This window comes from Carcharodon carcharias, chromosome X (assembly GCF_017639515.1).
Source record: "Carcharodon carcharias isolate sCarCar2 chromosome X, sCarCar2.pri, whole genome shotgun sequence".
NCBI classification, from domain to species: domain Eukaryota; kingdom Metazoa; phylum Chordata; class Chondrichthyes; order Lamniformes; family Lamnidae; genus Carcharodon; species Carcharodon carcharias.
The window spans coordinates 7,897,021-8,041,199 of NC_054507.1; positions in this window are offsets into that span (position 1 = coordinate 7,897,021).

Genomic DNA, 144,179 nt, shown 5'->3' on the forward strand with positions numbered 1-144,179 from the left:
CTCTCCATCCTCACTCCGAACACTCTCCATCCTCACTCCGAACACTCTCCATCCTCACTCCGAACACTCTCCATCCTCACTCCGAACACTCTCCATCCTCACTCCGAACACTCTCCATCCTCACTCCGAACACTCTCCATCCTCACTCCGAACACTCTCCATCCTCACTCCGAACACTCTCCATCCTCACTCCGAACACTCTCCATCCTCACTCCGAACACTCTCCATCCTCACTCCGAACACTCTCCATCCTCACTCCGAACACTCTCCATCCTCACTCCGAACACTCTCCATCCTCACTCCGAACACTCTCCATCCTCACTCCGAACACTCTCCATCCTCACTCCGAACACTCTCCATCCTCACTCCGAACACTCTCCATCCTCACTCCGAACACTCTCCATCCTCACTCCGAACACTCTCCATCCTCACTCCGAACACTCTCCATCCTCACTCCGAACACTCTCCATCCTCACTCCGAACACTCTCCATCCTCACTCCGAACACTCTCCATCCTCACTCCGAACACTCTCCATCCTCACTCCGAACACTCTCCATCCTCACTCCGAACACTCTCCATCCTCACTCCGAACACTCTCCATCCTCACTCCGAACACTCTCCATCCTCACTCCGAACACTCTCCATCCTCACTCCGAACACTCTCCATCCTCACTCCGAACACTCTCCATCCTCACTCCGAACACTCTCCATCCTCACTCCGAACACTCTCCATCCTCACTCCGAACACTCTCCATCCTCACTCCGAACACTCTCCATCCTCACTCCGAACACTCTCCATCCTCACTCCGAACACTCTCCATCCTCACTCCGAACACTCTCCATCCTCACTCCGAACACTCTCCATCCTCACTCCGAACACTCTCCATCCTCACTCCGAACACTCTCCATCCTCACTCCGAACACTCTCCATCCTCACTCCGAACACTCTCCATCCTCACTCCGAACACTCTCCATCCTCACTCCGAACACTCTCCATCCTCACTCCGAACACTCTCCATCCTCACTCCGAACACTCTCCATCCTCACTCCGAACACTCTCCATCCTCACTCCGAACACTCTCCATCCTCACTCCGAACACTCTCCATCCTCACTCCGAACACTCTCCATCCTCACTCCGAACACTCTCCATCCTCACTCCGAACACTCTCCATCCTCACTCCGAACACTCTCCATCCTCACTCCGAACACTCTCCATCCTCACTCCGAACACTCTCCATCCTCACTCCGAACACTCTCCATCCTCACTCCGAACACTCTCCATCCTCACTCCGAACACTCTCCATCCTCACTCCGAACACTCTCCATCCTCACTCCGAACACTCTCCATCCTCACTCCGAACACTCTCCATCCTCACTCCGAACACTCTCCATCCTCACTCCGAACACTCTCCATCCTCACTCCGAACACTCTCCATCCTCACTCCGAACACTCTCCATCCTCACTCCGAACACTCTCCATCCTCACTCCGAACACTCTCCATCCTCACTCCGAACACTCTCCATCCTCACTCCGAACACTCTCCATCCTCACTCCGAACACTCTCCATCCTCACTCCGAACACTCTCCATCCTCACTCCGAACACTCTCCATCCTCACTCCGAACACTCTCCATCCTCACTCCGAACACTCTCCATCCTCACTCCGAACACTCTCCATCCTCACTCCGAACACTCTCCATCCTCACTCCGAACACTCTCCATCCTCACTCCGAACACTCTCCATCCTCACTCCGAACACTCTCCATCCTCACTCCGAACACTCTCCATCCTCACTCCGAACACTCTCCATCCTCACTCCGAACACTCTCCATCCTCACTCCGAACACTCTCCATCCTCACTCCGAACACTCTCCATCCTCACTCCGAACACTCTCCATCCTCACTCCGAACACTCTCCATCCTCACTCCGAACACTCTCCATCCTCACTCCGAACACTCTCCATCCTCACTCCGAACACTCTCCATCCTCACTCCGAACACTCTCCATCCTCACTCCGAACACTCTCCATCCTCACTCCGAACACTCTCCATCCTCACTCCGAACACTCTCCATCCTCACTCCGAACACTCTCCATCCTCACTCCGAACACTCTCCATCCTCACTCCGAACACTCTCCATCCTCACTCCGAACACTCTCCATCCTCACTCCGAACACTCTCCATCCTCACTCCGAACACTCTCCATCCTCACTCCGAACACTCTCCATCCTCACTCCGAACACTCTCCATCCTCACTCCGAACACTCTCCATCCTCACTCCGAACACTCTCCATCCTCACTCCGAACACTCTCCATCCTCACTCCGAACACTCTCCATCCTCACTCCGAACACTCTCCATCCTCACTCCGAACACTCTCCATCCTCACTCCGAACACTCTCCATCCTCACTCCGAACACTCTCCATCCTCACTCCGAACACTCTCCATCCTCACTCCGAACACTCTCCATCCTCACTCCGAACACTCTCCATCCTCACTCCGAACACTCTCCATCCTCACTCCGAACACTCTCCATCCTCACTCCGAACACTCTCCATCCTCACTCCGAACACTCTCCATCCTCACTCCGAACACTCTCCATCCTCACTCCGAACACTCTCCAACACTCTCCATCCTCACTCCGAACACTCTCCATCCTCACTCCGAACACTCGCCATCCTCACTCCGAACACTCTCCATCCTCACTCCGAACACTCTCCATCCTCACTCCGAACACACTCCATCCTCACTCCGAACACTCTCCATCCTCACTCCGAACACTCTCCATCCTCACTCCGAACACTCTCCATCCTCACTCCGAACACTCTCCATCCTCACTCCGAACACTCTCCATCCTCACTCCGAACACTCTCCATCCTCACTCCGAACACTCTCCATCCTCACTCCGAACACTCTCCATCCTCACTCCGAACACTCTCCATCCTCACTCCGAACACTCTCCATCCTCACTCCGAACACTCTCCATCCTCACTCCGAACACTCTCCATCCTCACTCCGAACACTCTCCATCCTCACTCCGAACACTCTCCATCCTCACTCCGAACACTCTCCATCCTCACTCCGAACACTCTCCATCCTCACTCCGAACACTCTCCATCCTCACTCCGAACACTCTCCATCCTCACTCCGAACACTCTCCATCCTCACTCCGAACACTCTCCATCCTCACTCCGAACACTCTCCATCCTCACTCCGAACACTCTCCATCCTCACTCCGAACACTCTCCATCCTCACTCCGAACACTCTCCATCCTCACTCCGAACACTCTCCATCCTCACTCCGAACACTCTCCATCCTCACTCCGAACACTCTCCATCCTCACTCCGAACACTCTCCATCCTCACTCCGAACACTCTCCATCCTCACTCCGAACACTCTCCATCCTCACTCCGAACACTCTCCATCCTCACTCCGAACACTCTCCATCCTCACTCCGAACACTCTCCATCCTCACTCCGAACACTCTCCATCCTCACTCCGAACACTCTCCATCCTCACTCCGAACACTCTCCATCCTCACTCCGAACACTCTCCATCCTCACTCCGAACACTCTCCATCCTCACTCCGAACACTCTCCATCCTCACTCCGAACACTCTCCATCCTCACTCCGAACACTCTCCATCCTCACTCCGAACACTCTCCATCCTCACTCCGAACACTCTCCATCCTCACTCCGAACACTCTCCATCCTCACTCCGAACACTCTCCATCCTCACTCCGAACACTCTCCATCCTCACTCCGAACACTCTCCATCCTCACTCCGAACACTCTCCATCCTCACTCCGAACACTCTCCATCCTCACTCCGAACACTCTCCATCCTCACTCCGAACACTCTCCATCCTCACTCCGAACACTCTCCATCCTCACTCCGAACACTCTCCATCCTCACTCCGAACACTCTCCATCCTCACTCCGAACACTCTCCATCCTCACTCCGAACACTCTCCATCCTCACTCCGAACACTCTCCATCCTCACTCCGAACACTCTCCATCCTCACTCCGAACACTCTCCATCCTCACTCCGAACACTCTCCATCCTCACTCCGAACACTCTCCATCCTCACTCCGAACACTCTCCATCCTCACTCCGAACACTCTCCATCCTCACTCCGAACACTCTCCATCCTCACTCCGAACACTCTCCATCCTCACTCCGAACACTCTCCATCCTCACTCCGAACACTCTCCATCCTCACTCCGAACACTCTCCATCCTCACTCCGAACACTCTCCATCCTCACTCCGAACACTCTCCATCCTCACTCCGAACACTCTCCATCCTCACTCCGAACACTCTCCATCCTCACTCCGAACACTCTCCATCCTCACTCCGAACACTCTCCATCCTCACTCCGAACACTCTCCATCCTCACTCCGAACACTCTCCATCCTCACTCCGAACACTCTCCATCCTCACTCCGAACACTCTCCATCCTCACTCCGAACACTCTCCATCCTCACTCCGAACACTCTCCATCCTCACTCCGAACACTCTCCATCCTCACTCCGAACACTCTCCATCCTCACTCCGAACACTCTCCATCCTCACTCCGAACACTCTCCATCCTCACTCCGAACACTCTCCATCCTCACTCCGAACACTCTCCATCCTCACTCCGAACACTCTCCATCCTCACTCCGAACACTCTCCATCCTCACTCCGAACACTCTCCATCCTCACTCCGAACACTCTCCATCCTCACTCCGAACACTCTCCATCCTCACTCCGAACACTCTCCATCCTCACTCCGAACACTCTCCATCCTCACTCCGAACACTCTCCATCCTCACTCCGAACACTCTCCATCCTCACTCCGAACACTCTCCATCCTCACTCCGAACACTCTCCATCCTCACTCCGAACACTCTCCATCCTCACTCCGAACACTCTCCATCCTCACTCCGAACACTCTCCATCCTCACTCCGAACACTCTCCATCCTCACTCCGAACACTCTCCATCCTCACTCCGAACACTCTCCATCCTCACTCCGAACACTCTCCATCCTCACTCCGAACACTCTCCATCCTCACTCCGAACACTCTCCATCCTCACTCCGAACACTCTCCATCCTCACTCCGAACACTCTCCATCCTCACTCCGAACACTCTCCATCCTCACTCCGAACACTCTCCATCCTCACTCCGAACACTCTCCATCCTCACTCCGAACACTCTCCATCCTCACTCCGAACACTCTCCATCCTCACTCCGAACACTCTCCATCCTCACTCCGAACACTCTCCATCCTCACTCCGAACACTCTCCATCCTCACTCCGAACACTCTCCATCCTCACTCCGAACACTCTCCATCCTCACTCCGAACACTCTCCATCCTCACTCCGAACACTCTCCATCCTCACTCCGAACACTCTCCATCCTCACTCCGAACACTCTCCATCCTCACTCCGAACACTCTCCATCCTCACTCCGAACACTCTCCATCCTCACTCCGAACACTCTCCATCCTCACTCCGAACACTCTCCATCCTCACTCCGAACACTCTCCATCCTCACTCCGAACACTCTCCATCCTCACTCCGAACACTCTCCATCCTCACTCCGAACACTCTCCATCCTCACTCCGAACACTCTCCATCCTCACTCCGAACACTCTCCATCCTCACTCCGAACACTCTCCATCCTCACTCCGAACACTCTCCATCCTCACTCCGAACACTCTCCATCCTCACTCCGAACACTCTCCATCCTCACTCCGAACACTCTCCATCCTCACTCCGAACACTCTCCATCCTCACTCCGAACACTCTCCATCCTCACTCCGAACACTCTCCATCCTCACTCCGAACACTCTCCATCCTCACTCCGAACACTCTCCATCCTCACTCCGAACACTCTCCATCCTCACTCCGAACACTCTCCATCCTCACTCCGAACACTCTCCATCCTCACTCCGAACACTCTCCATCCTCACTCCGAACACTCTCCATCCTCACTCCGAACACTCTCCATCCTCACTCCGAACACTCTCCATCCTCACTCCGAACACTCTCCATCCTCACTCCGAACACTCTCCATCCTCACTCCGAACACTCTCCATCCTCACTCCGAACACTCTCCATCCTCACTCCGAACACTCTCCATCCTCACTCCGAACACTCTCCATCCTCACTCCGAACACTCTCCATCCTCACTCCGAACACTCTCCATCCTCACTCCGAACACTCTCCATCCTCACTCCGAACACTCTCCATCCTCACTCCGAACACTCTCCATCCTCACTCCGAACACTCTCCATCCTCACTCCGAACACTCTCCATCCTCACTCCGAACACTCTCCATCCTCACTCCGAACACTCTCCATCCTCACTCCGAACACTCTCCATCCTCACTCCGAACACTCTCCATCCTCACTCCGAACACTCTCCATCCTCACTCCGAACACTCTCCATCCTCACTCCGAACACTCTCCATCCTCACTCCGAACACTCTCCATCCTCACTCCGAACACTCTCCATCCTCACTCCGAACACTCTCCATCCTCACTCCGAACACTCTCCATCCTCACTCCGAACACTCTCCATCCTCACTCCGAACACTCTCCATCCTCACTCCGAACACTCTCCATCCTCACTCCGAACACTCTCCATCCTCACTCCGAACACTCTCCATCCTCACTCCGAACACTCTCCATCCTCACTCCGAACACTCTCCATCCTCACTCCGAACACTCTCCATCCTCACTCCGAACACTCTCCATCCTCACTCCGAACACTCTCCATCCTCACTCCGAACACTCTCCATCCTCACTCCGAACACTCTCCATCCTCACTCCGAACACTCTCCATCCTCACTCCGAACACTCTCCATCCTCACTCCGAACACTCTCCATCCTCACTCCGAACACTCTCCATCCTCACTCCGAACACTCTCCATCCTCACTCCGAACACTCTCCATCCTCACTCCGAACACTCTCCATCCTCACTCCGAACACTCTCCATCCTCACTCCGAACACTCTCCATCCTCACTCCGAACACTCTCCATCCTCACTCCGAACACTCTCCATCCTCACTCCGAACACTCTCCATCCTCACTCCGAACACTCTCCATCCTCACTCCGAACACTCTCCATCCTCACTCCGAACACTCTCCATCCTCACTCCGAACACTCTCCATCCTCACTCCGAACACTCTCCATCCTCACTCCGAACACTCTCCATCCTCACTCCGAACACTCTCCATCCTCACTCCGAACACTCTCCATCCTCACTCCGAACACTCTCCATCCTCACTCCGAACACTCTCCATCCTCACTCCGAACACTCTCCATCCTCACTCCGAACACTCTCCATCCTCACTCCGAACACTCTCCATCCTCACTCCGAACACTCTCCATCCTCACTCCGAACACTCTCCATCCTCACTCCGAACACTCTCCATCCTCACTCCGAACACTCTCCATCCTCACTCCGAACACTCTCCATCCTCACTCCGAACACTCTCCATCCTCACTCCGAACACTCTCCATCCTCACTCCGAACACTCTCCATCCTCACTCCGAACACTCTCCATCCTCACTCCGAACACTCTCCATCCTCACTCCGAACACTCTCCATCCTCACTCCGAACACTCTCCATCCTCACTCCGAACACTCTCCATCCTCACTCCGAACACTCTCCATCCTCACTCCGAACACTCTCCATCCTCACTCCGAACACTCTCCATCCTCACTCCGAACACTCTCCATCCTCACTCCGAACACTCTCCATCCTCACTCCGAACACTCTCCATCCTCACTCCGAACACTCTCCATCCTCACTCCGAACACTCTCCATCCTCACTCCGAACACTCTCCATCCTCACTCCGAACACTCTCCATCCTCACTCCGAACACTCTCCATCCTCACTCCGAACACTCTCCATCCTCACTCCGAACACTCTCCATCCTCACTCCGAACACTCTCCATCCTCACTCCGAACACTCTCCATCCTCACTCCGAACACTCTCCATCCTCACTCCGAACACTCTCCATCCTCACTCCGAACACTCTCCATCCTCACTCCGAACACTCTCCATCCTCACTCCGAACACTCTCCATCCTCACTCCGAACACTCTCCATCCTCACTCCGAACACTCTCCATCCTCACTCCGAACACTCTCCATCCTCACTCCGAACACTCTCCATCCTCACTCCGAACACTCTCCATCCTCACTCCGAACACTCTCCATCCTCACTCCGAACACTCTCCATCCTCACTCCGAACACTCTCCATCCTCACTCCGAACACTCTCCATCCTCACTCCGAACACTCTCCATCCTCACTCCGAACACTCTCCATCCTCACTCCGAACACTCTCCATCCTCACTCCGAACACTCTCCATCCTCACTCCGAACACTCTCCATCCTCACTCCGAACACTCTCCATCCTCACTCCGAACACTCTCCATCCTCACTCCGAACACTCTCCATCCTCACTCCGAACACTCTCCATCCTCACTCCGAACACTCTCCATCCTCACTCCGAACACTCTCCATCCTCACTCCGAACACTCTCCATCCTCACTCCGAACACTCTCCATCCTCACTCCGAACACTCTCCATCCTCACTCCGAACACTCTCCATCCTCACTCCGAACACTCTCCATCCTCACTCCGAACACTCTCCATCCTCACTCCGAACACTCTCCATCCTCACTCCGAACACTCTCCATCCTCACTCCGAACACTCTCCATCCTCACTCCGAACACTCTCCATCCTCACTCCGAACACTCTCCATCCTCACTCCGAACACTCTCCATCCTCACTCCGAACACTCTCCATCCTCACTCCGAACACTCTCCATCCTCACTCCGAACACTCTCCATCCTCACTCCGAACACTCTCCATCCTCACTCCGAACACTCTCCATCCTCACTCCGAACACTCTCCATCCTCACTCCGAACACTCTCCATCCTCACTCCGAACACTCTCCATCCTCACTCCGAACACTCTCCATCCTCACTCCGAACACTCTCCATCCTCACTCCGAACACTCTCCATCCTCACTCCGAACACTCTCCATCCTCACTCCGAACACTCTCCATCCTCACTCCGAACACTCTCCATCCTCACTCCGAACACTCTCCATCCTCACTCCGAACACTCTCCATCCTCACTCCGAACACTCTCCATCCTCACTCCGAACACTCTCCATCCTCACTCCGAACACTCTCCATCCTCACTCCGAACACTCTCCATCCTCACTCCGAACACTCTCCATCCTCACTCCGAACACTCTCCATCCTCACTCCGAACACTCTCCATCCTCACTCCGAACACTCTCCATCCTCACTCCGAACACTCTCCATCCTCACTCCGAACACTCTCCATCCTCACTCCGAACACTCTCCATCCTCACTCCGAACACTCTCCATCCTCACTCCGAACACTCTCCATCCTCACTCCGAACACTCTCCATCCTCACTCCGAACACTCTCCATCCTCACTCCGAACACTCTCCATCCTCACTCCGAACACTCTCCATCCTCACTCCGAACACTCTCCATCCTCACTCCGAACACTCTCCATCCTCACTCCGAACACTCTCCATCCTCACTCCGAACACTCTCCATCCTCACTCCGAACACTCTCCATCCTCACTCCGAACACTCTCCATCCTCACTCCGAACACTCTCCATCCTCACTCCGAACACTCTCCATCCTCACTCCGAACACTCTCCATCCTCACTCCGAACACTCTCCATCCTCACTCCGAACACTCTCCATCCTCACTCCGAACACTCTCCATCCTCACTCCGAACACTCTCCATCCTCACTCCGAACACTCTCCATCCTCACTCCGAACACTCTCCATCCTCACTCCGAACACTCTCCATCCTCACTCCGAACACTCTCCATCCTCACTCCGAACACTCTCCATCCTCACTCCGAACACTCTCCATCCTCACTCCGAACACTCTCCATCCTCACTCCGAACACTCTCCATCCTCACTCCGAACACTCTCCATCCTCACTCCGAACACTCTCCATCCTCACTCCGAACACTCTCCATCCTCACTCCGAACACTCTCCATCCTCACTCCGAACACTCTCCATCCTCACTCCGAACACTCTCCATCCTCACTCCGAACACTCTCCATCCTCACTCCGAACACTCTCCATCCTCACTCCGAACACTCTCCATCCTCACTCCGAACACTCTCCATCCTCACTCCGAACACTCTCCATCCTCACTCCGAACACTCTCCATCCTCACTCCGAACACTCTCCATCCTCACTCCGAACACTCTCCATCCTCACTCCGAACACTCTCCATCCTCACTCCGAACACTCTCCATCCTCACTCCGAACACTCTCCATCCTCACTCCGAACACTCTCCATCCTCACTCCGAACACTCTCCATCCTCACTCCGAACACTCTCCATCCTCACTCCGAACACTCTCCATCCTCACTCCGAACACTCTCCATCCTCACTCCGAACACTCTCCATCCTCACTCCGAACACTCTCCATCCTCACTCCGAACACTCTCCATCCTCACTCCGAACACTCTCCATCCTCACTCCGAACACTCTCCATCCTCACTCCGAACACTCTCCATCCTCACTCCGAACACTCTCCATCCTCACTCCGAACACTCTCCATCCTCACTCCGAACACTCTCCATCCTCACTCCGAACACTCTCCATCCTCACTCCGAACACTCTCCATCCTCACTCCGAACACTCTCCATCCTCACTCCGAACACTCTCCATCCTCACTCCGAACACTCTCCATCCTCACTCCGAACACTCTCCATCCTCACTCCGAACACTCTCCATCCTCACTCCGAACACTCTCCATCCTCACTCCGAACACTCTCCATCCTCACTCCGAACACTCTCCATCCTCACTCCGAACACTCTCCATCCTCACTCCGAACACTCTCCATCCTCACTCCGAACACTCTCCATCCTCACTCCGAACACTCTCCATCCTCACTCCGAACACTCTCCATCCTCACTCCGAACACTCTCCATCCTCACTCCGAACACTCTCCATCCTCACTCCGAACACTCTCCATCCTCACTCCGAACACTCTCCATCCTCACTCCGAACACTCTCCATCCTCACTCCGAACACTCTCCATCCTCACTCCGAACACTCTCCATCCTCACTCCGAACACTCTCCATCCTCACTCCGAACACTCTCCATCCTCACTCCGAACACTCTCCATCCTCACTCCGAACACTCTCCATCCTCACTCCGAACACTCTCCATCCTCACTCCGAACACTCTCCATCCTCACTCCGAACACTCTCCATCCTCACTCCGAACACTCTCCATCCTCACTCCGAACACTCTCCATCCTCACTCCGAACACTCTCCATCCTCACTCCGAACACTCTCCATCCTCACTCCGAACACTCTCCATCCTCACTCCGAACACTCTCCATCCTCACTCCGAACACTCTCCATCCTCACTCCGAACACTCTCCATCCTCACTCCGAACACTCTCCATCCTCACTCCGAACACTCTCCATCCTCACTCCGAACACTCTCCATCCTCACTCCGAACACTCTCCATCCTCACTCCGAACACTCTCCATCCTCACTCCGAACACTCTCCATCCTCACTCCGAACACTCTCCATCCTCACTCCGAACACTCTCCATCCTCACTCCGAACACTCTCCATCCTCACTCCGAACACTCTCCATCCTCACTCCGAACACTCTCCATCCTCACTCCGAACACTCTCCATCCTCACTCCGAACACTCTCCATCCTCACTCCGAACACTCTCCATCCTCACTCCGAACACTCTCCATCCTCACTCCGAACACTCTCCATCCTCACTCCGAACACTCTCCATCCTCACTCCGAACACTCTCCATCCTCACTCCGAACACTCTCCATCCTCACTCCGAACACTCTCCATCCTCACTCCGAACACTCTCCATCCTCACTCCGAACACTCTCCATCCTCACTCCGAACACTCTCCATCCTCACTCCGAACACTCTCCATCCTCACTCCGAACACTCTCCATCCTCACTCCGAACACTCTCCATCCTCACTCCGAACACTCTCCATCCTCACTCCGAACACTCTCCATCCTCACTCCGAACACTCTCCATCCTCACTCCGAACACTCTCCATCCTCACTCCGAACACTCTCCATCCTCACTCGAACACTCTCCATCCTCACACCGAACACTCTCCATCCTCACTCCGAACACTCTCCATCCTCACTCCGAACACTCTCCATCCTCACTCCGAACACTCTCCATCCTCACTCCGAACACTCTCCATCCTCACTCCGAACACTCTCCATCCTCACTCCGAACACTCTCCATCCTCACTCCGAACACTCTCCATCCTCACTCCGAACACTCTCCATCCTCACTCCGAACACTCTCCATCCTCACTCCGAACACTCTCCATCCTCACTCCGAACACTCTCCATCCTCACTCCGAACACTCTCCATCCTCACTCCGAACACTCTCCATCCTCACTCCGAACACTCTCCATCCTCACTCCGAACACTCTCCATCCTCACTCCGAACACTCTCCATCCTCACTCCGAACACTCTCCATCCTCACTCCGAACACTCTCCATCCTCACTCCGAACACTCTCCATCCTCACTCCGAACACTCTCCATCCTCACTCCGAACACTCTCCATCCTCACTCCGAACACTCTCCATCCTCACTCCGAACACTCTCCATCCTCACTCCGAACACTCTCCATCCTCACTCCGAACACTCTCCATCCTCACTCCGAACACTCTCCATCCTCACTCCGAACACTCTCCATCCTCACTCCGAACACTCTCCATCCTCACTCCGAACACTCTCCATCCTCACTCCGAACACTCTCCATCCTCACTCCGAACACTCTCCATCCTCACTCCGAACACTCTCCATCCTCAATCCGAACACTCTCCATCCTCACTCCGAACACTCTCCATCCTCACTCCGAACACTCTCCATCCTCACTCCGAACACTCTCCATCCTCACTCCGAACACTCTCCATCCTCACTCCGAACACTCTCCATCCTCACTCCGAACACTCTCCATCCTCACTCCGAACACTCTCCATCCTCACTCCGAACACTCTCCATCCTCACTCCGAACACTCTCCATCCTCACTCCGAACACTCTCCATCCTCACTCCGAACACTCTCCATCCTCACTCCGAACACTCTCCATCCTCACTCCGAACACTCTCCATCCTCACTCCGAACACTCTCCATCCTCACTCCGAACACTCTCCATCCTCACTCCGAACACTCTCCATCCTCACTCCGAACACTCTCCATCCTCACTCCGAACACTCTCCATCCTCACTCCGAACACTCTCCATCCTCACTCCGAACACTCTCCATCCTCACTCCGAACACTCTCCATCCTCACTCCGAACACTCTCCATCCTCACTCCGAACACTCTCCATCCTCACTCCGAACACTCTCCATCCTCACTCCGAACACTCTCCATCCTCACTCCGAACACTCTCCATCCTCACTCCGAACACTCTCCATCCTCACTCCGAACACTCTCCATCCTCACTCCGAACACTCTCCATCCTCACTCCGAACACTCTCCATCCTCACTCCGAACACTCTCCATCCTCACTCCGAACACTCTCCATCCTCACTCCGAACACTCTCCATCCTCACTCCGAACACTCTCCATCCTCACTCCGAACACTCTCCATCCTCACTCCGAACACTCTCCATCCTCACTCCGAACACTCTCCATCCTCACTCCGAACACTCTCCATCCTCACTCCGAACACTCTCCATCCTCACTCCGAACACTCTCCATCCTCACTCCGAACACTCTCCATCCTCACTCCGAACACTCTCCATCCTCACTCCGAACACTCTCCATCCTCACTCCGAACACTCTCCATCCTCACTCCGAACACTCTCCATCCTCACTCCGAACACTCTCCATCCTCACTCCGAACACTCTCCATCCTCACTCCGAACACTCTCCATCCTCACTCCGAACACTCTCCATCCTCACTCCGAACACTCTCCATCCTCACTCCGAACACTCTCCATCCTCACTCCGAACACTCTCCATCCTCACTCCGAACACTCTCCATCCTCACTCCGAACACTCTCCATCCTCACTCCGAACACTCTCCATCCTCACTCCGAACACTCTCCATCCTCACTCCGAACACTCTCCATCCTCACTCCGAACACTCTCCATCCTCACTCCGAACACTCTCCATCCTCACTCCGAACACTCTCCATCCTCACTCCGAACACTCTCCATCCTCACTCCGAACACTCTCCATCCTCACTCCGAACACTCTCCATCCTCACTCCGAACACTCTCCATCCTCACTCCGAACACTCTCCATCCTCACTCCGAACACTCTCCATCCTCACTCCGAACACTCTCCATCCTCACTCCGAACACTCTCCATCCTCACTCCGAACACTCTCCATCCTCACTCCGAACACTCTCCATCCTCACTCCGAACACTCTCCATCCTCACTCCGAACACTCTCCATCCTCACTCCGAACACTCTCCATCCTCACTCCGAACACTCTCCATCCTCACTCCGAACACTCTCCATCCTCACTCCGAACACTCTCCATCCTCACTCCGAACACTCTCCATCCTCACTCCGAACACTCTCCATCCTCACTCCGAACACTCTCCATCCTCACTCCGAACACTCTCCATCCTCACTCCGAACACTCTCCATCCTCACTCCGAACACTCTCCATCCTCACTCCGAACACTCTCCATCCTCACTCCGAACACTCTCCATCCTCACTCCGAACACTCTCCATCCTCACTCCGAACACTCTCCATCCTCACTCCGAACACTCTCCATCCTCACTCCGAACACTCTCCATCCTCACTCCGAACACTCTCCATCCTCACTCCGAACACTCTCCATCCTCACTCCGAACACTCTCCATCCTCACTCCGAACACTCTCCATCCTCACTCCGAACACTCTCCATCCTCACTCCGAACACTCTCCATCCTCACTCCGAACACTCTCCATCCTCACTCCGAACACTCTCCATCCTCACTCCGAACACTCTCCATCCTCACTCCGAACACTCTCCATCCTCACTCCGAACACTCTCCATCCTCACTCCGAACACTCTCCATCCTCACTCCGAACACTCTCCATCCTCACTCCGAACACTCTCCATCCTCACTCCGAACACTCTCCATCCTCACTCCGAACACTCTCCATCCTCACTCCGAACACTCTCCATCCTCACTCCGAACACTCTCCATCCTCACTCCGAACACTCTCCATCCTCACTCCGAACACTCTCCATCCTCACTCCGAACACTCTCCATCCTCACTCCGAACACTCTCCATCCTCACTCCGAACACTCTCCATCCTCACTCCGAACACTCTCCATCCTCACTCCGAACACTCTCCATCCTTACTCCGAACACTCTCCATCCTCTCTCCGAACACTCTCCATCCTCACTACGAGCACTCTCCATCCTCACTCGAAACACACTTCATCCTCAATCCGAACACTCTCAATCCTCACTCCGAACACTCTCCATCCTCACTCCGAACACTCTCCATCCTCACTCCGAACACTCTCCATCCTCACTCCGAACACTCTCCATCCTCACTCCGAACACTCTCCATCCTCACTCCGAACACTCTCCATCCTCACTCCGAACACTCTCCATCCTCACTCCGAACACTCTCCATCCTCACTCCGAACACTCTCCATCCTCACTCCGAACACTCTCCATCCTCACTCCGAACACTCTCCATCCTCACTCCGAACACTCTCCATCCTCACTCCGAACACTCTCCATCCTCACTCCGAACACTCTCCATCCTCACTCCGAACACTCTCCATCCTCACTCCGAACACGCTCCATCCTCACTCCGAACACTCTCCATCCTCACTCCGAACACTCTCCATCCTCACTCCGAACACTCTCCATCCTCACTCCGAACACACTCCATCCTCACTCCGAACACTCTCCATCCTCAATCCGAACACTCTCCATCCTCACTCCGAACACTCTCCATCCTCACTCCGAACACTCTCCATCCTCACTCCGAACACTCTCCATCCTCACTCCGAACACTCTCCATCCTCACTCCGAACACTCTCCATCCTCACTCCGAACACTCTCCATCCTCACTCCGAACACTCTCCATCCTCACTCCGAACACTCTCCATCCTCACTCCGAACACTCTCCATCCTCACTCCGAACACTCTCCATCCTCACTCCGAACACTCTCCATCCTCACTCCGAACACTCTCCATCCTCACTCCGAACACTCTCCATCCTCACTCCGAACACTCTCCATCCTCACTCCGAACACTCTCCATCCTCACTCCGAACACTCTCCATCCTCACTCCGAACACTCTCCATCCTCACTCCGAACACTCTCCATCCTCACTCCGAACACTCTCCATCCTCACTCCGAACACTCTCCATCCTCACTCCGAACACTCTCCATCCTCACTCCGAACACTCTCCATCCTCACTCCGAACACTCTCCATCCTCACTCCGAACACTCTCCATCCTCACTCCGAACACTCTCCATCCTCACTCCGAACACTCTCCATCCTCACTCCGAACACTCTCCATCCTCACTCCGAACACTCTCCATCCTCACTCCGAACACTCTCCATCCTCACTCCGAACACTCTCCATCCTCACTCCGAACACTCTCCATCCTCACTCCGAACACTCTCCATCCTCACTCCGAACACTCTCCATCCTCACTCCGAACACTCTCCATCCTCACTCCGAACACTCTCCATCCTCACTCCGAACACTCTCCATCCTCACTCCGAACACTCTCCATCCTCACTCCGAACACTCTCCATCCTCACTCCGAACACTCTCCATCCTCACTCCGAACACTCTCCATCCTCACTCCGAACACTCTCCATCCTCACTCCGAACACTCTCCATCCTCACTCCGAACACTCTCCATCCTCACTCCGAACACTCTCCATCCTCACTCCGAACACTCTCCATCCTCACTCCGAACACTCTCCATCCTCACTCCGAACACTCTCCATCCTCACTCCGAACACTCTCCATCCTCACTCCGAACACTCTCCATCCTCACTCCGAACACTCTCCATCCTCACTCCGAACACTCTCCATCCTCACTCCGAACACTCTCCATCCTCACTCCGAACACTCTCCATCCTCACTCCGAACACTCTCCATCCTCACTCCGAACACTCTCCATCCTCACTCCGAACACTCTCCATCCTCACTCCGAACACTCTCCATCCTCACTCCGAACACTCTCCATCCTCACTCCGAACACTCTCCATCCTCACTCCGAACACTCTCCATCCTCACTCCGAACACTCTCCATCCTCACTCCGAACACTCTCCATCCTCACTCCGAACACTCTCCATCCTCACTCCGAACACTCTCCATCCTCACTCCGAACACTCTCCATCCTCACTCCGAACACTCTCCATCCTCACTCCGAACACTCTCCATCCTCACTCCGAACACTCTCCATCCTCACTCCGAACACTCTCCATCCTCACTCCGAACACTCTCCATCCTCACTCCGAACACTCTCCATCCTCACTCCGAACACTCTCCATCCTCACTCCGAACACTCTCCATCCTCACTCCGAACACTCTCCATCCTCACTCCGAACACTCTCCATCCTCACTCCGAACACTCTCCATCCTCACTCCGAACACTCTCCATCCTCACTCCGAACACTCTCCATCCTCACTCCGAACACTCTCCATCCTCACTCCGAACACTCTCCATCCTCACTCCGAACACTCTCCATCCTCACTCCGAACACTCTCCATCCTCACTCCGAACACTCTCCATCCTCACTCCGAACACTCTCCATCCTCACTCCGAACACTCTCCATCCTCACTCCGAACACTCTCCATCCTCACTCCGAACACTCTCCATCCTCACTCCGAACACTCTCCATCCTCACTCCGAACACTCTCCATCCTCACTCCGAACACTCTCCATCCTCACTCCGAACACTCTCCATCCTCACTCCGAACACTCTCCATCCTCACTCCGAACACTCTCCATCCTCACTCCGAACACTCTCCATCCTCACTCCGAACACTCTCCATCCTCACTCCGAACACTCTCCATCCTCAATCCGAACACTCTCCATCCTCACTCCGAACACTCTCCATCCTCACTCCGAACACTCTCCATCCTCACTCCGAACACTCTCCATCCTCACTCCGAACACTCTCCATCCTCACTCCGAACACTCTCCATCCTCACTCCGAACACTCTCCATCCTCACTCCGAACACTCTCCATCCTCACTCCGAACACTCTCCATCCTCACTCCGAACACTCTCCATCCTCACTCCGAACACTCTCCATCCTCACTCCGAACACTCTCCATCCTCACTCCGAACACTCTCCATCCTCACTCCGAACACTCTCCATCCTCACTCCGAACACTCTCCATCCTCAATCCGAACACTCTCCATCCTCACTCCGAACACTCTCCATCCTCACTCCGAAACCTCTCCATCCTCACTCCGAACACTCTCCATCCTCACTCCGAACACTCTCCATCCTCACTCCGAACACTCTCCATCCTCACTCCGAACACTCTCCATCCTCACTCCGAACACTCTCCATCCTCACTCCGAACACTCTCCATCCTCACTCCGAACACTCTCCATCCTCGCTCCGAACACACTCCATCCTCACTCCGAACACTCTCCATCCTCACTCCGAACACTCTCCATCCTCACTCCGAACACTCTCCATCCTCACTCCGAACACTCTCCATCCTCACTCCGAACACTCTCCATCCTCACTCCGAACACTCTCCATCCTCACTCCGAACACTCTCCATCCTCACTCCGAACACTCTCCATCCTCACTCCGAACACTCTCCATCCTCACTCCGAACACTCTCCATCCTCACTCCGAACACTCTCCATCCTCACTCCGAACACTCTCCATCCTCACTCCGAACACTCTCCATCCTCACTCCGAACACTCTCCATCCTCACTCCGAACACTCTCCATCCTCACTCCGAACACTCTCCATCCTCACTCCGAACACTCTCCATCCTCACTCCGAACACTCTCCATCCTCACTCCGAACACTCTCCATCCTCACTCCGAACACTCTCCATCCTCACTCCGAACACTCTCCATCCTCACTCCGAACACTCTCCATCCTCACTCCGAACACTCTCCATCCTCACTCCGAACACTCTCCATCCTCACTCCGAACACTCTCCATCCTCACTCCGAACACTCTCCATCCTCACTCCGAACACTCTCCATCCTCACTCCGAACACTCTCCATCCTCACTCCGAACACTCTCCATCCTCACTTTGAAAACTCTCCATCCTCAATCCGAACACTCTCCATCCTCACTCCGAACACTCTCCATCCTCACTCCGAACACTCTCCATCCTCACTCCGAACACTCTCCATCCTCACTCCGAACACTCTCCATCCTCACTCCGAACACTCTCCATCCTCACTCCGAACACTCTCCATCCTCACTCCGAACACTCTCCATCCTCACTCCGAACACTCTCCATCCTCACTCCGAACACTCTCCATCCTCACTCCGAACACTCTCCATCCTCACTCCGAACACTCTCCATCCTCACTCCGAACACTCTCCATCCTCACTCCGAACACTCTCCATCCTCACTCCAAAAAAGATCCATCCTCACTCCGAACACTCTCCATCCTCACTCCGAACACTCTCCATCCTCTCTCTGAACACTCTCCATCCTCACTCCGAACACTCTCCATCCTCACTCCGAACACTCTCCATCCTCACTCCGAACACTCTCCATCCTCACTCCGAACACTCTCCATCCTCACTCCGAACACTCTCCATCCTCACTCCGAACACTCTCCATCCTCACTCCGAACTCTCTCCATCCTCACTCCGAACACTCTCCATCCTCACTCCGAACACTCTCCATCCTCACTCCGAACACTCTCCATCCTCACTCCGAACACTCTCCATCCTCACTCCGAACACTCTCCATCCACACTCCGAACACTCTCCATCCTCACTCCGAACACTCTCCATCCTCACTCCGAACACTCTCCATCCTCAATCCGAACACTCTCCATCCTCACTCCGAACACTCTCCATCCTCACTCCGAACACTCTCCATCCTCACTCCGAACACTCTCCATCCTCACTCCGAACACTCTCCATCCTCACTCCGAACACTCTCCATCCTCACTCCGAACACTCTCCATCCTCACTCCGAACACTCTCCATCCTCACTCCGAACACTCTCCATCCTCACTCCGAACACTCTCCATCCTCACTCCGAACACTCTCCATCCTCACTCCGAACACTCTCCATCCTCACTCCGAACACTCTCCATCCTCATTCCGAACACTCTCCATCCTCACTCCGAACACTCTCCATCCTCACTCCGAACACTCTCCATCCTCACTCCGAACACTCTCCATCCTCACTCCGAACACTCTCCATCCTCACTCCGAACACTCTCCATCCTCAATCCGAACACTCTCCATCCTCACTCCGAACACTCTCCATCCTCACTCCGAACACTCTCCATCCTCACTCCGAACACTCTCCATCCTCACTCCGAACACTCTCCATCCTCACTCCGAACACTCTCCATCCTCACTCCGAACACTCTCCATCCTCACTCCGAAAACTCTCCATCCTCACTCCGAACACTCTCCATCCTCACTCCGAACACTCTCCATCCTCACTCCGAACACTCTCCATCCTCACTCCGAACACTCTCCATCCTCACTCCGAACACTCTCCATCCTCACTCCGAACACTCTCCATCCTCACTCCGAACACTCTCCATCCTCACTCCGAACACTCTCCATCCTCACTCCGAACACTCTCCATCCTCACTCCGAACACTCTCCATCCTCACTCCGAACACTCTCCATCCTCACTCCGAACACTCTCCATCCTCACTCCGAACACTCTCCATCCTCACTCCGAACACTCTCCATCCTCACTCCGAACACTCTCCATCCTCACTCCGAACACTCTCCATCCTCACTCCGAACACTCTCCATCCTCACTCCGAACACGCTCCATCCTCACTCCTAACACTCCCCATCCTCACTCCGAACACTCTCCATCCTCACTCCGAACACTCTCCAACCTCACTCCGAACACTCTCCATCCTCACTCCGAACACTCTCCATCCTCACTCCGAACACTCTCCATCCTCACTCCGAACACTCTCCATCCTCACTCCGAACACTCTCCATCCTCACTCCGTACACTCTCCAACCTCACTCCGAACACTCTCCATCCTCACTCCGAACACTCTCCATCCTCACTCCGAACACTCTCCATCCTCACTCCGAACACTCTCCATCCTCACTCCGAACACTCTCCATCCTCACTCCGAACACTCTCCATCCTCACTCCGAACACTCTCCATCCTCACTCCGAACACTCTCCATCCTCACTCCGAACACTCTCCAACCTCACTCCGAACACTCTCCATCCTCACTCCGAACACTCTCCATCCTCACTCCGAACACTCTCCATCCTCACTCCGAACACTCTCCATCCTCATTCCGAACACTCTCCATCCTCACTCCGAACACTCTCCATCCTCACTCCGAACACTCTCCATCCTCACTCCGAACACTCTCCATCCTCACTCCGAGCCCTCTCCATCCTCACTCCGAACACTCTCCATCCTCACTCCGAACACTCTCCATCCTCACTCCGAACACTCTCCATCCTCACTCCGTACACTCTCCAACCTCCATCCAAAAACACTCCATCCTCACTCCGAACACTCTCCATCCTCACTCCGAACACTTCCATCCTCACTCCGAACACTCTCCATCCTCACTCCGAACACTCTCCATCCTCACTCCGAACACTCTCCATCCTCACTCCGAACACTCTCCATCCTCACTCCGAACACTCTCCATCCTCACTCCGTACACTCTCCAACCTCACTCCAAAAACGCTCCATCCTCACTCCGAACTCTCTCCATCCTCATTCCGAACGCTCTCCATCCCCACTCCGAACACTCTCCATCCACACTCCGAACACATTCCATCCTCACTCCGAACACTCTCCATCCTCACTCCGAACACTCTCCATCCTCACTCCGAACACTGTCCATCCACACTCCAAACACAATCCATCCTCACTCCGAACACTCTCCATCCTCATTCCGAACACTCTCCAACCTCAATCCAAAAACGCTCCATCCTCACTCCGAACACTCTCCATCCTCACTCCGAACACTCTCCATCCTCACTCCGAACACTCTCCATCCTTACTCCGAACACTCTCCATCCTCACTCCGAACACTCACCATCCTAACTCCGTACACTCTTCTTCCTCTCTCCAAACACACTCCATCCTCACTCCGAACACTCTCCATCCTCACTCCGAACACTCTCCATCCTCAATCCGAACACTCTCCATCCACACTCCGAACACACTCCATCCTCACTCCGAACACTCTCCATCCTCATTCCAAACACTCTCCAACCTCAATCCAAAAACGCTCCATCCTCACTCCGAACACTCTCCATCCTCATTGCGAACACTCTCCAGCCTCACTCCGAACACTCTCCAACCTTAATCCAAAAACGCTCCATCCTCAATCCGAACACTCTCCATCCTCACTCCGAACACTCTCCATCCTCACTCCGAACACTCTCCATCCTCACTCCGAACACTCTCCATCCTCAATCGGAACACTCTCCATCATCACTCCGAACACTCTCCATCCTCACTCCGAACACTCTCCATCCTCACTCCGAACACTCTCCTTCCTCAGTCCGAACACTCTCCATCCTCACTCCGAACACACTCCATCCTCACTCCGAACACGCTCCATCCTCACTCCGAACACTCTCCATCCTCACTCCGAACACTCTCCATCCTCACTCCGAACACACTCCATCCTCACTCCGAACACTCTCCATCCTCACTCCGAACACTCTCGATCCTCACTCCGAACACTCTCCATCCTCACTCCGAACACTCTACATCCTCACTCCTGAAGACTCTCCATCCACACTCCGAACACTCTCCATCCTCATTCCGAAAACTCCCCATCCTCACTCCGAGCTCTCTCCATCCTCCCTCCAAACACTCTCCATCCTCACTCCAAAAACGCTCCATCCTCACTCTGAACACTCTCCAACCTCACTCCGAACACGCTCCATCCTCACTCCTAACACTCTCCATCCTCACTCCGAACGCTCTCCATCCACACTCCGAACACACTCCATCCTCACTCCGAACACTCTCCATCCTCATTCCGAACACTCTCCAACCTCAATCCAAAAACGCTCCATCCTCGCTCCGAACACTCTCCATCCTCACTCCGAACACTCTCCATCCTCACTCCGAACACTCTCCAACCTCAATCCAAAAACGCTCCATCCTCAGTCTGAACACTCTCCATCCTCACTCCGAGCACTCTCCATCCTCACTCCGAACACTCTCCATCCTCACTCCGAACACTCTCCATCCTCACTCCGAACACTATCCATCCTCATTCCGAACACTCTCCATCCTCACTCCGAACACTCTCCATCCTCACTCCGAATACCCTCCATCCTCACTCCGAGCACTCTCCATCCTTACTCCGAACACTCTCCATCCTCACTCCGAACACTCTCCATTCTCACTCCGAGCACTCTCCATCCTCACTCCGAACACACTCCATCCTCACTCCGAACACTCTCCATCCTCACTCCGAACACTCTCCATCCTGACTCCGAACACTCTCCATCCTCACTCCGAACACTCTCCATCCTCATTCCGAAAACTCCCCATCCTCACTCCGAGCTCTCTCCATCCTCACTCCGAACACTCTCCATCCTCACTCCAAAAACGATCCATCCTCACTCCGAACACTCTCCATCCTCACTCCGAACACGCTCCATCCTCACTCCGAACACTCCCCATCCTCACTCCGAACACTCTCCATCCTCACTCCGAACACTCTCCATCCTCACTCCGTACACTCTCCAACCTCACTCCGAATACTCTCCATCCTCACTCCGAGCACTCTCCATCCTCACTCCGAACACTCTCCATCCTCACTCCGAACACTCTCCAACCTCACTCCAAACACACTCCATCCTCACTCCGAACACTCTCCATCCTCACTCCGAACACTCTCCATCCTCACTCCGAACACTCTCCATCCTCACTCCGAACACTCTCCTTCCTCATTCCGAACACTCTCCATCCTCACTCCGAACACTCTCCATCTTCACTCTGAACACTCTCCATCCTCACTCCGAACACTCTCCATCCTCACTCCGAGCCCTCTCCATCCTCACTCCGAACACTCTCCAACCTCACTCCAAAAATGCTCCATCCTCACTCCGAACACTCTCCATCCTCACTCCGAACACTCTCCATCCTCACTCCGAACACTCTCCATCCTCACTCCGAACACTCTCCTTCCTCATTCCGAACACTCTCCATCCTCACTCCGAACACTCTCCATCCTCACTCAGAACACTCTCCATCCTCACTCCGAACACTCTCCATCCTCACTCCGAGCACTCTCCATCCTCACTCCGAACACTCTCCATCCTCACTCCAAACACTCTCCATCCTCACTCCGAACACTCTCCATCCTCACTCCGAACACTCTCCATCCTCACTCCGTACACTCTCCAACCTCACTCCAAAACACTCCATCCTCACTCCGAACACTCTCCATCCTCACTCCGAACACTCTCCATCCTCACTCCGAACACTCTCCATCCTCACTCCGAACACTCTCCATCCTCACTCCGAACACTCTCCATCCTCACTCCGAACACTCTCCATCCTCACTCCGTACACTCTCCATCCTCACTCCGAATACTCTCCATCCTCACTCCGAACACTCTCCATCCTCACTCCGAGCACTCTCCATCCTCACTCCGAACACTCTCCATCCTCACTCCAAACACACTCCATCCTCACTCCGAACACTCTCCATCCTCACTCCGAACACTCTCCATCCTCACTCCGAACACTCTCCGTCCTCATTCCGAACACTCTCCATCCTCACTCCGAACACTCTCCATCCTCACTCCGAACACTCTCCATCCTCACTCCGAACACTCTCCATCCTCACTCCGAGCCCTCTCCATCCTCACTCCGAACACTCTCCATCCTCACTCCGAACACTCTCCATCCTCACTCCGAACACTCTCCATCCTCACTCCGAACACTCTCCATCCTCACTCCGTACACTCTCCATCCTCACTCCGAACACTCTCCATCCTCACTCCGAACACTCTCCATCCTCACTCCGAACACTTTCCATCCTCACTCCGAACACTCTCCATCCTCACTCCGAACACTCTCCATCCTCACTCCGAACACTCTCCATCCTCACTCCGAACACTCTCCATCCTCACTCCGAAAACTCTCCATCCTCACTCCGAACACTCTCCATCCTCATTCCGAACGCTCTCCATCCTCACTCCGAACACTCTCCATCCACACTCCGAACACATTCCATCCTCACTCCGAACACTCTCCATCCTCACTCCGAACACTCTCCATCCACACTCCGAACACTCTCCATCCTCACTCCGAACACTCTCCATCCTCACTCCGAACACTCTCCATCCTCACTCCGAACACTCTCCATCCTCACTCCGAGCCCTCTCCATCCTCACTCCGAACACTCGCCATCCTCACTCCGAACACTCTCCATCCTCACTCCGAACACTCTCCATCCTCACTCCGTACACTCTCCATTCCTCACTCCAAAAACGCTCCATCCTCACTCCGAACACTCTCCATCCTCACTCCGAAAACTCTCCATCCTCACTCCGAACACTCTCCATCCTCACTCCGAACAGTCTCCATCCTCACTCCGAACACTCTCCACCCTCAATCTGAACACTCTCCACCCTCAATCCGAACACTCTCCATCCTCTCTCTGAACACTCTCCTTTCTCACTCCGAACACTCTCCATCCTCACTCCGAACACTCTCCATCCTCACTCCAAAACTCTCCACCCTCAATCCGAACACTCTCCATCCTCACTCTGAACACTCTCCATTCTCACTCCGAACACTCTCCATCCTCAATCCGAACACTCTCCATCCTCACTCCGAACACTCTCCATCCTCACTCCGAACACTCTCCATCCTCACTCCGAACACTCTCCATCCTCACTCCGAACACTCTCCATCCTCACTCCGAACACTCTCCATCCTCACTCCGAACACTCTCCATCCTCACTTTCATGAAAATATTCTAATTCTTATAATATTTTTGTGATTTATTTTTTATGTTATTTTAATAGTGGGGTTTGGATATTTTCTCTGTTTTGGAGTCAGATTTAATTGAATTGGGACAGCTGTTCTGGAGGTTTTGAGTTATCAAAAAAACCCAGGTTTGAAATGCTAAATATGTAAACATGGCTGTATTTTTAGAATGTGTACAGAAAATTTGCATTTTTAGATAAACCAGTGTGGTTGAATTTCAAAGAGATGGTAAGTTTTTACACCTGGCAATAGGGATGCTCCGCCAAACATTGTGTTTATTTTTCCCAAAGGTTTCTGATAATATGAGCACCATGAAAAGATTTCTATTATGAGAAAGTTAATGTTCCAAAGACATGTCAGAACAATGGAATTTGCATTAAACGGGGAAAACATGTATAAATTTGTATGCAGCCATGTGTCAAGGAGGAGAAGGAATTCTAAGATCTATCAATTGTCTAAACCTTCAGCCTTTGTGCATCTAGTTGCTGTCTACAGGAACCAAAGCTGAGAAAATTCACTGTGAATTTTCCTATCCAGGGTATTGTGCACTTTGCCTGAGTCTGTTTAAATCTATTTGTTTTTTCACTGTTACCTTAACAGGGGTGTAACTGGAGCCAGATTAATTAGGGTTTTTAGGAGTTATTATAGTAGCAATTTGTAGACATTTGTATGTGCTTGAAATCTTTTCTTTTGTTAAAAAATGTTTAATTTAGCTTTCTATAAAGCTCTGAAGTTGTGGTAGTTTTATTGCTTCTGAATTCAGGGCTTGCATCTCGAATTAAAACACAAATTGCATAACAGTTGTGACTGCGTGATTAAGTTTCCCTCGTGGATTTGATCCATCTGGTGCACATCATCTGCCACGTCATAACAAATTGGGGGCTCGTCCAGGATATATTTGAAATTCCTTGATTCATTTGGATTGTTGAATCTTAAGGTTATGAGTACGAGAGGCACTGTGAATTCAGGAATTGATGTAAGGGATTTTTAAAGAGGTGAGACTGCAAAATGGCTGTATCCATGGCTAAAACTTTTATGGAATTAGAAGATATGACTCTGATTGGGTTACAAAAAGTATCTGAGGGTAGGTTAACAGGGTTGGTGGATAAGTTGCAGTTGGGGTTACCTGTGGGTGCAAAGGAAGCAGAAATAGTTCAAGGTATAGCACAACATTTGAAGTTGGAAGGGGTACCTGCCACTTGTGAGTAACAGCTGGAGGTAGTGAGACTTCATTTAGAAATGAAGAGACTTGAATTTGAACAAGCAAAGGAACTGAGAAAACATGAATCAGAGGCAAATGAAAGGGAATTTGAGATAGTGAAGTTAGAAAGGGAAGAGAGAATGAAGGAAAGAGACAAAAGAGTACTGGCTTAAAAAGCTAGACTTTAAAAAGAAGACACCAGATGCAGAGGAAAGTTCTGATGATGAAAAAACCTTTAATCTAAAACCTAGAGGGAAGATGTTTAAATTTGTGCAAGCTCTTCCAAAATTTGAAGAAACAGATGTTGAAGCGTTCTTTATTTCATTTGAGAAGATAGCTAAACAAAGGAAATGGTCACAGGAAAACTGGACATTGTTGTTACAATCCAGGTTGGTGGGTAGAGCACATGAGGTTCATACTTCACTGTCAGAAGAAATGTTGGTGAACTACAATGTGGTAAAAAAAGGCTATTTTGAGAGCATATGAGTTGGTTCCTGAGGCATAAAGGCAGAAATTTAGGAATATGATAAAACAGCCTGGGCAAACTTATATTGAGTTTGAGAAAGTAAAGCAAAGTAATTTTGAGCAGTGGATATGGGCATTAAAGATAAAGGGAACATATGCAGCTCTTAGAGAAGTAATCCCTTTGGAAGAATTTAAGATTCAATTCCTTCAGTAGTGAGAACTCATGTGGAAGAACAGAGGGTTAAAACAGTAAGACAAGCAGCAGTGATAGCTGATGATTATGAGTTAGTTCATAGATCTAAACCTTTTTATTTTCACCCTTTTAAATCAGAGGAAAGAAAGTGGGAAGGTGAAAGGAATGTAGGTAGTCAGGGAAGAGAAGGTGTAGCTGGAAACTCCAGGAAGTTTTTTCTTAGATTATAAAGGAATGTGCTGAGAGTAGAAGTGACTCTCGAAAATTGAAGTGTTTTCATTGTAATAAAGATGGACACATGAAGTCAATGTGCTGGAAATTACAGGGAAAACCTGTTGGAATTATTGGGGTACAGAAAAGTTCTGGAAATAAAAGTGCTGTGGGTTCTGAGGTTCAGACACTGGAAAAAATGGTGGTTTGTGTACAGGTAAAACAGAAAGAATCAGTGATAGGTAATGAAGTGGGAATGTGTTCACAATTTACCCAAGGGAGTTTTGAGGAGCAGGTTGTAGAAATGTATGTGAATGGGAAGTCTTCCCATGTGTACAGGGTGGAGTAGGTAAAGATATTAAAATTTTAAGAGGCATAGGGGCTAGTCAATCCTTAATGTTGTGGGATAGTGATATTTGTTGTTCAGAGGGAGTACTGCAGGAACAGGTGATAATAAGTAGGGTTCATGGAGATGCTAAACCTATTCCATTGTGGAAGGTAAATTTAAAGAGTAAGTAGAAAACAGGTGAGGTGATTGTTGGAGTAATGGAAAAATTGCCCATTCAATTTATTTTAGGTAATGATATAGCTAGGTCACGGATGTGGGTGGTGCCTATGGTAGTTGAGCAGCCTGTAGAGGTGTTTTCAACAGAAGTGTTGCAAAGAGAGCATCCTGGGTTGTTCCCAGATTGTGTGGTAACAAGATCACAAGTTGAAATAGGAAGAACAGAAAGTTAAAAGGCAGGGAGAAGGTTTTGAAGTCCATTTAGCTGACAGTGTTTTTGATAAGATTGTTCAGAAAGAAAGAATGGAGGATAATACAGTTCAGCTTTAGCTCAAGGTAGAGTTACAGAAAAAGGATATGCAAATAAAACAGTTATATGAAACAACTTACTCAAAAACAGAGGCAGAATGTATTCCATAATGTTATTACCTTAAGGGTAATGTGTTAAAGAGAAAGTGGCAGCCGTTTCATGTTTCAGCAGATGAAAACAGGATGGAAGCACAACAGATTGTTATACCATTTGGATATAGAAATGAGATACTGAGAATAGATCATAAAATTCTAATGGGGGGACATTCATGAATTAGAAAGACACAGGCAAAAATACAAAACCAGTTTTATTGGCCTGAATTGCATAGAGATGTAGTCACATTCTGTAGAACATGTCACACATGTCAGGTGATAGGGAAATCACAAGTAGTGATTAAGCTGGCACCTTTAATTCCAATTCAAGCATTTGAAAAACCTTTTAGTAGGGTCATTATTGATTGTGTAGGACCCTTCCCTAAGACTAAAAGTGGAAATCAGTACTAACTGACAATAATGAATGTGTCCACAAGGTTTCCTAAAGTGAATTTTTTGAGAAATATTACAACAAAGAGAATTGTGGAAGAGTTGATTAAATGTTTTACAAGATATGGAGCTACTAGGAATATTAGTCTTTATAAATGGTTATACCTTAAACTGTCTGCTTAATTTCAAGATAGAATGAAGTTTGGAGTCTAGAAAATAGCTAAGTAGCATTTCTACAAGGTCTATGTGAGGTGCAAATTGGGATGAAAAATGCTGAACTTAGTCATTTTTGCTGGAGAAATAATTTTCCTCTGCCTTCCTGACCCCACACCATTTTGTGTGGCCTTTTGACAGGTCAGAAAAGCCTTGGGTGCAAAACACACATGCACCTCTTCCGGGGTTGGGGATCCCAATGTGAGGACCACAGGAAAATTGCATTTCCTCCTGCACACTATTTTTATGAGCAGGTGTGGGTTTTGGAAGCTTTAAAAAATGCACTTCCTTGGATAGTTCATGACCACTGTGGGGAGACTGTTAAAGAGCCAGGGCTATTCTGAAAGGTCAGTGTAAAATGTTTTGACACTTTCAAATGTCACTGTCCTGTAAAGGTAAGTTGATTCTTATATTGACTACCATTGTGTAAGTGTTGTCATGCATTACAGCACTTTTTCCATTGGAGAAAGTGCCTTCATGCATTATCATAGAGTTATTTATGGCACAGAAGGAGGCTATTTAGCCCATAAAATCTATGCCAGCTCTCCCAAGAGCAATCCAGGTAGATCCATTCCCTTGCTCATTATCCCTGTTGCCCTGCAAGTTTATTTCCTTCAAGTGCCCATCCAGTTTTCTTTTGAAACCATGTAAAAAATGTTTTAAAAAATCCTGCCAGCCTCTGCTGTCATGTTTTCTGCTGTGGTTTAAATTGATTGACAGTTTTGGCTGTTAAAAAAAACTCTGTTTTTGAAAGTTGGAAAATAGTCTCTACACCTGCTCCCCTCCATTGATTGGCAGGCACCCAGCTCTGAAATGTAAATAGGACACCACCTGTTCTGTCAGTTTCAGGCAGCATAGCTGGAAGCTTATGTTATGACAGTTGTAGCCATTATGAATGCTTGGCTGGATTTCAAAAGCTACCAGGGCTTCAGCCCAGCAGGTAGCCTATTGATCAAAGAATGATTAAAACTTTTAAGAGACTGTAATGACAGAATATGCCTTTGATGTGGTTCCTTTTTGTTTACAAACCTAATAGGTACTTAAAGGATCACAAATTTATTTTGCACTGGAGTATTTTTTTTCTTTTCACGATCAATTATAGCGTGTTTTAATTGATTGCTTTATAAGGTTGTTAGAGTTTTTTTCCAATTATTTCAAAATAATTCCTATTGCTATTGCATGGCTCCTGAGGACTGTAAATCATGCATACTGGATGAGTGGCTACGGAGGATATGGGGGACATGTAAGTGGCTTGGGGAGGGAATGGGGTGGCATAGGTGGTGGGTGAGGGGGCATAAGGTGATAAGGGTGATCTAAGGAGCATGGGGCTGGATGGGGCAGAGTGGAGTGAGGCTAAGGGCACCTTTAAACGATGTTGGGAGCTGGGCTACCATGTTGGAGAACAGAGACAGGCCTTCTAACCAGCCCACACCCCGCACACACTACATCGTGACTCGAAGAATGTGCTGTGAACCTGACCCCCATGCGAAAAGACACAAATCCCGGGCATAGTGCCACATGGGTTGGGTGGACATCTCTGAAGGTGCAGAAGTGCGCAGGGTGGATTTTTCATGAACCCACAGGTAAATCTGGGCCATATTAGATATTTGCTTGAAAAAACAAAAGGAGTAGTGACTTTTCATTGCCTAGAAGCTACCACTGGTGGATTTACTTTGTGTACCCTTGCTTTTCCTGATATGTATTAAATGATCTAGATCTTGGTGTGCTGAGGACAATTTCAAGGTTAACGGATGATACGAAGCTTGGGAGTGTTTTAAACTGCGAGAGGACAGTGTAGAACTTCAAAAGGACATAGACATAGACAAGTTGGTGGAGTGGGCAGATAGGTGGCAGATGAAGTTCAATGCGGAGAAGTGTGAGATGATGAATTTTGGTAGGAGGAGCATGGGCAGACAATATAAAATAAGGGGTGAAATTTTGAAGGGGGTGAAGGAGTAGAAAGACCTGGGTGTATATGTGCATAGATCATTGAAGATGGCAGGACAGGTGGTGAGAGCAGTTAATAAAGCACATAGTATCCTGGGCTTTAATAATAGGGGCATAGAGTACAAAAGCAGGGAGGTTATGCTGAATTTATATAAGACACTCATTAGACCTCAGCTGGAGTATTGTGTACAGTTCTGGGTACCACATTATAGAAAGGATGTGAACACATTGGAGAGAGTGCAGAAGAGGTTTACGAGAATGGTTCCAGGGAGGAGACACTTCAGTTATGAGGATAGGCTGGAGAGGTTGGGACTGTTCTCCTTGGAGAGAAGGTTAAGAGGAGATTTGATAAAGATGTTCAAAATCATGAGGGGGCTGGACAGAGTGGCTAGAGAGAAGCTGTTCCCGCTTTCAAAAGGATCAAGAACAAAAGGGCACAAATTTAAAGTGATTTGCAAAAGAAGCAGATGTGAGAAAAAACTTTTTCACACAGCGAGTGGTTCGGGTCTGGAATGCACTGCCTGGAAGTGTGGTGGAGGCAGGATCAATCGAGGCATTCAAGAGGGCATTAGATGATTATTTGAATAGAAATAATGTGCAGGGGTACAGGGTAAAGGCAGGGCAATGGCACTAGGTCATAATGCTCATTTGGAGAGTCGGTGCAGACACAATGGGCCGAATGGCCGTTAAGATTCTGTGATTCAGACCTGTTCAATCGGATCTAATTGTTTCTGGCCAGCTGAAATGCTAGCCCCTCTATTCTCTGAGGTCTGATGTGCATTGTCAGATATTCAATGCTTTTGTGCGTGTGTTTCAAATGCAGTTGCTTGACTTCAATCTGCCCTCGATGAGTGAACCCTATAGCGGGTTTGCTTCCTGGCAGTGGAGGGGTCGGGTGCTGAGTTGTATTGGCTTGCCCAGCGGGCTGTATTGATTGGGAGAGAGCTGGTGGAGGCGGGATTGTAATTGACGCGGGGTGCAACTGACCACTGAAACTGACACGGCAGCTAAAGTGTCTCCGGACGCCAGAGAATGCGAAGATAAAAGCAAAAAAACTGGTGAGAATGTTGTCGTTTTCCCATCGCTGGTGACTTACAGACACATTCGTCTTCCGCAATGGCAACTAATCAAGAGCAAACGGGGTCAGGTAAACGCGGTGCTTTGTTTCAATCGTTTTCCGGATGGATTTCCAGATATAATCACAATCATTGTAACTTTATGTAAATGTTGTAGAATAGTTTGCAAATGTTTGGCGTTTGTCGAGGGGGATTGCAGATTGTGGTCACGTGAAAAAGGACGTTTTTATAGAAGTGAGTTTAGCATGGAGAGATTTCACCCCCCCCCCCCCCCCCCCCCACCCCCTCCAAACCCCCCCCGCAACCTTCGCTCTTTCCTATCACTGCTCCTCTTTCCTATCGGCTCCAATTCAGGACTTCGGATGGGAATAGTTATCAGCAATCGAGTGCTTTGAAAGGACATTAATCTCTTTGCTGTACTTTTTAAGACTATTTAAAATCCCATTCCCACTCTTTTTCTAATTCCGGTGGAGTGCCCATCTCCGCCTTTTCTATCTTTCCGACACGCCCGCTGTCCCCCAGCCCTATTGAGAAAGATGTAGCACTGGGTTTGTGATTGTACCCTCCGCTTTCCAGTGTGGATGGGATGCAGTGGCCGCTTCACCCACCCGGACAAGGCAGCGATGCAGGGATAGGAGGCAGGCAGCGATGCAGTTTAAAGCGTTTCTTTTACGCGGAGAGAGTGCAGAGAAGATTCCTGAAAGTGGTTCCAGGCTTGAGGAATATTCGGTTAGGTTAGACAGATTGGAGAAGCCGGGACTGTTCTCCTTGGAGAAAAGGTTGAGAGGAGATTTCGTAGAAGTATTGGGACCGAGATGGGCCGAATGGCCCCCTACACCGTAAACAATGCTGTGATTCTATCCTCAAACCATGAGGGTTCTGGACAGAGTCGATAAGGGGAAGTCGTTCTCATTGGTGGAAGGATCGAGAACCAGAGGGTCACAGATTTAGTGATTGGCAAAAGAAACAATGAAGAGATTAAAAACTTTTTCACGCAGTGAGTGGTTAGGATCTGGAACACACTGCCTGAGTGTGTGGTGGAGACAGATTCAAAGGGGGCTTTCAAAAGAGAATTAGATTATTATCTGAAAAGGAAATTGTGCATTACAACGGGCGAGGGAGAGTGGAATGTGGCAGGAGGTGAATTGCCTATTTGGAGAGCTGGCAGAGATTTTTAAAAATGTTTTAATTCTCAGGATGTGGGCTTCGCTGGCTGGGCCAGCATTTATTACCCATCCCTAATTGCCCCTTGAGAAGGTGGTGGTGAGCTGCCTTCTTAAACCGCTGCAGTCCATGTGGTGTAGGTACACCCACAATGCTGTTAGGGAGGGAGTTCCAGGATTTTGACCCAGTGACAGTGAAGGAACATACTCTGTGATGGAATCATACCTCATCAATCTTAATCTGAACCGTTGGATTCTGGACAGCATGTTCACAATTTCTTTCATGTTCAGAAGGGGAAACTAGTGGCTTATGGTCTGTTTTAAACTTGAAATGCAATCCTATAGTCACATTGTCTGAGAATTTTTTTTGCACACCCAAGTTGCTGCCAATGCTTTTTTCATTGTGGTGTATCGTTGTTCTATTTCTGGTCATGACCAAGAGGTATAGGAGACTGGTCTACACTTGTCATCTCTCTGAACTTGAAATAAAACTGACCCCAGATCTGTGAACAATGCATCTGCTGTGACAATGTCTGGTAATTCTGGGTTGTAATGTGCCAAGATTTCAGAAGAGATTAAAAGTTTTTAATCCTTTCTAAAGAATTCTGCTGATCCACACTCCAGCATCACTGTTGACCCTGTCTCAGCAGCTGTCTCCAGGGCTCACTGACCTCTGCTAAATTTGACAGGAACTTGGCCACTTGGTTGACCATCCCAAGGAATTTTGAAGCTGAGTTATGTTCCTGGGCGGCGGAAATTCTCTGATTACTTTTGTTTTTTGTGGGTTAACTGTGATTCCAGTGGCTTGTACCATGTGAAGTAGAAACTTGATTATCGGTTTGGCGAACTCACATTTTTCATTCAATGTTAGGCCTGCATCATGTAAGACTCTGCTCTTTGTACTCTTCTCTCAGAGCCATGTATAAGTATGTTGTCCATATGGTATATTACCCCTTCCATCCCTTCTAGACTGTAGGGCATTGTTCTCTGGAAAATTTCTAGAGAGACCTTATTTCAAACGGCAATCTATGGAAACAATAATGACCCAGTGACGTTAGAAATGTGGTCAGCAATCTGGATTATTTGTCCAGAGGCAACTGCCAAAACCCACTGTTCACATCCAATTTGGTAAATAAAGTTCTCTTGATTAATTTGGCAAGGCTCCCATTCACTGAAGCTCTCTGGTGGATCTCACGTTCCCCTGGTTTGTTTAGTTGAGTTAAATCCTCGCAGGTTGTTATAGAGCCATTTGGCTTTGGGACCCAGTAACCATTCCTGACATCATTTTGTTGGTATGGTGACCGGTGAGATAACCCCTTGTTGCTGCATCTTTTCATTTTCACCCTTGACTTTGTCCAAGAGTGGGTGAGGGTCTCTCCTTAGTGTAATGAGGCAAATTGGTTTAGCATCAGTTTGTAGGGTGATATAGTATCGTGTCTTTAACATCCCTAGGCCTGTAAACAATTTTGGAAATTCATTCCTGAATATATTGCTGTAGTTCTCATCAGTGACTTCATCCACTTTATTAATTTCAGGTTTAGGCATGCCTTTCTGCTTAGTAGAGAGCATTCTTGATTTTGAATGATAAAGAGAGGTTCGAGGACTTCTCAGTCTTTATATTTCAGCTTTGCCATGAGTTGGCCTTTCACTTTTAGTGTGGTTCCCCCAAGGACCTTGTAATATAATGGATGAGATTTACATTGCAATCTGTTTGAGCCATTTGACCTCATCAGATAAAACAGAAACCCCTGCTCCTGTGTCTAGTTTAAACTCTGTGGAGTGTCCATCTACTTTGAGTTTAACAAGCCAACACTTGCTTTCAGTGTTATTTATCTCCCCCAGGCCCCAGGAAGGTTAATCCCTGTTCTTGTCCTTCTTCCACTTCTTGTCCATGTCTCTATTTTAAAATTTTCTCCCTCTTTTTACAGGTTGTGGCCTATTTTTCCACAGTTATGGCACTCTACTACCTTGTGCAGTTTGTTCCTGTCACTCCGGAGACATTTTAAAATGGTGGCTGGCACGTCTTTCCTTGTTTTGGCAAGCTTTCCATTTTATGAGCTATGAATTGACTGGTCTCGCTCGATCTTCTCCACAGGACCTCTCCTTCCCTGGAAACGAACACCCAAACCTGTTTTCTAAGTTCCGCTTGTCTCGCAATCTACACTGCTTTCACCAGCGTTAAATCCTCCTTGTCTATGAGAGATCTGATAATGCTTCATCTAACATCCCTACAATCACCCTTTCCCGAATTAGCTCATCTTTTAAAATTCCATAAGCACAGTAAAGGAATCCATGTTTTCATCTGGCCACTGTTTTCATCTGTTAAGTTTAGTCCTCCCTATTATTAAGTCGTGACAGATGCTGAAGTAAGAGTTGAAAGGTTGCATGACTTTTTCATAAGCTGAAGTCTCATCAGCCCCCTGCCTTGCTATCACATTGTCAACAATAGTTCCTGCAGCACAAAATAGGGTACTGACCTGGTCTTTCTGGTCTTTTTAATGTAATCCTGAAGCAGTTCTGTACTTTGTGAACCTTTTTTCACCAGCTGTCCCACTTCTGGGCCTGTTGTGAGCTTTCTGCCCTCTGACATAGTTCTGGGAGAGGTGGTGCGGATTCCATGCTTCTGCTGAGCCCTGGAATTGTTTCTGCCTTTGACTCTTTCTCCACCGCTGCTTGCTGTCTTGGGCCTGTGCTCACTGCTGTCTGGTCTCCGAGCCTGTGTCACAGTTTGCCTCTGCTGCTCCCGCGAGGCCTTGGTAAGACTGGGAATTTTTTTCTTTTATCCTTCCTTCGAGGTTCTCTTCTCTTGCCAGCCCTGTAGCTTCTTTCAGTCTTTGTTGCGTCTTTCACTCGCTGCCACCATGTTTTGTTGTGGTGGGTGGATTTAGACAGGGTTTGGGGATTGTCTAATCTCTCAAAGGTACGTTACTCGAGTCCATTGTCTTTTTAACCAGAACTTTTTATTTGCAGCGAGTATTTATACATTTGGAACTCTACATGAGGTTCCTCCTTCCAGACCTCTCTTACTTCTCAATCATGTGATCTGACATCATATTACATCAGCACCATGTATGCTTTGATGTTAGCCCTTTACTCTACATGTATTAACAGGGTCCTACCACCTGTCTCACGTGAGTGCTGCCTTGGGGAACATCGAGATGACCACAGTAAGAACTGGGCAGCAAGTCAATCCCCACCATTTTCCAGGCACGACTGCCTTATTTCCTGCAGGGTTGTGGTCTCCAAACTTCCGCCAGTGAGAGAGGGAGGTGGGAAAGTGTGAGAGAAAGAAGGTGGCAGACACTGAGAGAGTGAAACACCAGGACAGCGACATAGCGCCCAAGAGACGAGGAGACAAGGAGACAGAGGAACAAAATGGTTGGGTCAGACTCCCTTTACATACCCAGGATTATCTCTCAGCTTGGCATCCATCCCAGGAGTTACATGAATACAATCAATTGATAACAAACATGAAAATCCAGGCATATCGAGATGTTCCAAGATTGACTTTGTGAGCAGCTTTGCCAGGTTTCCTCCCCATCCAAGTGAATTTGTTTGTCAGTTTAATGAATGGGGGGTGGAAGAGCCAGAAATAATTAATCTTTGTGTTCAGCCTGATCAAAGTCCACTCTCCTCCAAAATGGTAATAAGATCTTGGAGCTGAAGCTTGCTAACTCCTTCTTACAATTGTTTCTTGAAATAATCAGATTCCTAAGCAAGGCCAGCATTTATTGCCCATCCCTAATTGCCCCTTGAGAAGGTGGTGGTGAGCTGCCTTCTTGAACCGCTGCAGTCCATGTGGTGTAGGTACACCCACAGTGCTGTTAGGGAGGGAGTTCCAGGATTTTGACCCAGCGACAGTGAAGGAACGGTGATATATTTCCAAGTCAGGATGGTGAGTGACTTGGAGGGGAACTTCCAGGTGGTGGTGTTCCCATGTGTCTGCTGCTCTTGTCCTTCTAGATGGTAGAGGTCGTGGGTTTGGAAGGTGCTGTCGAAGCTGATGAATTCCTGCAGTGCATCTTGTAGATGGTACACACACTGCTGCCACTGTGTGTCAGTGATGGAGGGAGTGAATGTTTGTGGATGTGGTGCCAATCAAGCGGGGCTGCTTTGTCCTGGATGGTGTTGAGCTTCTTGAGTGTTGTTGGAGCTGCACTCATCCAGGCAAGTGGAGAGTATTCCATCACACTCCTGACTTGTGCCTTGTAGATGGTGGACAGGCTTTGGGGAGTCAGGAGGTGAGTTACTCGCCACAGGATTCCCAGTCTCTGACCTGCTCTTGTAGCCACAGTATTTATATGGCTGGTCCAGTTCAGTTTCTGGTCAATGGTAACCCCAGGATGTTGATAAAACAAGCTGAATGACTTCCTTCTGTGCTGTGATGATTCTGTGATTTAATATTGAGATATTGACTGTCTCCAGCACTAGAATGTCTGATTGACCAGAGCTAGTTATGGTGTTCAAGGTGGGTCTGACCAGAACTTGACCTGCTGCTCACAAGAGCATAAGAAATAGGAGCACGTGGAGGCCATTCGGCTCCTTGAACCTGCTCTGCTATTCAATAAGATCATGGCTGATCTGATTGTCCTCCCCTCCCCTCCTCCACCTTGAATATATTCAATGGCCCTGCCTCCACTGCCTTCCAGGGAAGAGACCTCCAAAAACTGATGACCCTCTGGGAAGAAACTCGTTCTCATCCCTGTCTTAAATTTCAGACCCCTTAATTCCCTTAATTTCAAATTGTGCTGCCATTCCCCCAACCCCCCACCGCCCCCCAACCCCCCACCACCACTCCCACCCCTCCTCCCCAAGCGCAAGGTGGGTCTGAAACAGAACTGGACACAGTGCTCAAGGTGGGACTGAAACAGAACTGGACTCTGCTCAAGGTGGGTCTGAAACAGAACTGGACACATTGCTCAAGGTGGATCTGAGTGGAGCTCTGTGCAGTTTGATCCTGATGCCCTCTGACTTGCATTTTACAGTTTGTGCTGTATTTCAGCACTGTGCTGCCTTTGATGGTCCGAGTTGGTTGGACGTGTTGAGTTTATGGAAGCTCCAAGATGTGTCTCGGCTTTATCCTTTGCTGTTTCCACACCACTCATGGAGTATGCATGTGGCCTATTTAGTATGATATTGTCTGAAAATTTGATTAATTTGCATTGAGTTTTCCTGGATCTATCAGTTAAAAACAGTAATGGTCCTAACATCAATCTCTGGGATTGACTCACTGCTTTCCCCCTTTACTCAGAATCCCTACAACTTTCAGTTTAACAGCCTTTCATGTGAAAATAAAAACAGAAAATGCTGGAAAAACTCAGCAGGTCCAGCAACATCCATGGAGAGAGAAACAGAGTTAAGTCATTTGGAACTTTGTTACAAGCATTCTGGAGGACTCAGGCATTCCATTGTCCATTTAGGGTTGTCACTTCCTCAAAGAATTTGCGGAGGTTGGTCAAGCATGATTTTCCATTCTGACTCAGTGTTGGTTAATGGCTTATTCATGTGTGGTTAATCCTTGAGGTTACTCCAGATGGAAGAGACACGAGGAGATTTGCAGTTGTCTCTCTTTCATTTCCCTTTTTGAATCTGTTCACGCCAATAGCTTGTTTCCATGATCGATCAAGTACTACATAACTGCATCTCAACCGGTGCAGCATGTCATCTCGTGCCTCTCCCCACTGTCCATTGACTCTCTGTTAATGATTGTCTCTCTAATCTCCTCCTCCAGCATGTCTCAACTCTGGGGTAAATGTTTTCAAATGCCTAACACTATTATCTCATTTTTTCCAGAGTTAACTGGGTTTGCTTTTGGGGAGTATGTTGCTCATACCTTATGACTAGAAGCTATAATCATTCAGTATGTTTACTATCTTGAGTTCATCCTTTGTGTTCAGCTTGTTTGCATTCTTAGCTCTCTGCTGGCTGCCAGTTACTTGTTATAACACTGCAATTTGTTTTTAAACAATTCTCTTCGACTTCCTGAAGCTGTTACTTTTCTCATGCTTTTTGCATGTTCCTGTATTTATTCAAACTTGATTCTTTTTTCTGTTCTTGTAATGTGCAGAGGTTTTACTTCATTCTTTTTTAAATTGGTTAACCCATTTTAAGAAAAGAGTTGACGTTTCGAGTCCTCATGACCCTTCGACAGAACTTGAGTTCGAGTCCAAGAAAGAGTTGAAATATAAGCTGGTTTAAGGTGTGTGTGTGGGGGGCGGAGAGATAGAGAGACAGAGAGGTGGGGGGGCGGGGTGTGGTTGTAGGGACAAACAAGCAGTGATAGAAGGATAGAAGCAGATCATCAAAAGATGTCAACGACAATAGTACAATAGAACACATAGGTGTTAAAGTTAAAGTTGGTGATATTATCTAAACGAATGTGCTAATTAAGAATGGTTGGTAGGGCACTCAAGGTATAGCTCTAGTGGGTTTTTTTTTTATAATGGAAATAGGTCGGAGATCCGACTAGGGACTTTACAGCCTTCCGGACTGAATATTGAATTCAACAACTTTAGGTCGTGAGCTCCCTCCCCCATCCCCACCCCCTTTCTGTTTCCCCCTTCCTTTTTTTTCCAATAAATTATAAAGATTTTCCTTTTCCCACCTATTTCCATTATAAAAAAAAACCCCACTAGAGCTATACCTTGAGTGCCCTACCATTCATTCTTAATTAGCACATTCGTTTAGATAATATCACCAACTTTAACTTTAACACCTCAGTGTTCTATTGTCCTATTGTCATTGACATCTTTTGATGATCTGCTTCTATCACTGCTTGTTTGTCCCTACAACCACACCACCCCCCCACCCCACCTCTCTCTCTCTCTCTCTCTCTATCTCTCCGCCCCCCACACACACACCTTAAACCAGCTTATATTTCAACTCTTTCTTGGACTCGAACTCAAGTTCTGTCGAAGGGTCATGAGGACTCGAAACGTCAACTCTTTTCTTCTCCGCCGATGCTGCCAGACCTGCTGAGTTTTTCCAGGTAATTCTGTTTTTGTTTTGGATTTCCAGCATCCGCAGTTTTTTTGTTTTTAACCCATTTTAAGATCCTGCCTAAACTTGCTGATTCTAGATATGGTACTTACCCTACGTGCTCAGCTTTGAGAGCTAACGTAGGCCAGCAAGGATGGGGTGATGTGGCTCTCTTAATGAAAACCAAAAAGACTAATAGACAAATTAAGAGGCAGCCCCTTAAAGGGAAACTGCAGAAAGAAAAACCATTTTTGTGACAATGAGGGCTAAGGGACCAAGAGTCTTGAGGATATAATGAGCTTGGAACGAATGTGAGGGAAGGTGGTGGAACTGGAGGCTATTACAGATACCATAGAAGCCCAGGAGGAGGCCATTTGCCCCATCGTGTCTGTGACAGCTCTTTGAAAGAGGTTATCCAATTACCCCCACTCTCTGCTCTTTTTCCTTCAAGTATTTATCCAATTCTCCTAAAGTTATTATTTAATCTGCTTCCACCAGTCTTTCTGGCAGTGTATATTAAATAACAACTTCCTGTATTTTAAAAAAGAAATGTTTCCTTAAGTTGTCTCTGGTTCTATTTTCAATCATCATAAATCTGTGCCCCCTGGTTACTGAACCTTCTGTTACTGGAGACCATGTCTCTCTTTTACTCCAACAAAACCAAATCTCCCCTTAACCTACAACCCCCAGCTTCTCCAGACTCTTGAAATAACCCCGAGTTATCCCTGCTACTGTTCCAATTTCTTCTGCACCCTCTCCTTGTCAGCCTGGCTCCAGTGTGGTTCCCAGAATTAAAGCCAGTGCTCCAGTTGAGGCCTCATCAGTGTTCCATAAAGATTTAGGCCAGGATTTTATGGTCCTGCCTGCAGCAGGAATCGTTGTGGGTAGAGTGCAAAATTTGTCGGACCAACCAATGATCCGTTGATTTCGGGCGACCAGGACCGGAAAATCCCAGCCTTAATATATCTTGCTTGCTTATGTACTCTCTTCCTTTTTTCTAATGAAACCAAGGATTCCATGTGCTTTTATTGAACAAGCCTGTCCTTTGGAGATTTGTCTAAATCCACCCCCAGGACTGTTCCTGTACCCATTTTAAAAATTATACCATTTAGTTTAGATTGTGTCTCCCCATTACTACCAAAGTATATCATTTTGCTCTCCCCTGCGTTTAGTTTTACCAGCTAGGTGTCTGCCCACTTCTTCTTCAATTTTCTATCCTCCTGAAGTCTGTTACTGTTCTCTTGTATGCTACATTTCTGCTTTTGTCACCTGTAAGCATCAAAATACGAACACAAGAATTAGAAGCAGGAGTAGGTCTTTCGGACCCATCGAGCCTGCTCCACCATTCTATAACATCGTGACTGATCTGATGTGGCCTTAGCTCCACTTTCCTGCCCATTTCCCCCATAATCCTTGACTCCCTTGTCATCAAAAATCTGTCTAACTCAGCCTTGAATATATTCAGTGACCCAGCCTCCATTGTTTTCTGGGGAAGAGAATTCCTAACACTAGACCCTTTAAGAGACGAAATTCCTCCTCATCTCCATCTTAAATGGGAGACCCCCTTACTCTGAAACTGTGCCCCCTAGTTCTAAATTACCCCAAGAGAGGAAACATCTGCCCTGTCAAGCCCCCTCAGAATCTTATGTTTCAATAAGATCACCTCTCATTTCTTCTTAACTCCAATGGGTAGAGGCCCAACCTGCTCAACCTCTCCTCATAAAACAAACCCCTTCATCCCAGGAATCAGCCAAGTCAACCTTCTCTGAACTGCTTCCAATGCAAGTCTATCCCTCAAGGAGACCAAAATTATGCAGGGTACTGTAGGTGTGGTGTCACCAATACTCTGTACAGTCTTAGTAAGACTTTCCTACTTTTATATTCCATCCCCCCTTCCATTTGCCTTTCTAATTACTACTATCTGTACCTGCATGCTAACTTTTTGTGATTCTTGTACCAGAACACCCAGATCCCCCTGTACCGCAGCATTCTGGGTGTCTCTGCATTTAAATTATATTCTGTTTTTCTATTCTTCCTGCCAATTGGACAACCTCTCATTTTCTGACATTATACTATGATGGCCCATGTGCTTTTGTGGGGTGGGGAAAGCACTATTTTTATGTTGGGGGTGATGGTCCCTTTAAGAACTGAACTCTGAAAGGGGACTTCTGGTAAAGTAACTGTCTTCCAGTGGCTGTTTGTTTATCTCCCAGGCAACTTGGCCATACGATCAATCAAAACTGGGTCAACTCGCAGTTAATTATAGGGGTGAGAAGATTCCTGGGTATGGTTCTGTTTTGCAGACAGTTTGAGTTCAGTTAGTTTATAACTAGCAGAACACAGGGAACATCTCTTTCCAGCAGAGTTCAGTTGAAATTCGTTGTGCTGGCTAAAAGGGTTTTTTAAAAAAATAAAACCTTGACAACTGAAGAATTCTACTAATCATGAGTTGAACTTCTGGGATAGCCAAACTGAGAGAGGGGGAAACATTTCTTAGAGGTAGGACCCCTGAGCTAAAGAATACTGTAGCCAGGAGAATTCTAACCAGAGGTGGCACTGAAGACATGAATGACACCTGTGTTGAGCAGGGAGCCTACAACAGTAGGAAGGTTGGAGCAGATTTAAAGGGACAGCATTGCCAGAAGTAAGTGAAAGGTCCGAGACATCTCGACTCTTATACGAATCTTTGAAATGGTACTCAGACCAAGTGGTTAATCTCCAATTTCTGATAAGCTTCTGACTTGAGTTATTGGGGACTTAAATCAAATGGGGGTAGAAGAAAATTTGAGTTAAGTTTGGTTTAGATTGTAAGTAATTGTGTTCATTATACTTTTTAAAGGGCCAAATCGTCTGAGGGGTAGCAATCACCATTGCATTGTCACTCCGCTCCTATTCTTTTTGATACACAGCGGTGGAGCTCTGCTTTTCTCTCCTGGACTTTAGAACTGGGCCTCTTCAGAAATGAGGAGCAAACCTGTTCTCTGAACCCTTCATCGTAGCGCAGGGTCAGTGGCCCCCTGTTTATGGTACGAGCGGCCATATTCTGGCAAGGCTTGAACTCTTCATTCACTAATACACTGAAGAGATTTGGGACGTTTAAATAGCTTTTCCACTGTGTTAGTGAATGAGTGTGAGTGAGGTAAGTGGATAGGGTGGCAGGGTAGGTAGAATGCCAACTGAATAGGGTGGTGAGGTCAGGTTGAGGGTGGTGGGTGGAGCTAGAAGGTTTGGGGGGATTTGCGGAGGGGGGCAGTCAGTGTGGAGTCAGGGGTGGGTTGGGGGTGTCAGATGTATAGTTACCCAAGAGTTAGACTTTTTTTTCAGCACAGTATTTCCTGTGTAACTATCCACGTAAGTGACTCGGAAGCCTCTAACTCAGTTGGAGACATTTTTGGAGGCTCCCAGGGAGCAGGGGAATTTCCCATCGGAAGTTGAAACTTACCGAACAATTCCCGTGGAGTCAGTATGTTGGGACTTCCAAGGAGTCCCCTAGCGCATTTTCCTGGCTATGACACTGGAAGATCGGAGCCAATATCTTTAACGTAACTGACATTATTTAAGACAGTGTAGTTATTAGTTTTCTTGTTTCTTGATTTTGTTCTCAACCGTGAAACTTGTGGCTTCATTCTTTTAGTAAATACATGGGTTTTCAGATTCTTAAACTAAACACATTACTGGTCTCTAGTGAGATTATAACTTTGCTCCACTTGCCAACGTTTTTTTGTCCACTTGCTTATCCTATCCATATCCCTTTGTATCCTCCTCACAGCTTGCTTTCCTACCCATCTTTGTATCCTTAGCAGCTTTGGCTACAATATAGTCAGTCCTTTCATCCAAGTCATTAATATGGATCATCAATAGTTGAGGCTCCAGCACTGACCCCATGGCACTCCACTTGTTATAGTTTGCCATCCTGAGAATGACCCATTTACCCTGACTATTATGTCTTGTATACCCAAGGCCAGACTGTTAAGTTAGATCTTTATAATTTCTAAAATCGATATTCTTGATTTCTGTGGTGGTGCTTTAAATAACTGTCTTACACCAGCTTTCACCCAGTGAGAATAAATACTGCAACATTGGGCACAGTCCTGTACATTCTGTCATCGATTTCTCTCAGCACCTACAAACAGTGCCTGGCTGTGTCTTGCTACATGTCCTCCCTGCATTGGTCCTCTGCCAGAAACCTCTGAAGAGTTTGTTGAGGTGGCATGGTGTCAACTGTGCAGAATGCAAGTCTCACCTTGCATCTGGCAGCTAATTTTTTTGTTTCAAGCTTTTCTTTCTCTTCCTCTTTAAGCGGTCACCATGGTAACCTAAGTTGACCTTTGTACAAATATAACTTGGGCTGAAGCTCTGAATGTTTTGATTTAGGAAAAAAAGAATAATCCCCCCCCCCACCCACCCCCCCAACCCCGCTCTGCTAATTCCTTGCTGTACAGCTTGGCAGGCTCAAGGAACCCTCCAATATCCTGACCAACAACTCATGTCGGAGCCAAGATGCTTCACAAGCAACCAGGCCCAGTTTGGACATGCTCTTGCCTGTCTTGTACTCCTTTTTATAGGACGCAGAAATGGTGATGAGGAATGGGAGCTAGTGAGTAACTGTAGGATGTGCAAATCTTACTTTTAAGTTCAGAGCCTTACCCTGGACGAGTATGGATGAGACCCACTCTGATCGGGTTCTGTTTGGTTCCAAAAAGTATGAGAATATTTATCGTGAACAAGCTTGTGAAAAGGTTACACTCAAACACCCTGAATCTGAGTGACCCTTGGGCGGGAGCAGGCTTTGTTGGCCGGTGACTTTGTGTCGCCCTGCGTCTCAGCATCTTTGAGTGATTAGCCAAATCACTCCTGCCCGACTGAGGTACCTGAGGCTGTGCAGTCTCCTCCTAAGCTGATCTCCCGCTTTGCTGTAACCTCTGGCGTCAATATGTGCCGATGAGGTTTGTTAAGTTCAGTAAAGAGTTGTTTTCACAAGTTCTACAGACTTTGTAAAGTTTAAATCAATCATGTCCGGATCTACAGATGCTTCTGGTCAGCTTTGGTAGTGTGACCCATATCACGAATTAGTTGAGTTCCAACTTCCGCTTAGCTTGACCTTGTAGGAGCCGCCCCACATACAGGGTCACTCATCAATTCAATTACAACATGACCACAAACATTTACATGACAATGATTAGTTTAGTGATCCCATCTATTTAAATCAAGCAGGAACGATGGTTCCTTAAGACTGCAAACGTTGCATATGATTGGTGCTCCCATTTATTTGAAACAGGATGCAGCATTTCATTGGTCAACTGTCACACTTGGAATGAAAGAAACACAAATGATGGTGCACAAGACACGTCAATTTTGAAAGCTCATTAAAACTACTCGCAATCTGTCTCTTGTTTTTCTGTCTCCCCACCCTCCCCCCACACAAATCATAAAATCATATACAAAGAACATCTTTCAGAGAAAGACCCTTATACAATTTTTTTTAAAATAATTCATGGGATGTGGGCTTCACTGGCTGGGCCAGCATTTATTGCCCATCCCTAATTGCCCCTTGAGAAGGTGGGGGTGAGCTGCCTTCCTGAACCGCTGCAGTCCATGTGGTGTAGGTACACCCACAGTGCTGTTAAGGAGGGAGTTCCAGGATTTTGACCCAGCGACAGTGAAGGAACGGCCGATATATTTCCAAGTCAGGATGGTGAGTGACTTGGAGGGGAATTTCCAGGTGGTGGTGTTCCCATCTATCTGCTGCCCTTGTCCTTCTAAATGGTAGTGGTCATGGGTTTGGAAAGTGCTGTCTAATGAGGCTTGGTGAATTCCTGCAGTGCACCTTGTAGATGGTACACACTGCTGCTACTGTGAGTCAATTATAATATTGTACAATTATAAAGCTTGAACAGTAATATGCAACAAAGGTTGAGAGGGATGGGTCATGAGCATTTTGGCTTACAGCCTCCCCTTTTTAAAAATTCAAATCACAATAGTATTCTTAAAAGCCTAAAGGGGCTTCCCCACCTCTGCATGACTAATTTTTCTCACTCCGTATCATGTCAACTTCATATTTCAGCAAACTGAGAATACATACCATGTATGTATACCATATCGTACACCAGTCAACCACCACACCCCATTGAGAGCAATGTACTCCGGGACTCGTACCTGATGCAGTGGTCATAGCTCCAGTTCCATGACCTGTGCAGTTAGAGGTTGATACATTTCATTTTGACAACATTGCGTACAACAATTAACCATCAGATACACAATTATCCATAATTGCAGAACAATCAAAACATGTGACCCAATCCTAATCCATGGATGGATACCTGCATTTAAACCCCAATCCCTTAAATCCTCCCACTAATTTCATCAGTTGCCTTCTGGATATCCTGATGATGCTGTTGCGGGTGGAAAAATATCCTCTGGGATTTTGCAAAACACTCCCTTAGTACTACCGATTGTTTGGGAAGCCCTGGGACATTATAATCGAACTGTTTTACCGATTGCCACATTTGATCCCTTAAGCTATCCTCCACCTTCGTTTCCTCGCAGCCGTGAGAGTAAATATTCACCAATTCCCTATTCCCAATTCTCACGGGTATTTTCGGGCTGAAACTGAAGGTCAGTTTGTGGATCGGACATGACCTCTCGTCCCCCATACCTGTACTCCCTTTCCATGGTAGTGATACAATATTCCCCTTCTCCTACACATGCAATGTCGGTTTTAAATCAGCTCTCTCAGCTTCCATTGTACAATATATTTGTGTTTGAGTGACCCACATGTGGCTTCTAGATGATCATCTAGTTTGTAGGGCCACACAATTTCCCTTCACATATTGCATCCCTCCAGTCGTAGCCCTGCCATTTACTTCCCCAAGTTCACAATGAATAGATATTCGTCATGACAACGCATATGTCATTTCTCCTCTATTAATCCAATATTTACCACTCGGTATACAGCTAAAGCCTCCTGTCCAGTGGGCACTACTGGTAGGTACAAAAGGCCGATGATGGTCCATTTAGCTGTTTTGCACCCAACTTGAACAGGACAAACTTGGATTAAACCCATGAGTTTAGCAGGCTGTGATACTATTTACACATTTGTAAAGGAGAAGCCAAGCACTCATTTGTGATCCAGGAGGGACCTTGGCCCTCATACACTTGCCTCATATTCTCTTAGGCTTGTTCCACCAACCAGGACCCGTACAAGATGCACACATCATTGCGTGCTGCCCCCAGAGAGGTGTTATGATCCTCCCCAGTTAAACTATTAATCGTACTGGTGTGCATGTTACTGACAGGAGGGGGCTTAATTTAAACAGTCTTGATTTCTCCTCTGTGAACAGAAAAGTGTTTTTGATTTGCTTTCCCTTTTTATAAGCAGTGGTGTTTTTCCCAACCCATTTTCTATTAATGACCCCAGAGTGGACTCCAGATAAGATAAACTCAAGAGGGTTAATTTATTTGCACATACTCCAAACGTGGGAGGAGGGTCGCAACGTTGCCTCCCTACCCAGACATTAAAGGGAGGGGTAGAGAAAAAGATTTATCGTACAAGAGACCACAGAGGAAAGAAATATTGGTTCACATGGATTCCAGAATCAAAGTCCAATGGGGTATTCCTTCATGGAGTTCAGTGGGTTGAAAACCGATGCTGGTTAATTCACTTTGCTGGTGGTGTTGACTTCACATATTGTGAGAGGCAGGTAGAGATGAATCAGTCTTGTAGGCGATGGTACAGAAGTCCCAGTAGAAACAGCATAGGTGGGGTTAGGTATTCAACCTGGGTGGAGCTCCTTTTCAGTGAGGCTGCTTGAAGGATGGTAAAATGGCAGACTGACTTTGTAGTTCCACCAGGCAATACTACTGGTTCCGCAAACTAGAGATCCATGTCATATGACTCCCATCTCTCCACACTGCCTTTGATAAAGGATATGTATCCCTTGTCTGGGTCCCCGAGATTGTTAAATGTCCCAACCATTAAGAATTGAAAGAAAGGTTGTGGGTTCTGTGTCCTAGCAGATGAGTGAACTCCAATTGGCCAGCCTGGTTTAGGAAATGTAGATGGCCTTTGTATAGTTCTCTATGAATTTGGTCTGTGCAGCCCACAGGGGTGGTGTTATCCAGAGATAACGAGTTGTGAGTTACACTATACCTGGCAGTATCAGGGAAAGGCCTATGTCCCCACGCATGTGGGTTTACAACAAGTCCGCACTATCCTTTGGGTGAATGGTCATCACCCCTACCTCATGCGGTTGAGCATTCTGATTGGTGTTACTTTCCTGAAGAATGTTTTTGAGCTGTGTTTTCAGATTCTTAATTGCCTTGTTCAGTGTAGCTAAATTTCTGATATTTGCCAGCCAAGTTCTAGTGTTGAATCCTATTGCCATATTGTTTAACGATTCCCTCCTTTCCCTGATTGCATTCTCCTTTTTACCATAAATTTGTTCCCAGCGATTTGTTCCCCCCCACCCCCACCCTGATCAGACACTATCCCTGATTCAATAGGCAACAGGCTATACAGTGCCCGCCTCTTTGGTTTGCACCAGCTCAGTACAATCATGTCTGTTTGATTCAGTGACTTATGGTGCATGTTATCATATAAAACTTTGCCCTTTGGAATCAAAACCAGAGTGTTACGTGGTCCCTCCCTCTGTACCGGTCAAGTGAGTTCAATTGCTTTAGGGGATACTGAGCTTGTGTAATAATCCCTTAAAATACACACTGGGGCTGCCCACTGTAGGCTCATCTATGGGTCTTCAGGTTTGCAGCTGCGGTTGGTATCAGGACCACGTGAAACCAGTTTAGCCCAGACCTGATCTGTGATTGTAAACCCACAGCAATGTGGTTGACTCTTCACTGCCCTCTGGCTTGCCACACCATTTCAATCAGTTCAAGGGCAGTTAGGGATGGACAGGCTGGGCTTGTACCCACTGGAGTTTAGAAGAGTAAGAGGCGACTTAATTGAAACATATAAGATCCTGAGGGGTCTTGACAGAGTGGATATGGAGAGGATGTTTCCTCTTGTGGGAGAATCTAGACTAGTGGTCACTGTTTAAAAATAAGGGGACGCTTATTTAGGACAGAGATGAAAAATTTTCTCTGAGGGTTGGGAGTCTTTGGAACTCTCTTCCTGAAAAGGCGGTGGAAGCAGAGTCTTTGGATATTTTTAAGGTAGAGCTGGATAGATTCTTGGTAAGCAAGGGGGTGAAAGGTTAATGGGGGTAGGCAGGATGCAGATTTGAGGGAACTGTCAGATCAGCCATTATCTTATTAAATGGTGGAGCAGACTCGAGGGGCTGAATGGCCTATTCCTGCTCCTTGTTCATTTGCTCATATAGGGGTCTCTGTCTCTCCCTTCAGTTTTTCATCTCAGAATGGTGAGACCTGGGGTGCATTTTGCCTCCAAGGTCACCCTTCTATTGGTCCTAGTGGAACATTATCTCCCCTCCACCTCACCCCCTTAGAAACATACAGTTCCCTGAATGCATCTTACTCTGCCACTAGGACCAACACAACTGGGTATGTTTACATCATCTTTGGATTGCTGACTGGGTGGAAACATCCCACATTTCCCATCTTCCACCACCTGGTGCCTGTATTAGGCCAAAAAAATGAGGAAGGGCAGAGTGACCTTGGATTCTGATATAGACACTCCCTCAAATGGAGTTCACAAATTAAACACACTTCCTTTCCTCCTCTAACATGCCAGATGCTCAGGCTTCCTTGAAGAGAGCATTCCCCTAAACAGTCCCCTACTATTTCCCCTGTTATTCTCACTTCTGCATTCTCCCTGGTTCCCCGAACACTACCTGTGGTTCAGGGGAAGCAAAATTGTATTCCCAAAGGTGGGCCAATCAAAAGTCACCTTACCAGAAAAATACAAGTACTATTCTTGGGCACACGAGCCCGCTAATTAGCAACAATTTGACTATCATCTTCAGAGGAAAAACTTTATTACCTAGAGGGTGGTGATGGTCTGGAATGCGCTGCGTGGGACGGTGGTGGAGGTGGGTTGCCTCACAAACTTTAAAAAGTACCTGGATGAGCACTTGGCACCTCATAACATTCAAGGCTATGGGCCAAGTGCTGGTAAATGGGATTAGGTAGGTAGGTCAGGTGTTTCTCACATGGAACCTCTTCTGCACTGTGTGATTCTCCTTTGGGTTCCTTGCCTCAATGGTGGACCCTCTCTTTTTTTATTCATTTATGGGCTGTGGGTGTCACTGGCTAGGACAGCATTTATTGTCCATCTCTACTTGCCCTTGAGAAGGTGATGGTGAGCTGCCTTCTTTATTGCCCATCCCTAAATGCCCTTCGTGACTTGCTGGACCATTTCAGAGGGCAGTTAAGAGTTAACTACATTGTGCAAAAAAACAAAAACCTGCTTTGTTCTACTTGAGTTGTCTGCACAAAACAAACATAACATGCGGAGAATGCTGACAATGTCAAGAAACTAGAAAACGCTGGAAATACTCATCGGCGGAGATGGTATATCACTCAATGTTCCCAGGTTGATGACTGTTCATCAGCCTGGCCAAAAGAAAGTTGGATAAAGTAAGTGCAGAGGAAGGAGAAAAGTGCAAGTCTGTGATGGGGTGGAGGGCAGGACAGTTAAAATGACAAAATGGATGATGGTGCTGAGTAAAAAGGGATGACAGTGGAACAGGTAAATATGCAAAAGATGGGTTAGAGGTGACGTAACTTTGGGGAGGGTGAGGAAGCACAGTCATCATGAACAGTTGCTATCCACAAATACAAAACAGGGACTGAGGTGTTTTTAAAAAAAGAAAAAAACATTTCTTTCATTTCTTTGCATGGGTATTTCTGTTTTGGTTGTATTTTCAGTTTGACACATCTCCGTGGACCTTTGTTTGATGTCTGGGCAGTGATTCCCAATAAAGCCTTTCTTATCATATTTTTAAAAAAGACTGTGACTGGGATTAATGCAGAGAAAAACAGGGACAGGGATGAAGATAAAAGCAAAAAACTGCGGATGCTGGAAATCCAAACCAAAAATAAAAATACCTGGAAAAACTCAGCAGGTCTGGCAGCATCTGCAGAGAGGAACACGGTTAACGTTTCGAGTCCGCGTGACTCTTCAACAGAACTAAGGAAAAATAGAAAAGAGGTGAAATATAAGCTGGTTTAAGGGGGAGTGGGACAGGTAGAGCTGGATAGAGAGCCAGTGATAGGGGGAGATAACCAAAAGATGTCATAGACAAAAGGACAAAGAGGTGTTGAAGGTGGTGATATCATCTAAGGAATGTGCTAATTAAGGGTAGAAAGCAGGACGAGCAAGGTACAGATAGCCCTAGTGGGGGTGGGGTGGGGTGAAGGAATCTAAAAAGGCTAAAAGGTAGAGATAAAACAATGGATGGGATGAAGAGACTGGCTGAGCTGCAAAGTCTGGTCTCATCAATCCTGTCTGTTGCTGCAGCAGTCGCCTTGATGTTGCAACATGGGGGGGTGGGGGTGGGGGGGGGGGGTGGGGGGGGTGTTGGTGGGGGGGAAGGACTACCAAAAGTGGACTGATGATGTCATTAGAATTCCCAGGATGTACTATCTGCTGAGGATTTTTTTTTTCCCTTTCATTGAATGGATGTGGGCTTTGCTGTCTAGGCCAGCATTTATTGCCCCTTGAGGAGGTGGTGGTGAGCTGTCTTCTTGAACCGCTGCAGTCCATGTGGTGTAGGTACACCCACAGTGCTGTTAGGGAGGGAGTTCCAGGATTTTGGCCCAGTGACAGTGAAGGAATGGCGATATATTTCCAAGTCAGGATGGTGAGTGACTTGGAGGGGAACTTCCAGGTGGTGGTGCTCCCATCTATCTGCTGCCCTTGTCCTTCTAGATGGTAGTGGTCGTGGGTTTGGAATTTGCTGTCTAAGGAGGCTTGGTGAGTCACTACAGTGCATCCTGTAGATGGTACACACACTGCTGCCACTGTGCATTAGGACAACTTCTGTCCCAATTCCCAGTGCAGTCAACTTGAAATTGTAAACGTCGTGAAGTCAGCAACAGGGTCACTCAGGAGAATCAATTTGATGCTTGACGATTTTCTAGCTGTCACTCTGCAACAGTCAGTGAATCAGCACTGGCTTTACACAACAGGCAAGATTGGAATCGGCTTGCCATGCCCTTCATTCCTGAATAGCCCATCCACGCTCATGATGGATGGCAGCATGGTTGAGGTACAGGAAGGAGGCTGACACCCATGGGAATGCGAGAACAGTGGGTGGGAGAATAAGAGGAAAAGAGATGCTGGCGGTTTATTGACATGCTCACCAGTTTTCACCGGGCTGGGGCACCCGTGTGCAAGACATGATGGTACAGCAAATGAGGGAACACCTGTGTTCAACACATACTCGCGCTTCCAATCTTCTTTGAGCAAATAAATGGGGAATATCAACATGATTCCTGTGCTTTATCTATAGGATCGTTACACATTTACAGGAACCTATCTTGGCCTATGTCCAAACATAATCATCTCACCTGATTAGTTCCCATGGTGATGTACTTTATATGTCACTTGTAAATGATCCTGATGCTGATTTGTGGGAGGCTTGTAATTAATGTCCAATTTACCTTGGTTTATAATGGACGAGGGCTGGGAGTCCATCAAAATATCACTAGAGTGTGTAGATTCAGGCCTTGTATAGCCATCTATGGCCCCCTTCCCCAGTGAGCAGGGGACTTGTGGGAGGTTGGTGGGGTTCTACATCAAGCATTGACTGTAACTTTCAATAATAGATATAAATGCAGTAATTATAGTTTTATTTAGTGTGTAATGTACCTTTTAAGAATAATACTTGTATTGTCACTGGACTAGTACTCCAGTGACCCAGGGTAATTTTCTAAGGCTGCAGGATGTTGCGGTGCTGCTGGAGGGAGAGGTCGAGTGTGTTCATATGGCGGCGCATGGCACTGAGTGTGGATCTCAGGATGCAGCGAGAACAGCAGTCCGAGGAGCGTTGTATGTCCCGGAGATACCTGTAATCCTGGCTGGGTTCGAAACATGAGGGATGGAACTTCAGTTGAAATCCACGTAGTTCCAACATCCGCAGTTTTTTGCTTTTAATTCTCTGGGGACCTGGGTGGTAAAATTTGAATCCAATAAAAAAAATCTGGAATTCAAAGTTTAATGACCATGAAACCATTGCTGATTGTTGTAAAAACCCATCTGGTTCACTAATGTCCTTTAGGGAAGGAAATCTGCTGTCCTTACCTGGTCTGGCCTACATGTGACTCCAGACCCATAGTGATGTGGTTGACTCTTAAATAGCCTAGCAAACCACTCAGTTCTCAAGGGCGATTAGGGATGGGCAATAAATGCTGGCATAGCCAGCGACGCCCACATCCTATGAATGAATAAAAAAAGTCACATGATCTGTAGTAAACAATAGGAGAGTAGCACAGGTTCCCACAGCCAGCAGTGTTATCTTTAACTTCTAATCCTGGACTGAATCAAACTATTCCTATTTCTCTCCCTCATAGCAAGTACTCCATCCTTTTCGTTGCTAAATCCCCTATTCGGTCTCTCTCCTGTGCTGAATGTCTGCTAATTATGCTGCAGTCCAGTCACAGGCTTAGTTTGGAAAAGGGCAATCTATGATCTGTTGCTAGGGTTTCTTTCAGTTCAAGTGGAAACCAGATGAGCTGTCACATTTCACTGGAATCCCAGTGATATATTGTGGATGTCAGCTCGAATTGTTGGGAAAAGTAATTCAGTTCATGGCGCACTCCGTTATTGCTGCATATAACAGCTGGCATTTTGTCATGAGGTTGAGTGATGGCGTGAATTCTGACTCGCCACAGATGGGAATGATATGCGCTGTTCCGCCATTGATCAATAAAGGCATTACTGCGAGCTTCCCAGGTTCACCCCGACACCGGCATCTCCTCCAAGGCCGTGAGCATCATGAACTCGCTCGTGAGCGATATTTTCGAGTGCATCATGAGTGAGGCTTCCCGCTTGGCCCATTACAGCAAGCGCAGCGCCATCAGCTCCCGGGAGATACAGACCTCCGTGTGCCCTCTGCTGCCCGGGGAACTGGCCAAGCACGCCGTGTCGGAGGGCGCAAAGGCGGTCACCAAGTACACCAGCTCCAAGTAAAACCCCGCAATGGCCTGAAAAACACCCATTCTGTGTTGTGACATTGCTGAATTTGCACTGTTAATACAAATTAATCTCGCCACAACCATTTGGAGCTGGTCATTTATGTTGTAAGGACCCTGCTAATAACATTGATGGGCCTGAGGTGAAATTCAATCTTGGACACTCCCTCAAAGGGAACAATTAATACTGGAGCCTCAGGTCTTAAATTGTTCAGAGAGGTTTATAAAATTTATAGTATCAGGCTATATCTACCTCTGCCTTAAAAATATTCAATGACCACTCCCCCACTGCCCCCCCCCCACCACCCCCCACCACCTCCCCCCCCCCCCCCCCCCCCCACCCCCTTCCACTGCCTTTTGAGGCAGAAAGTTCCAAAGTTGCACATCCCTCAGGGAAAAAATTCTCATCTCTGTCCTAAAAGGGCAACCCCTAATTTTAAAACAGTGCCCCCTAGTTCTGGACTCACCCACAAGAGGAAACATCCTTTCCACATACACCTTGTCAAGGCCTTTTAGAATCTTTTATCAGGGGCAAAACTCTCCACTAGTTGGAGTCATATCTAGCACAAAGGGAGATGGTTGTGGTTGTTGGAGGTCAGTCATCTCAGCTCCAGGACATCACTGCAGGAGTTCCTCAGGGTAGTGTCCTCGGCCCAACCATCTTCAGCTGCTTCATCAATGACCTTCCTTCCATCATAAGGTCAGAAGTGAGGATGTGCGCTGATGATTGCACAATGTTCAGCACCATTCGTGTCTCCTCAGATATTGAAGCAGTCCGTGTCCAAATGCAGCAAGACCTGGACAATATCCAGGCTTGGGCTGAAAAATGGCAAATAACATTTGCGCCACACAAGGCAATGACCATCTCCAACAAGAGAGAATCTAGCCACCACCCCTCGATAATTCAATGGCATTACCATCACTGAATCCCCCACTATCAACATCCTGGGGGTTGCCATTGACCAGAAACTGAACTGGACTAGCCATATAAATACTGTGACCACAAGAGCAGGTCAGAGGCTGGGAATCCTGTAGCGAGTAACTCACCTCCTGACTCCCCAAAGACTGTCCACCATCTACAAGGCACTTGCCTGGATGAGTGCAGCTCCAACAGCACTTGAAGCTGGACACCATTCAGGACAAAGCAGCCCACTTGATTGGCACCACATCCACAAACATTCACTCCCTCCACCACCGACACACAGTAGCAGCAGTGTGTACCATCTACAAGATGCACTGCAGGAACTCACCAAGGCTCCTTAGACAGCAAATTCCAAATCCACGACCTCTACCATCTAGAAGGACAAGGGCAGCAGATAGATGGGAACACCACCACCTAGAAGTTCCCCTCCAAGCCACACACCATCCTGACTTGGAAATATATCACCGTTCCTTCACTGTCGCTGGGTCAAAATCCTCCCTCCCTAACAGCACTGTGGGTGTACCTACACTACATGGACTGCAGTGGTTCAAGAAGGCAGCTCACCACCACCTTCTCAAGGGTAATTAGGGATGGGCAATAAATGCTGGTCTAGCCAGCGACTCCCACATCCCATGAATGACAACTGAGCCTTCCCCCTTCCACTCTGTCTCCAGCCGTGAAGAGATGCCCCTGGCACTGGGCAGGCAAAACAACCGTTAGTGCTCCTGAATGCAATTGCAGAGAACAGTATCTGTCCCCCTGACCACATTCCTTTTCACTCCCTCCACATGAATGGCATCTTGCACCATGGTGCTTTGTTCAGTTTGTCCAAGCACCCTGCAATCCTTGCTCCCCCCCAAACAGGTAGCAAGCACCTCGTACCTATTGGTTAAGGTCAAAGGCCGAGACTCCCCTATCACTACATGCTGGATCCCCATACCTGACTTGTAGTCAAATGTGCCCTGACCATTGATCAACTCTAAAGACTTAACCTAAGGGGTGTGACTGCCTCCAGGAACAATTATCTATGTAGCTGAACCAAAGCTCCTTGAGCTGCAGACCCTTACTGTGGATATAGTTGTTGGGATAGCCATGCTCTTTACAAACTTCCACATGGGCAGTTCTGGTGATGTGGTGGTGTAATGGTAATGTCACTGGACTAGTAACCCAGAGCCCCAGGCTAATGCTCTGGGGACATGGGTTCAAATCCCACCACGTCAGCTGGTGGAATTTAAATTCAATGAATGAATCTGGAGTTGAAAGCTAGTCTCAGTAATGGTGACTGTGAAACTATCATTGATTGTCATAAAGACTCATCTGGGTCACTAATGTCCTTTAGGGAAGGAAATCTGCCATCCTTACCTGGTCTGGCCTACATGTGACTCCAGACCCACAGCAAGGTGGTTGACTCTTAACTGCCCTCTGAAATGGCCAAGCAAACCACTCAGTTCAACGGCAATTAGGGATGGGCAATAAACACTGGTCTTGCCAGCAACACCCACGTCCAATGCAAAATTCAACCCTGCCATTATTACCCTGCAAATCAACCATTACTTATTTTATTCATTTGATTTGTTACTTGAGTAGTAAGTAATTAATAGTAAGTTACAGTAGTTGAGAGACAAAAGAACATTCACCAGCTACTGGAGTTTGTATAAAAGGTAACAACACCTTCCCTCTCTGCACTGAATTCCCACTTGCACCAAATTCCTGACTTTAGCACTTTGTTAATAAGCACTCCTTTTACAATACTCTGTGCTCCACACTCTGACCTTTTACTTGGCCTTCTCAACTTAAAGATTGACCCCATTATCCTTGTCATGTGCTGCTATCTCCCTCACTTGTTTCGAGCAGAGTTTAGTGCCTTGACAGCAGATAGAGAAAACCATAAAATCCCTAAAAGCCAACCAGGAAAATTGGCAGAAAGCTGACAACTCAACCCAACACTGAAATTAGCCCTACACCTTTAATTTACTGAACTTTCAGCTGTCTGGACCAGACACTCCTGGAATTCCCTCCTGAAACTTAACAACCTATATTTGGCTCTTGGTTAAGCAAAGCACTGATTTTAAAATTCTCATCCTTGTTTTCAAATCCCTCCGTGATCTCGCCCCTCCCTATCTCTGTAATCTCCTCCAGCCCCACACCCCTCCGAGATCTCTACACTCCTCTAATTCCGGCCTCTTGTGCATCCCCGATTTTGACCATTCCACCATTGGCGGCCGTGCCTTCAGCTGCCTGGGCCCGAAGCTCTGGAATTCCCTCCCTACACATCTCCACCTCTCTAAGATACTCCTTAAAACCTACCTCTGACCAAATTTTTTTCTTTATCTTACCTAATGTCTTTATGTAGTTCATTCATACTTTGTTTTATAATGAAGTTCCTTGGGATGTTTTATTACATTAAATGCACTATATAAACATAAGATTTTAGCCACATTAAGCACAGTCAGTCTTTCTAGTACCTCCTCTTTTATTTTTATTTCATCCCATATCCCAACAGTCTCCTTATTTACCATAGCTTTGGCAATGTCCTCTCATCCTCTGTAAACACCGATACAAAATAATCGTTTCAATACCTCAGCCATGTCATCTTCCTCCGCCGATAGTTCTCCATTTTGCTCCCTAATCAGCCTCAGCCCTGCTCTGACAAACTTTTCACTGTTAATATGCCTTTAGAAGACCTTTATATACCATCGTGCTGAACGCTGCATAAAATAACTAACCATTCTTTGCTTATCCACAGTGCCATTATTCCATGTCTAAAGGAGCTGCATTCCAGGGTCTGGGCACAGACAATGTGTATGTGGTAAAAGCAGATGACAGGTGAGTTCTAAGTGTGCTAGCACTGGTGAGGTGTTAGCTTCTAAATGTCCCTCAACAGGGGGAACTGCAAGTATTCTGAGGATTCAGGCCTCCCACTTTCCATGGTCTCCCTCTCCCTCCATTGCAGTATTGAAACAAGAACCTGCACCTTTCACAGAATGAAAAGTCCCAAGGCATTTCACAGGAGTGTAATCACACTGGGGCCAAGGAGATATTGGGATCAGTTTTTAAAATAATTTATGGGATGTGGGCGTCACTGGCTGGGCCCAGGATTTATTGCCCATCCCTAATTGCCCCTTGAGAAGGTGATGGTGAGCAGCCTTCTTGAACCGCTGCAGTCCATGTGGTGTAGGTACACCCACAGTGCTGTTTGGGAGGGAGTTCCAGGATTTTGGAAGTCACAGTGAAGGAACGGTGATATATTTCCAAGTCAGGATGGTGAGTGGCTTGGCGGGGAACTTCCAGGTAGTGGTGTTCCCATGTATCTGCTGTCCTTGTCCTTCTAGATGGTAGTGGTTGTGGGTTTGGAAGGTGCTGTCGAAAGAGCCTTGGTGAGTTCCTGCAGTACATCTTGTAGATGGTACACACACTGCTACTGTGCGTCAGTGGTGGAGGGAGTGAATGTTTGTGGATGAGGTGCCAATCAAGCAGGGCTGCTTTGTCCTGGATAGTGTCGAGCTTCTTGAGTGTTGTGGGGGCTGCACTCATCCAGGCAAGTGGAGAGTATTCCATCACACTCCTGACTTGTGCCTTGTAGATGGTGGACAGGCTTTGGGGAGTCAGGAGGTGAGTTACTCGTCGCAGGATTCCACAGTATATGGCTAGTCCAGTTCAGTTTTTGCAGTGACTTAACAGCTTGGTCAAAGAGAAACTATCTCCTCCTCTAATTAATTTCTCCTCCAGGATCTCAAACCGTTGAGCGCCCTCCATCTTCACTCCTTCCTCCATACAATTTACAGAGTTTTAAAACCAACACTTGGGTGGTGCTTAACAATTATTTCTTCCATCCCATTCTCCTTAGCCTTGGTGTTCTCCTGCACAATCTTCCAACTGCTTTTTGTGGAGATGTGTCTCAAGCTCTGAGCTTTAAGGTTGGTCGTTTGTACCCTTCAGAAGTGGGAGAAGCTACTGGACTGCAACAGCACACTTGAAGTCATCTCAAATTATTGCTATCGCTGCCCATTCCCAATTCCTGGTGGTAGAGTTTGTTAGGACATCTTCTGCTGTCATCTGGGGTGAATATTTGCATCTCTGTGATTTAATGCCAGGACACTGGGAAGATCGCATGTTGGTAGTATATTTGCCCCTGAGTCAGAAGGTCACTGGTTCAAATCTCTCACTCCAGGAGTTGAACATAAAAATCAAAGCTGACACTCCAGTGCAGTACTGAGGGAGTGCAGCATTGTCAGCCGTGCCAGCTTTTGGGTGAGACATTAAGCTGAAGCCCCATCTGACCTCTCGTGGTGTGCACATAAATAAGATCCCAAGGCACTATTGGAGCAAGGGAGTTATCCCTGGTGTCCTAGTCAATACTTATCCCTCAGTCAACATCACAAATCTATTGTCTGCTCATTATCACATTGCTGTTTGTGGGCCTTTGCTGTGCACAAATTGGCTGCCATGTTTCCTATATTATAATAGTGACAGCATATCAAAAGCACTTCATTAGCTGTAAAGTACTGAGGGGCATCTGGTGGATGTGAAAGGTGCTATATAAATGCAAGTCTTTTTCTTTTCTCCCTTGATCTTCTTTGAAAAAGTGCCATTGGTTCTTTACATCCACCGAAGAGGACGTTTGCGACCTAGGTTTAATATCCCATCTGAAAGATGGAACCTCTGACAGTACTGCACTGGAATGTCAGCCTAGATTTTCTACTCGGGTCTCTGGTGGAGGACTTAAACCCAATGAACCCTTCTGGCTGGAAGCCATGTGTGCTACTCACTGAGCCATGGCTGACACCTCCAGCAACTGTCTCAAGGAAATGGCACAACGTGGAATGGGATACTTTTAATGTTCAATGTTAACACAAAAAGTGACCAGAAATGGTGACACGCAAAGGAAGGTTTGTTGGCTGAGATTTTAGAATCGTGGAGCTTGCAGCACAGAAGGAGACTATTCGGCCCATCGTGCCTGAGCTGGCTCTTTGAAAGAGCAGTCATGCATTCCCTTAACTACAAGCACCACCCCCACAACCCCCACTTGCTTTTTGTCCATAACCTGGTCAGTCTCTCATCCTCAAGTAACTGTCTAATTCCCCTTTTTAAAACTATGTACAGAATCAGCTTCTACCACATTTTCAGCTTGAACATTCCAGATCCTGGTAATGCTGTGAGTGGAAAAGATCTCTCCTTGCCTCCCCTCAAGGTCATGTGATATTTTAACCTATAACCTCTGGTTACTGACCTTCTATCAAAACCCTTCATCTTGAAAACCTTTATAAGTTTATAAATGTTAAGTTCCAGCATGATCTCTTTGCTTTTACATCCTATTTAATTGGTTACTTGGATTTATAAATAAAAAAGCTATTTTTAATCCCAAAGCAAAACTGCAGATGTCTCAAAACTGAAATATAAACATAAAATGGTGGAATCACCAGGTTGGTGACCTTTCATAACAGTCATTGACATGAAATGATAACGGTTTCTCTCTCCACAGATGCTGCCAGACCTGTTTGTGTTTCCAGCTTCTTAAACCACCTTATCACCTTGCTCTGCTACCTTTTAAGGATTTACGTAATGGACACCAAGATCTCCCTGTCCAACTATAATTTTCAAAATTGTACTGTCTTTCCATCTTAGTCCTCCCAAAGTGTATCACTTCACCCTTCCCCACACCGAGCTCCATTTATCTTCTGCCTGTTTCACCATCCTGTCTGGCCTCCTAAAGCCTATAACTGTTCTTCCCACTATCTACTACTTTGCCAAGTTTTCTGAAAACTTTATAACACTGCTCCCTACACCCAGGTCTAGAGTAATGATCCAAAGACTGACCCTTGAGGAACATTCATTTACCACCACCTTTTTGCTTCCAGTCACTGAGCCAATTTATAAAGTTCTAGCATGCTCCCTTTGCTTTTGCACTTTTAAATTTAGAAACCCAAGTAATACATAACTTGATAAGGTGGTTAAAAAATCTTACTGAGACAAAACTGCCACTTCCTCTTAATTTCCCCGGGCATCCATCTTTTTTAAAAAGCTTCCTGTGTGGCAGTTTGCTATACGCTTTCTGAAAGTCCATATATACAATATCTACGCCACCTTGATTAACCTTCACTGTTACCTCATCAAAACAATTCAATCAAGTCAGTCAGACATAATTTGCCTTTAAGGAATCCTGGCTCCTCTTCATTTACCCATAGTGGGGTATTGTCACTGGACTAGTATTCCAGAGACCCAGGGTAATGCTCTGGGGACCTGGGTTCGAATCCCACCACGGCAGATGGTGAAATTTTGAATTCAATAAAAAACTGCAATTAGAAGCCTAATGATGAGCACAAAAGCATATCTGGGTCAATAATGTCCTTTAGGGAAGGAAATCTGCCATCCTTACCTGATCTGGCCTACATGTGTCTCTAGACCCACAGCAATGTGTTCGACTCTTAACTGCCCTCTGAACAAGGTGAATTGGAGATGGGTAATAAATGCTGGCCTAGCCAGTGACACCCACATCCCATAAACGAATAAAGAAGTAAAAACAAAAACCTTGTAAATTAAATTTATTTTGCCCTGGCTATTGTTTCAATAACTCTCTACCTAAATTAGGCTAACTGGTCTGAAGTTCCCTGGTTTATCCCTCTCCCCTTCCTTGAATAGCGGTGTAACATTACCAATCCTTCAGCACTAATCCTGTATCCATTGAGGACTGAAAGATCAAGACTAATACCTTTGCAATTTCCACTTTTCCTTTTATCGGTAACTTAGAAAGCATTCCATCTGGAGCAGGTGGTTTACCAACTTTCATTAATGCTGATATTTTTAGTGCGTCTTCTCTATTTATCATCCTCTCTGTGACTTTGCTCTTTTTTAACGTAACCTTCACATCATCAGCTTCCTTTGTGAAGACAGACAGGAAGTACTCATTGAACACTTTAGCTGTGTCCTGTCATGACATGAAGATTTCCCATTGGGTCCTTTAAAAGGCACCGCTTTTTCCCTAGCTAACTGCTTACACTTTGTGTGTTTATGTTCAATTTAATGTTGTCTGCTAGTTTTTTTTTCTCACAACTGCTCTTTGCCTCCCATTTTCACTTTCCAGTATCTTCCTGATGATTCACTGAATTTTGCTCATGGCATTTGTGCCAGGCCTCCTTTATCTGTCTTATTCCAACTTTTGTTTCCTTTGTCATCCATGGCACATTAGCTCTGGATGTTCTACCATTTCCCATCAAAGGAATATGTCTAGTTTATATCTGGACACTCTTCCTTGAATCCTCTCCATTACTGCTTTCTCCTGGTGTGTGTTCCTCCATCACTGGGGAACCTGCATCATGCTTGAAATAATGTTTATTTTAACATTGAACAGGGGGAGGATGATTCCAAAAGAACTGGAAAGTCAAATTTCTGCAGCCAAGTCCAAGGTAGGTCCCACTTGTGTTAAATGGACAATGCTGGTCTGTTTGTGTGTGTTGTTTTCTGATCTCTCCCCTCCCCGTTCCTTCCCAGCATCGGGGTTCCAAACATCATTCTGTCACAGTTACCTCACCCCACTGTGTGAACCTAGAGGGCTTTCCTTCCCCAGCCCAGGATCATTGAAGCTACTGGTTACAACCCCATGTCTGCTTTGACGGAGATTGGCACAGACTGGGGGAATATGGTATACTGTGCCACTGTAGGATGGTAAACAAGAAGACACCAGCAAAGCTATGCTGATTTTTGAGTGGCTGAATCCTCTCCCATTTCTCTAAGTGGAACAATTAAACTAAGTCCCTTTTCAGAAGTATTTTAATCCTCTTGTTTATAATCCATGTTTCCTGATGTCCAGTGGGAGCTTGCTGTGCATGATTGGCCCAGGCAGGTTGAGTGCTGAGTCTAGCTGTGTGATGTTTGCATCGATGGTCAGTAGGGACCCTCTCCCAACAGTGAATCACGACATTTTAAAAGTTATTTTTATGGGATATGGGTGTCGCTGGCTAGACCAGCATTTTTGCCCATCCATATTTGCCCTTGTGGTGGTGGTGAGCTACCTTCTTGAACCGCTGTAGTCCATGTGGTGTAGGTACGCCCACAGTGTTGTTAGGGAGGGAGTTCCAGGATTTTGACCCAGCGACAGTGAAGGAACAGTGATATCATTCCAAGTCAGGATGGTGAGTGACCTGCTCCATGTATGTGGCAGATCGTCTGGTGTGCAGCTGTTTCTCTGTTGATGGTATTGTGAAATCCACCCAGCAATGTAAGTGGGGCACACAACAGTAGCAGGGGACCCATCGGCTTCACAAGCCACCTCTACATGGAGGCAATTCTGCAATATCAAAGAGGTACAGCATACCTATGGTGTTCTATTCTGGTTTCAGGGTGTGCTTCCATTCCTGGTGAGTGCTACCTCTGGCACAACTGTCTTCGGAGCGTTTGATCCCCTGCCTGAAATTGCGGATATCTGCGAAAATTATGGAATCTGGCTTCATGTTGATGTAAGTGGGGTGATCAAAGGCAGGGAGCCAATGATTATAGTTAGCGTCTGAATCGCCTTAACCTGTGGAATGTTTGAATGGATTGTGAACAGTCGTGTTCATTATAAGACCGACCTGATATTGGTCAGTTGTATTTCTTCAAGGGACTTGGACCAGTTTCTGCTGGCTGGTTACAGTGTAAACTGGACGAGGGAAGGGGAATTGATGGGTATACTCAAATGAGAGGCAGATGCCAGGATGATGTATTATTTATTTTGCTTCTGAGCAACACTGGGCACAAGCAGAGCTCATGCATCATTGGTATCTAATGTTGCTGTAGGATATGGTAGTTAGGGATGTGACAGATATTAACAGTTAACTGGCTGGTTTGCCCAGTACAAGAATAATTGGCTGCTATAGATAAAGCACAAATTTTAAAAGCTTTGTAAATTTATAAACATTCCCCCCACCAAACCTTGTGGCCAGCGCTGCCTGTTAACCTCTTCAGTGTGAGGATGCTAATTCCCCTTATATTTCTGTCCTCGATCCATACCTTTAGATCCATGGCAACTACCTCATTAAAGTCACATGCCAATGGAAAGTCCACAATAAGAGATGGCAGCATCCTCCAGTACTTCTTACCAACCTCACTCTTTCATTAATCTGTTCTATTAGCCTTGTATACATTTCTTCACCCATACCTGCATCTTTTAGCAGGATTTTTAACCTTTGCGAAGTAGGGTGAGCAAATTGTCCATGCAACTTTTAGACAATATGCCTTTCTTTTCCCCTCCCTCTCTTTCTTATCATCTGACGCCATTCATCCATGTCTAACACACTGAGAAACTTGGCAAAGTTTCACAAGAGACATCCGGTTTTGTTCGGGAGAAGCAATAATGTCCGGACTGGGTAAACTGGAGGCCCACTGACTTTCCAAAGCTAATTGCCTTATCATGCTCCATGTTAAGTTTCATTTGGGTCTATTTCATTAAAGGTTTACTTAAAGGCATAGGTATCTAATTAGAGATGAAATCAGTACTTGTAAACTAGATTAAGCCATTTTATATGCAATTACAAGTCTTTTGTGACCTAAATAAGCTTTTGGGGAGTCGGGAGGTGAGTTACTTGCTGCAGAATTCCCAGCTTCTGACCTGCTCTTGTAGCCATGATATCCATGTGGCTGGTCCAGTTCGGTTTCTGGTCAATAGTAATCCCCCGGATGTTGATAGTGGGGAATTCAGTGATAGTAATGCCATTGAATGTCGAGGGCTAATGATTAGATTCTCTCTTGTTGGAGATGGTCATTTCCTGGCACTTGTGTGGCACAAATGTTACTCGCCACTTGGCAGCCCAAGTCTGGATATTGTCCAGGTCTTACTGCATTTGGACACAGACTGTTTCAGTATCTGAGGAGTCTCTAATGGTGCTGAACATCCCCACTTCTGATCTTATGATGGAAGGAAGGTTATTGATGAAGCAGCTGAAGGTGGTTGGGCCTAGAACATTACCCTGAGGAACTCCTGCAGTGAGTCCTGGAACTCAGATGATTGACCTCCAACAATCTCAACCATCTTGCTTTTATGCTAGGTATGACTCCAACCAGCGGGGAGTTTTCTTTCTGATTCCCATTGACTCCAGTTTTGCTAGGGCTCCTTGATGCCACACTCAGTCAAATGTTGCCTTGATGTCAAGGGCAGTCACTCTCAACTCACCTCACCTCTGGCACAAAAACACAATAGGGGAAATGGCCCAACCATGGCTAGCAAAAGAAATTAAGGATAGTATTAGATCCAAAGAGGAGTCATACAAAGTTGCTAGAAAAAGTAGCAAGCCTGAGGATTGGGAGCAGTTTAGAATTCAGCAAAGGAGGACCAAGAGATTGATTAAGAGGGGAAAATCTTGAGTATCCTGCATCTCTAATTTGGACAGTTCTTCGCATAATGACACTTTTGAGTCCCACCTGAAATACCTATTAACTGTTTCTTGGACACTCCTGGGATTTATTCATCTATTATTGCTGTTCCAATTCTGTCTTCTGCTATAATAGCCATGATCAGTGAAAGGTGCTTACCACAGGATTTTTACGGCAGTAGACATCGGATGCAACTGAACACCAGTTAGAACCAGTAGCCTATCCTTATGAGACACCTTAGCAATTTAAATGCGAGTACTGACCCAGCAATTCCTAAATTGAATTTTGTCAATCTTTTATTCAATCTGTTAAGTTGCTTGATACATTACAGAAATAACCTATCAAACTCTGATCATGCCTCAACAGCATTTAACAGACCACCTTTCCTGTAGCTTTCATCCAATAACTTCTAATAAAGGTTTGGACCTTCTAATACTAGCCAACTGCAGGCGGCCAGCTCAAAATACCTGACAAAAACAAAATTACCTGGAAAAACTCAGCAGGTCTGGCAGCATCAGTGGAGAAGAAAAGAGTTGACGTTTCGAGTCCTCATGACCCTTCGACAGAACTTGCGTTCGAGTCCAAGAAAGAGTTGAAATATTGCAATATTTCAACTCTTTCTTGGACTCGAACGCAAGTTCTGTCGAAGGGTCATGGGGACTCGAAACGTCAACTCTTTTCTTCTCCGCCGATGCTGCCAGACCTGCTGAGTTTTTCCAGGAAATTCTGTTTTTGTTTTGGATTTCCAGCATCCGCAGTTTTTTTGTTTTTATCAAAATACCTGACCTCTGGTGGGAAACAACAATGTCAAGGTCATACTTTGTTTCGCCTTTGTAGGGATGTAATCTTTATCTACATATCCACTTCATTCTTCCACTAGTCATATGGATCAGACTTGGAACATCAGTGTGTAATCCTACCCTGATAATGTACAATTGTTTGCTGCCATTTTCCACAATGGCCATTAGGATTTTAGTTTTCTGCCTTTTTTCTTTTTGGTTGCCTAAAGGCGAAGTTTGGTAACTATGCTCTAGTCCGGAAGGGCCAGATGTTAAAGGATAGAACTGGAGCCAATCTTCACACTTTTTTTTAAATTTAGCGTTTAACTTTACAAGCATACACCTAACTCAGCAGCCACAATTTCAGTCTATGTTAGTTTATACCTCTCTTGGTCTAACAATAACATGAGGTGAAGGCACTGCTGGGATTTGAACACCAGATTCCTAGTTTACAAGGCCAGTGCTTTAACCACTTAGCCATGGTGGGTGTGCACTTTAAATTTGCTGCACTTGATATTCCCATGTGGTCTCCCATTTAAGTACTAAACAAACCTGAAATTGCTTTGCTTCCAAGAGCTGGTGTTTTCAGAACATTATGACCATAGAACTGTGCCTATTTACAGAGGTTACTGGTCACCCTGGAATTTGTATGTTGGTGCTTTCCCCTAACCAGTCATCTGATTCCAGCTACCCAGGGTGTAAATACTGTTGAATGTTGTGCTCTTGCCTCTGCTGTTTCTCACTCTTCTCTCCTTACTCTATCGAACAGGCAGCCTGGGGTGGAAGTGCACTAATCTCCAGGAAACACCGCCACCTGCTGACTGGAATTGAGAGGTGGGAACTGTAATTCAGGATGCTGTCTGCACCGTTTAATTCCATTCTAAAGGGGAGATTTATTAAAAGACGCAAGCATTGATATGGTATCTTAGTTCAAGATTTTCTTTTGTCTTAATTTCCTCACTTCAGAAAAACAGCCTGTTTTTCCTCTAGGATTGGTTGATACTGAATCGGTTGGCGGGTGGGTTTATGAGCCTTTCAAAAGATATTACTTTCTCTCGCTGTTTGATGCACAGGAATTTCAGGCAGCAATGGTTTCCATTGAGTTAATGGTTTCTGAAAGCCACTGGTCACACTGATAATTAGTTACCGTCTCCAGAGAGGTCGTACACAAACAGCTAAAATACAGCTTTGAAAACCTTGTAATCTTCCTCCATGAAACTCCCTGGCTTTATGTTTATGTTCCGTGATACTACAGTTTTTGGGATGCGAAGTATACTTGGTGGCTTGAATGCATGAAGTGACTTTTTAACATTCAGTCGCTCATTTGTGTAATTGCTGGGGTTTGAAAGCAAGGTGCCATCAGGACTGGTTGGAACTATTCAGAGAAGAAATTTAGTGTCTGAGTGAAAAGTATTGCACGTTGGTAGGAAAAATGGGCAACACGCAAACATCCCAAGAATGGGGTGGAAACAGCAAAGGATGAATCCGTAAGAAACCTTCGAATCTCAGTAAACTCAACAAACGTCCAAACAATTCAGATCAGCAATTAACAAAGGCAATATGATACTGAAATACCCAACAAACAGTAAAATACAAATGTGAGAACATCATGAAAAACTGCACAAAGCTCCACTCAGTCCCACCATAAACACTGTGTCCAGTTCTGTTTCAGTCCAACCTTAAACACTGTGTCCAATTGTTTCAGTCCCACCTTGAGCACTGTGTCCAGTTCTGTGTCAATCCCAACTTGAGCACTGTGTCCTGTTCTGTTTTAGTCCCACCTTGAGCACTGTGTCCAGTTCTGTTTCAGTCCCAACTTGAGCACTGTGTCCAGTTCCGTTTCAGTCCCAACTTGAGCACTGTGCCCAGTTCTGTTTTAGCTCCAACTTGAGCACTGTGTCCAGTTCTGTTTCAGTCCCACCTTAAACATTCTGTCCAGTTCGGTTTCAGATCAACCTTCAGCACTGTGTCCAGTTTTGTTCCAGTCGCACCTTGAGCACCGAGTCCAGTTCTGTTTCAGACCCACATTGCGCAATGTGTCCAGTTCAGTTTCAGTCCCACCTTGAGCACTGTGTCCAGTTCTGTTTCAGTCCCACCTTAAACACTGTGTCCAATTGTTTCAGTCCCAAATTGAGCACTGTGTCGACTTCTGTTCCAGTTCCACCTTGAGCACTGTGTCCAGTTCTGTTTCAATCCCACCTTGAGCACTGTGTCCAGTTCTGTTGCAATCCCAAATTGAGCACTGTAGCCAGTTCTGTTTCAGGCCCACCTTGAGCAAGGTGCCCAGTTCTGTTTGAATCCCAACTTGAGCAATGTGTCCAGTTCTGTTGCAATCCCAAATTGAGCACTGTGGCCAGTTCTGTTTCAGACACACCTTGAGCACTGTGTCCACTTCTGTTTCAGTCCCACCTTGAGCACTGTGTCCAGTCCTGTTTCAGTCCCACGTTGAGCACTGTGTCCAGTTCTGTTCCAGTCCCACCTTGAGCACTGTGTCCAGTTCTGTTGCAGAGCAACCTTGAGCACTGTGTCCAGTTCTGTTTCACTCCCACCTTGAGCACTGTGTCCAGTTCTGTTGCAGAGCAACCTTGAGCACTGTGTCCAGTTCTGTTTCACTCCCACCTTGAGCACTGTGTCCAGTTCTGTGTCAATCCCAACTTGAGCACTGTGTCCAGTTCTGTTTCAGGCCTACCTTGAACATTGTGTCCAGTTCTGTTTCAGGCCGACCTTGAACAATGTGTCCAATTATGTTTCAGTCACTCCTTGAGCACTGTGTCCAGTTCTGTTTCAGTCCCATCTTGAGCACTGTGTCCAGTTCTGTTTCAGTCCCATCGTGAGCACTGTGTTCAGTTCAGTTTCAGACACACCTTGAGCGCTGTGTCCACTTCTGTTTCAGTCCCACCTCGAGCACTGTGTCCAGTTCAGTTTCAGTCCCACCGTGAGCACTGAGTCCAGATCAGTTTCATTCCCAACTTGAGTACTGTGCCCAGTTCTGTTTTAGATCCAACTTGAGCACTGTGTCCGGTTCTGTATCAGTCCCACCTTGAGCAGTGTCCAGTTCTGTTTCAGTCCCACCATAAACATTCTGTCCAGTTCTGTTTCAGACCAACCTTGAGCACTGTGTCCAGTTTTGTTCCAGTCGCACCTTGAGCACTGAGTCCAGTTCTGTTTCAGACCCACATTGCGCAATGTGTCCAGTTCTGGTTCAGTCCCACCTTGAGCACTGTGTCCAGTTCTGTTTCAGTCCCACCTTGAGCACTGTGTCCAGTTCTGTTTCAGTCCCACCTTAAACACTGTGTCCAATTGTATCAGTCCCAACTTGAGCACTGTGTCCACTTCTGTTTCAGTCCCACCTTGAGCACTGTGTCCAGTTCTGTTGCAATCCCAAATTGAGCACTGTGCCCAGTTCTGTTTCAGATACAACATGAGCACTGTGTCCAGTTCTGTATCAGTCCCACCTTGAGCACAGTGTCAAACTTTGTTTCAGTCCCACCTTGAGCACTGTGTCCAGTTCTGTTTAAGTCCCACCTTAAACATTGTGTCCAGTTCTGTTTCAGACCAACCTTGAGCACGGTGTCCAGTTTTGTTCCAGTCCCACCTTGGGCACTGTGTCCAGTTCTGTTTCAGTCCCACCTTGAGCAGTGTGTCCAGTCCTGTTTCTTTCCCACCTCGAGCACTATGTCTACTGAAGTTTTGGTCTCACCTCGACCACTGAGTGCAGTTCAGTTTCAGTCCCACCTCGAGCACTGTGCCCAGTTCGGTTTTGGTCCCACCTCGAGCACTGAGTCCAGTTCAGATTCAGTCCCACCTTCAGCATTGTGTCCAGTTCTGTTTCCATTCCACCTTGGGCGCTGTGCCCAGTTCTGTTTCAGATCCAACATGAGCACTGTGTCCAGTTCTGTATCAGTCCCACGTTGAGCACTGTTTCCAGTTCAATTTCAGTCCCACCTTAATCATTGTGTCCAGTTCTGTTTCAAACCAAGCTTGAGCAATGTGTCCAGTTTTGATCCATCCCACCTTGAGCACTGTGTCCAGTTCTGTTTCAGACCCACCTTGCGCACTGTGTCCAGTTCCGTTTCAGTCCCACCTTGAGCACTGTGTCCAGTTCTGTTTCAGTCCCATCTTGTGCACTGTGTCCAGCTGTGTTTCAGTCCCATCTTGAGCACTGTGTTCAGTTCTGTTTCAGACCCACCTTGAGCAGTGTCCAGTTCTGTTTCAGTCCCACCTTAAACATTCGGTCCAGTTCTGTTTCAGACCAACCTTGAGCACTGTGTCCAGTTTTGTTCCAGTCGCACCGTGAGCACTGAGTCCAGTTCTGTTTCAGACCCACATTGCGCATGTGTCCAGTTCTGGTTCAGTCCGACCTTGAGCTCTGTGTCCAGTTCTGTTTCAGTCCCATCTTGAGCACTGTGTCCAGTTCTGTTTCAGTCCCACCTTGAGCACTGTGTCCAGTTCTGTTTCAGACCCACCTTGAGCACTGTGTCCAGTATTGTTTCAGACCCAGCTTTAGCACTGTGTCCATTTCTGTTTCCCTCCCAACTTGAGCACTATGTCCATTTCAGTTTCAGTCCCACCGTGAGCACTGAGTCCAGATCAGTTTCAGTCCCAACTTGAGTACTGTGCCCAGTTCTGTTTTAGATCCAACTTGAGCACTGTGTCCAGTTCTGTATCAGTTCCACCTTGAGCAGTGTCCAGTTCTGTTTCAGTCCCACCTTAAACATTCTGTCCAGTTCTGTTTCAGACCAACCATGAGCACTGTGTCCAGTTCTGTTTCAGTCTCACCTTGAGCACTGTGTCCACTTCTGTTTCAGTCCCACCTTAAACACTGTGTCCAATTGTTTCAGTCCCACCTTGAGCACTGTGACCAGTTCTGTTTCAGTCTCACCTTAAACACTGTGTCCAATTGTTTCAGTCCCAACTTGAGCACTGTGTCCAGTTCTGTTTCAGACCCACCTTGAGCACTGTCTCCAGTTCTGTTTCAGAACCACCTTGAGCACTGTGTCCAGTTCTGTTTCAGTCACACCTTGACCAATGTGTCCAATTCTGTTTCAGTCCCACCTTGAGCACTGTGTCCAGCTCTGTTTCAATCCCACCTTGAGCACTGTGTCCAGTTCTGTTGCAATCCCAAATTGAGCACTGTGGCCAGTTCTGTTTCAGACCCACCTTGAGCACTGTGCCCAGTTCTGTTTCAATCCCACCTTGAGCACTGTGTCCAATTCTGTTGCAATCCCAAATTGAGCACTGTGGCCAGTTCTGTTTCAGGCCTACCTTGAACACTGTGTCCAATTATGTTTCAGTCACTCCTTGAGCACTGTGTCCAGTTCTGTTTCAGTCCCACCTTGAGCACTGTGTCCAGTTCTGTATCAGTTCCACCTTGAGCACACTGTCCAATTCTCTTTCAGTCCCACCTTCAACACTGTGTCCAGTTCTGTTTCAGTCCCACCTTAAACATTGGGTCCAGTTCTGTTTCAGACCAACCTTGAGCACTGTGTCCAGTTTTGTTCCAGTCCCACCTTGAGCACTGTGTCCAGTTCTGTATCAGTCCCACCTTGAGCACAATGTCCAGTTCTGTTTCATTCCCACATTGAGCACTGTTTCCAGTTCTGTTTCAGTCTCACCTTAAACACTGTGTCCAATTGTTTCAGTCCCACCTTGAGCACTGTGTCCAGTTCTGTTTCAGACCCACCTTGAGCACTGTCTCCAGTTCTGTTTCAGAACCATCTTGAGCACTGTGTCCAGTTCTGTTTCAGTCACACCTTGACCAATGTGTCCAGTTCTGTTTCAGTCCCACCTTGAGCACTGTGTCCAGCTCTGTTTCAATCCCAAATTGAGCACTGTGGCCAGTTCTGTTTCAGGCCTACCTTGAACACTGTGTCCAATTATGTTTCAGTCACTCCTTGAGCACTGTGTCCAGTTCTGTTTCAGTCCCAACTTGAGCACTGTGTCCAGTTCTGTTTCAGTCCCACCTTCAGCATTGTGTCCAGTCCTGTTTCTGTCCCACCTCGAGCACTGTGTCCACTGAAGTTTTGGTCCCACCTCGACCACTGAGTCCAGTTCAGGTTCAGTCCCACCTCGAGCACTGTGTCCAGTTCAGTTTCAGTCCCACCTTCAGCACTGTGTCCAGTTCTGTATCAGTTCCACCTTGAGCACACTGTCCAATTCTCTTTCAGTCCCACCTTCAACACTGTGTCCAGTTCTGTTTCAGTCCCACCTTAAACATTGGGTCCAGTTCTGTTTCAGACCAACCTTGAGCACTGTGTCCAGTTTTGTTCCAGTCCCACCTTGAGCACTGTGTCCAGTTCTGTATCAGTCCCACCTTGAGCACAATGTCCAGTTCTGTTTCATTCCCACATTGAGCACTGTTTCCAGTTCTGGTTCAATCCCACCTTGAGTACTGTTTCCAGATCTGTTTCAGTCCCACCTTAATCATTGTGTCCAGTTCTGTTTCAGACCAACCTTGAGCAATGTGACCAGTTTTGTTCCAGTCACACCTTGAGCACTATGTCCAGTTGTTTCAGTCCCACCTTGAGCACTGTGTCCAGCTCTGGTTCAGTCCCACCTTGAGCACTGTGTCCAGTTCTGTTTCAGACCCACCTTGAGCACAGTGTCCAATTCTGTTTCAGTCCCACCTTGAGCAATGTGTCCAGTTCTGTTTCAGTCCCACCTTGAGCACGGTGTCCAGTTCTGTGTCAGTTCCACCACGAGCACTGTGTCCAGTTCTGTTTCAGACCCACATTAAACACTGTGCCAGTTAGGGTACAGTCCCACCTCGAGCACTGTTTCCAGTTCTGTTTTGATCCCAAGTTGAGCACTGAGTCCAGTTCAGTTTCAGTCCCACCTTCAGCATTGTGTCCAGTTCTGTTTCAATCCCACCTTGAGCACTGTGCCCAGTTCTGTTTCAGATCCAACTTGAGCACTGAGTCCAGTTCAGTTTCAGTCCCACCTTCAGCATTGTGTCCAGTTCTGTTTCAATCCCACCTTGAGCACTGTGCCCAGTTCTGTTTCAGATCCAACTTGAGCACTGTGTCCAGTTCTGTATCAGTCCCACCTTGAGCACAGTGTCCAATTCTGATTCAGTCCCACCTTGAGCACTGTGTCCAGTTCTGTTTCATTCCCATCTGAAACATTGTGTCCAGCTCTCTTTCAGACCAACCTTGAGAACTGTGTCCAGTTTTGTTCCAGTCCCACCTTGAGCACTGTGTCCAGTTCTGTATCAGTCTAACCTTGAGCACAATGTCCAGTTCTATTTCAGTCCAACCGTGAGCACTGAGTCCAGATCAGTTTCATTCCCAACTTGAGTACTGTGCCCAGTTCTGTGTCAGATCCAACTTGAGCACTGTGTCCAGTTCTGTATCAGTCCCACCTTGAGAACAGTGTCTAATTCTGTTTCAGTCCCAACTTGAGAACTGTGTCCAGTTCTGTTTCAGTCCCACCTTGAGCACTGTGTCCAGATCTGTGTCAGTTCCACCAGGTTCACTGTGTACAGTTCTGTTTCAGACTCAACTTTAGCACTCTGTCCAGTTCTGTTTTGATCCCACCTCGAGCACTGAGTCCAGTTCAGTATCAGTCCCACCTCGAGCACTGAGTCCAGTTCAGTTTCAGTCCAACCGTGAGCACTGAGTCCAGATCAGTTTCAGTCCCAACTTGAGTACTGTGCCCAGTTCTGTTTCAGATCCAACTTGAGCACTGTGTCCAGTTCTGTATCAGTCCCACCTTGAGCACAGTGTCCAATTCTGTTTCAGTCCCACCTTGAGCACTGTGTCCAGTTCTGTGTCAGCTCCACCAGCAGCACTGTGTGCAGTTCTGTTTCAGACCCAACTTTAGCACTGTTTCCAGTTCTGTTTCAGACCCAACTTGAGCACTGTGTCCAGTTCTGTTTCAGACCCACATTAAACACTGTGTCCAGTTATGTTTCAGTCCCACCTCGAGCACTGTGTCCAGTTCTGTTTTGATCCCAGCTCGAGCACGGTGTCCAGTTCTGTATCAGTCCCACCTTGAGCACAGACTCCAATTCTGTTTCAGTCCCACCTTGAGAACTGTGTTCAGGTCTGATTCAGTCCCACCATAAACATTGTGTCCAGTTCCGTTTCAGACCAACCTTGAGCACTGTCCAGTTTTATTCCAGTCGCACCTTGAGCACTGTGTCCAGTTCTGTTTCAGACCCACCTTGTGCAATGTGTCCAGTTCTGTTTCAGTCCCACCTTGAGCAATGTGTCCAGTTCTGTTTCAGTCCCACCTTGAGCACTGTTTCCAGTTCTGGTTCAGTCCCACCTTAAACACTGTGTCGAATTGTTTCAGTCCCACCTTGAGAACTGTGTCCAGTTCTGTTTCAGTCCCAACTTAAACACTGTGTCCAATTGTTTCAGTCCCACCTTGAGCACTGTGTCCACTTCTGTTTCAGTTCCACCTTGAGCACTGTGTCCAGTTCTTTTTCAGTCCCACCTCGAGCATTATGTCCAGTTCTGTTTCATTCCCACCTTGAGCACTGTGTCCAGTTCTGTTTCAGACCCACCTTGAGCACAGTGTCCAATTCTGTTTCAGTCACACCTTGAGCAATGTGTCCAGTTCTGTTTCAGTCCCACCTTGAGCATTGTGTCCAGTTCTGTGTCAGTTCCATCACGAGCACTGTGTCCAGTTCAGTTTCAGATCCAACTTGAGCACTGTGTCCAATTCTGTTGCAATCCCAAATTGATCACTGTGGCCAGTTCTGTTTCATACCCACCTTGAGCACTGTGTCCAGTCCTGTATCAGTCCCACCTTGAGCACAGTGTCCAATTCTGCTTCAGTCCCACCTTGAGCACTGTGTCCAGTTCTGTTTCATTCCCATCTGAAACATTGTGTCCAGTTCTCTTTCAGACCAACCTTGAGAACTGTGTCCAGTTTTGTTCCAGTCCCACCTTGAGCACTGTGTCCAGTTCTGTATCAGTCTAACCTTGAGCACAATGTCCAGTTCTGTTTCAGTCCAACCGTGAGCACTGAGTCCAGATCAGTTTCATTCCCAACTTGAGCACTGTTTCCAGTTCTGGTTCAATCCCACCTTGAGTACTGTTTCCAGATCTGTTTCAGTCCCACCTTAATCATTGTGTCCAGTTCTGTTTCAGACCAACCTTGAGCAATGTGACCAGTTTTGTTCCAGTCACACCTTGAGCACTATGTCCAGTTGTTTCAGTCCCACCTTGAGCACTGTGTCCAGCTCTGGTTCAGTCCCACCTTGAGCACTGTGTCCAGTTCTGTTTCAGACCCACCTTGAGCACAGTGTCCAATTCTGTTTCAGTCCCACCTTGAGCAATGTGTCCAGTTCTGTTTCAGTCCCACCTTGAGCACGGTGTCCAGTTCTGTGTCAGTTCCACCACGAGCAATGTGTCCAGTTCTGTTTCAGACCCACATTAAACACTGTGCCAGTTAGGGTACAGTCCCACCTCGAGCACTGTGTCCAGTTCAGTTTCAGGTCCAACTTGAGCACTGTGTCCAATTCTGTTGCAATCCCAAATTGATCACTGTGGCCAGTTCTGTTTCATACCCACCTTGAGCACTGTGTCCAGTCCTGTATCAGTCCCACCTTGAGCACAGTGTCCAGTTCTGCTTCAGTCCCACCTTGAGCATTGTGTCCAGTTCTGTTTCATTCCCATCTGAAACATTGTGTCCAGTTCTCTTTCAGACCAACCTTGAGAACTGTGTCCAGTTTTGTTCCAGTCCCACCTTGAGCACTGTGTCCAGTTCTGTATCAGTCTAACCTTGAGCACAATGTCCAGTTCTGTTTCAGTCCAACCGTGAGCACTGAGTCCAGATCAGTTTCATTCCCAACTTGAGCACTGTGCCCAGTTCTGTTTCAATCCCACCTTGAGCACTGTGTCCAATTCTGTTGCAATCCCAAATTGAGCACTGTGGCCAGTTCTGTTTCAGGCCTACCTTGAACACTGTGTCCAATTATGTTTCAGTCACTCCTTGAGCACTGTGTCCAGTTCTGTTTCAGTCCCACCTTGAGCACTGTGTCCAGTTCTGTATCAGTTCCACCTTGAGCACACTGTCCAATTCTCTTTCAGTCCCACCTTCAACACTGTGTCCAGTTCTGTTTCAGTCCCACCTTAAACATTGGGTCCAGTTCTGTTTCAGACCAACCTTGAGCACTGTGTCCAGTTTTGTTCCAGTCCCACCTTGAGCACTGTGTCCAGTTCTGTATCAGTCCCACCTTGAGCACAATGTCCAGTTCTGTTTCATTCCCACATTGAGCACTGTTTCCAGTTCTGTTTCAGTCTCACCTTAAACACTGTGTCCAATTGTTTCAGTCCCACCTTGAGCACTGTGTCCAGTTCTGTTTCAGACCCACCTTGAGCACTGTCTCCAGTTCTGTTTCAGAACCACCTTGAGCACTGAGTCCAGTTCTGTTTCAGTCACACCTTGACCAATGTGTCCAGTTCTGTTTCAGTCCCACCTTGAGCACTGTGTCCAGATCTGTTTCAATCCCAAATTGAGCACTGTGGCCAGTTCTGTTTCAGGCCTACCTTGAACACTGTGTCCAATTATGTTTCAGTCACTCCTTGAGCACTGTGTCCAGTTCTGTTTCAGTCCCACCTTGAGCACTGTGTCCAGTTCTGTTTCAGTCCCACCTTGAGCATTGTGTCCAGTCCTGTTTCTGTCCCACCTCGAGCACTGTGTCCACTGAAGTTTTGGTCCCACCTCGACCACTGAGTCCAGTTCAGGTTCAGTCCCACCTCGAGCACTGTGTCCAGTTCAGTTTCAGTCCCACCTTCAGCACTGTGTCCAGTTCTGTATCAGTTCCACCTTGAGCACACTGTCCAATTCTCTTTCAGTCCCACCTTCAACACTGTGTCCAGTTCTGTTTCAGTCCCACCTTAAACATTGGGTCCAGTTCTGTTTCAGACCAACCTTGAGCACTGTGTCCAGTTTTGTTCCAGTCCCACCTTGAGCACTGTGTCCAGTTCTGTATCAGTCCCACCTTGAGCACAATGTCCAGTTCTGTTTCATTCCCACATTGAGCACTGTTTCCAGTTCTGGTTCAATCCCACCTTGAGTACTGTTTCCAGATCTGTTTCAGTCCCACCTTAATCATTGTGTCCAGTTCTGTTTCAGACCAACCTTGAGCAATGTGACCAGTTTTGTTCCAGTCACACCTTGAGCACTATGTCCAGTTGTTTCAGTCCCACCTTGAGCACTGTGTCCAGCTCTGGTTCAGTCCCACCTTGAGCACTGTGTCCAGTTCTGTTTCAGACCCACCTTGAGCACAGTGTCCAATTCTGTTTCAGTCCCACCTTGAGCAATGTGTCCAGTTCTGTTTCAGTCCCACCTTGAGCACGGTGTCCAGTTCTGTGTCAGTTCCACCACGAGCACTGTGTCCAGTTCTGTTTCAGACCCACATTAAACACTGTGCCAGTTAGGGTACAGTCCCACCTCGAGCACTGTTTCCAGTTCTGTTTTGATCCCAAGTTGAGCACTGAGTCCAGTTCAGTTTCAGTCCCACCTTCAGCATTGTGTCCAGTTCTGTTTCAATCCCACCTTGAGCACTGTGCCCAGTTCTGTTTCAGATCCAACTTGAGCACTGAGTCCAGTTCAGTTTCAGTCCCACCTTCAGCATTGTGTCCAGTTCTGTTTCAATCCCACCTTGAGCACTGTGCCCAGTTCTGTTTCAGATCCAACTTGAGCACTGTGTCCAGTTCTGTATCAGTCCCACCTTGAGCACAGTGTCCAATTCTGATTCAGTCCCACCTTGAGCACTGTGTCCAGTTCTGTTTCATTCCCATCTGAAACATTGTGTCCAGCTCTCTTTCAGACCAACCTTGAGAACTGTGTCCAGTTTTGTTCCAGTCCCACCTTGAGCACTGTGTCCAGTTCTGTATCAGTCTAACCTTGAGCACAATGTCCAGTTCTATTTCAGTCCAACCGTGAGCACTGAGTCCAGATCAGTTTCATTCCCAACTTGAGTACTGTGCCCAGTTCTGTGTCAGATCCAACTTGAGCACTGTGTCCAGTTCTGTATCAGTCCCACCTTGAGAACAGTGTCTAATTCTGTTTCAGTCCCAACTTGAGAACTGTGTCCAGTTCTGTTTCAGTCCCACCTTGAGCACTGTGTCCAGATCTGTGTCAGTTCCACCAGGTTCACTGTGTACAGTTCTGTTTCAGACTCAACTTTAGCACTCTGTCCAGTTCTGTTTTGATCCCACCTCGAGCACTGAGTCCAGTTCAGTATCAGTCCCACCTCGAGCACTGAGTCCAGTTCAGTTTCAGTCCAACCGTGAGCACTGAGTCCAGATCAGTTTCAGTCCCAACTTGAGTACTGTGCCCAGTTCTGTTTCAGATCCAACTTGAGCACTGTGTCCAGTTCTGTATCAGTCCCACCTTGAGCACAGTGTCCAATTCTGTATCAGTCCCACCTTGAGCACAGTGTCCAATTCTGTTTCAGTCCCACCTTGAGCACTGTGTCCAGTTCTGTGTCAGCTCCACCAGCAGCACTGTGTGCAGTTCTGTTTCAGACCCAACTTTAGCACTGTTTCCAGTTCTGTTTCAGACCCAACTTGAGCACTGTGTCCAGTTCTGTTTCAGACCCACATTAAACACTGTGTCCAGTTATGTTTCAGTCCCACCTCGAGCACTGTGTCCAGTTCTGTTTTGATCCCAGCTCGAGCACGGTGTCCAGTTCTGTATCAGTCCCACCTTGAGCACAGACTCCAATTCTGTTTCAGTCCCACCTTGAGAACTGTGTTCAGGTCTGATTCAGTCCCACCATAAACATTGTGTCCAGTTCCGTTTCAGACCAACCTTGAGCACTGTCCAGTTTAATTCCAGTCGCACCTTGAGCACTGTGTCCAGTTCTGTTTCAGACCCACCTTGTGCAATGTGTCCAGTTCTGTTTCAGTCCCACCTTGAGCAATGTGTCCAGTTCTGTTTCAGTCCCACCTTGAGCACTGTTTCCAGTTCTGGTTCAGTCCCACCTTAAACACTGTGTCGAATTGTTTCAGTCCCACCTTGAGAACTGTGTCCAGTTCTGTTTCAGTCCCAACTTAAACACTGTGTCCAATTGTTTCAGTCCCACCTTGAGCACTGTGTCCACTTCTGTTTCAGTTCCACCTTGAGCACTGTGTCCAGTTCTTTTTCAGTCCCACCTCGAGCATTATGTCCAGTTCTGTTTCATTCCCACCTTGAGCACTGTGTCCAGTTCTGTTTCAGACCCAACTTGAGCACAGTGTCCAATTCTGTTTCAGTCACACCTTGAGCAATGTGTCCAGTTCTGTTTCAGTCCCACCTTGAGCATTGTGTCCAGTTCTGTGTCAGTTCCATCACGAGCACTGTGTCCAGTTCAGTTTCAGATCCAACTTGAGCACTGTGTCCAATTCTGTTGCAATCCCAAATTGATCACTGTGGCCAGTTCTGTTTCATACCCACCTTGAGCACTGTGTCCAGTCCTGTATCAGTCCCACCTTGAGCACAGTGTCCAATTCTGCTTCAGTCCCACCTTGAGCACTGTGTCCAGTTCTGTTTCATTCCCATCTGAAACATTGTGTCCAGTTCTCTTTCAGACCAACCTTGAGAACTGTGTCCAGTTTTGTTCCAGTCCCACCTTGAGCACTGTGTCCAGTTCTGTATCAGTCTAACCTTGAGCACAATGTCCAGTTCTGTTTCAATCCAACAGTGAGCACTGAGTCCAGATCAGTTTCATTCCCAACTTGAGTACTGTGCCCAGTTCTGTGTCAGATCCAACTTGAGCACTGTGTCCTGTTCTGTATCAGTCCCACCTTGAGAACAGTGTCCAATTCCGTTTCAGTCCCACCTTGAGAACTGTGTCCAGTTCTGTTTCAGTCCCACCTTGAGCACTGTGTCCAGCTCTGTGTCAGTTCCACCAGGTTCACTGTGTACAGTTCTGTTTCAGACTCAACTTTAGCAGTGTGTCCAGTTCTGTTTCAGACCCAAATTGAGCACTCTGTCCAGTTCTGTTTTGATCCCACCTCGAGCACTGAGTCCAGTTCAGTATCAGTCCCACCTCGAGCACTGAGTCCAGTTCAGTTTCAGTCCAACCGTGAGCACTGAGTCCAGATCAGTTTCAGTCCCAACTTGAGTACTGTGCCCAGTTCTGTTTCAGATCCAACTTGAGCACTGTGTCCAGTTCTGTATCAGTCCCACCTTGAGCACTGTGTCCACTTCTGTTTCAGTCCCACCTTAAACACTGTGTCCAATTGTTTCAGTCCCACCTTGAGCACTGTGTCCAGTTCTGTTTCAGTCTCACCTTGAGCAATGTGTCCACTTCTGTTTCAGTCCCACCTTAAACACTGTGTCTAATTGTTTCAGAACCACCTTGAGCACTGTGTCCAGTTCTGTTTCAGTCTCACCTTAAACACTGTGTCCAATTGTTTCAGTCCCAACTTGAGCACTGTGTCCAGTTCTGTTTCAGACCCACCTTGAGCACTGTCTCCAGTTCTGTTTCAGAACCACCTTGAGCACTGTGTCCAGTTCTGTTTCAGTCACACCTTGACCAATGTGTCCAGTTGTGTTTCAGTCACACCTTGAGCACTGTGTCCAGCTCTGTTTCAATCCCACCTTGAGCACTGTGTCCAGTTCTGTTGCAATCCCAAATTGAGCACTGTGGCCAGTTCTGTTTCAGGCCTACCTTGAACACTGTGTCCAATTATGTTTCAGTCACTCCTTGAGCACTGTGTCCAGTTCTGTTTCAGTCCCACCTTGAGCACTGTGTCCAGTTCTGTTTCAATCCCACCTTGAGCATTGTGTCCAGTCCTGTTTCTGTCCCACCTCGAGCACTGTGTCCACTGAAGTTTTGGTCCCACCTCGACCACTGAGTCCAGTTCAGGTTCAGTCCCACCTCGAGCACTGTGTCCAGTTCAGTTTCAGTCCCACCTTCAGCACTGTGTCCAGTTCTGTATCAGTTCCACCTTGAGCACACTGTCCAATTCTCTTTCAGTCCCACCTTCAACACTGTGTCCAGTTCTGTTTCAGTCCCACCTTAAACATTGGGTCCAGTTCTGTTTCAGACCAACCTTGAGCACTGTGTCCAGTTTTGTTCCAGTCCCACCTTGAGCACTGTGTCCAGTTCTGTATCAGTCCCACTTTGAGCACAATGTCCATTTCTGTTTCATTCCCACATTGAGCACTGTTTCCAGTTCTGGTTCAATCCCACCTTGAGTACTGTTTCCAGATCTGATTCAGTCCCACCATAAACATTGTGTCCAGTTCCGTTTCAGACCAACCTTGAGCACTGTCCAGTTTTATTCCAGTCGCACCTTGAGCACTGTGTCCAGTTCTGTTTCAGACCCACCTTGAGCAATGTGTCCAGTTCTGTTTCAGTCCCACCTTGAGCAATGTGTCCAGTTCTGTTTCAGTCCCACCTTGAGCACTGTTTCCAGTTCTGGTTCAGTCCCACATTAAACACTGTGTCGAATTGTTTCAGTCCCACCTTGAGAACTGTGTCCAGTTCTGTTTCAGTCCCAACTTAATCACTGTGTCCAATTGTTTCAGTCCCACCTTGAGCACTGTGTCCACTTCTGTTTCAGTTCCACCTTGAGCACTGTGTCCAGTTCTTTTTCAGTCCCACCTCGAGCATTATGTCCAGTTCTGTTTCATTCCCACCTTGAGCACTGAGTCCAGTTCAGTTTCGGTCCCACCTTGAGTACTGTGCCCAGTTCTGTTTCAGATACAACTTGAGCACTTTGTCCAGTTCAGTTTCAGTCCCACCTTGAGCACTGTGTGCACTTCTGTTTCAGTCCCACCTGAAACACTCTATCCAGTACTGTTTCAGTCCTACCTTGAACACTTTGGCCAATTTTGTTTCAGGCCTAACTTGAGCACTATGTCCAGTTCAGTTTCAGTCCCACCTTGAACAATGTGTCCAGTTCTGTTTCAGTCCAACCTTGAGCACTGTGACCAGTTCTGTTTCAGTCCCACCTTGAACACTGTGTCCATTTCTGTTTCAGTCCCACGGTGAGCACTGTGCCCAGTTCTGTTTCAGTCCCACCTTGAGTACTGTGCCCAGTTCTGTTTCAGATACAACTTGAGCACTTTGTCCAGTTCAGTTTCAGTCCCACCTTGAGCACTGTGTGCACTTCTGTTTCAGTCCCACCTGAAACACTCTATCCAGTACTGTTTCAGTCCTACCTTGAACACTTTGGCCAATTTTGTTTCAGGCCTAACTTGAGCACTATGTCCAGTTCAGTTTCAGTCCCACCTTGAACAATGTGTCCAGTTCTGTTTCAGTCCAACCTTGAGCACTGTGACCAGTTCTGTTTCAGTCCCACCTTGAACACTGTGTCCATTTCTGTTTCAGTCCCACGGTGAGCACTGTGCCCAGTTCTGTTTCAGTCCCACCATGAGCACTTTGTCCAGTTCTGTTTCAGTCCCACCTTGAGCACCGTGTCCAGTTCTGTTTCAGACCCACCTTGAGCACTGTGTCCAGTTCTGTTTCAGTCCAAACTTGAACACTGTGTCCATTTCTGTTTCAGTCCTATCTTGAACACTGTGTCCAGCTCTGTTTCAGTCCCACCTTGAGCACTGTGTCCAGTTTTTTTCTAGTCCCACCTTGGGCACTGTGACCAGTTCTGTTTCAGACCCACCTTGAGCACTGTGTCCATTGCTGTTTCAGTCCCACCTTGAGCACTGTGTCCAGTTCTGTTTCATTCCCACATTGAGCACTGTTTCCATTTCTGTTACAATCCCACCTTGAGTACTGTTTCCAGATCTGTTTCAGTCCCACCTTAATCATTGTGTCCAGTTCTGTTTCAGACCAACCTTGAGCACTGTGTCCAGTTCTGTTTCAGTCCCACCTTCAGCACTGTGTCCAGTTCTGTTTCAGACCCACCTTGAGCAATGTGTCCAGTTCTGTTTCAGTCCCACCTTGAGCAATGTGTCCAGTTCTGTTTCAGTCCCACCTTGAGCACTGTTTCCAGTTCTGGTTCAGTCCCACATTAAACACTGTGTCGAATTGTTTCAGTCCCACCTTGAGAACTGTGTCCAGTTCTGTTTCAGTCCCAACTTAATCACTGTGTCCAATTGTTTCAGTCCCACCTTGAGCACTGTGTCCACTTCTGTTTCAGTTCCACCTTGAGCACTGTGTCCAGTTCTTTTTCAGTCCCACCTCGAGCATTATGTCCAGTTCTGTTTCATTCCCACCTTGAGCACTGAGTCCAGTTCAGTTTCGGTCCCACCTTGAGTACTGTGCCCAGTTCTGTTTCAGATACAACTTGAGCACTTTGTCCAGTTCAGTTTCAGTCCCACCTTGAGCACTGTGTGCACTTCTGTTTCAGTCCCACCTGAAACACTCTATCCAGTACTGTTTCAGTCCTACCTTGAACACTTTGGCCAATTTTGTTTCAGGCCTAACTTGAGCACTATGTCCAGTTCAGTTTCAGTCCCACCTTGAACAATGTGTCCAGTTCTGTTTCAGTCCAACCTTGAGCACTGTGACCAGTTCTGTTTCAGTCCCACCTTGAACACTGTGTCCATTTCTGTTTCAGTCCCACGGTGAGCACTGTGCCCAGTTCTGTTTCAGTCCCACCTTGAGTACTGTGCCCAGTTCTGTTTCAGATACAACTTGAGCACTTTGTCCAGTTCAGTTTCAGTCCCACCTTGAGCACTGTGTGCACTTCTGTTTCAGTCCCACCTGAAACACTCTATCCAGTACTGTTTCAGTCCTACCTTGAACACTTTGGCCAATTTTGTTTCAGGCCTAACTTGAGCACTATGTCCAGTTCAGTTTCAGTCCCACCTTGAACAATGTGTCCAGTTCTGTTTCAGTCCAACCTTGAGCACTGTGACCAGTTCTGTTTCAGTCCCACCTTGAACACTGTGTCCATTTCTGTTTCAGTCCCACGGTGAGCACTGTGCCCAGTTCTGTTTCAGTCCCACCATGAGCACTTTGTCCAGTTCTGTTTCAGTCCCACCTTGAGCACCGTGTCCAGTTCTGTTTCAGACCCACCTTGAGCACTGTGTCCAGTTCTGTTTCAGTCCAAACTTGAACACTGTGTCCATTTCTGTTTCAGTCCTATCTTGAACACTGTGTCCAGCTCTGTTTCAGTCCCACCTTGAGCACTGTGTCCAGTTTTTTTCTAGTCCCACCTTGGGCACTGTGACCAGTTCTGTTTCAGACCCACCTTGAGCACTGTGTCCATTGCTGTTTCAGTCCCACCTTGAGCACTGTGTCCAGTTCTGTTTCATTCCCACATTGAGCACTGTTTCCATTTCTGTTACAATCCCACCTTGAGTACTGTTTCCAGATCTGTTTCAGTCCCACCTTAATCATTGTGTCCAGTTCTGTTTCAGACCAACCTTGAGCACTGTGTCCAGTTCTGTTTCAGTCCCACCTTCAGCACTGTGTCCAGTTCTGTTTCAGTCCCACCTTGAGCAGTGTGTCCAGTTCTGTTTCAGACTCACCTTGAGCACTGTGTCCAGTTTTGTTCCAGTCCCACCTTGAGCACTGTGACCAGTTCTTTTTCAGTCCCACCTTGAACACCGTGTCTAGTTCTGTTTCAGACGCTCCATGAGCACTGTGTCCTTTTCTGTTACAGTCCCACCGTGAGCACTGTGACTAGTTCTGTTTCAGTCCCACCTTGAGCCCTGTGTCCAGTTCTGTTTCAGTCCCACCTTGAGCACTGTGTCCAGTTCTGTTTCAGACCCACCTTGAGCACTGTGTCCAGATTTGTTTCAGACCCGGCTTTAGCACTGTGTCCATTTCTGTTTCCCTCCCAACTTGAGCACTGTGTCCATTTCTGTTTCAGTACCACCTTGAGTACTGTGTCCAGTTCTGTTTCAGTCACACCTTGAGCAATGTGTCCAGTTCTGTTTCTGTCCCACCTTGAGCAGTGTTTCCACTTCTGTCTCTGTCCCACCTTGAGCAGTGTGTCCAGTTCTGTTTCGGTCCCAACTTGAGCACTGTGTCCAATTCTGTTGCAATCCCAAATTGAGCACTGTGGCCAGTTCTGTTTCAGGCCTACCTTGAACACTGTGTCCAATTATGTTTCAGTCACTCCTTGAGCACTGTGTCCAGCTCTGTTTCAGTCCCACCTTGAGCACTGTGTCCAGTTCTGTATCAGTTCCACCTTGAGCACACTGTCCAATTCTCTTTCAGTCCCACCTTCAACACTGTGTCCAGTTCTGTTTCAGTCCCACCTTAAACATTGGGTCCAGTTCTGTTTCAGACCAACCTTGAGCACTGTGTCCAGTTTTTTTCCAGTCCCATCTTGAGCACTGTGTCCAGTTCTGTATCAGTCCCACCTTGAGCACAATGTCCAGTTCTGTTTCATTCCCACATTGAGCACTGTTTCCAGTTCTGTTTCAGTCTCACCTTAAACACTGTGTCCAATTGTTTCAGTCCCAACTTGAGCACTGTGTCCAGTTCTGTTTCAGACCCACCTTGAGCACTGTCTCCAGTTCTGTTTCAGAACCACCTTGAGCACTGTGTCCAGTTCTGTTTCAGTCACACCTTGACCAATGTGTCCAGTTCTGTTTCAGTCCCACCTTGAGCACTGTGTCCAGCTCTGTTTCAATCCCAAATTGAGCACTGTGGCCAGTTCTGTTTCAGGCCTACCTTGAACACTGTGTCCAATTATGTTTCAGTCACTCCTTGAGCACTGTGTCCAGTTCTGTTTCAGTCCCAACTTGAGCACTGTGTCCAGTTCTGTTTCAGTCCCACCTTCAGCATTGTGTCCAGTCCTGTTTCTGTCCCACCTCGAGCACTGTGTCCACTGACATTTTGGTCCCACCTCGACCACTGAGTCCAGTTCAGGTTCAGTCCCACCTCGAGCACTGTGTCCAGTTCAGTTTCAGTCCCACCTTCAGCACTGTGTCCAGTTCTGTATCAGTTCCACCTTGAGCACCCTGTCCAATTCTCTTTCAGTCCCAACTTCAACACTGTGTCCAGTTCTGTTTCAGTCCCACCTTAAACATTGGGTCCAGTTCTGTTTCAGACCAACCTTGAGCACTGTGTCCAGTTTTGTTCCAGTCCCACCTTGAGCACTGTGTCCAGTTCTGTATCAGTCCCACCTTGAGCACAATGTCCAGTTCTGTTTCATTCCCACATTGAGCACTGTTTCCAGTTCTGGTTCAATCCCACCTTGAGTACTGTTTCCAGATCTGTTTCAGTCCCACCTTAATCATTGTGTCCAGTTCTGTTTCAGACCAACCTTGAGCAATGTGACCAGTTTTGTTCCAGTCACACCTTGAGCAATATGTCCAGTTGTTTCAGTCCCACCTTGAGCACTGTGTCCAGCTCTGGTTCAGTCCCACCTTGAGCACTGTGTCCAGTTCTCTTTCAGACCCACCTTGAGCCCTGTGTCCAGTTCTGTTTCAGTCCCACCTTGAGCACTGTGTCCAGTTCTGTTTCAGACCCACATTGAGTACTGTGTCCAGTTTTGTTTCCCTCCCAACTTGAGCACTGTGTCCAGTTCTGTTTCCCTCCCAACTTGAGCACTGTATCCATTTCTGTTTCAGTACCACCTTGAGCACTGTGTCCAGTTCTGTTTCAGTCACACCTTGAGCACTGTGTCCAGTTCTGTTTCAGACCCACCTTGAGCACAGTGTCCAATTCTGTTTCAGTCCCACCTTGAGCAATGTGTCCAGTTCTGTTTCAGTCCCACCTTGAGCACGGTGTCCAGTTCTGTGTCAGTTCCACCACGAGCACTGTGTCCAGTTCTGTTTCAGACCCACATTAAACACTGTGCCAGTTAGGGTACAGTCCCACCTCGAGCACTGTTTCCAGTTCTGTTTTGATCCCAAGTTGAGCACTGAGTCCAGTTCAGTTTCAGTCCCACCTTCAGCATTGTGTCCAGTTCTGTTTCAATCCCACCTTGAGCACTGTGCCCAGTTCTGTTTCAGATCCAACTTGAGCACTGAGTCCAGTTCAGTTTCAGTCCCACCTTCAGCATTGTGTCCAGTTCTGTTTCAATCCCACCTTGAGCACTGTGCCCAGTTCTGTTTCAGATCCAACTTGAGCACTGTGTCCAGTTCTGTATCAGTCCCACCTTGAGCACAGTGTCCAATTCTGATTCAGTCCCACCTTGAGCACTGTGTCCAGTTCTGTTTCATTCCCATCTGAAACATTGTGTCCAGCTCTCTTTCAGACCAACCTTGAGAACTGTGTCCAGTTTTGTTCCAGTCCCACCTTGAGCACTGTGTCCAGTTCTGTATCAGTCTAACCTTGAGCACAATGTCCAGTTCTATTTCAGTCCAACCGTGAGCACTGAGTCCAGATCAGTTTCATTCCCAACTTGAGTACTGTGCCCAGTTCTGTGTCAGATCCAACTTGAGCACTGTGTCCAGTTCTGTATCAGTCCCACCTTGAGAACAGTGTCTAATTCTGTTTCAGTCCCACCTTGAGAACTGTGTCCAGTTCTGTTTCAGTCCCACCTTGAGCACTGTGTCCAGATCTGTGTCAGTTCCACCAGGTTCACTGTGTACAGTTCTGTTTCAGACTCAACTTTAGCACTCTGTCCAGTTCTGTTTCAGACCCAAATTGAGCACTCTGTCCAGTTCTGTTTTGATCCCACCTCGAGCACTGAGTCCAGTTCAGTATCAGTCCCACCTCGAGCACTGAGTCCAGTTCAGTTTCAGTCCAACCGTGAGCACTGAGTCCAGATCAGTTTCAGTCCCAACTTGAGTACTGTGCCCAGTTCTGTTTCAGATCCAACTTGAGCACTGTGTCCAGTTCTGTATCAGTCCCACCTTGAGCACAGTGTCCAATTCTGTATCAGTCCCACCTTGAGCACAGTGTCCAATTCTGTTTCAGTCCCACCTTGAGCACTGTGTCCAGTTCTGTGTCAGTTCCAACAGCAGCACTGTGTGCAGTTCTGTTTCAGACCCAACTTTAGCACTGTTTCCAGTTCTGTTTCAGACCCAACTTGAGCACTGTGTCCAGTTCTGTTTCAAACCCACATTAAACACTGTGTCCAGTTATGTTTCAGTCCCACCTCAAGCACTGTGTCCAGTTCTGTTTTGATCCCAGCTCGAGCACGGTGTCCAGTTCTGTATCAGTCCTACCTTGAGCACAGACTCCAATTCTGTTTCACTCCCACCTTGAGAACTGTGTTCAGGTCTGATTCAGTCCCACCATAAACATTGTGTCCAGTTCCGTTTCAGACCAACCTTGAGCACTGTCCAGTTTAATTCCAGTCGCACCTTGAGCACTGTGTCCAGTTCTGTTTCAGACCCACCTTGAGCAATGTGTCCAGTTCTGTTTCAGTCCCACCTTGAGCAATGTGTCCAGTTCTGTTTCAGTCCCACCTTGAGCACTGTTTCCAGTTCTGGTTCAGTCCCACATTAAACACTGTGTCGAATTGTTTCAGTCCCACCTTGAGAACTGTGTCCAGTTCTGTTTCAGTCCCAACTTAATCACTGTGTCCAATTGTTTCAGTCCCACCTTGAGCACTGTGTCCACTTCTGTTTCAGTTCCACCTTGAGCACTGTGTCCAGTTCTTTTTCAGTCCCACCTCGAGCAGTATGTCCAGTTCTGTTTCATTCCCACCTTGAGCACTGAGTCCAGTTCAGTTTCGGTCCCACCTTGAGTACTGTGCCCAGTTCTGTTTCAGATACAACTTGAGCACTTTGTCCAGTTCAGTTTCAGTCCCACCTTGAGCACTGTGTGCACTTCTGTTTCAGTCCCACCTGAAACACTGTATCCAGTACTGTTTCAGTCCTACCTTGAACACTTTGGCCAATTTTGTTTCAGACCTAACTTGAGCACTATGTCCAGTTCAGTTTCAGTCCCACCTTGAACACTGTGTCCAGTTCTGTTTCAGTCCAACCTTGAGCACTGTGTCCAGTTCTGTTTCAGACCCACCTTGAGCACTGTGTCCAGTTCTGTTTCAGTCCAAACTTGAACACTGTGTCCATTTCTGTTTCAGTCCTATCTTGAACACTGTGTCCAGCTCTGTTTCAGTCCCACCTTGAGCACTGTGTCCAGTTTTTTTCTAGTCCCACCTTGGGCACTGTGACCAGTTCTGTTTCAGACCCACCTTGAGCACTGTGTCCATTGCTGTTTCAGTCCCACCTTGAGCACTGTGTCCAGTTCTGTTTCATTCCCACACTGAGCACTGTTTCCAGTTCTGTTACAATCCCACCTTGAGTACTGTTTCCAGATCTGTTTCAGTCCCACCTTAATCATTGTGTCCAGTTCTGTTTCAGACCAACCTTGAGCACTGTGTCCAGTTCTGTTTCAGTCCCACCTTCAGCACTGTGTCCAGTTCTGTTTCAGTCCCACCTTGAGCAGTGTGTCCAGTTCTGTTTCAGACTCACCTTGAGCACTGTGTCCAGTTTTGTTCCAGTCCCACCTTGAGCACTGTGACCAGTTCTTTTTCAGTCCCACCTTGAACACCGTGTCTAGTTCTGTTTCAGACGCTCCATGAGCACTGTGTCCTTTTCTGTTACAGTCCCACCGTGAGCACTGTGTCCAGTTCTGTTTCAGTCCCACCTTGAGCCCTGTGTCCAGTTCTGTTTCAGTCCCACCTTGAGCACTGTGTCCAGTTCTGTTTCAGACCCACCTTGAGCACTGTGTCCAGATTTGTTTCAGACCCGGCTTTAGCACTGTGTCCATTTCTGTTTCCCTCCCAACTTGAGCACTGTGTCCATTTCTGTTTCAGTACCACCTTGAGTACTGTGTCCAGTTCTGTTTCAGTCACACCTTGAGCAATGTGTCCAGTTCTGTTTCTGTCCCACCTTGAGCAGTGTTTCCACTTCTGTCTCTGTCCCACCTTGAGCAGTGTGTCCAGTTCTGTTTCAGTCCCAACTTGAGCACTGTGTCCAGTTCTGTTTCAGTCCCACCTTGAGCACTGTTTCCAGTTCTGTTTCAGACCCACCTTGAGCACTGTGTCCAGTTTTGTTTCAGACCCAGCTTTAGCACTGTGTATATTTCTGTTTCCCTCCCAACTTGAGCAATGTGTCCATTTCTGTTTCAGTACCACCTTGAGTACTGTGTCCAGTTCTGTTTCAGTCACACCTTGAGCACTGTGTCCAGTTCTGTTTCTGTCCCACCTTGAGCAGTGTTTCCACTTCTGTCTCTGGCCCACCTTGAGCAGTGTGTACAGTTCTGTTTCAGTCCCAACTTGAGCACTGTGTCCAGTTCTGTTTCAGTCCCAGCTTAAGCACTGTGTCCATTTCTGTTTCAGTCCCACCTTGAGCACTGTGTCCATTGCTGTTTCAGTCCCAACTTGAGCACTGTGTCCAGTTCTGTTTCAGGCTAACCTTGATCACTGTGTCCAGTTTTGTTTCAGGCAAACCTTGACAACTGTGTCCAGTTCTTTTTCAGTCCCACCTTGTGCACTGTGTCCAGTTGTTTTAGTCCCACCGTGAGCACTGTGTCCAGTTCTGTTTCAGTCCCACCTTGAGCACTGTGTCCAGTTCTGTTCCAGTCCCACCTTGAGCACTGTGACCAGTTCTGTGTCAGACCCACCTTGAACACTGTGTCCAGTTCTGTTTCAGACTCACCTTGAGCACTGTGTCCATTTATGTTTCAGTCCCAGCTTGAGTGCTGTGTCCAGTTCTGTTTCCGTCCCACCGTGAGCACTGTGTCTATTTCTGTTTCGGTCCCACCTTGAGCCCTGTGTCCAGTTCTGTTTCAGTCCCACCTTGAGCACTGTGTCCAGTTCTGCTTCAGACCCACCTTGAGCACTGTGTCCAGTTTTGTTTCAGACCCAACTTGAGCACTGTGACCAGTTCTGTTTCCCTCCCAACTTGAGCACTGTGTCCAGTTCTGTTTCCCTCCCAACTTGAGCACTGTGTCCATTTCTGTTTCAGTACCACCTTGAGTACTGTGTCAAGTTCTGTTTCAGTCACACCTTGAGCACTGTGTCCAGTTCTGTTTCTGCCCCACCTTGAGCAGTGTGTCCAGTTCAGTTTCAGTCCCACCTTGAGCACTGTGTCCAGTTCTGTTTCAGACCCACCTTGAGCACTGTGTCCAGTTTTGTTTCAGACCCAGCTTTAGCACAGTGTCCATTTCTGTTTCCCTCACAACTTGAGCACTGTGTCCATTTCTGTTTCAGTACCACCTTGAGTACTGTGTCCAGTTCTGTTTCAGTCACACCTTGAGCACTGTGTCCAGTTCTGTTTCTGTCCCACCTTGAGCAGTGTTTCCACTTCTGTCTCTGTCCCACCTTGAGCAGTGTGTCCAGTTCTGTTTCAGTCCCAACTTGAGCACTGTGTCTAGTTCTGTTTCAGTCCCACCTTGAGCACTGTGTCCATTTCTGTTTCAGTCCCACCTTGAGCCCTGTGTCCAGTTCTGTTAAAGTCCCACCTTGAGCACTGTGTCCAGTTATGTTTCAGACCCTCCTTGAGCACTGTGTCCAGTTCTGTTTCGGTCCCACGTCGAGCACTGTGTCCGGATCTGTTTCAGTCCCACCTTGAGCACTGTGTCCAGTTCAGTTTTAGTCTCACCGTAAGCATAGAGTCCAGTTTAGTTTCGGTCCCACCTTGAGTACTGTGCCCAGTTCTGTTTCAGATACAACTTGAGCACTTTGTCCATTTCAGTTTCAGTCCCACCTTGAGCACTGTGTGCACTTCTGTTTCAGTCCCACCTGAAACACTGTATCCATTTCTGTTTCCCTCCCAACTTGAGCACTGTGTCCATTTCTGTTTCAGTCACACCTTGAGCACTGTGTCCAGTTCTGTTTCTGTCCCAGCTTGAGCAGTGTTTCCACTTCTGTCTCTGTCCCACCATGAGCAGTGTGTCCTGTTCTGTTTCAGTCCCAACTTGAGCACTGTGTCCAGTTCTGTTTCAGTCCCAGCTTAAGCACTGTGTCCATTTCTGTTTCAGTCCCACCTTGAGCATTGTGTCCATTGCTGTTTCAGTCCCACCTTGAGCACTGTGTCCAGTTCTTTTTCAGTCCCACCTTGTGCACTGTGTCCAGTTGTTTTAGTCCCACCGTGAGCACTGTGTCCAGTTCTGTTTCAGTCACACCTTGAGCACTGTGGCCAGTTCTGTTCCAGTCCCACCTTGAGCACTGTGACCAGTTCTGTGTCAGACCCACCTTGAACACTGTGTCCAGTTCTGTTTCAGACTCTCCTTGAGCACGGTGTCCATTTATGTTTCAGTCCCACCTTGAGTGCTGTGTCCAGTTCTGGTTCCGTCCCACCGTGAGCACTGTGTCTAGTTCTGTTTCAGTCCCACCTTAAGCCCTGTGTCCAGTTCTGTTTCTGTCCCACCTTGAGCAGTGTTTCCACTTCTGTCTCTGTCCCACCATGAGCAGTGTGTCCTGTTCTGTTTCAGTCCCAACTTGAGCACTGTGTCCAGTTCTGTTTCAGTCCCAGCTTAAGCACTGTGTCCATTTCTGTTTCAGTCCCACCTTGTGCACTGTGTCCAGTTGTTTTAGTCCCACCGTGAGCACTGTGTCCAGTTCTGTTCCAGTCCCACCTTGAGCACTGTGACCAGTTCTGTGTCAGACCCTCCTTGAACACTGTGTCCAGTTCTGTTTCAGACTCACCTTGAGCACGGTGTCCATTTATGTTTCAGTCCCACCTTGAGTGCTGTGTCCAGTTCTGTTTCCGTCCCACCGTGAGCACTGTGTCTAATTCTATTTCAGTCCCACTTTGAGCACTGTGTCCAATTTTGTTTCCGACCCACCTTGAGCACTGTGGAGTTCTGTTTCAGTCCCAACTTGAGCACTGTGTCCACTTCTGTTTCAGTCCCAACTTGAGCACTGTGTCCAGTTCTGTTTCAGTCCCAACTTAAGCACTGTGTGCAGTTCTGTTTCAGTCCCACCTTGAGCACTGTGACCAGTTCTCTTTCAATCCCACCATGAACACTGTGACCAGTTCTGTTTCAGTCCTACCTTGAACACTGTGTTCAGTTCTGTTTCAGACCCAACTTGAGCACTGTGTCCAGTTCTGTTTCAGACGCACCTTGAGCACTGTGTCCAGTTTTGTTCCAGTCCCACCTTGAGCACTGTGACCAGTTCTGTGTCAGACCCACCTTGAACACTGTGTCCAGTTCTGTTTCAGACTCCCTTGAGCACTGTGTCCAGTTTTGTTCCAGTCCCACCTTGAGCACTGTGACCAGTTCTGTTTCAGTCCCACCTTGAACACTGTGTCTAGTTCTGTTTCAGAAGCACCATGAGCACTGTGTCCGTTTCTGTTTCAGTCCTACCGTGAGCACTGTGTCTAGTTCTGTTTCAAACCACCTTGAGACCTGTGTCCAGTTCTGTTTCAGTCCCACCTTGAGCACTGTGTCCAGTTCTGTTTCAGACCCACCTTGAGCACTGTGTCCAGTTTTGTTTCAGACCCAGCTTTAGCACTGTGTCCATTTCTGTTTCCCTCCCAACTTGAGCACTGTGTCCATTTCTGTTTCAGTACCACCTTGAGTACGGTGTCCAGTTCAGTTTCAGTCAAACCTTGAGCACTGTGTCCAGTTCTGTTTCTGTCCCACCTTGAGCAGTGTTTCCACTTCTGTCTCTGTCCCACCTTGAGCAGTGTGTCCAGTTCTGTTTCAGTCCCAACTTGAGCACTGTGTCCAGTTCGGTTTCAGTCCCACCTTGAGCACTGTGTCCAGTTCTGTTTCAGACCCACCTTGAGCACTGTGTCCAGTTTTGTTTCAGACCCAACTTTAGCACTGTGTCCATTTCTGTTTCCCTCCCAACTTGAGCACTGTGTCCATTTCTGTTTCAGTACCACCTTGAGTACTGTGCCAGTTCTGTTTCAGTCACACCGTGATCACTGTGTCCAGTTTTGTTTCTGTCCCACCTTGAGCAGTGTTTCCACTTCTGTCTCTGTCCCACCTTGAGCAGTGTGTCCTGTTCTGTTTCAGTCCCAACTTGAGCACTGTGTCCAGTTCTGTTTCAGTCCCAGCTTTAGCACTGTGTCCATTTCTGTTTCAGTCCCACCTTGAGCACTGTGTCCATTGCTGTTTCAGTCCCACCTTGAGCACTGTGTCCAGTTCTGTTTCAGGCTAACCTTGATCACTGTGTCCAGTTCTGTTTCAGGCTAACCTTGACAACTGTGTCCAGTTCATTTTCAGTCCCACCTTGTGCACTGTGTCCAGTTGTTTTAGTCCCACCGTGAGCACTGTGTCCAGTTCTGTTTCAGTCCCACCTTGAGCACTGTGTCCACTTCTGTTCCAGTCCCACCTTGAGCACTGTGACCAGTTCTGTGTCAGACCCACCTTGAACACTGTGTCCAGTTCTGTTTCAGACTCACCTTGAGCACTGTGTCCATATACGTTTCAGTCCCAGCTTGAGTGCTGTGTCCAGTTCTGTTTCCATCCCACCGTGAGCACTGTGTCTATTTCTGTTTCGGTCCCACCTTGAGCCCTGTGTCCAGTTCTGTTTCAGTCCCACCTTGAGCACTGTGTCCAGTTCTGTTTCAGACCCACCTTGAGCACTGTGTCCAGTTTTGTTTCAGACCCAACTTGAGCAATGTGTCCAGTTCTGTTTCCCTCCCAACTTGAGCACTGTGTCCAGTTCTGTTTCCCTCCCAACTTGAGCACTGTGTCCATTTCTGTTTCAGTACCACCTTGAGTACTGTGACCAGTTCTGTTTCAGTCACACCTTGAGCACTGTGTCCAGTTCTGTTTCTGCCCCACATTGAGCAGTGTGTCCAGTTCAGTTTCAGTCCCACCTTGAGCACTGTGTGCACTTCTGTTTCAGTCCCACTTTGAGCACTGTGTCCAGTTCTGTTCCAGTCCCACCTTAAGCACTTTGACCAGTTCTGTGTCAGACCCACCTTGAACACTGTGTCCAGTTCTGTTTCAGACTCACCTTGAGCACTGTGTCCAGTTTTGTTCCAGTCCCACCTTGAAGACTGTGACCAGTTCGGTTTCAGTCCCACCTTGAACACTGTGTCTAGTTCTGTTTCAGACGCTCCATGAGCACTGTGTCCTTTTCTGTTTCAGTCCCACCGTGAGCACTGTGTCTAGTTCTGTTTCAGTCCCACCTTGAGCCCTGTGTCCAGTTCTGTTTCAGTCCTACCTTGAGCACTGTGTCCAGTTCTGTTTCAGTCCCATCTTAACCACTGTGTGCAGTTCTGTTTCAGTCCCACCTTGAGCACTGTGACCAGTTCTGTTTCAGACCCACCTTGAGCACTGTGTCCAGTTTTGTTTCAGACCCAGCTTGAGCACTGTGTCCAGTTCTGCTTCCCTCCCAACTTGAGCACTGTGTCCATTTCTGTTTCAGTCCCACCTTGAACACTGTGTCTAGTTCTGTTTCAGATGCTCCATGAGCACTGTGTCCTTTTCTGTTTCAGTCCCACAGTGAGCACTGTGTCTACTTCTGTTTCAGTCCCACCTTGAGCACTGTGTCCAGTTCTGTTTCAGACCCACCTTGAGCACTGTGTCCAGTTCTGTCTCTGTCCCACCTTGAGCAGTGTTTCCAGTTCTGTTTCAGTTCCAACTTGAGCACTGTGTCCAGTTCTGTTTCAGTCCCACTTTGAGCACTGTGTCCAGTTCTGTTTCAGTCCCAGGGTAAGCACTGTGTCCAGTTCTGTCTCTGTCCCACTTGAGCACTGTGTCCAGTTCTGTTTCAGTCCCAACTTGAGCACTGTGTCCAGTTCTGTTTCAGTCCCAACTTGAGCACTGTGTCCCGTTCTGTTTCAGTCCCAACCTGAGCACTGTGTGCAGTTCTGTTTCAGTCCCACCTTGAGCACTGTGTCCAGTTCTCTTTCAATCCCACCCTGAACACAGTGACCAGTTCTGTTTCAGACCCAACTTCAGCACTGTGTCCAGCTCCGTTTCAGACCCACCGTGAGTACTGTGCCCAGTTCTGTTTCAGACCCTCCTTGAGCACTGTGTCCAGTTCTGTTTCGGTACCACGTCGAGCACTGTGTCCGGCTCTGTTTCAGTCCCACCTTGAGCACTGTGTCCAGTTTTGTTTCAGTCCCACCTTGAACACTGTGTCCAATTCTGTTTCAGTCACACCTTGAGCACTGTGTCCAGTTCTGTTTCAGACCCACCTTGAGCACTGTGTCCAGTTCTGTCTCTGTCCCACCTTGAGCAGTGTTTCCAGTTCTGTTTCAGTTCCAACTTGAGCACTGTGTCCAGTTCTGTTTCAGTCCCACTTTGAGCACTGTGTCCAGTTCTGTTTCAGTCCCAGGGTAAGCACTGTGTCCAGTTCTGTCTCTGTCCCACTTGAGCACTGTGTCCAGTTCTGTTTCAGTCCCAACTTGAGCACTGTGTCCAGTTCTGTTTCAGTCCCAACTTGAGCACTGTGTCCCGTTCTGTTTCAGTCCCAACCTGAGCACTGTGTGCAGTTCTGTTTCAGTCCCACCTTGAGCACTGTGTCCAGTTCTCTTTCAATCCCACCCTGAACACAGTGACCAGTTCTGTTTCAGACCCAACTTCAGCACTGTGTCCAGCTCCGTTTCAGACCCACCGTGAGTACTGTGCCCAGTTCTGTTTCAGACCCTCCTTGAGCACTGTGTCCAGTTCTGTTTCGGTACCACGTCGAGCACTGTGTCCGGCTCTGTTTCAGTCCCACCTTGAGCACTGTGTCCAGTTCAGTTTTAGTCTCACCGTGAGCACTGAGTCCAGTTTAGTTTCGGTCCCACCTTGAGTACTGTGCCCAGTTCTGTTTCAGATACAACTTGAGCACTTTGTCCATTTCAGTTTCAGACCCACCTTGAGCACTGTGTGCACTTCTGTTTCAGTCCCACCTGAAACACTGTATCCAGTTCTGTTTCAGTCCTACCTTGAACACTTAGTCCAATTTTGTTTCAGACCCACCTTGAGCACTATGTCCAGTTCTGTTTCAGTCCCACCTTGAACACTGTGTCCAGTTCAGTTTTAGACGCTCCTTGAGCACTGCGTCCATTTCTGTTTCAGTCCCACCTTGAGTACTGTGTCCATTTCTGTTTCAGTCCCACGGTGAGCACTGTGTCCAGTTCTGTTTCAGTCCCACGGAGAGCACTGTGTCCAGTTCTGTTTCAGTCCCACCATGAGCACATTGTCCAGTTCTGTTTCAGTCCCACCTTGAGCACCATGTCCAGTTCTGTTTCAGACCCACCTTGAGCACTGTGTCCAGTTCTGTTTCAGTCCAAACTTGAACACTGTGTCCATTTCTGTTTCAGTCCTATCTTGAACACTGTGTCCAGCTCTGTTTCAGTCCCACCTTGAGCACTGTGTCCAGTTTTGTTCTAGTCCCATCTTGGGCACTGTGACCAGTTCTGTTTCAGACCCACCTTGAGCACTGTGTCCATTGCTGTTTCAGTCCCACGTTGAGCACTGTGTCCAGTTCTGTTTCAGGCTAACCTTGATCACTGTGTCCAGTTTGCTTTCAGGCTAACCTTGACAACTGTGTCCAGTTCTTTTTCAGTCCCACCTTGTGCACTGTGTCCAGTTGTTTTAGTGCCACCTTGAGCACTGTGTCCAGTTCTGTTTCAGTCCCACCTTGAGCACTGTGTCCAGTTCTGTTTCAGTCCCACCTTGAGCACTGTGTCCACTTCTGTTTCAGACCCACCGTGAGCACTGTGTCCAGTTCTGTTTCAGACCCTCCTTGAGCACTGTGTCCACTTCTGTTTCAGTCCCACCTTGGGCACTGTGTCCAGTCCTCTCGCTGTCCTACGTTGAGCACTGAGTCCAGTTCAGTTTCGGTCCCACCTTGAGTACTGTGCCCAGCTCTGTTTCAGATCCAACTTGAGCACTGTGTCCAGTGCTGTTTCAGTCCCACTTGAGCACTGTGTCCACTTCTGTTTCTGTCCCACCTGAAACACTGTGTCCAGGTCTGTTTCAGACCCACCTTGAGCACTGTGCAGTGCTGGTTCAGACCCACCTTCAGCACTGTCCAGTTCTGTTTCAGACCCACCTTGAGCACAGTATCCAGTTCTGTATCAGTCCCACCTTGACCACTCTGTCCAGTTCTGTTTCAGTCCTACCTTGATCACTTTGTCCAGTTCTGTTTCAGACCCAACTTGAACACTATGTCCAGTTCTGTTTCAGTCCCACTTTGAGCACTGTGTCCAGTTCTGTTTCAGTCCTAGCTTAAGCACTGTGTCCAGTTCTGTTTCAGTCCCACCTTGAGCACTGTGTCCTGTTGTGTTTCAGTCCCATCGTAAGCACTGTGTCTAGTTCTGTTTCAATCCCACCTTGAGTACTGTGTCCAGTTCTATTTCAGTCCCACTTTGAGCACTGTGTCCAGTTTTGTTTCCGACCCACCTTGAGCACTGTGTCGAGTTCTGTTTCAGTCCCAACTTGAGCACTGTGTCCAGTTCTGTTTCAGTCCCAACTTAAGCACTGTGTGCAGTTCTGTTTCAGTCCCACCTTGAGCACTGTGTCCAGTTCTCCTTCAATTCCACCCTGAACACTGTGACCAGTTCTGTTTCAGTCCTACCTTGAACACTGTGTCCAGTTCTGTTTCAGACCCAACTTGAGCACTGTGTCCAGTTCAATTTCAGACCCACCGTGAGCACTGTGCCCTGTTCTGTTGCAGACCCTCCTTGAGCACTGTCTCTAGTTCCGTTTCAGTCCCACGTTGATCACTGTGTCCACTTCTGTTTCAGTCCCACCTAGGGCACTGTGTCCAGTCCTCTTTCTGTCCCACGTCGAGCACTGTGTCCAGTTCTGTTTCAGTCCCACCTTGAGCACTGTGACCAGTTCTGTTTCAGTCCCACCTTGAGTACTGTGTCCAGTTCTATTTCAGTCCCACTTTGAGCACTGTGTCCAGTTCTGTTTCAGTCCCAGCTTAAGCACTGTGTCCAGTTCTGTTTCAGTCCCACCTTGAGCACTGTGTCCAGTTCTGTTTCAGTCCCACCTTGAGCACTGTGTCCACTTCTGTTTCAGACCCACCGTGAGCACTGTGTCCAGTTCTGTTTCAGACCCTCCTTGAGCACTGTGTCCACTTCTGTTTCAGTCCCACCTTGGGCACTGTGTCCAGTCCACTCGCTGTCCTACGTTGAGCACTGAGTCCAGTTCAGTTTCGGTCCCAACTTGAGTACTGTGCCCAGTTCTGTTTCAGATCCAACTTGAGCACTGTGTCCAGTGCTGTTTCAGTCCCACTTGAGCACTGTGTCCACTTCTGTTTCTGTCCCACCTGAAACACTGTGTCCAGTTCTGTTTCAGACCCACCTTGAGCACTGTGCAGTGCTGGTTCAGACCCACCTTCAGCACTGTCAAGTTCTGTTTCAGACCCACCTTGAGCACAGTATCCAGTTCTGTATCAGTCCCACCTTGACCACTCTGTCCAGTTCTGTTTCAGTCCTACCTTGATCACTTTGTCCAGTTCTGTTTCAGTCCCACCTTGAACACTGTGTCCAGTTCTGTTTCAGACGCTCCTTGAGCACTGTGTCCATTTCTGTTTCAGTCCCACCTTCAGCACTGTGTTCAGTTCAGTTTCAGACCCACCTTGAGCACTGTGTCCAGTTTTGTTCCAGTCCCACCTTGAGCACTGTGACCAGTTCTGTGTCAGACCCACCTTGAGCACTGTGTCCATTGCTGTTTCAGTTCCACCTTGAGCACTGTGTCCAGTTCTGTTTCAGATGCACCTTGAGCACTCTGTCCAGTTCTGTTTCAGTCCTACCTTGAGCACTGTGACCAGTTCTGTTTCAGTCCCACCTTGAACACTGTGTCCAGTTCTGTTTCAGACGCTCCTTGAGCACTGTGTCCATTTCTGTTTCAGTCCCACCTTGAGTGCTGTGTCCAGTTCTGTTTCAGTCCCACCGTGAGCACTGTGTCCAGTTCTGTTTCAGTCCCACCATGAGCAATTTGTCCAGTTCTGTTTCAGTCGCACCTTGAGCACCGTGTCCAGTTCTGTTTCAGACCCACCTTGAGCACTGTGTCCAGTTTTGTTTCAGACCCAACTTGAGCACTGTGTCCAGTTCTGTTTCCCTCCCAACTTGAGCAATGTGTCCAGTTCTGTTTCAGTCCCACCTTGAGCACTGTGTCCAGTTCTGTTTCAGACCCACCTTGAGCACTGTGTCCAGTTCTGTTTCCCTCCCAACTAGAGCACTGTGTCCATTTCTGTTTCAGTACCACCTTGAGTACTGTGTCCAATTCTGTTTCAGTCACACCTTGATCACTGTGTCCAGTTCTGTTTCTGTCCCACCTTGAGCAGAGTGTCCAGTTCTGTTTCTGTCCCACCTTGAGCAGTGTGTCCATTTCTGTTTCAGTCCCAACTTGAGCACTGTGTCCAGTTCTGTTTCAGTCCCACTTTGTGCACTGTGTCCAGTTCTGTTTCAGTCCCAGCTTAAGCACTGTGTCCAGTTTTGTTTCAGTCCCACCTTGAACACTGTGTCCAATTCTGTTTCAGTCACACCTTGAGCACTGTGTCCAGTTCTATTTCAGTCCCACTTTGAGCACTGTGTCCAGTTTTGTTTCCGACCCACCTTGAGCACTGTGTCCAGTTCTGTTTCTGTCCCACGTCGAGCACTGTGTCCGGTTCTGTTTCAGTCCCACCTTGAGCACTGTGTCCAGTTCAGTTTTAGTCTCACCGTGAGCACTGAGTCCAGTTCAGTTTCGGTCCCACCTTGAGTACTGTGCCCAGTTCTGTTTCAGATACAACTTGAGCACTTTGTCCAGTTCAGTTTCAGTCCCACCTTGAGCACTGTGTGCACTTCTGTTTCAGTTACACCTGAAACACTGTATCCAGTTCTGTTTCAGTCCTGCCTTGAACACTGTGTCCAGTTCTGTTTCAGACGCTCCTTGAGCACTGCGTCCAGTTCTGTTTCAGACGCTCCTTAAGCACTGTGTCCATTTCTGTTTCAGTCCCACCTTGAGTACTGTGTACATTTCTGTTTCAGTCCCACCGTGAGCACTGTGTTCAGTTCTGCTTCTGTCCAAACTTGAACACTGTGTCCATTTCTGTTTCAGTCCTACCGTGAACACTGTGTCCAGCTCTGTTTCAGACCCACCTTGAGCACTGTGTCCAGTTTTGTTCTAGTCCCACCTTGAGCACTGTGACCAGTTCTGTTTCAGACCCACCTTGAGCACTGTGTCCATTGCTGTTTCAGTCCCACCTTGAGCACTGTGTCCAGATCTGTTTCAGGCTAACCTTGAGCACTGTGTCCAGTTTTGTTCCAGTCCCACCTTGAGCACTGTGACCAATTTTGTGTCAAACCCACCTTGAGCACTGTGTCCATTGCTGTTTCAGTTCCACCTTGAGCACTGTGTCCAGTTCTGTTTCAGATGCACCTTGAGCACTGTGTCCAGTTCTGTTTCAGTCCTATCTTGAGTACTGTGTCCAATTCTGTTTCAGTCACACCTTGATTACTGTGTCCAGTTCTGTTTCTGTCCCACCTTGAGCAGTGTGTCCAGTTCTGTTTCTGTCCCACCTTGAGCAGTGTGTCCATTTCTGTTTCAGTCCCAACTTGAGCACTGTGTCCAGTTCTGTTTCAGTCCCACTTTGTGCACTGTGTCCAGTTCTGTTTCAGTCCCAGCTTAAGCACTGTGTCCAGTTTTGTTTCAGTCCCACCTTGAGCACTGTGTCCAATTCTGTTTCAGTCACACCTTGAGCACTGTGTCCAGTTCTATTTCAGTCCCACTTTGAGCACTGTTTCCAGTTTTGTTTCCGACCCACCTTGAGCACTGTGTCCAGTTTTGTTTCTGTCCCACGTCGAGCACTGTGTCCGGTTCTGTTTCAGTCCCACCTTGAGCACTGTGTCCAGTTCAGTTTTAGTCTCACCGTGAGCACTGAGTCCAGTTCAGTTTCGGTCCCACCTTGAGTACTGTGCCCAGTTCTGTTTCAGATACAACTTGAGCACTTTGTCCAGTTCAGTTTCAGTCCCACCTTGAGCACTGTGTGCACTTCTGTTTCAGTTTCACCTGAAACACTGTATCCAGTTCTGTTTCAGTCCTGCCTTGAACACTGTGTCCAGTTCTGTTTCAGACGCTCCTTGAGCACTGTGTCCAGTTCTGTTTCAGACACTCCTTAAGCACTGTGTCCATTTCTGTCTCAGTCCCACCTTGAGTACTGTGTACATTTCTGTTTCAGTCCCACCGTGAGCACTGTGTCCAGTTCTGTTTCAGTCCAAACTTGAACACTGTGTCCATTTCTGTTTCAGTCCTACCGTGAACACTGTGTCCAGCTCTGTTCCAGACCCACCTTGAGCACTGTGTCCAGTTTTGTTCTAGTCCCAGCTTGAGCACTGTGACCAGTTCTGTTTCAGACCCACCTTGAGCACTGTGTCCATTGCTGTTTCAGTCCCACCTTGAGCACTGTGTCCATTTCTGTTTCAGTCCCACCTTGAGTGCTGTGTCCAGTTCTGTTTCAGTCCCACCGTGAGCACTGTGTCCAGTTCTGTTTCAGTCCCACCATGAGCAATTTGTCCAGTTCTGTTTCAGTCGCACCTTGAGCACCGTGTCCAGTTCTGTTTCAGACCCACCTTGAGCACTGTGTCCAGTTTTGTTTCAGACCCAACTTGAGCACTGTGTCCAGTTCTGTTTCCCTCCCAACTTGAGCAATGTGTCCAGTTCTGTTTCAGTCCCACCTTGAGCACTGTGTCCAGTTCTGTTTCAGACCCACCTTGAGCACTGTGTCCAGTTCTGTTTCCCTCCCAACTAGAGCACTGTGTCCATTTCTGTTTCAGTACCACCTTGAGTACTGTGTCCAATTCTGTTTCAGTCACACCTTGATCACTGTGTCCAGTTCTGTTTCTGTCCCACCTTGAGCAGTGTGTCCAGTTCTGTTTCTGTCCCACCTTGAGCAGTGTGTCCATTTCTGTTTCAGTCCCAACTTGAGCACTGTGTCCAGTTCTGTTTCGGTCCCACTTTGTGCACTGTGTCCAGTTCTGTTTCAGTCCCAGCTTAAGCACTGTGTCCAGTTTTGTTTCAGTCCCACCTTGAACACTGTGTCCAATTCTGTTTCAGTCACACCTTGAGCACTGTGTCCAGTTCTATTTCAGTCCCACTTTGAGCACTGTGTCCAGTTTTGTTTCCGACCCACCTTGAGCACTGTGTCCAGTTCTGTTTCTGTCCCACTTCGAGCACTGTGTCCGGTTCTGTTTCAGTCCCACCTTGAGCACTGTGTCCAGTTCAGTTTTAGTCTCACCGTGAGCACTGAGTCCAGTTCAGTTTCGGTCCCACCTTGAGTACTGTGCCCAGTTCTGTTTCAGATACAACTTGAGCACTTTGTCCAGTTCAGTTTCAGTCCCACCTTGAGCACTGTGTGCACTTCTGTTTCAGTTTCACCTGAAACACTGTATCCAGTTCTGTTTCAGTCCTGCCTTGAACACTGTGTCCAGTTCTGTTTCAGACGCTCCTTGAGCACTGCGTCCAGTTCTGTTTCAGACGCTCCTTAAGCACTGTGTCCATTTCTGTTTCAGTCCCACCTTGAGTACTGTGTACATTTCTGTTTCAGTCCCACCGTGAGCACTGTGTTCAGTTCTGCTTCTGTCCAAACTTGAACACTGTGTCCATTTCTGTTTCAGTCCTACCGTGAACACTGTGTCCAGCTCTGTTTCAGACCCACCTTGAGCACTGTGTCCAGTTTTGTTCTAGTCCCACCTTGAGCACTGTGACCAGTTCTGTTTCAGACCCACCTTGAGCACTGTGTCCATTGCTGTTTCAGTCCCACCTTGAGCACTGTGTCCAGATCTGTTTCAGGCTAACCTTGAGCACTGTGTCCAGTTTTGTTCCAGTCCCACCTTGAGCACTGTGACCAATTTTGTGTCAAACCCACCTTGAGCACTGTGTCCATTGCTGTTTCAGTTCCACCTTGAGCACTGTGTCCAGTTCTGTTTCAGATGCACCTTGAGCACTTTGTCCAGTTCTGTTTCAGTCCTATCTTGAGTACTGTGTCCAATTCTGTTTCAGTCACACCTTGATCACTGTGTCCAGTTCTGTTTCTGTCCCACCTTGAGCAGTGTGTCCAGTTCTGTTTCTGTCCCACCTTGAGCAGTGTGTCCATTTCTGTTTCAGTCCCAACTTGAGCACTGTGTCCAGTTCTGTTTCAGTCCCACTTTGTGCACTGTGTCCAGTTCTGTTTCAGTCCCAGCTTAAGCACTGTGTCCAGTTTTGTTTCAGTCCCACCTTGAGCACTGTGTCCAATTCTGTTTCAGTCACACCTTGAGCACTGTGTCCAGTTCTATTTCAGTCCCACTTTGAGCACTGTTTCCAGTTTTGTTTCCGACCCACCTTGAGCACTGTGTCCAGTTTTGTTTCTGTCCCACGTCGAGCACTGTGTCCGGTTCTGTTTCAGTCCCACCTTGAGCACTGTGTCCAGTTCAGTTTTAGTCTCACCGTGAGCACTGAGTCCAGTTCAGTTTCGTTCCCACCTTGAGTACTGTGCCCAGTTCTGTTTCAGATACAACTTGAGCACTTTGTCCAGTTCAGTTTCAGTCCCACCTTGAGCACTGTGTGCACTTCTGTTTCAGTTTCACCTGAAACACTGTATCCAGTTCTGTTTCAGTCCTGCCTTGAACACTGTGTCCAGTTCTGTTTCAGACGCTCCTTGAGCACTGTGTCCAGTTCTGTTTCAGACACTCCTTAAGCACTGTGTCCATTTCTGTCTCAGTCCCACCTTGAGTACTGTGTCCAGATCTGTTTCAGGCTAACCTTGATCACTGTGTCCAGTTTTGTTTCAGGCTAACCTTGACAACTGTGTCCAGTTATTTTTCAGTCCCACCTTGTGCACTGTGTCCAGTTGTTTTAGTCCCACCGTGAGCACTGTGTCCAGTTCTGTTTCAGTCCCACCTTGAGCACTGTGCAGTGCTGTTTCAGACCCACCTTCAGCACTGTGTCCAATTCTGTTTCAAACCCACCTTGAGCACAGTATCCAGTTCTGTATCAGTCCCACCTTGAGCACTCTGTCCAGTTCTGTTTCAGTCCTACCTTGATCACTTTGTCCAGTTCTGTTTCAGACCCAACTTGAGCACTATGTCCAGTTCTGTTTCATTCCCACCTTGAACACTGTGTCCATTTCTGTTTCAGACGCTCCTTGAGCACTGTGTCCATTTCTGTTTCAGTCCCACCTTCAGCACTGTGTCCAGTTCTGTTTCAGACCCACCTTGAGCACTGTGTCCAGTTTTGTTCCAGTCCCACCTTGAGCACTGTGACCAGTTCTGTGTCAGACCCACCTTGAGCACTGTGTCCATTGCTGTTTCAGTCCCAACTTGAGCACTGTGTCCAGTTCTGTTTCAGACCCAACTTGGCCACTGAGTCCAGTTCTGTTTCCCTCCCAACTTGAGCACTGTGTCCATTTCTGTTTCAGTACCACCTTGAGTACTGTGTCCAGTTCTGTTTCAGTCACACCTTGATCACTGTGTCCAGTTCTGTTTCTGTCCCACCTTGAGCAGTGTGTCCAGTTCTGTTTCTGACCCACCTTGAGCAGTGTGTCCATTTCTTTTTCAGTCCCAACTTGAGCACTGTGTCCGGTTCTGTTTCAGTCCCACTTTGTGCAGTGTCCAGTTCTGTTTCAGTCCCAGCTTAAGCACTGTGTCCAGTTCTGTTTCAGTCCCACCTTGAGCACTGTGTCCAATTCTGTTTCAGTCACACCTTGAGCACTGTGTCCAGTTCTATTTCAGTCCCACTTTGAGCACTGTGTCCAGTTTTGTTTCCGACCCACCTTGAGCACTGTGTCCAGTTCTGTTTCTGTCCCACGTCGAGCACTGTGTCCGGTTCTGTTTCAGTCCCACCTTGAGCACTGTGTCCAGTTCAGTTTTAGTCTCACCGTGAGCACTGAGTCCAGTTCAGTTTCGGTCCCACCTTGAGTACTGTGCCCAGTTTTGTTTCAGATAAAACTTGAGCACTTTGTCCAGTTCAGTTTCAGTCCCACCTTGAGCACTGTGTGCACTTCTGTTTCAGTCCCACCTGAAACACTGTATCAAGTTCTGTTTCAGTCCTACCTTGAACACGGTGTCCAGTTCTGTTTCAGACGCTCTTTGACCGCTGTGTCCAGTTCTGTTTCAGACGCTCCTTCAGCACTGTGTCCATTTCTGTTTCAGTCCCACCTTGAGTACTGTGTACATTTCTGTTTCAGTCCCCACCGTGAGCACTGTGTCCATTTCTGTTTCAGTCCTACCGTGAACACCGTGTCCAGCTCTGTTTCAGACCCACCTTGAGCACTGTGTCCAGTTTTGTTCTAGTCAAACCTTGAGCACTGTGACCAGTTCTGTTTCAGACCCACCTTGAGTACTGTGTCCATTGCTGTTTCAGTCCCACCTTGAGCACGGTGTCCAGTTCTGTTTCAGGCTAACCTTGATCACTGTGTCCAGTTTTGTTTCAGGCTAACCTTGACAACTGTGTCCAGTTCTTTTTCAGACCCACCTTGTGCACTGTGTCCAGTTGTTTTAGTCCCACCATGAGCACTGTGTCCAGTTCTGTTTCAGTCCCACCTTGAGCACTGTGCAGTGCTGTTTCAGACCCACCTTCAGCACTGTGTCCAGTTCTGTTTCACACCCACCTTGAGCACAGTATCCAGTTCTGTATCAGTCCCAGCTTGAGCACTCTGTCCAGTTCTGTTTCACTCCTACCTTGATCACTTTGTCCAGTTCTGTTTCAGACCCACCTTGAGCACTGTGTCCAGTTTTGTTCCAGTCCCACCTTGAGCACTGTGACCAGTTCTGTGTCAGACCCACCTTGAGCACTGTGTCCATTGCTGTTTCAGTTCCACCTTGAGCACTGTGTCCAGTTCTGTTTCAGATGCACCTTGAGCACTCTGTCCAGTTCTGTTTCAGTCCTACCTTGAGCACTGTGACCAGTTCTGTTTCAGTCCCACCTTGAACACTGTGTCCAGTTCTGTTTCAGACTCTCCTTGAGCACTGTGTCCATTTCTGTTTCAGTCCCACCTTGAGTGCTGTGTCCAGTTCTGTTTCAGTCCCACCATGAGCACTGTGTCTAGTTCTGTTTCAGTCCCACCTTGAGCCCTGTGTCCAGTTCTGTTTCAGTCCCACCTTAAGCACTGTGTCCAGTTCTGTTTCAGACCCAACTTGGCCACTGAGTCCAGTTCTGTTTCCCTCCCAACTTGAGCACTGTGTCCATTTCTGTTTCAGTACCACCTTGAGTACTGTGTCCAGTTCTGTTTCAGTCACACCTTGATCACTGTGTCCAGTTCTGTTTCTGTCCCACCTTGAGCAGTGTGTCCAGTTCTGTTTCTGTCCCACCTTGAGCAGTGTCCATTTCTTTTTCAGTCCCAACTTGAGCACTGTGTCCAGTTCTGTTTCAGTCCCACTTTGTGCAGTGTCCAGTTCTGTTTCAGTCCCAGCTTAAGCACTGTGTCCAGTTCTGTTTCAGTCCCACCTTGAGCACTGTGTCCAATTCTGTTTCAGTCACACCTTGAGCACTGTGTCCAGTTCTATTTCAGTCCCACTTTGAGCACTGTGTCCAGTTTTGTTTCCGACCCACCTTGAGCACTGTGTCCAGTTCTGTTTCTGTCCCACGTCGAGCACTGTGTCCGGTTCTGTTTCAGTCCCACCTTGAGCACTGTGTCCAGTTCAGTTTTAGTCTCACCGTGAGCACTGAGTCCAGTTCAGTTTCGGTCCCACCTTGAGTACTGTGCCCAGTTTTGTTTCAGATAAAACTTGAGCACTTTGTCCAGTTCAGTTTCAGTCCCACCTTGAGCATTGTGTGCACTTCTGTTTCAGTCCCACCTGAAACACTGTATCCAGTTCTGTTTCAGTCCTACCTTGAACACGGTGTCCAGTTCTGTTTCAGACGCTCTTTGACCGCTGTGTCCAGTTCTGTTTCAGACGCTCCTTCAGCACTGTGTCCATTTCTGTTTCAGTCCCACCTTGAGTACTGTGTACATTTCTGTTTCAGTCCCACCGTGAGCACTGTGTCCATTTCTGTTTCAGTCCTACCGTGAACACTGTGTCCAGCTCTGTTTCAGACCCACCTTGAGCACTGTGTCCAGTTTTGTTCTAGTCAAACCTTGAGCACTGTGACCAGTTCTGTTTCAGACCCACCTTGAGCACTGTGTCCATTGCTGTTTCAGTCCCACCTTGAGCACGGTGTCCAGTTCTGTTTCAGGCTAACCTTGATCACTGTGTCCAGTTTTGTTTCAGGCTAACCTTGACAACTGTGTCCAGTTCTTTTTCAGACCCACCTTGTGCACTGTGTCCAGTTGTTTTAGTCCCACCATGAGCACTGTGTCCAGTTCTGTTTCAGTCCCACCTTGAGCACTGTGCAGTGCTGTTTCAGACCCACCTTCAGCACTGTCTCCAGTTCTGTTTCACACCCACCTTGAGCACAGTATCCAGTTCTGTATCAGTCCCAGCTTGAGCACTCTGTCCAGTTCTGTTTCACTCCAACCTTGATCACTTTGTCCAGTTCTGTTTCAGACCCAACTTGAGCACTATGTCCAGTTCTGTTCCAGTCCCACCTTGAACACTGTGTCCAGTTCTGTTTCAGACGCTCCTTGAGCACTGTGTCCATTTCTGTTTCAGTCCCACCTTCAGCACTGTGTCCAGTTCTGTTTCAGACCCACCTTGACCACTGTGTCCAGTTTTGTTGCAGTCCCACCTTGAGCACTGTGACCAGTTCTGTGTCAGACCCACCTTGAGCACTGTGTCCATTGCTGTTTCAGTTCCACCTTGAGCACTGTGTCCAGTTCTGTTTCAGATGCACCTTGAGCACTCTGTCCAGTTCTGTTTCAGTCCTACCTTGAGCACTGTGACCAGTTCTGTTTCAGTCCCACCATGAACACTGTGTCCAGTTCAGTTTCAGACGCTCCTTGAGCACTGTGTCCATTTCTGTTTCAGTCCCACCTTGAGTGCTGTGTCCAGTTCTGTTCCAGTCCCACCGTGAGCACTGTGTCCAGTTCTATTTCAGTCCCACCATGAGCACTTTGTCCAGTTCTGTTTCAGTCCCACCTTGAGCACTGTGTCCAGTTCTGTTTCAGACCCACCTTTGAGTACTGTGTCCAGTTTTGTTTCAGACCCAACTTGAGCACTGTGTCCAGTTCTGTTTCCCTCCCAACTTGAGCAATGTGTCCAGTTCTGTTTCAGTACCACCTTGAGTACTGTGTCCAATTCTGTTTCAGTCACACCTTGAGCACTGTGTCCAGCTCTGTTTCTGTCCCACCTTGAGCAGTGTGTCCAGTTCTGTTTCGGTCCCACCTTGAGCAGTGTGTCCATTTCTGTTTCAGTCCCAACTTGAGCACTGTGTCCAGTTCTGTTTCAGTCCCACTTTGTGCAGTGTGTCCATTTCTGTTTCAGTCCCAACTTAGCACTGTGTCCAGTTCTGTTTCAGTCCCCACTTTGATGCACTGTGTCCAGTTCTGTTTCAGTCCCAGCTTAAGCACTGTGTCCAGTTTAGTTTCAGTCCCACTTGAGCACTGTGTCCAGTTCTGTTTCAGTCACACCTTGAGCACTGTGTCCAGTTCTATTTCAGTCCCACTTTGAGCACTGTTTCCAGTTCTGTTTCAGACCCACCTTGAGCACTGTGTCCAGTTTTGTTTTAGTCCCACGACGAGCACTGTGTCCGGTTCAGTTTCAGGTCCCACCTTGAGCACTGTGTCCAGTTCAGTTTTAGTCTCACCGTGAGCACTGAGTCCAGTTCAGTTTCGGTCCCACCTTGAGTACTGTGCCCAATTCTGTTTCAAATACAACTTGAGCACTTTGTCCAGTTCAGTTTCAGTCCCACCTTGAGCACTGTGTGCACTTCTGTTTCAGTCCCACCTGAAACACTGTATCCAGTTCTGTTTCAGTCCTGCCTTGAACACTGTGTCCAGTTCTGTTTCAGACGCTCCTTGAGCACTGTGTCCAGTTCTGTTTCAGACACTCCTTAAGCACTGTGTCCATTTCTGTCTCAGTCCCACCTTGAGTACTGTGTACATTTCTGTTTCAGTCCCACCGTGAGCACTGTGTCCAGTTCTGTTTCAGTCCAAACTTGAACACTGTGTCCATTTCTGTTTCAGTCCTACCGTGAACACTGTGTCCAGCTCTGTTTCAGACCCACCTTGAGCACTGTGTCCAGTTTTGTTCTAGTCCCACCTTGAGCACTGTGACCAGTTCTGTTTCAGCCCCACCTTGAGCACTGTGTCCATTGCTGTTTCAGTCCCACCTTGAGCACTGTGTCCAGATCTGTTTCAGGCTAACCTTGATCACTGTGTCCAGTTTTGTTTCAGGTTAACCTTGAACACTGTATCCAGTTCTGTTTCAGTCCTGCCTTGAACACTGTGTCCAGTTCTGTTTCAGACGCTCCTTGAGCACTGTGTCCAGTTCTGTTTCAGACACTCCTTAAGCACTGTGTCCATTTCTGTCTCAGTCCCACCTTGAGTACTGTGTACATTTCTGTTTCAGTCCCACCGTGAGCACTGTGTCCAGTTCTGTTTCAGTCCAAACTTGAACACTGTGTCCATTTCTGTTTCAGTCCTACCGTGAACACTGTGTCCAGCTCTGTTTCAGACCCACCTTGAGCACTGTGTCCAGTTTTGTTCTAGTCCCACCTTGAGCACTGTGACCAGTTCTGTTTCAGCCCCACCTTGAGCACTGTGTCCATTGCTGTTTCAGTCCCACCTTGAGCACTGTGTCCAGATCTGTTTCAGGCTAACCTTGATCACTGTGTCCAGTTTTGTTTCAGGTTAACCTTGACAACTGTGTCCAGTTATTTTTCAGTCCCACCTTGTGCACTGTGTCCAGTTGTTTTAGTCCCACCATGAGCACTGTGTCCAGTTCTGTTTCAGTCCCACCTTGAGCACTGTGTCCAGTGCTGTTTCAGACCACCTTGAGCACTGTGTCCAGTTCTGTTTCAGACCCACCTTGAGCACAGTGTCCAGTTCTGTTTCAGTCCCACCTTGAGCACTGTGTCCAGTTCTGTTTTCAGTCCCACCTTGAACACTGTGTCCAGTTCTGTTTCAGACCCACCTTGAGCACTGTGTCCAGTTCTGTTTCAGTCCCACCTTGAACACTGTGTCCAGTTCTGTTTCAGACCCACCTTGAGCACTGTGTCCAGTTTCTGTTTCAGTCCCACCATGAGCACTGTGTCCAGTTCTGTTTCAGACCCACCTTGAGCACTGTGTCCAGTTTCTGTTTCAGTCCCACCTTGAGCACTGTGTCCAGTTCTGTTTCAGTCCACCTTGAGCACTGTGTCCATTTCTGTTTCAGTCCACCTTGAGCACTGTGTCCAGTTCTGTTACAGATGCACCTTGAGCACTCTGTCCAGTTCTGTTTCAGTCCTACCTTGAGCACTGTGACCAGTTCTGTTTCAGTCCCACCTTGAACACTGTGTCCAGTTCTGTTTCAGACTCTCCTTGAGCACTGTGTCCATTTCTGTTTCAGTCCCACCTTAAGTGCTGTGTCCAGTTCTGTTTCAGTCCCACCATGAGCACTGTGTCTAGTTCTGTTTCAGTCCCACCTTGAGCCCTGTGTCCAGTTCTGTTTCAGTCCCACCTTGAGCACTGTGTCCAGTTCTGTTTCAGACCCAACTTGACCACTGAGTCCAGTTCTGTTTCCCTCCCAACTTGAGCACTGTGTCCATTTCTGTTGCAGTACCACCTTGAGTACTGTGTCCAGTTCTGTTTCTGTCCCAACTTGAGCAGTGTGTCCAGTTCTGTTTCTGTCCCACCTTGAGCAGTGTGTCCATTTCTGTTTCAGTCCCAACTTGAGCACTGTGTCCAGTTTTGTTTCAGTCCCACTTTGTGCACTGTGTCCAGTTCTGTTTCCTCCCAACTTGAGCACTGTGTCCAGTTCTGTTTCCCTCCCAACTTGAGCACTGTATCCATTTCTGTTTCAGTACCACCTTGAGCACTGTGTCCAGTTCTGTTTCAGTCACACCTTGAGCACTGTGTCCAGTTCTGTTTCAGACCCACCTTGAGCACTGTGTCCAGTTTTGTTTCAGACCCAACTTGAGCACTGTGTCCAGTTCTGTTTCCCTCTCGACTTGAGCAATGTGTCCAGTTCTGTTTCAGTCACACCTTGAGCACTGTGTCCAGTTCTGTTTCAGACCCACCTTGAGCAAAGTGTCCAGTTTTGTTTCAGACCCAACTTGAGCACTGTGTCCAGTTCTGTTTCCTCCCAACCTGAGCACTGTGTCCAGTTCTGTTTTCCCTCCCAACTTGAGCACTGTGTCCATTTCTGTTTCAGTACCACCTTGAGCACTGTGTCCAGTTCTGTTTCAGTCACACCTTGAGCACTGTGTCCAGTTCTGTTTCTGTCCCACCTTGAGCAGTGTGTCAGTTCTGTTTCCCTCACCAACTTGAGCACTGTGTCCATTTCTGTTTCAGTACCACCTTGAGCACTGTGTCCAGTTCTGTTTCAGACGCTCCTTGAGCACTGTGTCCATTTCTGTTTCAGTCCCTCCTTGAGTGCTGTGTCCAGTTCTGTTTCAGTCCCACCGTGAGCACTGTGAACAGTTCTGTTTCAGTCCCACCGTGAGCCAGTGTCCAGTTCTGTTTCAGTCCCACTTTGTGCACTGTGTCCAGTTCTGTTTCCTCCCAACTTGAGCACTGTGTCCAGTTCTGTTTCCCTCCCAACTTGAGCACTGTATCCATTTCTGTTTCAGTACCACCTTGAGCACTGTGTCCAGTTCTGTTTCAGTCACACCTTGAGCACTGTGTCCAGTTCTGTTTCAGACCCACCTTGAGCACTGTGTCCAGTTTTGTTTCAGACCCAACTTGAGCACTGTGTCCAGTTCTGTTTCCCTCTCGACTTGAGCAATGTGTCCAGTTCTGTTTCAGTCACACCTTGAGCACTGTGTCCAGTTCTGTTTCAGACCCACCTTGAGCAAAGTGTCCAGTTTTGTTTCAGACCCAACTTGAGCACTGTGTCCAGTTCTGTTTCCTCCCAACCTGAGCACTGTGTCCAGTTCTGTTTCCCTCCCAACTTGAGCACTGTGTCCATTTCTGTTTCAGTACCACCTTGAGCACTGTGTCCAGTTCTGTTTCAGTCACACCTTGAGCACTGTGTCCAGTTCTGTTTCTGTCCCACCTTGAGCAGTGTGTCAGTTCTGTTTCCCTCCCAACTTGAGCACTGTGTCCATTTCTGTTTCAGTACCACCTTGAGCACTGTGTCCAGTTCTGTTTCAGACGCTCCTTGAGCACTGTGTCCATTTCTGTTTCAGTCCCACCTTGAGTGCTGTGTCCAGTTCTGTTTCAGTCCCACCGTGAGCACTGTGAACAGTTCTGTTTCAGTCCCACCGTGAGCCCAGTGTCCAGTTCTGTTTCAGTCCCACTTTGTGCACTGTGTCCAGTTCTGTTTCCTCCCAACTTGAGCACTGTGTCCAGTTCTGTTTCCCTCCCAACTTGAGCACTGTATCCATTTCTGTTTCAGTACCACCTTGAGCACTGTGTCCAGTTCTGTTTCAGTCACACCTTGAGCACTGTGTCCAGTTCTGTTTCAGACCCACCTTGAGCACTGTGTCCAGTTTTGTTTCAGACCCAACTTGAGCACTGTGTCCAGTTCTGTTTCCCTCTCGACTTGAGCAATGTGTCCAGTTCTGTTTCAGTCACACCTTGAGCACTGTGTCCAGTTCTGTTTCAGACCCACCTTGAGCAAAGTGTCCAGTTTTGTTTCAGACCCAACTTGAGCACTGTGTCCAGTTCTGTTTCCTCCCAACTTGAGCACTGTGTCCAGTTCTGTTTCCCTCCCAACTTGAGCACTGTGTCCATTTCTGTTTCAGTACCACCTTGAGCACTGTGTCCAGTTCTGTTTCAGTCACACCTTGAGCACTGTGTCCAGTTCTGTTTCTGTCCCACCTTGAGCAGTGTGTCCAGTTCTGTTTCCCTGCCAACTTGAGCACTGTGTCCATTTCTGTTTCAGTACCACCTTGAGCACTGTGTCCAGTTCTGTTTCAGACGCTCCTTGAGCACTGTGTCCATTTCTGTTTCAGTCCCACCTTGAGTGCTGTGTCCAGTTCTGTTTCAGTCCCACCGTGAGCACTGTGAACAGTTCTGTTTCAGTCCCACCGTGAGCCCTGTGTCCAGTTCTGTTTCAGTCCCACCTTGAGCACTGTGTCCAGTTCTGTTTCAGACCCAACTTGACCACTGAGTCCAGTTCTGTTTCCCTCCCAACTTGAGCACTGCGTCCATTTCTGTTGCAGTACCACCTTGAGTACTGTGTCCAGTTCTGTTTCTGTCCCAACTTGAGCAGTGTGTCCAGTTCTGTTTCTGTCCCACCTTGAGCAGTGTGTCCATTTCTGTTTCAGTCCCAGCTTGAGCACTGTGTCCAGTTTTGTTTCAGTCCCACTTTGTGCACTGTGTCCAGTTCTGTTTCCTCCCAACTTGAGCACTGTGTCCAGTTCTGTTTCCCTCCCAACTTGAGCACTGTATCCATTTCTGTTTCAGTACCACCTTGAGCACTGTGTCCAGTTCTGTTTCAGTCACACCTTGAGCACTGTGTCCAGTTCTGTTTCAGACCCACCTTGAGCACTGTGTCCAGTTTTGTTTCAGTCCCAACTTGAGCACTGTGTCCAGTTCTGTTTCCCTCTCGACTTGAGCAATGTGTCCAGTTCTGTTTCAGTCACACCTTGAGCACTGTGTCCAGTTCTGTTTCAGACCCACCTTGAGCAAAGTGTCCAGTTTTGTTTCAGACCCAACTTGAGCACTGTGTCCAGTTCTGTTTCCTCCCAACTTGAGCACTGTGTCCAGTTCTGTTTCCCTCCCAACTTGAGCACTGTGTCCATTTCTGTTTCAGTACCACCTTGAGCACTGTGTCCAGTTCTGTTTCAGTCACACCTTGAGCACTGTGTCCAGTTCTGTTTCTGTCCCACCTTGAGCAGTGTGTCCAGTTCTGTTTCCCTCCCAACTTGAGCACTGTGTCCATTTCTGTTTCAGTACCACCTTGAGCACTGTGTCCAGTTCTGTTTCAGACGCTCCTTGAGCACTGTGTCCATTTCTGTTTCAGTCCCACCTTGAGTGCTGTGTCCAGTTCTGTTTCAGTCCCACCGTGAGCACTGTGAACAGTTCTGTTTCAGTCCCACCGTGAGCACTGTGTCCAGTTCTGTTTCAGTCCCACCATGAGCACTTTGTCCAGTTCTGTTTCAGTCCCACCTTGAGCACCGTGTCCAGTTCTGTTTCAGACCCACCTTGAGCACTGTGTCCAGTTTTGTTTCAGACCCAACTTGAGCACTGTGTCCAGTTCTGTTTCCCTCCCAACGTGAGCACTGTGTCCATTTCTGTTTCAGTACCACCTTGAGTACTGTGTCCAATTCTGTTTCAGTCACACCTTGAGCACTGTGTCCAGTTCTGTTTCTGTCCCACCTTGAGCAGTGTGTCCAGTTCTGTTTCTGTCCCACCTTGAGCAGTGTGTCCATTTCTGTTTCAGTCCCAACTTGAGCACTGTGTCCAGTTTTGTTTCAGTCCCACTTTGTGCACTGTGTCCAGTTCTGTTTCAGTCCCAGCTTAAGCACTGTGTCCAGTTTTGTTTCAGTCCCACCTTGAGCACTGTGTCCAATTCTGTTTCAGTCACACCTTGAGCACTGTGTCCAATTCTATTTCAGTCCCACTTTGAGCACTGTGTCCAGTTTTGTTTCCGACCCACCTTGAGCACTGTGTCCAGTTCTGTTTCTGTCCCACGTCGAGCACTGTGTCCGGTTCTGTTTCTGTCCCACCTTGAGCACTGTGTCCGGTTCAGTTTTAGTCTCACCGTGAGCACTGACTCCAGTTCAGTTTCGATCCCACCTTGAGTACTGTGCCCAGTTCTGTTTCAGATACAACTTGAGCACTTTGTCCAGTTCAGTTTCAGTCCCACCTTGAGCACTGTGTGCACTTCTGTTTCAGTCCCACCTGAAACACTGTATCCAGTTCTGTTTCAGTCCTACCTTGAGCACTTTGTCCAATTTTGTTTCAGACCCACCTTGAGCACTATGTCCAGTTCTGTTTCAGTCCCACCTTGAACACTGTGTCCAGTTCTGTTTCAGACGCTCCTTGAGCACTGTGTCCATTTCTGTTTCAAGTCCCACCTTGAGTACTGTGTCCATTTCTGTTTCAGTCCCACTTTGAGCCCTGTGTCCAGTTCTGTTTCAGTCCCACCTTGAGCACTGTGTCCAGTTCTGTTTCAGACCCACATTGAGTACTGTGTCCAGTTTTGTTTCCCTCCCAACTTGAGCACTGTGTCCAGTTTTGTTTCCCTCCCAACTTGAGCACTGTGTCCATTTCTGTTTCAGTACCACCTTGAGTACTGCGTCCAGTTCTGTTTCAGTCACACCTTGAGCACTGTGTCCAGTACTGTTTCTGCCCCACGTTGAGCAGTGTGTCCAGTTCAGTTTCAGTCCCACCTTGAGCACTGTGTGCACTTCTGTTTCAGTCGCACTTTGAGCACTGTGTCCAATTCTGTTTCAAGTCCCACCTTGAGTACAGTGTCCATTTCTGTTTCAGTCCCACCTTGAGCCCTGTGTCCAGTTCTGTTTCAGTCCCACCTTGAGCACTGTGTCCAGTTCTGTTTCAGACCCACATTGAGCACTGTGTCCAGTTTTGTTTCAGACCCAACTTGAGCACTGTGTCCAGTTCTGTTTCCCTCCCAACTTGAGCACTGTGTCCAGTTCTGGTTCCCTCCCAACTTGAGCACTGTGTCCAGTTCTGTTTCAGTCACACCTTGAGCACTGTGTCCAGTTCAGTTTCAGTCCCACCTTGAGCACTGTGTGCACTCCTGTTTCAGTCCCACTTTGAGCACTGTGTCCAGTTATGTTTCAGTCCCAGCATAAGCACTGTGTCCAGTTCTGTTTCTGTCCCACGTCGAGCACTGTGTCCGGTTCTGTTTCAGTCCCACATTGAGCACTGGGTCCGGTTCAATTTTAGTCTCACCGTGAGCACTGACTCCAGTTCAGTTTCGGTCCCACCTTGCGTACTGTGCCCAGTTCTGTTTCAGATACAGTTTGAGCACTTTGTCCAGTTCTGTTTCAGACGCTCCTTGAGCACTGTGTCCATTTCTGTTTCAGTCCCACCTTGAGTGCTGTGTCCAGTTCTGTTTCAGTCCCACCGTGAGCACTGTGTCCATTTCTATTTCAGTCCCACCATGAGCACTTTGTCCAGTTCTGTTTCAGTCCCACCTTGAGCACCGTGCCCAGTTCTGTTTCAGACCCACCTTGAGCACTGTGTCCAGTTTTGTTTCAGACCCAACTTGAGCACTGTGTCCAGTTCTGTTTCCCTCACAACTTGTGCAATGTGTCCAGTTCTGTTTCAGTCCCACCTTGAGCACTGTGTCCAGTTCTGTTTCAGACCCACCTTGAGCACTGTGTCCACTTTTGTTTCAGACCCAACTTGAGCACTGTGTCCAGTTCTGTTTCCTCCCAACTTGAGCACTGTGTCCAGTTCTGTTTCCCTCCCAAATTGAGCACTGTATCCATTTCTGTTTCAGTACCACCTTGAGCACTGTGTCCAGTTCTGTTTCAGTCACACCTTGAGCACTGTGTCCAGTTCTGTTTCAGACCCACCTTGAGCACTGTGTCCAGTTTTGTTTCAGACCGAACTTGAGCACTGTGTCCAGTTCTGTTTCCCTCCCAACTTGAGCAATGTGTCCAGTTCTGTTTCAGTCCCACCTTGAGCACTGTGTCCAGTTCTGTTTCAGACCCACCTTGAGCACTGTGTCCAGTTTTGTTTCAGACCCAACTTGAGCACTGTGTCCAGTTCTGTTTCCTCCCAACTTGAGCACTGTGTCCAGTTCTGTTTCCCTCCCAACTTGAGCACTGTGTCCATTTCTGTTTCAGTACCACCTTGAGCACTGTGTCCAGTTCTGTTTCAGTCACACCTTGAGCACTGTGTCCAGTTCTGTTTCCTCCCAACTTGAGCACTGTGTCCAGTTCTGTTTCCCTCCCAACTTGAGCACTGTATCCATTTCTGTTTCAGTACCACCTTGAGCACTGTGTCCAGTTCTGTTTCAGTCACACCTTGAGCACTGTGTCCAGTTCTGTTTCAGACCCACCTTGAGCACTGTGTCCAGTTTTGTTTCAGACCCAACTTGAGCACTGTGTCCAGTTCTGTTTCCCTCTCGACTTGAGCAATGTGTCCAGTTCTGTTTCAGTCACACCTTGAGCACTGTGTCCAGTTCTGTTTCAGACCCACCTTGAGCAAAGTGTCCAGTTTTGTTTCAGACCCAACTTGAGCACTGTGTCCAGTTCTGTTTCCTCCCAACTTGAGCACTGTGTCCAGTTCTGTTTCCCTCCCAACTTGAGCACTGTGTCCATTTCTGTTTCAGTACCACCTTGAGCACTGTGTCCAGTTCTGTTTCAGTCACACCTTGAGCACTGTGTCCAGTTCTGTTTCTGTCCCACCTTGAGCAGTGTGTCCAGTTCTGTTTCCCTCCCAACTTGAGCACTGTGTCCATTTCTGTTTCAGTACCACCTTGAGCACTGTGTCCAGTTCTGTTTCAGACGCTCCTTGAGCACTGTGTCCATTTCTGTTTCAGTCCCACCTTGAGTGCTGTGTCCAGTTCTGTTTCAGTCCCACCGTGAGCACTGTGAACAGTTCTGTTTCAGTCCCACCGTGAGCACTGTGTCCAGTTCTGTTTCAGTCCCACCATGAGCACTTTGTCCAGTTCTGTTTCAGTCCCACCTTGAGCACCGTGTCCAGTTCTGTTTCAGACCCACCTTGAGCACTGTGTCCAGTTTTGTTTCAGACCCAACTTGAGCACTGTGTCCAGTTCTGTTTCCCTCCCAACGTGAGCACTGTGTCCATTTCTGTTTCAGTACCACCTTGAGTACTGTGTCCAATTCTGTTTCAGTCACACCTTGAGCACTGTGTCCAGTTCTGTTTCTGTCCCACCTTGAGCAGTGTGTCCAGTTCTGTTTCTGTCCCACCTTGAGCAGTGTGTCCATTTCTGTTTCAGTCCCAACTTGAGCACTGTGTCCAGTTTTGTTTCAGTCCCACTTTGTGCACTGTGTCCAGTTCTGTTTCAGTCCCAGCTTAAGCACTGTGTCCAGTTTTGTTTCAGTCCCACCTTGAGCACTGTGTCCAATTCTGTTTCAGTCACACCTTGAGCACTGTGTCCAATTCTATTTCAGTCCCACTTTGAGCACTGTGTCCAGTTTTGTTTCCGACCCACCTTGAGCACTGTGTCCAGTTCTGTTTCTGTCCCACGTCGAGCACTGTGTCCGGTTCTGTTTCTGTCCCACCTTGAGCACTGTGTCCGGTTCAGTTTTAGTCTCACCGTGAGCACTGACTCCAGTTCAGTTTCGATCCCACCTTGAGTACTGTGCCCAGTTCTGTTTCAGATACAACTTGAGCACTTTGTCCAGTTCAGTTTCAGTCCCACCTTGAGCACTGTGTGCACTTCTGTTTCAGTCCCACCTGAAACACTGTATCCAGTTCTGTTTCAGTCCTACCTTGAGCACTTTGTCCAATTTTGTTTCAGACCCACCTTGAGCACTATGTCCAGTTCTGTTTCAGTCCCACCTTGAACACTGTGTCCAGTTCTGTTTCAGACGCTCCTTGAGCACTGTGTCCATTTCTGTTTCAAGTCCCACCTTGAGTACTGTGTCCATTTCTGTTTCAGTCCCACTTTGAGCCCTGTGTCCAGTTCTGTTTCAGTCCCACCTTGAGCACTGTGTCCAGTTCTGTTTCAGACCCACATTGAGTACTGTGTCCAGTTTTGTTTCCCTCCCAACTTGAGCACTGTGTCCAGTTTTGTTTCCCTCCCAACTTGAGCACTGTGTCCATTTCTGTTTCAGTACCACCTTGAGTACTGCGTCCAGTTCTGTTTCAGTCACACCTTGAGCACTGTGTCCAGTACTGTTTCTGCCCCACGTTGAGCAGTGTGTCCAGTTCAGTTTCAGTCCCACCTTGAGCACTGTGTGCACTTCTGTTTCAGTCGCACTTTGAGCACTGTGTCCAATTCTGTTTCAAGTCCCACCTTGAGTACAGTGTCCATTTCTGTTTCAGTCCCACCTTGAGCACTGTGTCCAGTTCTGTTTCAGACCCACATTGAGCACTGTGTCCAGTTTTGTTTCAGACCCAACTTGAGCACTGTGTCCAGTTCTGTTTCCCTCCCAACTTGAGCACTGTGTCCAGTTCTGGTTCCCTCCCAACTTGAGCACTGTGTCCAGTTCTGTTTCAGTCACACCTTGAGCACTGCGTCCAGTTCAGTTTCAGTCCCACCTTGAGCACTGTGTGCACTCCTGTTTCAGTCCCACTTTGAGCACTGTGTCCAGTTATGTTTCAGTCCCAGCATAAGCACTGTGTCCAGTTCTGTTTCTGTCCCACGTCGAGCACTGTGTCCGGTTCTGTTTCAGTCCCACATTGAGCACTGGGTCCGGTTCAATTTTAGTCTCACCGTGAGCACTGACTCCAGTTCAGTTTCGGTCCCACCTTGCGTACTGTGCCCAGTTCTGTTTCAGATACAGTTTGAGCACTTTGTCCAGTTCTGTTTCAGACGCTCCTTGAGCACTGTGTCCATTTCTGTTTCAGTCCCACCTTGAGTGCTGTGTCCAGTTCTGTTTCAGTCCCACCGTGAGCACTGTGTCCATTTCTATTTCAGTCCCACCATGAGCACTTTGTCCAGTTCTGTTTCAGTCCCACCTTGAGCACCGTGCCCAGTTCTGTTTCAGACCCACCTTGAGCACTGTGTCCAGTTTTGTTTCAGACCCAACTTGAGCACTGTGTCCAGTTCTGTTTCCCTCACAACTTGTGCAATGTGTCCAGTTCTGTTTCAGTCCCACCTTGAGCACTGTGTCCAGTTCTGTTTCAGACCCACCTTGAGCACTGTGTCCAGTTTTGTTTCAGACCCAACTTGAGCACTGTGTCCAGTTCTGTTTCCTCCCAACTTGAGCACTGTGTCCAGTTCTGTTTCCCTCCCAACTTGAGCACTGTATCCATTTCTGTTTCAGTACCACCTTGAGCACTGTGTCCAGTTCTGTTTCAGTCACACCTTGAGCACTGTGTCCAGTTCTGTTTCAGACCCACCTTGAGCACTGTGTCCAGTTTTGTTTCAGACCGAGCTTGAGCACTGTGTCCAGTTCTGTTTCCCTCCCAACTTGAGCAATGTGTCCAGTTCTGTTTCAGTCCCACCTTGAGCACTGTGTCCAGTTCTGTTTCAGACCCACCTTGAGCACTGTGTCCAGTTTTGTTTCAGACCCAACTTGAGCACTGTGTCCAGTTCTGTTTCCTCCCAACTTGAGCACTGTGTCCAGTTCTGTTTCCCTCCCAACTTGAGCACTGTGTCCATTTCTGTTTCAGTACCACCTTGAGCACTGTGTCCAGTTCTGTTTCAGTCACACCTTGAGCACTGTGTCCAGTTCTGTTTCTGTCCCACCTTGAGCAGTGTGTCCAGTTCTGTTTCCCTCCCAACTTGAGCACTGTGTCCATTTCTGTTTCAGTACCACCTTGAGCACTGTGTCCAGTTCTGTTTCAGACGCTCCTTGAGCACTGTGTCCATTTCTGTTTCAGTCCCACCTTGAGTGCTGTGTCCAGTTCTGTTTCAGTCCCACCGTGAGCACTGTGAACAGTTCTGTTTCAGTCCCACCGTGAGCACTGTGTCCAGTTCTGTTTCAGTCCCACCATGAGCACTTTGTCCAGTTCTGTTTCAGTCCCACCTTGAGCACCGTGTCCAGTTCTGTTTCAGACCCACCTTGAGCACTGTGTCCAGTTTTGTTTCAGACCCAACTTGAGCACTGTGTCCAGTTCTGTTTCCCTCCCAACGTGAGCACTGTGTCCATTTCTGTTTCAGTACCACCTTGAGTACTGTGTCCAATTCTGTTTCAGTCACACCTTGAGCACTGTGTCCAGTTCTGTTTCTGTCCCACCTTGAGCAGTGTGTCCAGTTCTGTTTCTGTCCCACCTTGAGCAGTGTGTCCATTTCTGTTTCAGTCCCAACTTGAGCACTGTGTCCAGTTTTGTTTCAGTCCCACTTTGTGCACTGTGTCCAGTTCTGTTTCAGTCCCAGCTTAAGCACTGTGTCCAGTTTTGTTTCAGTCCCACCTTGAGCACTGTGTCCAATTCTGTTTCAGTCACACCTTGAGCACTGTGTCCAATTCTATTTCAGTCCCACTTTGAGCACTGTGTCCAGTTTTGTTTCCGACCCACCTTGAGCACTGTGTCCAGTTCTGTTTCTGTCCCACGTCGAGCACTGTGTCCGGTTCTGTTTCTGTCCCACCTTGAGCACTGTGTCCGGTTCAGTTTTAGTCTCACCGTGAGCACTGACTCCAGTTCAGTTTCGATCCCACCTTGAGTACTGTGCCCAGTTCTGTTTCAGATACAACTTGAGCACTTTGTCCAGTTCAGTTTCAGTCCCACCTTGAGCACTGTGTGCACTTCTGTTTCAGTCCCACCTGAAACACTGTATCCAGTTCTGTTTCAGTCCTACCTTGAGCACTTTGTCCAATTTTGTTTCAGACCCACCTTGAGCACTATGTCCAGTTCTGTTTCAGTCCCACCTTGAACACTGTGTCCAGTTCTGTTTCAGACGCTCCTTGAGCACTGTGTCCATTTCTGTTTCAAGTCCCACCTTGAGTACTGTGTCCATTTCTGTTTCAGTCCCACCTTGAGCCCTGTGTCCAGTTCTGTTTCAGTCCCACCTTGAGCACTGTGTCCAGTTCTGTTTCAGACCCACATTGAGTACTGTGTCCAGTTTTGTTTCCCTCCCAACTTGAGCACTGTGTCCAGTTTTGTTTCCCTCCCAACTTGAGCACTGTGTCCATTTCTGTTTCAGTACCACCTTGAGTACTGTGTCCAGTTCTGTTTCAGTCACACCTTGAGCACTGTGTCCAGTACTGTTTCTGCCCCACGTTGAGCAGTGTGTCCAGTTCAGTTTCAGTCCCACCTTGAGCACTGTGTGCAATTCTGTTTCAGTCGCACTTTGAGCACTGTGTCCAATTCTGTTTCAAGTCCCACCTTGAGTACAGTGTCCATTTCTGTTTCAGTCCCACCTTGAGCCCTGTGTCCAGTTCTGTTTCAGTCCCACCTTGAGCACTGTGTCCAGTTCTGTTTCAGACCCACATTGAGCACTGTGTCCAGTTTTGTTTCAGACCCAACTTGAGCACTGTGTCCAGTTCTGTTTCCCTCCCAACTTGAGCACTGTGTCCAGTTCTGGTTCCCTCCCAACTTGAGCACTGTGTCCAGTTCTGTTTCAGTCACACCTTGAGCACTGTGTCCAGTTCAGTTTCAGTCCCACCTTGAGCACTGTGTGCACTCCTGTTTCAGTCCCACTTTGAGCACTGTGTCCAGTTATGTTTCAGTCCCAGCATAAGCACTGTGTCCAGTTCTGTTTCTGTCCCACGTCGAGCACTGTGTCCGGTTCTGTTTCAGTCCCACATTGAGCACTGTGTCCGGTTCAATTTTAGTCTCACCGTGAGCACTGACTCCAGTTCAGTTTCGGTCCCACCTTGCGTACTGTGCCCAGTTCTGTTTCAGATACAGTTTGAGCACTTTGTCCAGTTCTGTTTCAGACGCTCCTTGAGCACTGTGTCCATTTCTGTTTCAGTCCCACCTTGAGTGCTGGGTCCAGTTCTGTTTCAGTCCCACCGTGAGCACTGTGTCCATTTCTATTTCAGTCCCACCATGAGCACTTTGTCCAGTTCTGTTTCAGTCCCACCTTGAGCACCGTGCCCAGTTCTGTTTCAGACCCACCTTGAGCACTGTGTCCAGTTTTGTTTCAGACCCAACTTGAGCACTGTGTCCAGTTCTGTTTCCCTCACAACTTGTGCAATGTGTCCAGTTCTGTTTCAGTCCCACCTTGAGCACTGTGTCCAGTTCTGTTTCAGACCCACCTTGAGCACTGTGTCCAGTTTTGTTTCAGACCCAACTTGAGCACTGTGTCCAGTTCTGTTTCCTCCCAACTTGAGCACTGTGTCCAGTTCTGTTTCCCTCCCAACTTGAGCACTGTATCCATTTCTGTTTCAGTCCCACCTTGAGCACTGTTTCCAGTTCTGTTTCAGTCACACCTTGAGCACTGTGTCCAGTTCTGTTTCAGACCCACCTTGAGCACTGTGTCCAGTTTTGTTTCAGACCCAACTTGAGCACTGTGTCCAGTTCTGTTTCCCTCCCAACTTGAGCAATGTGTCCAGTTCTGTTTCAGTCCCACCTTGAGCACTGTGTCCAGTTCTGTTTCAGACCCACCTTGAGCACTGTGTCCAGTTTTGTTTCAGACCCAACTTGAGCACTGTGTCCAGTTCTGTTTCCTCCCAACTTGAGCACTGTGTCCAGTTCTGTTTCCCTCCCGACTTGAGCACTGTGTCCATTTCTGTTTCAGTACCACCTTGAGCACTGTGTCCAGTTCTGTTTCAGTCACACCTTGAGCACTGTGTCCAGTTCTGTTTCTGTCCCACCTTGAGCAGTGTGTCCAGTTCTGTTTCCCTCCCAACTTGAGCACTGTGTCCATTTCTGTTTCAGTACCACCTTGAGCACTGTGTCCAGTTCTGTTTCAGACGCTCCTTGAGCACTGTGTCCATTTCTGTTTCAGTCCCACCTTGAGTGCTGTGTCCAGTTCTGTTTCAGTCCCACCGTGAGCACTGTGAACAGTTCTGTTTCAGTCCCACCGTGAGCACTGTGTCCAGTTCTGTTTCAGTCCCACCATGAGCACTTTGTCCAGTTCTGTTTCAGTCCCACCTTGAGCACTGTGTCCAGTTCTGTTTCAGACCCACCTTGAGCACTGTGTCCAGTTTTGTTTCAGACCCAACTTGAGCACTGTGTCCAGTTCTGTTTCAGTACCACCTTGAGTACTGTGTCCAGTTCTCTTTCAGTCACACCTTGAGCACTGTGTCCAGTTCTGTTTCTGTCCCACCTTGAGCAGTGTGTCCAGTTCTGTTTCTGTCCCACCTTGAGCAGTGTGTCCATTTCTGTTTCAGTCCCAACTTGAGCACTGTGTCCAGTTTTGTTTCAGTCCCACTTTGTGCACTGTGTCCAGTTCTGTTTCAGTCCCAGCTTAAGCACTGTGTCCAGTTTTGTTTCAGTCCCACCTTGAGCACTGTGTCCAATTCTGTTTCAGTCACACCTTGAGCACTGTGTCCAATTCTATTTCAGTCCCACTTTGAGCACTGTGTCCAGTTTTGTTTCCGACCCACCTTGAGCACTGTGTCCAGTTTTGTTTCTGTCCCACGTCGAGCACTGTGTCCGGTTCTGTTTCAGTCCCACCTTGAGCACTGTGTCCGGTTCAGTTTTAGTCTCACCGTGAGCACTGACTCCAGTTCAGTTTCGATCCCACCTTGAGTACTGTGCCCAGTTCTGTTTCAGATACAACTTGAGCACTTTGTCCAGTTCAGTTTCAGTCCCACCTTGAGCACTGTGTGCACTTCTGTTTCAGTCCCACCTGAAACACTGTATCCAGTTCTGTTTCAGTCCTACCTTGAGCACTTTGTCCAATTTTGTTTCAGACCCACCTTGAGCACTATGTCCAGTTCTGTTTCAGTTCCACCTTGAACACTGTGTCCAGTTCTGTTTCAGACGCTCCTTGAGCACTGTGTCCATTTCTGTTTCAAGTCCCACCTTGAGTACTGTGTCCATTTCTGTTTCAGTCCCACCTCCAGCCCTGTGTCCAGTTCTGTTTCAATCCCACCTTGAGCACTGTGTCCAGTTCTGTTTCAGACCCACATTGGGTACTGTGTCCAGTTTTGTTTCCCTCCCAACTTGAGCACTGTGTCCAGTTTTGTTTCCCTCCCAACTTGAGCACTGTGTCCATTTCTGTTTCAGTACCACCTTGAGTACTGTGTCCAGTTCTGTTTCAGTCACACCTTGAGCACTGTGTCCAGTACTGTTTCTGCCCCACGTTGAGCAGTGTGTCCAGTTCAGTTTCAGTCCCACCTTGAGCACTGTGTGCACTTCTGTTTCAGTCGCACTTTGAGCACTGTGTCCAATTCTGGTTCAAGTCCCACCTTGAGTACAGTGTCCATTTCTGTTTCAGTCCCACCTTGAGCCCTGTGTCCAGTTCTGTTTCAGTCCCACCTTGAGCACTGTGTCCAGTTCTGTTTCAGACCCACATTGAGCACTGTGTCCAGTTTTGTTTCAGACCCAACTTGAGCACTGTGTCCAGTTCTGTTTCCCTCCCAACTTGAGCACTGTGTCCAGTTCTGGTTCCCTCCCAACTTGAGCACTGTGTCCAGTTCTGTTTCAGTACCACCTTGAGTACTGTGTCCAGTTCTTTTTCAGTCACACCTTGAGCACTGTGTCCAGTTCAGTTTCAGTCCCACCTTGAGCACTGTGTGCACTCCTGTTTCAGTCCCACTTTGAGCACTGTGTCCAGTTATGGTTCAGTCCCAGCATAAGCACTGTGTCCAGTTCTGTTTCTGTCCCACGTCGAGCACTGTGTCCGGTTCTGTTTCAGTCCCACATTGAGCACTGTGTCCGGTTCAGTTTTAGTCTCACCGTGAGCACTGACTCCAGTTCAGTATCGGTCCCACCTTGCGTACTGTGCCCAGTTCTGTTTCAGATACAGCTTGAGCACTTTGTCCAGTTCAGTTTCAGTCCCAACTTGAGCACTGTGTGCACTTCTGTTTCAGTCCCACCTGAAACACTGTATCCAGTTCTGTTTCAGTCCTACCTTGAGCACTTTGTCCAATTTTGTTTCAGACCCACCTTGAGCACTATGTCCAGTTCTGTTTCAGTCCCACCTTTAACACTGTGTCCAGTTCTGTTTCAGACGCTCCTTGAGCACTGTGTCCATTTCTGTTTCAAGTCCCACCTTGAGTACTGTGTCCATTTCTGTTTCAGTCCCACCTTGAGCCCTGTGTCCAGTTCTGTTTCAGTCCCACCTTGAGCACTGTGTCCAGTTCTGTTTCAGACCCACATTGAGTACTGTGTCCAGTTTTGTTTCAGACCCAACTTGAGCACTGTGTCCAGTTCTGTTTCCCTCCCAACCTGAGCACTGTGTCCAGTTCTGTTTCCCTCCCAACTTGAGCACTGTGTCCATTTCTGTTTCAGTACCAACTTGAGTACTGTGTCCAGTTCTGTTTCAGTCACACCTTGAGCACTGTGTCCAGTACTGTTTCTGCCCCACCTTGAGCAGTGTGTCCAGTTCAGTTTCAGTCCCACCTTGAGCACTGTGGCCAGTTCAGTTTTAGTCTCACCGTGAGCACTGAGTCCAGTTCAGTTTCGGTCCCACCTTGAGTACTGTGCCCAGTTTTGTTTCAGTCCCACGGTGAGCACTGTGTCCAGTTCTGTTTCAGTCCAAACTTGAACACTGTGTCCATTTCTGTTTCAGTCCTACCGTGAACACTGTGTCCAGCTCTGTTTCAGACCCACCTTGAGCACTGTGTCCAGTTCTGTTCTAGTCCCACCTTGAGCACTGTGACCAGTTCTGTTTCAGTCCCACCTTGAGCACTGTGTCCAGTCATGTTAATGTCCCACCTTGAGCACTGTGTCCAGTTCTGTTTCTGTCCCACCTTGAGCAGTGTGTCCATTTCTGTTTCAGTCCCAACTTGAGCACTGTATCCAGTTCTGTTTCAGGCTAACCTTGATCACTGTGTCCAGTTTTGTTTCAGGCTAACCTTGACAACTGTGTCCAGTTCTTTTTCAGTCCCACCTTGTGCACTGTGTCCAGTTGTTTTAGTCCCACCGTGAGCACTGTGTCCAGTTCTGTTTCAGTCCCACCTTGAGCACAGTATCCAGTTCTGTATCAGTCCCACCTTGAGTACTCTGTCCAGTTCTGATTCAGTCCTACCTTGATCACTTTGTCCAGTTGTGTTTCAGACCCAACTTGAGCACTATGTCCAGTTCTGTTTCAGTCCCACCTTGAACACTGTGTCCAGTTCTGTTTCAGACGCTCCTTGAGCACTGTGTCCATTTCTGTTTCAGTCCCACCTTCAGCACTGTGTCCAGTTCTGTTTCAGACCCACCTTGAGCACTGTGTCCAGTTTTGTTCCAGTCCCACCTAGAGCACTGTGACCAGTTCTGTGTCAGACCCACCTTGAGCACTGTGTCCATTGCTGCTTCAGTTCCACCTTGAGCACTGTGTCCAGTTCTGTTTCAGATGCACATTGAGCACTCTGTCAAGTTCTGTTTCAGTCCTACCTTGAGCACTGTGACCAGTTCTGTTTCAGTCTCACCTTGAACACTGTGTCCAGTTCTGTTTCAGACGCTCCTTGAGCACTGTGTCCAGTTCTGTTTCAGTCCCACCTTGAGTGCTGTGTCCAGTTCTGTTTCAGTCCCACCGTGAGCACTGTGTCTAGTTGTGTTTCAGTCCCACATTGAGCCCTGTGTCCAGTTCTGTTTCAGTCCCACCTTGAGCACTTTGTCCAGTTCTGTTTCAGACCCACCTTGAGCACTGTGTCCAGTTTTGTTTCAGACCCAACTTGAGCACTGTGTCCAGTTCTGTTTCCCTCCCAACTTGAGCACTGTGTCCATTTCTGTTTCAGTACCACCTTGAGTACTGTGTCCAGTTCTGTTTCAGTCACACCTTGAGCAGTGTCCAGTTCTGTTTCTGTCCCACCTTGAGCAGTGTGTCCAGTTCTGTTTCTGTCCCACCTTGAGCAGTGTGTTCAGTTCTGTTTCAGTCCCACTTTGTTCACTGTGTCCAGTTCTGTTTCAGTCCCAGCTTAAGCACTGTGTCCAGTTTTGTTTCAGTCCCACCTTGAGCACTGTGTCCAATTCTGTTTCAGTCACACCTTGAGCACTGTGTCCAGTTCTATTTCAGTCCCACTTTGAGCACTGTGTCCAGTTTTGTTTCCGACCCACCTTGAGCACTGGGTCCAGTTCTGTTTCTGTCCCACGTCGAGCACTGTGTCCGGTTCTGTTTCAGTCCCACGTTGAGCACTGTGTCCAGTTCAGTTTCAGTCCCACGTTGAGCACTGTGTCCAGTTCAGTTTTAGTCTCACCGTGAGCACTGACTCCAGTTCAGTTTCGGTCCCACCTTGAGTACTGTGCTCAGTTCTGTTTCAGATACAACTTGAGCACTTTGTCCAGTTCAGTTTCAGTCCCACCTTGAGCACTGTGTGCACTTCTGTTTCAGTCCCACCTGAAACACTGTATCCAGTTCTGTTTCAGTCCTACCTTGAGCACTATGTCCAGTTCTGTTTCAGTCCCACCTTGAACACTGTGTCCAGTTCTGTTTCAGACGCTTATTGGGCACTGTGTCCATTTCTGTTTCAAGTCCCACCTTGAGTACTGTGTCCATTTCTGTTTCAGTCCCACCTTGAGCCCTGTGTCCAGTTCTGTTTCAGTCCCTCCTTGAGCACTGTGTCCAGTTCTGTTTCCCTCCCAACTTGAGCACTGTGTCCATTTCTGTTTCAGTACCACCTTGAGTACTGTGTCCAGTTCTGTTTCAGTCACACCTTGAGCACTGTGTCCAGTTCTGTTTCTGCCCCACCTTGAGCAGTGCGTCCAGTTCAGTTTCAGTCCCACCTTGAGCACTGTGTGCACTTCTGTTTCAGTCCCACCTTGAGCACTGTGTCCAGTTCTGTTTCTGTCCCACGTCGAGCACTGTGTCCGGTTCTGTTTCAGTCCCACCTTGAGCACTGTGTCCAGTTCAGTTTTAGTCTCACCGTGAGCACTGAGTCCAGTTCAGTTTCGGTCCCACCTTGAGTACTCTGCCCAGTTCTGTTTCAGATACAACTTGAGCACTTTGTCCAGTTCAGTTTCAGTCCCACCTTGAGCACTGTGTGCACTTCTGTTTCAGTCCCACCTGAAACACTGTATCCAGTTCTGTTTCAGTCCTACCTTGAGCACTGTGTCCAATTTTGTTTCAGACCCACCTTGAGCACTATGTCCAGTTCTGTTTCAGTCCCACCTTGAACACTGTGTCCAGTTCTGTTTCAGACGCTCCTTGAGCACTGTGTCCATTTCTGTTTCAGTCCCACCTTGAGCCCTGTGTCCAGTTCTGTTTCAGTCCCTCCTTGAGCACTGTGTCCAGTTTTGTTTCAGACCCAACTTGAGCACTGTGTCCAGTTCTGTTTCCATCCCAACTTGAGCACTGTGTCCAGTTCGGTTTCCCTCCCAACTTGAGCACTGTGTCCATTTTTGTTTCAGTACCACCTTGAGTACTGTGTCCAGTTCTGTTTCTGTCCCACCTTGAGCAGTGTGTCCAGTTCTGTTTCTGTCCCACCTTGAGCAGTGTGTCCATTTCTGTTTCAGTCCCAACTTGAGCACTGTGTCCAGTTTTGTTTCAGTCCCACTTTGTGCACTGTGTCCAGTTCTGTTTCCTCCCAACTTGAGCACTGTGTCCAGTTCTGTTTCCCTCCCAACTTGAGCCCTGTGTCCAGTTCTGTTTCAGTCCCTCCTTGAGCACTGTGTCCAGTTCTGTTTCAGACCCACATTGAGCACTGTGTCCAGTTTTGTTTCAGACCCAACTTGAGCATTGTGTCCAGTTCTGTTTCCCTCCCAACTTGAGCACTGTGTCCAGTTCGGTTTCCCTCCCAACTTGAGCACTGTGTCCATTTCTGTTTCAGTACCACCTTGAGTACTGTGTCCAGTTCTGTTTCAGTCACACCTTGAGCACTGTGTCCAGTTCTGTTTCTGCCCCACCTTGAGCAGTGTGTACAGTTCAGTTTCAGTCCCAAGTTGAGCATTGTGTGCACTTCTGTTTCAGTCCCACTTTGAGCACTGTGTCCAGTTCTGTTTCAGTCCCAGCATAAGCACTGTGTCCAATTCTGTTTCAGTCCCACCTTGAGCACTGTGTGCAGTTCTGTTTCAGTCCCATCGTGAGAACTGTGTCCAGTTCTGTTTCAGTCCCATCGTGAGCACTGTGTCCAGTTTTGTTTCCGACCCACATTGAGCACTGTGTCCAGTTCTGTTTCTGTCCCACGTCGAGCACTGTGTCCGGTTCAGTTTCAGTCCCACCTTGAGCACTGTGTCCAGTTCAGTTTTAGTCTCACCGTGAGCACTGAGTCCAGTTCAGTTTCGGTCCCACCTTGAGTACTGTGCCCAGTTCTGTTTCAGATACAACTTGAGCACTTTGTCCAGTTCAGTTTCAGTCCCACCTTGAGCACTGTGTGCACTTCTGTTTCAGTCCCACCTGAAACACCAGTTCTGTTTCAGTCACACCTTGAGCACTTTGTCCAATTTTGTTTCAGACGCACCTTGAGCACTATGTCCAGTTCTGTTTCAGTCCCACCTTGAACACTGTGTCCAGTTCTGTTTCAGACGCTCCATGAGCACTGTGTCCATTTCTGTTTCAAGTCCCACCTTGAGGACTGTGTCCATTTCTGTTTCAGTCCCACCTTGAGCCCTGTGTCCAGTTCTGTTTCAGTCCCACCTTGAGCACTGTGTCCAGTTCTGTTTCAGACCCACATTGAGCACTGTGTCCAGTTTTGTTTCAGACCCAACTTTAGCACTGTGTCCAGTTCTGTTTCCCTCCCAACTTGAGCACTGTGTCCAGTTCTGTTTCAGTCACACCTTGAGCACTGTGTCCAGTTCTATTTCAGTCCCACTTTGAGCACTGTGTCCAGTTTTGTTTCCGACCCACCTTGAGCATTGTGTCCAGTTCTGATTCTGTCCCACGTCGAGCACTGTGTCCGGTTCTGTTTCAGTCCCACCTTGAGCACTGTGTCCAGTTCAGTTTTAGTCTCACCGTGAGCACTGAGTCCAGTTCAGTTTCGGTCCCACCTTGAGTACTGTGTCCATTTCTGTTTCAGTACCACCTTGAGTACTGTGTCCAGTTCTGTTTCAGTCACACCTTGAGCACTGCGTCCAGTTCTGTTTCTGCCCCACCTTGAGCCCTGTGTCCAGTTCTGTTTCAGTCCCACCTTGAGCACTGTGTCCAGTTCTGTTTCAGACCCACATTGAGCACTGTGTCCAGTTTTGTTTCAGACCCAACTTGAGCACTGTGTCCAGTTCTGTTTCCCTCCCAACTTGAGCACTGCGTCCAGTTCTGTTTCAGTCACACCTTGAGCACTGTGTCCAGTTCTATTTCAGTCCCACTTTGAGCACTGTGTCCAGTTTTGTTTCCGACCCACCTTGAGCACTTTGTCCAGTTCTGTTTCTGTCCCACGTCGAGCACTGTGTCCGGTTCTGTTTCAGTCCCACCTTGAGTACTGTGTCCATTTCTGTTTCAGTCCCACCTTGAGTACTGTGTCCATTTCTTGTTCAGTCCCACCGTGAGCACTGTGTCCAGTTCTGTTTCAGTCCAAACTTGAACCCTCTCCATTTCTGTTTCAGTCCTACCTTGAACACTGTGTCCAGCTCTGTTTCTGACCCACCTTGAGCACTGTGTCCAGTTTTGTTCTAGTCCCACTTGAGCACTGTGACCAGTTCTGTTTCAGACCCACCTTGAGCACTGTGTCCATTGGTGTTTCAGTCCCACCTTGAGCACTGTGTCCAGTTCTGTTTCAGGCTAACCTTGATCACTGTGTCCAATTTTGTTTCAGGCTAACATGGACAACTGTGTCCAGTTCTTTTTCAGTCCCACCTTGTGCACTGTGTCCAGTTGTTTTAGTCCCACCGTGAGCACTGTGTCCAGTTCTGTTTCAGTCCCACCTTGAGCACTGTGTCCAGTTCTGTTCCAGTCCCACCTTGAGCACTGTGACCAGTTCTGTGTCAGACCCACCTTGAACACTGTGTCCAGTTCTGTTTCAGACTCACCTTGAGCACTGTGTCCATTTATGTTTCCGTCCCACCTTGAGTGCTGTGTCCAGTTCAGTCTTAGTCTCACCGTGAGCACTGAGTCCAGTTCAGTTTCGGTCCCACCTTGAGTACTGTGCCCAGTTCTGTTTCAGATACAATTTGAGCACTTTGTCCAGTTCAGTTTCAGTCCCACCTTGAGCACTGTGTGCACTTCTGTTTCAGTCCCACCTGAAACACTGTATCCAATTCTGTTTCAGTCCTACCTTGAGCACTTTGTCCAATTTTGTTTCAGACCCACCTTGAGCACTATGTCCAGTTCTGTTTCAGTTCCACCTTGAACACTGTGTCCAGTTCTGTTTCAGACGCTCCTTGAGCACTGTGTCCATTTCTGTTTCAAGTCCCACCTTGAGTACTGTGTCCATTTCTGTTTCAGTCCCACCTTGAGCCCTGTGTCCAGTTCTGTTTCAGTCCCACCTTGAGCACTGTGTCCAGTTCTGTTTCAGACCCACATTGAGCACTGTGTCCAGTTCTGTTTCAGACCCAACTTGAGCACTGTGTCCAGTTCTGTTTCAGTCCCACCTTGAGCACTGTGTCAAGTTCTGTTTCAGACACACATTGAGCACTGTGTCCAGTTTTGTTTCAGACCCAACTTTAGCACTGTGTCCAATTCTATTTCAGTCCCACTTTGAGCACTGTGTCCAGTTTTGTTTCCGACCCACCTTGAGCATTGTGTCCAGTTCTGTTTCGGTCCCACGTCGAGCACTGTGTCCGGTTCTGTTTCAGTCCCACCTTGAGCACTGTGTCCAGTTCAGTTTTAGTCTCACCGTGAGCACTGAGTCCAGTTCAGTTTCGGTCCCACCTTGAGTACTGTGTCCATTTCTGTTTCAGTACCACCTTGAGTACTGTGTCCAGTTCTGTTTCAGTCACACCTTGAGCACTGCGTCCAGTTCTGTTTCTGCCCCACCTTGAGCCCTGTGTCCAGTTCTGTTTCAGTCCCACCTTGAGCACTGTGTCCAGTTCTGTTTCAGACCCACATTGAGCACTGTGTCCAGTTCTGTTTCAGTCCCACCTTGAGAACTGTGTCCAGTTCTGTGTCAGACCCACCTTGAACACTGTGTCCAGTTCTGTTTCAGACTCACCTTGAGCACTGTGTCCATTTATGTTTCAGTCCCACATTGAGTGCTGTGTCCAGTTCAGTCTTAGTCTCACCGTGAGCACTGACTCCAGTTCAGTTTCGGTCCCACCTTGAGTACTGTGCCCAGTTCTGTTTCAGATACAATTTGAGCACTTTGTCCAGTTCAGTTTCAGTCCCACCTTGAGCACTGTGTGCACTTCTGTTTCAGTCCCACCTGAAACACTGTATCCAGTTCTGTTTCAGTCCTACCTTGAGCACTTTGTCCAATTTTGTTTCAGACCCACCTTGAGCACTATGTCCAGTTCTGTTTCAGTTCCACCTTGAACACTGTGTCCAGTTCTGTTTCAGACGCTCCTTGAGCACTGTGTCCATTTCTGTTTCAAGTCCCACCTTGAGTACTGTGTCCATTTCTGTTTCAGTCCCACCTTGAGCCCTGTGTCCAGTTCTGTTTCAGTCCCACCTTGAACACTGTGTCCAGTTCTGTTTCAGACCCACATTGAGCACTGTGTCCAGTTCTGTTTCAGACCCAACTTGAGCACTGTGTCCAGTTCTGTTTCAGTCACACCTTGAGCACTTTGTCCAATTTTGTTTCAGACGCACCTTGAGCACTATGTCCAGTTCTGTTTCAGTCCCACCTTGTGCACTGTGTCCAGTTGTTTTAGTCCCACCGTGAGCACTGTGTCCAGTTCTGTTTCAGTCCCACCTTGAGTACTGTGTCCAGTTCTGTTCCAGTCCCACCTTGAGCACTGTGACCAATTCTGTGTCAGACCCACCTTGAACACTGTGTCCAGTTCTGTTTCAGACTCACCTTGAGCACTGTGTCCATTTATGTTTCAGTCCCACCTTGAGTGCTGTGTCCAGTTCAGTCTTAGTCTCACCGTGAGCACTGAGTCCAGTTCAGTTTCGGTCCCACCTTGAGTACTGTGCCCAGTTCTGTTTCAGATACAATTTGAGCACTTTGTCCAGTTCAGTTTCAGTCCCACCTTGAGCACTGTGTGCACTTCTGTTTCAGTCCCACCTGAAACACTGTATCCAGTTCTGTTTCAGTCCTACCTTGAGCACTTTGTCCAATTTTGTTTCAGACCCACCTTGAGCACTATGTCCAGTTCTGTTTCAGTTCCACCTTGAACACTGTGTCCAGTTCTGTTTCAGACGCTCCTTGAGCACTGTGTCCATTTCTGTTTCAAGTCCCACCTTGAGTACTGTGTCCATTTCTGTTTCAGTCCCACCTTGAGCCCTGTGTCCAGTTCTGTTTCAGTCCCACCTTGAGCACTGTGTCCAGTTCTGTTTCAGACCCACATTGAGCACTGTGTCCAGTTCTGTTTCAGACCCAACTTGAGCACTGTGTCCAGTTCTGTTTCCCTCCCAACTTGAGCACTGTGTCCAGTTCTGTTTCCCTCCCAACTTGAGCACTGTGTCCATTTCTGTTTCAGTACCACCTTGAGTACTGTGTCCAGTTCTGTTTCAGTCACACCTTGGGCACTGTGTCCAGTTCTGTTTCTGCCCCACCTTGAGCAGTGTGTCCAGTTCAGTTTCAGTCCCACCTTGAGCACTGTGTGCACTTCTGTTTCAGTCCCACTTTGAGCACTGTGTCCAGTTCTGTTTCAGTCCCAGCATAAGCACTGTGTCCAGTTCTGTTTCAGTCCCACCTTGAGCACTGTGTCCAGTTCTGTTTCAGTCCCATCGTGAGCACTGTGTCCAGTTCTGTTTCAGTCCCATCGTGAGCACTGTGTCCAGTTTTGTTTCTGACCCACCTTGATCACTGTGTCCAGTTCTGTTTCTGCCCCACCTTGAGTGTGTGTCCAGTTCAGTTTCAGTCCCACCTTGAGCACTGTGTGCACTTCTGTTTCAGTCCCACCTGAAACACTGTATCCAATTCTGTTTCAGTCCTACCTTGAGCACTTTGTCCAATTTTGTTTCAGACCCACCTTGAGCACTATGTCCAGTTCTGTTTCAGTTCCACCTTGAACACTGTGTCCAGTTCTGTTTCAGACGCTCCTTGAGCACTGTGTCCATTTCTGTTTCAAGTCCCACCTTGAGTACTGTGTCCATTTCTGTTTCAGTCCCACCTTGAGCCCTGTGTCCAGTTCTGTTTCAGTCCCACCTTGAGCACTGTGTCCAGTTCTGTTTCAGACCCACATTGAGCACTGTGTCCAGTTCTGTTTCAGACCCAACTTGAGCACTGTGTCCAGTTCTGTTTCAGTCCCACCTTGAGCACTGTGTCAAGTTCTGTTTCAGACACACATTGAGCACTGTGTCCAGTTTTGTTTCAGACCCAACTTTAGCACTGTGTCCAATTCTATTTCGGTCCCACGTCGAGCACTGTGTCCGGTTCTGTTTCAGTCCCACCTTGAGCACTGTGTCCAGTTCAGTTTTAGTCTCACCGTGAGCACTGAGTCCAGTTCAGTTTCGGTCCCACCTTGAGTACTGTGTCCATTTCTGTTTCAGTACCACCTTGAGTACTGTGTCCAGTTCTGTTTCAGTCACACCTTGAGCACTGCGTCCAGTTCTGTTTCTGCCCCACCTTGAGCCCTGTGTCCAGTTCTGTTTCAGTCCCACCTTGAGCACTATGTCCAGTTCTGTTTCAGTTCCACCTTGAACACTGTGTCCAGTTCTGTTTCAGACGCTCCTTGAGCACTGTGTCCATTTCTGTTTCAAGTCCCACCTTGAGTACTGTGTCCATTTCTGTTTCAGTCCCACCTTGAGCCCTGTGTCCAGTTCTGTTTCAGTCCCACCTTGAACACTGTGTCCAGTTCTGTTTCAGACCCACATTGAGCACTGTGTCCAGTTCTGTTTCAGACCCAACTTGAGCACTGTGTCCAGTTCTGTTTCAGTCACACCTTGAGCACTTTGTCCAATTTTGTTTCAGACGCACCTTGAGCACTATGTCCAGTTCTGTTTCAGTCCCACCTTGTGCACTGTGTCCAGTTGTTTTAGTCCCACCGTGAGCACTGTGTCCAGTTCTGTTTCAGTCCCACCTTGAGCACTGTGTCCAGTTCTGTTCCAGTCCCACCTTGAGCACTGTGACCAATTCTGTGTCAGACCCACCTTGAACACTGTGTCCAGTTCTGTTTCAGACTCACCTTGAGCACTGTGTCCATTTATGTTTCAGTCCCACCTTGAGTGCTGTGTCCAGTTCAGTCTTAGTCTCACCGTGAGCACTGAGTCCAGTTCAGTTTCGGTCCCACCTTGAGTACTGTGCCCAGTTCTGTTTCAGATACAATTTGAGCACTTTGTCCAGTTCAGTTTCAGTCCCACCTTGAGCACTGTGTGCACTTCTGTTTCAGTCCCACCTGAAACACTGTATCCAGTTCTGTTTCAGTCCTACCTTGAGCACTTTGTCCAATTTTGTTTCAGACCCACCTTGAGCACTATGTCCAGTTCTGTTTCAGTTCCACCTTGAACACTGTGTCCAGTTCTGTTTCAGACGCTCCTTGAGCACTGTGTCCATTTCTGTTTCAAGTCCCACCTTGAGTACTGTGTCCATTTCTGTTTCAGTCCCACCTTGAGCCCTGTGTCCAGTTCTGTTTCAGTCCCACCTTGAGCACTGTGTCCAGTTCTGTTTCAGACCCACATTGAGCACTGTGTCCAGTTCTGTTTCAGACCCAACTTGAGCACTGTGTCCAGTTCTGTTTCCCTCCCAACTTGAGCACTGTGTCCAGTTCTGTTTCCCTCCCAACTTGAGCACTGTGTCCATTTCTGTTTAAGTACCACCTTGAGTACTGTGTCCAGTTCTGTTTCAGTCACACCTTGGGCACTGTGTCCAGTTCTGTTTCTGCCCCACCTTGAGCAGTGTGTCCAGTTCAGTTTCAGTCCCACCTTGAGCACTGTGTGCACTTCTGTTTCAGTCCCACTTTGAGCACTGTGTCCAGTTCTGTTTCAGTCCCAGCATAAGCACTGTGTCCAGTTCTGTTTCAGTCCCACCTTGAGCACTGTGTCCAGTTCTGTTTCAGTCCCATCGTGAGCACTGTGTCCAGTTCTGTTTCAGTCCCATCGTGAGCACTGTGTCCAGTTTTGTTTCTGACCCACCTTGATCACTGTGTCCAGTTCTGTTTCTGCCCCACCTTGAGTGTGTGTCCAGTTCAGTTTCAGTCCCACCTTGAGCACTGTGTGCACTTCTGTTTCAGTCCCACTTTGAGCACTGTGTCCAGTTCTGTTTCAGTACCAGCTTAAGCACTGTGTCCGGTTATGTTTCAGTCCCACCTTGAGCACTGTGTCCAGTTCAGTTGTAGTCTCACCGTGAGCACTGAGTCCAGTTCAGTTTCGGTCCCACCTTGAGTACTGTGCCCAGTTTTGTTTCAGTCCCACGGTGAGCACTGTGTCCAGTTCTGTTTCAGTCCAAACTTGAACACTGTGTCCATTTCTGTTTCAGTCCTACCGTGAACACTGTGTCCAGCTCTGTTTCAGACCCACCTTGAGCACTGTGTCCAGTTCTGTTCTAGTCCCACCTTGAGCACTGTGACCAGTTCTGTTTCAGTCCCACCTTGAGCACTGTGTCCAGTCATGTTAATGTCCCACCTTGAGCACTGTGTCCAGTTCTGTTTCTGTCCCACCTTGAGCAGTGTGTCCATTTCTGTTTCAGTCCCAACTTGAGCACTGTGTCCAGTTCTGTTTCAGGCTAACCTTGATCACTGTGTCCAGTTTTGTTTCAGGCTAACCTTGACAACTGTGTCCAGTTCTTTTTCAGTCGCACCTTGTGCACTGTGTCCAGTTGTTTTAGTCCCACCGTGAGCACTGTGTCCAGTTCTGTTTCAGTCCCACCTTGAGCACAGTATCCAGTTCTGTATCAGTCCCACCTTGAGTACTCTGTCCAGTTCTGATTCAGTCCTACCTTGATCACTTTGTCCAGTTGTGTTTCAGACCCAACTTGAGCACTATGTCCAGTTCTGTTTCAGTCCCACCTTGAACACTGTGTCCAGTTCTGTTTCAGACGCTCCTTGAGCACTGTGTCCATTTCTGTTTCAGTCCCACCTTCAGCACTGTGTCCAGTTCTGTTTCAGACCCACCTTGAGCACTGTGTCCAGTTTTGTTCCAGTCCCACCTAGAGCACTGTGACCAGTTCTGTGTCAGACCCACCTTGAGCACTGTGTCCATTGCTGCTTCAGTCCCACCTTGAGCACTGTGTGCACTTCTGTTTCAGTCCCACCTGAAACACTGTATCCAGTTCTGTTTCAGTCCTACCTTGAGCACTTTGTCCAATTTTGTTTCAGACCCACCTTGAGCACTATGTCCAGTTCTGTTTCAGTTCCACCTTGAACACTGTGTCCAGTTCTGTTTCAGACGCTCCTTGAGCACTGTGTCCATTTCTGTTTCAAGTCCCACCTTGAGTACTGTGTCCATTTCTGTTTCAGTCCCACCTTGAGCCCTGTGTCCAGTTCTGTTTCAGTCCCACCTTGAACACTGTGTCCAGTTCTGTTTCAGACCCACATTGAGCACTGTGTCCAGTTCTGTTTCAGACCCAACTTGAGCACTGTGTCCAGTTCTGTTTCAGTCACACCTTGAGCACTTTGTCCAATTTTGTTTCAGACGCACCTTGAGCACTATGTCCAGTTCTGTTTCAGTCCCACCTTGTGCACTGTGTCCAGTTGTTTTAGTCCCACCGTGAGCACTGTGTCCAGTTCTGTTTCAGTCCCACCTTGAGTACTGTGTCCAGTTCTGTTCCAGTCCCACCTTGAGCACTGTGACCAATTCTGTGTCAGACCCACCTTGAACACTGTGTCCAGTTCTGTTTCAGACTCACCTTGAGCACTGTGTCCATTTATGTTTCAGTCCCACCTTGAGTGCTGTGTCCAGTTCAGTCTTAGTCTCACCGTGAGCACTGAGTCCAGTTCAGTTTCGGTCCCACCTTGAGTACTGTGCCCAGTTCTGTTTCAGATACAATTTGAGCACTTTGTCCAGTTCAGTTTCAGTCCCACCTTGAGCACTGTGTGCACTTCTGTTTCAGTCCCACCTGAAACACTGTATCCAGTTCTGTTTCAGTCCTACCTTGAGCACTTTGTCCAATTTTGTTTCAGACCCACCTTGAGCACTATGTCCAGTTCTGTTTCAGTTCCACCTTGAACACTGTGTCCAGTTCTGTTTCAGACGCTCCTTGAGCACTGTGTCCATTTCTGTTTCAAGTCCCACCTTGAGTACTGTGTCCATTTCTGTTTCAGTCCCACCTTGAGCCCTGTGTCCAGTTCTGTTTCAGTCCCACCTTGAGCACTGTGTCCAGTTCTGTTTCAGACCCACATTGAGCACTGTGTCCAGTTCTGTTTCAGACCCAACTTGAGCACTGTGTCCAGTTCTGTTTCCCTCCCAACTTGAGCACTGTGTCCAGTTCTGTTTCCCTCCCAACTTGAGCACTGTGTCCATTTCTGTTTCAGTACCACCTTGAGTACTGTGTCCAGTTCTGTTTCAGTCACACCTTGGGCACTGTGTCCAGTTCTGTTTCTGCCCCACCTTGAGCAGTGTGTCCAGTTCAGTTTCAGTCCCACCTTGAGCACTGTGTGCACTTCTGTTTCAGTCCCACTTTGAGCACTGTGTCCAGTTCTGTTTCAGTCCCAGCATAAGCACTGTGTCCAGTTCTGTTTCAGTCCCACCTTGAGCACTGTGTCCAGTTCTGTTTCAGTCCCATCGTGAGCACTGTGTCCAGTTCTGTTTCAGTCCCATCGTGAGCACTGTGTCCAGTTTTGTTTCTGACCCACCTTGATCACTGTGTCCAGTTCTGTTTCTGCCCCACCTTGAGTGTGTGTCCAGTTCAGTTTCAGTCCCACCTTGAGCACTGTGTGCACTTCTGTTTCAGTCCCACCTGAAACACTGTATCCAATTCTGTTTCAGTCCTACCTTGAGCACTTTGTCCAATTTTGTTTCAGACCCACCTTGAGCACTATGTCCAGTTCTGTTTCAGTTCCACCTTGAACACTGTGTCCAGTTCTGTTTCAGACGCTCCTTGAGCACTGTGTCCATTTCTGTTTCAAGTCCCACCTTGAGTACTGTGTCCATTTCTGTTTCAGTCCCACCTTGAGCCCTGTGTCCAGTTCTGTTTCAGTCCCACCTTGAGCACTGTGTCCAGTTCTGTTTCAGACCCACATTGAGCACTGTGTCCAGTTCTGTTTCAGACCCAACTTGAGCACTGTGTCCAGTTCTGTTTCAGTCCCACCTTGAGCACTGTGTCAAGTTCTGTTTCAGACACACATTGAGCACTGTGTCCAGTTTTGTTTCAGACCCAACTTTAGCACTGTGTCCAATTCTATTTCAGTCCCACTTTGAGCACTGTGTCCAGTTTTGTTTCCGACCCACCTTGAGCATTGTGTCCAGTTCTGTTTCGGTCCCACGTCGAGCACTGTGTCCGGTTCTGTTTCAGTCCCACCTTGAGCACTGTGTCCAGTTCAGTTTTAGTCTCACCGTGAGCACTGAGTCCAGTTCAGTTTCGGTCCCACCTTGAGTACTGTGTCCATTTCTGTTTCAGTACCACCTTGAGTACTGTGTCCAGTTCTGTTTCAGTCACACCTTGAGCACTGCGTCCAGTTCTGTTTCTGCCCCACCTTGAGCCCTGTGTCCAGTTCTGTTTCAGTCCCACCTTGAGCACTGTGTCCAGTTCTGTTTCAGACCCACATTGAGCACTGTGTCCAGTTCTGTTTCAGTCCCACCTTGAGAACTGTGTCCAGTTCTGTGTCAGACCCACCTTGAACACTGTGTCCAGTTCTGTTTCAGACTCACCTTGAGCACTGTGTCCATTTATGTTTCAGTCCCACATTGAGTGCTGTGTCCAGTTCAGTCTTAGTCTCACCGTGAGCACTGAGTCCAGTTCAGTTTCGGTCCCACCTTGAGTACTGTGCCCAGTTCTGTTTCAGATACAATTTGAGCACTTTGTCCAGTTCAGTTTCAGTCCCACCTTGAGCACTGTGTGCACTTCTGTTTCAGTCCCACCTGAAACACTGTATCCAGTTCTGTTTCAGTCCTACCTTGAGCACTTTGTCCAATTTTGTTTCAGACCCACCTTGAGCACTATGTCCAGTTCTGTTTCAGTTCCACCTTGAACACTGTGTCCAGTTCTGTTTCAGACGCTCCTTGAGCACTGTGTCCATTTCTGTTTCAAGTCCCACCTTGAGTACTGTGTCCATTTCTGTTTCAGTCCCACCTTGAGCCCTGTGTCCAGTTCTGTTTCAGTCCCACCTTGAACACTGTGTCCAGTTCTGTTTCAGACCCACATTGAGCACTGTGTCCAGTTCTGTTTCAGACCCAACTTGAGCACTGTGTCCAGTTCTGTTTCAGTCACACCTTGAGCACTTTGTCCAATTTTGTTTCAGACGCACCTTGAGCACTATGTCCAGTTCTGTTTCAGTCCCACCTTGTGCACTGTGTCCAGTTGTTTTAGTCCCACCGTGAGCACTGTGTCCAGTTCTGTTTCAGTCCCACCTTGAGCACTGTGTCCAGTTCTGTTCCAGTCCCACCTTGAGCACTGTGACCAATTCTGTGTCAGACCCACCTTGAACACTGTATCCAGTTCTGTTTCAGACTCACCTTGAGCACTGTGTCCATTTATGTTTCAGTCCCACCTTGAGTGCTGTGTCCAGTTCAGTCTTAGTCTCACCGTGAGCACTGAGTCCAGTTCAGTTTCGGTCCCACCTTGAGTACTGTGCCCAGTTCTGTTTCAGATACAATTTGAGCACTTTGTCCAGTTCAGTTTCAGTCCCACCTTGAGCACTGTGTGCACTTCTGTTTCAGTCCCACCTGAAACACTGTATCCAGTTCTGTTTCAGTCCTACCTTGAGCACTTTGTCCAATTTTGTTTCAGACCCACCTTGAGCACTATGTCCAGTTCTGTTTCAGTTCCACCTTGAACACTGTGTCCAGTTCTGTTTCAGACGCTCCTTGAGCACTGTGTCCATTTCTGTTTCAAGTCCCACCTTGAGTACTGTGTCCATTTCTGTTTCAGTCCCACCTTGAGCCCTGTGTCCAGTTCTGTTTCAGTCCCACCTTGAGCACTGTGTCCAGTTCTGTTTCAGACCCACATTGAGCACTGTGTCCAGTTCTGTTTCAGACCCAACTTGAGCACTGTGTCCAGTTCTGTTTCCCTCCCAACTTGAGCACTGTGTCCAGTTCTGTTTCCCTCCCAACTTGAGCACTGTGTCCATTTCTGTTTAAGTACCACCTTGAGTACTGTGTCCAGTTCTGTTTCAGTCACACCTTGGGCACTGTGTCCAGTTCTGTTTCTGCCCCACCTTGAGCAGTGTGTCCAGTTCAGTTTCAGTCCCACCTTGAGCACTGTGTGCACTTCTGTTTCAGTCCCACTTTGAGCACTGTGTCCAGTTCTGTTTCAGTCCCAGCATAAGCACTGTGTCCAGTTCTGTTTCAGTCCCACCTTGAGCACTGTGTCCAGTTCTGTTTCAGTCCCATCGTGAGCACTGTGTCCAGTTCTGTTTCAGTCCCATCGTGAGCACTGTGTCCAGTTTTGTTTCTGACCCACCTTGATCACTGTGTCCAGTTCTGTTTCTGCCCCACCTTGAGTGTGTGTCCAGTTCAGTTTCAGTCCCACCTTGAGCACTGTGTGCACTTCTGTTTCAGTCCCACTTTGAGCACTGTGTCCAGTTCTGTTTCAGTACCAGCTTAAGCACTGTGTCCGGTTATGTTTCAGTCCCACCTTGAGCACTGTGTCCAGTTCAGTTGTAGTCTCACCGTGAGCACTGAGTCCAGTTCAGTTTCGGTCCCACCTTGAGTACTGTGCCCAGTTTTGTTTCAGTCCCACGGTGAGCACTGTGTCCAGTTCTGTTTCAGTCCA